The 120,943-nt window shown below is 36.7% G+C and overlaps 2 protein-coding genes and 1 long non-coding RNA gene across 4 annotated transcripts; 1 reads left to right on the top strand and 2 right to left on the bottom strand.

Moving 5' to 3' along the window:
* Positions 1-11,599: 11,599 nt before the first annotated feature.
* LOC129262481 (uncharacterized) lies at positions 11,600-18,910 on the bottom strand. 2 transcript variants are annotated; one of them, XR_010293061.1, is made up of 3 exons: positions 16,755-18,910; positions 15,263-15,317; positions 13,972-14,349 (listed from the first exon to the last, which is right to left on the bottom strand). It is a non-coding gene; the product is annotated as an uncharacterized LOC129262481 (long non-coding RNA). The 2 variants fall into 2 exon arrangements; XR_008584652.2 differs by lacking the exon at positions 15,263-15,317 and having other exon boundaries at positions 11,600-14,349; positions 16,755-16,804.
* A 28,841-nt stretch (positions 18,911-47,751) lies between these two features.
* LOC129258093 (E3 ubiquitin-protein ligase Midline-1-like) lies at positions 47,752-54,151 on the top strand. The gene is made up of 2 exons (XM_054896522.2): positions 47,752-48,164; positions 50,118-54,151. Exons 1-2 carry the CDS (start codon positions 47,864-47,866, stop codon positions 51,755-51,757), a joined length of 1,941 nt encoding a protein of 646 aa, XP_054752497.2. The 5' UTR covers positions 47,752-47,863; the 3' UTR covers positions 51,758-54,151.
* Positions 54,152-54,537: 386 nt separating this feature from the next.
* Positions 54,538-98,810, bottom strand: LOC129258077 (DNA topoisomerase 2-alpha-like). Its single transcript, XM_054896520.2, has 33 exons — positions 98,246-98,810; positions 91,215-91,430; positions 90,486-90,573; positions 90,009-90,072; positions 88,584-88,729; positions 88,153-88,250; positions 87,076-87,288; positions 86,293-86,466; positions 85,482-85,583; positions 80,581-80,718; positions 80,118-80,174; positions 79,371-79,610; positions 78,559-78,795; positions 77,766-77,874; positions 77,145-77,254; positions 76,743-76,835; positions 76,045-76,159; positions 75,371-75,492; positions 74,427-74,575; positions 73,717-73,948; positions 72,743-72,942; positions 71,938-72,073; positions 71,243-71,438; positions 68,719-68,960; positions 67,292-67,375; positions 66,455-66,667; positions 65,852-65,975; positions 62,667-62,903; positions 61,826-62,179; positions 61,123-61,221; positions 59,095-59,178; positions 58,044-58,138; positions 54,538-57,514 (listed from the first exon to the last, which is right to left on the bottom strand). The coding sequence occupies exons 1-33, from the start codon at positions 98,282-98,284 to the stop codon at positions 57,329-57,331; spliced, it is 4,992 nt and encodes a 1,663-aa protein (XP_054752495.2). The 5' UTR covers positions 98,285-98,810; the 3' UTR covers positions 54,538-57,328.
* Between the last annotated feature and the right edge of the window lie 22,133 nt (positions 98,811-120,943).

Raw genomic sequence — 120,943 nt, 5'->3', positions numbered from 1 at the left:
TATGACTTTTATAATACTTGTTGATTTTTTTTTATAAAGCGGGCCCCTGATACTGATAACCAATTACTTTATAATGATGCTGTATAATGGCACAAGTTTCACTGGCTGATTTGAAGGCTATATAAATGTATATTGATGAGAACTTTCACCTTGTAACCAGAAACTAATTTGTTCATTCTCACAATTTATTGAGTCTTCAGATGATTCAGAAGTCTTTACTTTCTACCACCTGGCTTTGACTTTTTACCTGTTGACCCCCAATCTAATGAAATCAACATTATTCTAATATATATATATATATATATATATATATATATATATATATATATATATGTATATATTTTTTTCAAACAAATCAGAGAAGTGTCAAGGTTGGTATCAAATAATCTGTAAGATCTATTGGTTTTCAAACACTCGTCCGAGTTTAATACACAAGTGATTGTTTCTTGATTACATCCTGTTCCAAGGTGATATGCAGGTGATGATAGGGTGGGGGAGGGGTGTGCCTTGCCCCCACCCCTCTTTTGAATCTTCCCCTGGTCATGTGTCAAAGAAATATGAGAGCTCTCAAGAAAGCAAATCAGGAGAAACTAAAATAATATAATTACTGATATCCACTGCTTTTCATACTTTGCTGCAGGAACACTAGAATCTCTTTTGGCATCATTTTTAGGTTATGTTAGCACAAAATACATGTAGCTTTGAAATTTCTTTGGTCAAATGGCTGAGGATATTGAAAATAGGTACATTCCTGGACCCTGTGTTACAGAACATGTCTAACTTTACAATGACAAGCTTGCTCCGAGTCAAAGAGCAAGATTTTCATTTTACAGCAGGTACCTTTCCTTTTGCACTTTGGCAAATTTGTGTAGCCATGCCTCTGTACAGTATATTCTGCATGAATTTTCTATTAACAAATCAAACACATTTGGATCTATGAGTCTATCTTGAGTTTCCATGGGGATAAGAAAGCATCACTGTATGTGAATCACTGAGAAATGCATATTCCCTGGCCCTTTTTTCACAAGAGGCTAACTATTTCGTCACAAATTATATCTATTTCTTAATTTCTTTTCTATTTTGAATCCAGATTTGGATATGTACAATGCAGTGCCCTACTGGGCATATAAAAACATTGTATGGCCACTTGGTCACTAGCCACCTGATCTAGTTTCCTGATCTTCATTAGATTAGAGCTAAACCCTTTTGTTTCATGTATTATTTTTTCTACCTACTTGCTACAAGTTCCCATGGCCACCAAGTAAATTATCAGCTGGTCTATCATTTGGTTTAATTACCATTTGATCTTAATATCATTTCATTTTAACCAAGGTGAAATATGTTTGAATTAATGGGGATGGAAATGGTTATCAGGTCGAGTGGAATTTACGCAAACTGGTGTGATATCCCTGACTAGAAAGTAATGAAAAGTCTGAATGCAAAGACTATCACAAAGAACTGCACACATGATAGCCACGATTGTGTAACAGTGACGTTGTAATTGCAAACACACAAGTAAAGTTATGAAACTTATATTTCAAGCCTAGAACTGAGTTATTCAGTCGCGTGAACTATGAAGTGGCATGTCCGAGGAATGACTGATTATGATTTGGACTGATTCGAAGCTTAGATGTTAAAAGTAGATAAAATGATTGTAGAAAAAAATAAATGAAGCTAGACCTTGTTGAGTACAACAAACTTTTAAAGGACAAGTTCACCCCAACAAAAAGTTGATTTGAATAAAAAGAGAAATATCCAACAAGCATAACACTGAAAATTTCACCAAAATTGGATGTAAAATATGAAAGTTACAACATTTTAAAGTTTTGCTTAATTTTCACAAAACAGTTACATGCACATCCTGGCTGGTAATACCACTTGGTATGCGAATGAGGAGACTATGACGTCATCCACTCACTATTTCTTTTGTATTTTATTATGTCAAATATAAAATATTCTAATTTTCTCCTCATTGGCAAGTGATACAACAATTAATTCCTCCCTGAACATGTGGCATTAGCATTGTTTAATACTATGTTTCAGTCAAGTTGCTCCTTATTGTCAAATCTATAAAAAAATGAAATATTGTATAATTCAAACAGTAAAAAACAAAAGAAAGAGTGAGTGATGGACATCATCGACTGACCCATCTAATTGTGCATATCACTGTTTTGTGAAAAATAAGCGAAATTTTAAAATGTCATAACTTTCTTATTTTACATCCGATTTTGATGAAATTTTCAGCACTATGCTAGTTTGATTTTTCTCTTTCTATTCAAGTCAGCATTTTCCTGGGGTGGACTTGACCTTTAATAAGTAAAATGGTTATATGCCAAAAGAGAGTACTAGCTATATTTTTACAATAAAAGCATAACACTCTTGGCACTGATAAAGTACCAATTTATGAGTTTCCATATACTAGAATGAAGAGTTTACTTGCAAAAGGGCCAAATCCATTTCTTTACAACTTCAAAGTTTTTCACTTTTTTAAATAGAATTTCACCATGGATATCAAACTAGCTACCAGTATATTTAAAAAGACAAAAGTCAGGTAGTTTATTATGGGAGATGAAATCTTATTCCCTTTAAAGATGAACCTTTATAAAAAAATGTTTCTTATTGAAGGCCCTTTAAGCACTGGTATCTACTCCCTGTCCTGTGTTAAGTCATTAATGACTTCATTAACCAATGAGAGTCCAGTTTACAGCCAACTGGCAGACCATATTGTATTCTATAGGCCTACAGTGCATTAAAAAAAAATTACTTTTGAAATGGCTGCCAAAAAAAATATATCACTTTGGGGAGAAAGACTTGTATAGATATGGAAAGCCAATAAACTCAACTTTCAAATGACACCAAAAAGTTGGAAAACTATTCATGCTTGAGCGAGCACATCCCACTGAAACAAAGGGTATGAAAATTATGCTGGGCCAGAATTAGCCTTCCAATTTCTTTCAGGATTTTTGTTTTTGTTTGGAACTTGCAAATTTGAGGGTTTTGTGATGAATTAATGATCAATTGTGACCAGTTTGTTGTTTGAGAAAATTTCAGGCGTTATTATATTGAAATTTAATGCATGAGTGATCATGAATTGCAGTTTTTAGTGCAGCATTTTTACTTTATCATTTAGATCTCAGCAATGTTTTCATGAGAGTCAGGAGAATAGGGGGTAAGATAGGACTTAAGTAGGTGAAGTACATTGATGGGATAAAGGTCAACAGAACATTTAGCAACCCCTCCATCCATCTCTACCCCCCCCCCCACCTCTCTCCTCCTAAGAGACTAAGCTCCGCTAGGCTGGACAGGAATTAGCCTTACAGTTTTTTTGAGTGGTTAGTCCTTTGGAACTTGCAAAGCTAAGGGTGTTATGCTAAATTAATGAGATAAGTTTTGGTTTCTGAAGCAAATTTCATGAGTTACTAAATTTAAATTTAATGCATGAGTGACAGGAATTGTAATTTTAGTGTAGCATATTCATCTTGTGGACCTCAGCAGTGTATTCGTGAGAGTTAGAGTAATGTGATGGTACCTGTTACAAGCAAGAGGGCGAGATATGGTAAGACTTGGTTACAAGAACATTCCTCTTCTTTTTGTCATTTTACAAATTAAAAGTCATGTACCTTCCCCACCTCCATTTCCCAGGCTCCCTCTCACTCTCTGTCTCACTTCCTGGATTGTAGCCTATTCAAACTTTACTCCCAAGTGACTGGTAGCTGATGGTCATTTTTTTAAGAATTGACTTATTATGATGATTTATGAAATAACTTTTGGAAAAAAAACTGAATGTTTGATTGATCACACTGCACATTGAATGAGTTGATTTATTGATAAAGTGATTAAACGATTGATAGGAAAAAGTTGATGTTCCAATGCAGAAGTTATCATTAAATCAACATTCTGCTCTGGACTTCACGCGTACATGACAACAGCAATCAGTCTCTCAACAGGAGGGGAGGGCAGGACTGGGCAGGAGAGAGGGAAGAGGAGCCTAAATGTTCTGTTGACCCTTATTCCATCAACCTACATCTCCCACTTAATGGTGTATACATGCATAAAGCCTTCTTTTAGTTTTACTTCCATTTTGTCTAAAAGTGTAGCATTGGTTTCACTGTTGGAAGAGATATAATATGCCTCTATTTTCTCAAGAAGCTAATTCCTATACTTTGAACAAAGTTAATTCATTCCCTGAGTTTTGGTGAATTCCCCTCAAAAAGTTAGTCAACATCTCAGTTCATTTCCAAGTGTATGTCCCAAAATATTGAGTGGGATGTACATGATATGAAATTAAAACAGGTTTCATTTTATCATTCATTTTGTTGCGACTTTGCATGATTTTTTTTTTGGTTAACCAATATCTTAATATTAAAAAGAACACTACTTTTTTTGTATAAAGCAATATGTCAAACATAAAATGGGTTGAAAAAAAAATCAGGATATAATCTCTGTATGTAGCAATATATGCAATCACAAAATATGGAATTGTATTTTGTTCAAATAGTCTCTCTTTTTTAGAGAAAAATAAAACCATTACTGAGACGGTGCTAAATGTAATAAAAATTCGAATTTTCACATATATTAATAAATGAAAAAAAGATAATCCGTTTTGTAAAATTGGAATGGTAAATAAAACACCAATGTAATTCACATTATTGAACCTCTACCAAAGTTTTCAGATTTTCAATTGTAAAGTGCGTGTAACTTTAATCTTGCCAATATCATGTTTTGTTACTGATCAAAAAATTAATATGGAGAGCCATATCTATTTATCTCTATATCTTAGCAAAATATTGTGTACCTGGTGGGTTTTTCATAAAGCTGCTCGTAAGTTAAGAGCGACTTTAAAAAATGACTGGAGATCCTTTCTTGTGGTAAATGGTATCTTCATTGGCGATGGTTTGGCACGTAAGAAAGGTTCACCAGTCGTTCTTAACTTTATACGAACAGCTTTATGAAACGCCCCCCTGGATCTAGTTTTAATTTGGGAATAATTCCATGCTGATGGAGTGAAAAAGAGTAATGTTCAGGAGAGTGAAAACTCATCATGGCTTCCATTATATCGTATCCATGGGATACTAAAGTCAGAATTCTCTTCCACATGATGTAAGGAATTTAACTGTATAAAAAGTTCAGGGGCCCATTTCATGAAAGCTTCCAAACTCCAGTTTGATCTCTATGGAAAGCCAAGCTGGACAAGAATCGTCAAAACAGTGTGCAGTATATGCTTTCCTTGTGTAAATTCCATGCCTATGGGCGATTCCACGGTCAGTCGCATTACACTTTTATGTGTCTTTTCTAATACTTACGGCTGAGTCCTTCTGTCAAGTTTACTGTCAGTTTATCTTGACAACTGAGGCTTTATTACAATATACAGAGAGGTTGTATGCTGTTTATTCTGGACACCATGACGCCCCAAAAATTGGTCAGTCGCATTACACAAAAAGGACATGGAAAAAAGTGACTGATTACTTTTACTTTACTTGTTAAGGGGTGCATTTTCAGAATATGGAAAATACATCGCTGTACTTGTTTAGGGGCTCAATTCTGGGAATACTTGCCAATAGTATTTGTTTACTTGTTAAGGGTAGGGTTTCACATGCCAATACTTGTTAAGGGGTGCATTTTTAGAATATGGAACATACGTATTTAGGGTGCTTTTCAAGACCCCGTGGTCGCGCATGGTATCCACTCTTCAATGGAAGTGGCCCCTCCGGGGTCACGCATGTAGGTTTGAATCCCGGCAGAGTCATACCAAAGAATAAGAGATCTTGAACTGTCTTCTAGCTAGGCCCTCGGCATTTAGATCGGAGAAGAGTAATAATATGAAGGGCCCTCTATCAGAGCAATAATTACCTAACTGAACTGGCTAACCCTGCATGAACTTAACACATAATTATCATTATTATTGATTCATCTATTTTCAGGTATATTGGCTATCTATGCATCAACGACTGACAACTGATACACAATGTAGGCCTACAGTATACTTTGTTCAAGATGCTCATTAACAGATTTCTAGAATGGATGGAAAGTACAATATTCTATTAAAAAAAAATATTTTTGCCCCTATTTCTTATGTGCAAGTCTTCTTGCTTTGCAATACTGTATTCATTCCCCACACATACCATTTTGAATACCCAAGAAAGCTAATGCACTGCAAGCAAGGGGATCATTTTTAAAAGGGAGGTTGATATCGTCAACCTAACAATTTTGATGAAGCTCACACTTATCTGACATAGAATTCATAAGTAAATGTATGAATTTATCATTCAACCAAATATATCCGTCACCGTAAATTTTGAAGTTAGATTGGAAAACCAAATCTCCATCCATGACTGTACTACAGTAATAGGAAATATATAATGGAGTAGTGTGTGCAGTGCATCGCAACAGAGAGGAAAAGGTTTGGATTGGATAATGGATATAAGCATGGAGCTATAGCTCCATGATATAAGTCAGGATTCTACATGTATCGAGTACCAATATCTAAAACGTTAATTGCCTAACCATAGTCGCGATGAGATTGCAAAAAAGGGAAAAAGGAACAAAAAGCAAAAATTATCTGTTCATAATTTTGACTGAGAAAGTTGATAATCATGACCACCATAGTTGTACACAATCTGAGAAAGATACTTGTGAAGGTAGATACATGTAGCTGTTCACAAGAACAGATGAATATCGAGCAAGATATGAATTGAAATATGGGAGGTAGAAAGGGAAGTCTGTAAACGAAAAAAAGGTAGTTTCCCTAATAAAAGTACACCCTCTAAGCCTCACAGCACAATCATGTGCATGATGACTATACACACAGTAGGCAGGGAGCAACAGAGAGCAAGCACAGCTATCTCAAGTCCCTAACCAGCTCAAGCTCAGCGACAAACATGGCTGCCAAACAAGAGACACACCTTCAAAACAGATTTTGGGTATGACCTTTGAATACAGCTCTCTGCACAACGAAGCAGCTTGCAGTCTGTATGTAGAGGCACAATGCATTTGAGCATGGAACACAACACAGTGTGTGAAATGTGTGTCCTTGTATTACCATACTTTTTATTACGAGGCATGTGTGCTGTAGCCTCACATAACTCTCTGTCCCCAAATCACTGCAATCTGCCAATGAATGAAGAACAATAGTTTACCCTGATACATCTGGTTTCCTCAGTCATAAACAAGGACAAAATTTACACAGCAATGAAACATATTGATCACTTGATCAGTATAATACTCTGAAAGTACTCTAAATGAAAATACTCTGAATGTAGGCCTACATGTATACAACCAAATTTTCTACAGAGTATTTTAGATTCATTTGATCAAGGAGCCTAGACATGTTCTACAAGTCAAAGGAACTCTAGTTATTGTTCTAGGTTTTCCAGACCTGCTAAATTTCAGACCCTCAATTTTAGGTACAGATCTCAGTACAAATATTTGCCACAAACATGGACAGGAAGCACAAAAACCGCCATAAGAAATGGAAAAAATACCCAAATCACTTCTCATCACAATGAAAAATATACATGGAACAGTATATGTAAAAGAATAATCCATATTAAACAAGATAAAGCCAAATAAGTGGCTGACTGATCGATTACGAAGCCAGTAATAGATCTATGTTTGCAGAATGTGAAGTACATGTATATGTTTCCAAACAATGTATTCATCAATCTAAACATTATCCCTGCTTGTCAAATATCGCATAAAAGTTGATGTCTTGGCTCTCTTAGGGCTATAAAAAAAGGTACTGTATCAATTATTCACAAACTGAGAAGTGGTAAAGCTGATCCTTTGAATTTCATTCTTTTTAAAGCTTACTGCACACTAGACAATCTGACTACAACACATTCTTTTAACAAATCACATGTGCATACATATATACGAAAGTTCCAAGAAGTAACATTTATTTCATTTGGAAGTTCAGCATAATGCTAGGGATACTAAAATTATAATTCTGCTTTGCTTTAAACCTTGTGGCAAGAGTTACCTCCAAATGAGCTTTAAGTTGAAGCCAAAGACTTTATCACGATTTGGAATCAAATTTGCTTTTATTTCTACAGAAGAACAGGGAATTTTCAAATCTTTATTTTTTAAAGTGCTAATTTTTTTAAAGCTGGGCAACAACAGATCATGTAGTGTGCGCCAGGCTTAATGGAAATCATTACGTGTCACTGACAAAAGTAAAGGAATAGTTTTGTGAAGATAAGTGAAACATCTTCCATAAATTTGTACCGTCTGTTTAGTGTAACCGTAATTTGAAGCAGTTTATACCTTTACGCTAATGTTGGACAGAAAAACGTTGATGTATGCTAATTGTACTTTTTTTAATCCAGAGAAACAGAGGCCGTTTGAATTTTTGTAAGTAATCAGATTGATGAACTATATTTCTATCTGTCTATGATGTCTACTATTAGCACTTTATATTAACATTCCAATATATGAATAGTAAAATAAAGATTTCAAAATTCCCTGTTCTTACAGAGGGTCGTGTGTTCGAATCCCACTGCGGTCTAGCGTCCTTAGGCAAGGCGTTAATCCACACTTTGCCACTCTCGACACAGGTGCTAAATGGGTACTCGTTAGCCTATGTAGTATGCCTAGCAATTGAGTCTTGGAACTCTTGTTGGAATCATTCCAACAAGAGTTCCAAGACTCAATATGCTCCTCAGGGAGTGGAGAAGGTGCATACATTGTATGCGGGCATGTAAGGATCCGATGACCGGGGTAATAATATGCTGTAAAGCGCTTTGGGCCATTATGGGAAAAGCACTATATAAAAAATAGCTATTATTATAATTATTACTATGAAAGCTGAAATCTCATGAGGGGATTCAAAAATATGAATACTGTATACATTAGGCTTGGGCATCAGAGCCGAGTAATCAAGTCTCCCCGATTCTTGTCACCAGAGTCGAGGAGTCGACCCCCATTCTTTCAAGGCCCATTACTCGAGCCTGAGGGATCCACTCTACAAGAGAACCGATTCTGTTTTATAACACATAAAAGTCCTGTTGAAGAGAATTCCAGAATTACTTTATAATTGCAGGCTTAAATCATTGTATGGAAATCTAATACACAAGTTAGTTCAATGTGTAGTTGTGCCAGACCATTGCTCTATAGACCTATTAGTGTCACGTAGGGCCTGTGCAAGCAGACTAATCTAAACAGAACATGTCTGGCTTCTCTTATACCCCTTTCATATTGCGCTTTTCCCCGGCGAACTTCGCCAGCGAAGGGGAAAGTGTCCAGTATGAAAGGTACACAGGAGAACTTCCCCGGCGAACTTCGCCGGTGAAACTGTTTCCCTGGCTGTACAGCCAGTATGAAAGCAAACCGGATAACTTCTCCTCTTTAATGACGTCAGATGTCATTTTTTCTCTCCCCGAAATCCCCTGAACTGAGATCTCGCGAGCTAGCTAGCTATTAATTCTGTGGCTAAATGTAGAAGGCCACGCTTTATGAGCGATTTAATCATTCCATAGAGTTAAATATTCTCGATGGAACATACAGTTTTTTTTCACTAACGATATTTATTATAAAACCGTTATTTTACATGCTGAAAATGCGCTTAAAATATCAAAATACTTTTATACTTTTTTTTATTTTGCTTCTAATATTTCTAGAATATGTTGTAATTTTTTTTTACACCTTTTTGTAATCGGTGAAGCAATGTTTACAATTTTCTTTTTGTTCGTTCTAATTCTGCATGGACATGCCGAGTGAGCTGATCAGCAGCAGCTGTCATCTCCAAAACTAATAAAATTAATTAGGTATCTGCAATAAATAAGGAAAGAGTACGATTAAAATTCAAATTGAAAAAAGCGTGCGCTTTCATTTGCACTTACTTACGCCCGAGCAAATCACCCGTCGACTTTCGCCGGGGAAGAGATGTCAGTGCGAAAGGGTAAATTTTTTTCTTCGCCGGGGAAGTGAGGAATGCGTGCCGGAGATGTTCGCCGGGGAAAAATGAAGAGGCCAGTTTGAAAGGGGTATTATCTACTGACCACATAATTGCCCCCTTTAAGATACACACTTTCAAGGTTTCAATAACAAACAAGAAACCCAAAAGGTTGGTTTGAAAAAGAGAAAGAGGGGGGGAGAGATGTATTAGAGAGAAAAAGAGGGGGATATCTTGCTAGTGTATACAGTACATGTAGCTTCATTCACTTTATGGACATGAAAAGAGCTCGGTGTGTATCTCGTAATTCACTAATGTGTTCAGTGATGGTGGAGTCGACTCCTCTCGGAACCGAAGCCTTAGGTCAGAGCCGGAGTCGGTTCTTGGAAAGGTGGGAATCGCCCAAACCTAGTATACATGTACATTGTTCCTTGGTGTAAGATATCATTCTCAAGATACTACTTGCAAATATATACCTCAATTCTAAATAATTGTGCTACAATCTATTCTGAGAGATTTAATAGATTAGATTAGATCAGGTGAGAATTGATTAGATCAAGATCAATAATAGCTCCAGGACAATTTTTTGAGCCATTTAAAATAACCCTATTAAGCCAATTATGTTGTTCAATATCTTAAATCCTGGTGTTGAAGTTTCCAGGGCAGACCATGACTCAAACATTTACCATGTGGTATTTCAAAGAATTATTTCATACAGCCGCTTAAATAACATTATTTGATAGAGTGACGTAGGGTTGAGGGATACCACTAAGAATTTTTTTACACTGAAAATAAAATGTAGAAAAGGGGTCCCCACATCAGACTGATTCGAGGTCTAACTGTATGCATGAGATTTTTCTCCCTCAGACACATGAGAGCACCATGTATAGGGGATAGAACTTATTGCTGAAATCTCTGAAAACTTGAGTTTATGTGACATAAGTTGTCTCTAATTTTTCAATCCAGTTAAAAAAATAAATAAAAATAACTGGGTATATCCATGTTAACTACGGTTTTACTCTTCTTCACTTTGCCTGTAAGGATCGAGAATGATCAGAAATCTTTGTTCATAATTTTATTTCATTTTTAAAAGCATTTTGGTAAACATTGAATTTTATTATACTGTACATGTAGATATAAAGCATAATGTGATCATGCTCCCACCCTGGATTTTCACATCTGGAAAAAAAAATTGTGCAAAAATGTTGATCTTGTGCAATGAAGCCAACTACTTTTAAAAAAAAAATCAAAAATGCATACCTTTTTAACTTCTTGACTCCTCTGCCATTGCTTAATCTAAAAATCACACAATTTTTAACTTCTAATAATTTGAAAGGAATACTTTAAAATTCAATCAGAATGAATAATGATTTGTATCGCAAGGTCACTTTGATTCTTTAATTGACCCATGATGCTACAACCCCAAAAATCCATGTCACCCTAATATTCTTAGAAAAATATGTAATTGCTCAGAATTGGCAAAAGAAAAAAAAAAAAAAAGCACTCCCGCTAGGTGACAGGCACATTCCAAGCAATAATGATAATACAGTGTTGGCTTCGGTCTGCTCATTTTTCAGATGAGATATCTTTGATTTCACAAAGTTATGTTATAAATGTTGCACATGTAGATCTAGATAAGGCCTATAACTGCTGAGACTACAAAGTTTAGCTTTAATGTGCCAGGTGCCTAAAACATTCTTTTTTCAATGATTTTCTTTTTTTTTCTTTTTGGTTAGTTTAATGTGTGTAGTACTTCATCATGCAACATATTTATTTCAATATTCCACCTCTTTTTTTTATAAGCAATCATTATTTGTGGAGCATTGTGGCCCAGTGGATTAGTCTCCGGACTTTGAAACAGAGGGTCGTGGGTTCAAATCCCAGCCATGGCGTAATTTCCTTCGGCAAGAAATTTATCCACATTGTGCCGCACTCAACCCAGGTGAGGTGAATGGGTACCCGGTAGGATTTATTCCTTGAACGCTTTAGCGCCTATTATTATGGCGGCTTAGCTACAGCCGGGGTAATAACATGATACCAAGTATCAAAGCACAGTTGAGTATATGCACATAGTAACTGCGCTATATAAATGGACATATTATTATTATAAGAGGGGGGTCAAAACGAAATTTTTGTAAAAACTAAAGGAGTTTTACAATGTAAAACATGTGTTATCATAAAATTGTACAAAATGAGGTTATTCCCATGACACATGTAATACATGTACATGTAGCTTCAGTTCTAATCATTGGATTCGCATGATATTTTGAGGAAATGTGTATCTTGAAGAGTACAATAAAATAAATAAATAAAGTTCATTTATTCAAAAATCATGATTTTCAAGGTCATGACTTTGAAAGACTTTTATTTTGCTTATGCAAAGCAAACCTGCTACAAAGAAAATATTTTTTGTAGATCAGCTCATAAGCTTTCCACAGTTGGAGTTTAAGGTGACCTTTCGAGCCATGTGACCCTCCCACCATAATTACATGTACATGTATTCAGATTTTGTTTTCTTAACATGAGCAACGTTTGTTAGTTACTGCAAGGGCGAGCCATTTAAATAACCTCTGTGACCTTTAACCTCCAATACTGCAGCATAAAAAATAACCATAATTGTCACCATCAGACAATATACATAACAACTTAAAGTTGATCTTCCAATGATCATGACAGAGTTTCATTTTCAAAATCATGATTATATTATGCATAACAATTCTTCCTGACATAGCAATTCAGGCCAAAAAAAAAAGCCTAGCTATGAAATCACACACAAAAAAATCTAGCCAAGAGCTGCAATTTCCATCCATTTGAACACTGAATGATTTTCAGTGCAATATTTCTCTCCAATTTGTGCGAGGACATTTTTTACAATATTATTTTTCTTGTCACTGAATACATCTAGAGATTTGGAATCTATAATACATACTGATTTTTCAAGGAACTGAGTGAAGCCAATTTATTCAACTTTTACGAACATAATTGGATGAAGCCCTCCAGTCTCCAGAAATAAGCCAACAACATGTATATCAAATGATATATTTTGTGGAAACAGGAGCCCTGGCGTGTGGCAAGTTTTAAAAGTAGATATATTTTAAAGATCTTTATGCATAACCTTTTTTGTGCCTACATGTATTAAAGAAAAATACAGTTTATATGTCTATAAACTGTATATGATATAATTTTTCCTTTAATACATGTAGACACAAAAAAGGTATTATATATCTTGGTATGAGTCAGGCAAAAAAATTCAAACTTCAGGGGTATGCTTTTAATACAACTTATGACCTCAATCTGCAACATTCAATAAGCTTTAACATTGCAAAAAAGGGGAATTTTCCAGGGCCCCTTTTTTAAAAGTTTCCTGGGCTCTTGTGAGCATTTTTTTTTTTGGGGGGGGGAATCCCTGAGCCCCCGTCTAATTTTTCCCCTGGATTGGGTACATTAAATCTTAAAACTAAAAAAGGGGCATTCAGCGTACCAATCAATAAAAAAGGTACATGTAACCCCCCCCCCATCAGATAAATTTGTGAAATATGTTAAGATGTCAAACCATTACAGAAATTTGATTGTAACCAGTACATGGACAAAATTCCTTTTTAAACCAAACATAGTGCACTTACTGCATGAGCAAGATGTTCTATAGCCGTATAAATACAGGAAAATTATAAAACTTTTAAAGGGACAAAACACAGCAAAAAATAGAAAAAATAAAAATTATGAACCAGGGAGACTTGTTCCAATGACTTGAAAACAAGACCAAATTTTGATAACGTGGCAAATCAGGCTGTAAGTAATTAGGGTACTATCAGAAAGTCTTTAGAATAGCTGGAGTTCTCAACTGTACAAGTCTGTCTATTGTTGTGCAAAAAAAATCAATATACTATAACAAAAAAATGTATATCAAGCGCAGAGTTGAAGGAGTGTAGTAGCATGAAGTTTTCTCTCCAGTCACAATGGTTCAGTCCTCATCCATCAGTTGCTTCATTTTTATTCTCTGTCTGCAGTCTGTACGACATCTCTAGAGCTCCCTCATGAGTTTCTAAGCCCCTAAACTAGTTAAAGACAGGAGATGCATTTACCTTAATATGTAGCAGGTGTCAGTCTTCAATAGTTAAAAAGACGTTGGTTGGGATGGATGGTGGTTTGTGGAGTTGAGAAAGATGTAAGCAGTGACGATGCCAGCAGGTGATGAAAGTTGGTGAGTGCACTTCGTCCTCAATCTTCCCCTGCCATGATGGCCCTGATGAAGCGCCCTCTGCTGATTGGTCAACCACCCCAGACGATATGAAAAGACCCCTCTCCTACTGCTACTGATTGGATACGGCAGATCTGTCCTGTCCAAGTACCCGAGATGATGAGTTTATTGGGAAGAGTCAAACGACGCAGTGAAGCCAAGCATCTACAGGTGTCCAGTCACAAACCTACCATGCAGTCCGTTTGGGTGATCCTCCAATAACCTTATGTAATGTAGCAAAAATAACACTTTAAAAAACTGTGCCTGTCACTCAGGATTGACAAATGTCTGTATACATGTAGCAACATGGTTAATCATTCATTAATCAGATACAACAGTCTGAATGAATCTATTATTAACTGTCTGTGATCAAAGCTTATATCAATCATCTAATAGCCATTCCTACAAAAATATTTAGCAAACAAAGCCTGGGGGCCACTTACATTGACGAGTGGATACCATGCGCGACCAAAAAAACACGTAAAAAGGATGTCTTTTTTAAGATAGGGCACGTTACGTACGTAATGTAATAAGGGTGACAAAAACACTAAAATAATGAAAAAAGGGTATCTATTTTCGCTAGGGAGCTACGTGTTGAGGGTCAAATTTGCAATGGTATAAAAAATTAAGACTAAATTGTATAAAGGAAGTACTTTCTGCTCCAAGAGTCAACACTACGTGTTTAGAGTACGAATTGCGCAAGGTGTGGGCAGTACTAAACCCAACAATGTAGTAGCCGACGATCAACGTCCATGACATAACAATGAAAATATTGCTGTACTTGTTTAGGGGTTCAATTCAGGGAATACTTGCCAAGAGGATCATTTTGTTTCCAATACTTGTTAAGGGTAGGGTTTCATCACATTCCAATACTTGTTAAGGGGTGCATTTTCAGAATATGGGAAATACGTGTTTAGGGTGCTTTTCGAGACCCCATGGTCGCGCTTGGTATACACTCGTCAATGGAAGTGGCCCCCCAGGAAACACAGTCACAAATCATGGGAAAATGGAATCATACTGAATTTGCAAAAGACTTTATTTGCACAGTATAATCTGTTCTTCATGTGAGCCTGTCTGATTAATGTGATAAATTTTTTGACAGTATGAATCTCATCAAACTCAGGATCATCACTTACATTGTACTCCTTCAATAAAGCTTGGAGTCCTAGACTGTTAACAAGTCCCATGGTTCTTAAATCAAAACAGACCACATTAAACAATATGTTTCAAAGTGAAACTACATGAATTTTATTACAACTGCATGCAGTAAAATTTATGCAAGATAAAAGCGTATCACCTGACCTCTAAAAGTGTATAATAAAGACCTCTGTGACCTATGACTTCACAAATCCAAAATCTCACAAGATCATTCAGAGTCACATACATTTATACATGGACTAAGTTTGAAGTTGGTTTTTCAGTTTTCATAATAATATATTTCAATTATGACCTTTGTGAATTTTTGACCTCATAGCCGAAAATCTATTAATCAGATCATCATCCCTTGTATTACATACGGTATTGGTATGAGCTAAGTTTGAAGTTAAAGGTAAAAGAAAGTAGTTGCAGCAAGAAATTATTTCATGCGAAAGTCTTTAAATCAAGGTAATTGTCACCATTATAATCATATATCTACATGTAGATCTGGTACATTAATGTGAACTTATATGTTTGTGAAATCATGAAATCTTAGCTCCAAAACCGATGATAACACAAAAAAGTATGTAGGACAGTGTACTAATATTGCTTGGAAAAGTACCCATTTGATGGGATTCCGTGCTTATTTTGGTAATTTCTCAGCACTTACAGTGTACACATTTTCTTCCAGAGCCATTTGGCACACATTTTTTTTAGTTTACAAACACTTGTGTGGTAATTTTATTGGATTCTGTTTGAACTTATTTTGAGATCATTACCACAGTTCTGGTACAAAAACAGGATGGACAAGTACGGAAGACCTGATAACTTAATGCGTACCGTATAAACCACCTGCAAATAATGAGCGGAGGCATAAAATCCAGTTTACATCTGGTTGGTCAGTCTATGCCCTCAATTTCATCCCCAAGACTAGTGCCAATTACATAACACACTACATGGTTGGTCAGGTGGCATTGTTTATTTTACTTTCCATATGATCAACTGTTTGATTTCTCATAACACAAACTTTGAGTTATTGGGCAATAAATCATGGCACTTACATGTAGCAAGATATCTTTGCATATAACCTACAATGTAAGCCTAGTAAATCCTATCTGTTCTGAAATATGCCTTCTATCCCACATCTCATCTTAATACATCTTTGAGGTGTCTTGGGGATGGGAACTATATGTACATACAAGCTGATGAACAACAAATTCGATGATTTTCAAGTATAAGTTAGACAATCCTCCATAACCAATGGCCCCTATTAAAATGGAAGTCATTAATTTCAACTTCATATAATAGGCATCAGTAATGATTTATAAACATAATCAAGCATGAAATGGCAAGGCATTGGTAAAATGCATTTTCCCCATTATTTTTCTTCTTCTTTTTACACAATATTCGTGTAAGATTTCAAGATCTTCTATAAATGTGGTTTTAATAATTCATTCCAATATTTACAGTGATATTTGCAGTGATACATACCTATTCTAGTCACGTGTGGAATCCTTCACCCAAAGAACCTAAATCTATTCATAAAGAAAAAAAGAAAATTGTGTTATGAGTTTACAAAGTTTGATCCCAGGTCTTTTGACAATACAATACATGCACATACATGTATGCTAATGTTATGCATGATAATGAAACAGTTTGAAATGATGTTCATCAAATATTGATTGGTATAAGTGATACTCTCTTTATTTCATAGTATATTTCTAAAACAATCGTAAAGTGATAAAAAGATTGTTCTAGGCCCATAGTCTGCAATTTGAATAGACGTGGAGGGTAGATAAAGATGAATGTTCAGTTCTAACCAATATTAACGAAGATGATTAATGACATAAAAACAATAGGACTGTAATGAATCCAAGGGCACGCAGCTTGGATTACAGGAGCACGCCTGAGGGCTGTTTCATAAAGTTGTAAGTTAGAAGGGACTTTAAGAACTGGGTCCCGTAACACAAAGGTTAGCGATTATTCGTACACTTGATTTTCACGTTTAATTGTACATTGTAGTCAATGCAAACAATCGTAGAAAAATTTTCTACGATTGATTGCTAAGCTTTGTGTTACGGGCCCCAGGTGATCCTTTCTTGTGGTAAATGATTTTAACCATTAAATGGTGATTATTCAGTAAGAAAGTTATTTAGTAGGAAAGGTTCACCAGTCGGTCTTAACTTTCCAACAGCTTTTATGAAAAACCCACCTGGATTACAGGTTAAATATTTAGTTGACATAGAGGGTGTTGTTTAATATTGATGAAACTTGAAAGAAACTTTTTCAGAAATCAGAGAGACAGCATCAATTTTGGTGTTTGAAGTGCAAAATCAAAATCACAGAACGGAAACAGTACTATAAATGAATTTGTTTGAGTTGTGTTTTCAAAAATGAAATGACACGGCCAAATTCCATTTTTTGTTCTTCATGCCAGATATCAAAAAACGACTTACAATGTGTACCTTGATTCTGTTTAACTTTAGCTTTTTAGTCATATTTTTACAATATCTTGGCCATTGACTTTATAGTCTAGGTGATTGGTGAAAAATATGTTCAGAAAATGGTACAAGTATGAAAATTTGCATAAAGGTAGAGTGAGATATTCTAAACATTTTTAGCAGGGAGTGCCAACGTGAGTTTCCCAAATCTTAGCAACGGTTGCTAGGTAATATTTTTACCTTAGTAACTGAGCTTTATTGGGCTTGAGTAACATTTTTACAGGTGATATGTCACATAAATTGTAATCTAAAGCATGTTCATCTGTATCACAATAGTTTTGATCCATTTATCCATAGCAACAAATTGTTTATCATTGTTCAGATCATTATAATTTTCTCAGAATAGCTCAGAAATTAAATCTGACCCATAGATTCCTCATGTGATGAATATTTCCACAGGTAGACCCAATGAGCACCATAGAAACGGTTGCTAGGTAACATTTTCCTCAGTATGTTTTTCATTAGATTATAATTTCTATGAACTACATCTTTTCTATTTTTAAGGCATTAATACGTTAATCACAACCCAGGAACAGTTATTCCATGTATACCCGACCATGCAAAGTACCAGTTGCTATTAAAGTAACATGTTTTCTGTAGCAACCAGTAGCAATGAAGATCATATTAGTTCTCCATGCCGTTCCCGGACCTAATGCCACGTGCAGGAGTTGATTTTGACTGGTCAGTTCCGTCTCCAGATGTTTTGACCTGGATCAATCCTATGCAGCGCCTGGATCTATCATGACGTGAAAGATCTTGCACAGGTTCATTTGGACCCATCATTTCCATTTCTAGGCATGTTGACCTGGATCCTGCAGCTATAATGCTTGATCTATCACGATTCGATCCTGCAGAAATTGATTTGGACCTGCCCGTTCTGTTTCCGGGTGTTTGACCACCCAATCCTGTAGCTCAAGCCTTTATTATCACATGAAAGATCTTGCAATTGGACTGGCCAGTTCTGTTTCTAAGCATGTTGGCCTGATCCTGCAGCTCAGTGATCTATCATGACTGGAAAGCTATTGCAGAAGTAGATCTTGACCCGTTTTGGCTGGGATCATGCACCTTCAAGATCTATCATGAAAGATCTTGCAGGACTATGAGCAGCTGACTTTGTAACCTACGTACATGTACGTGAAGCACTTGGTATGTGGCTACTCGGCCACAAAACAGTAGCATGAAGTTCTGATGTGTTTCTTCCTTCCATATGCCTCCAATACTTCTTGGCATGCCAACTAAGATGGAAATAATTATGCTGATGGCATTATCACCTTGTCTCGCAATATGTCCTTATGGGAAGAGATGTTTCTTACACTTTGATTGATGAACAATTCATTGTCCCACCAAAGAGGACGATGACTGAAACTTTCTTGATGCATTCCTCTGTTGCCTCTAATATTCTTTGACGAGTATAATGCATACTTACATTGGTTTGCTTTCCCCTACTTTTAATTAACACAAACAGTCTCAAACTTACATTTTGGAGTAAATATATGCCCAACTTTGAGAATGAATGTGCGACACCTTAAATGTAAGTTTGACTCATTCGCTAGAATTGTACCCAAAGTCCCAGGCTATTGGAAGCTGTACAGTTGTACATCATGTAAATACTTTATTTTCTTTATCATCTAGGAACTATTGCAAAATATCTGTAAATTATGTAAATGACTCAACTGCCCAGCATTATAAACAAATTTTTAAAACAGATACGCACAGTGCTTCTAAATCTATTAGAATCATGTTTTTGGAAAAGATCATGCTGAAATAGAATGGGAAAGAATTATGAAAATATTCATCTCAAGCAGGTTTGAAGCTATACCAACACCTTTACATTGCTTTATATTTTCCAACCGTACTTTTTGATGAGCTTGTACAACATACAATATCTTGTAGTCATCTTCATAATTTATAGGATGCGGCCTTAGTGATAAGTGTCAATTACAGAGATAGCCATTCTCTTGAAAGATTTTGTTGTATAATCACCAAATGTACTACTTCGTTATATATTCATAAGTAGAGCACGTAGCACGTACAGTCAACGATGCTGGAGGCTTTTTCAGTTCTACTGTGCTATACAGTGAACATACAGCCAATGATGCGTGAGGCTGTTTCAGATCTACTGTACTTTCTTTACAGTGTACATACAGTCAATGATTCTTTTTCAGGTCTACTGTACATGCTATGTATAATTCCTCCAAGGAGGATCACAAACTTGATGAGATCTTGGAGCTTGCATGTCTCAGTGACCCCCAAGAGCTATGCTGGCTGGAGCTCCGGCTCCTGTTAGGGTCACCTAAGCCAGACAGGTCAAAGGGAGAGTCGAGACTAAGAGTGATACCTGGCCCTCCATGTTGAGGGTTGGGCACAAGGCTAACAGATCTGTCCCATAAAATGATACGGAAACAGCAACGAATATAACCAGCACTTCATGGCATGATAGGCTTTCAAAGTCATCAACAGATGCATCTTTGATTGAAAAAACCTAAGGTACACATGGAGAACAATAAAGAATTTGGCACAGGACCGACAGAAGTGGAGGATATTCATTGCTGCCTTACATGCCAATGGAGTCATAACGGACAGTAACAATGATACATGCTATTCAAGTCAGTCAATAATATCAAAACTTCACTGACAAGTGTGTTGACATTACTCGCCATTACTTTCCATTGAAGCTCTGTCATTTAGGAGCGATTAGTTCATATAAATCCAATTTCAGCTTCCCTCAATGTTTAATGTCTTTCCCAGTGTCACATTTGACACAAATATAATACCCTGTCTCATTTTCATAACAGAAGAGACCCCATATAATTGTCAAATAGTAAGCACATTCGATGGCCCAGTGATTTTGTTTTTCTATGTGTTAGTTTTGTCATGTAGAGTAAAATGTACAAAGAAAAAGAATAAAATTATGTACATCGAAATCAGTTTTGTCACCTAGGTAACATTATAATTATTTGGACTGCCTCTGAACTTTTTAGGCATGTGAGATATTTATTAACTTCCAAGTTTTATACTTTGACTATTTTTCTAACCATTTTCATTCAAATATTTTGTCCAGATGTTATATTCACTATTCAGGATTATCCATAGTTGCTATGAAAAATGTGTTGCTTAGCAACCGTTTCTAAAAATGGTTGGAATGTTGCTTGATATTTGATTGTAAAATGGGCGCTTAGAAGTCAAAATACAGTTTTTAAACTGCAGATAACACCCCCAAAATGGTGGTTGCTAAGGTAAATGTTACCTAGCAACTGTTGCTATACGAGGAGAGGTTGGCACCCCCTGATAGCAAAATTTCATGCTTGCACCATAATCTGAACAATTCTTGCTATTTATTGCACTGATCATCTAGACTATTAGTCCCTTGGTCTTGAGCATGCCTTGAGATTTTGAAGCCTTGAAAACCATCTTGGGCAATTTCATGAAAGGCTTTTGCCTTCATATTAAAGAAATCAAATTCTTTCAGATACTTTGAGTGATAATGTTAAGCATCATCATCATCATCTGAATCATTACAAGATAACTAGTGTGTTACACAGAGAAGTGTGAGTATTTGTGACAAAAGTTGTTTGGTGCAAGTGAAGCAATTCCTGAATACACTAAATTTAGTGTATGGTGAAGCTAAATGAGGGAGATGGACTCTTTCATCTATAGAAGCACTTCTCGCTCAACTGATACCATAAGCTACTATGTAGACTCATGGAGTTAGTCAGTAAGAAAGGAGAGAAGCAACTATTAATTACAGTCTGACCTCTCTTATCCCGACATGTTGGGACCAGCACCAATCCGGACAAAGAATTATCCGGATCTGAGAGACCCGATATTAAATACACGCAGCTAGCCTCCCCAACGGTAGCTACACGTACAGTGTAATCTATTGAAGAGGGTGTACACAGTATTTCACTGCTGTCAGAGCAAATTATAGTCGTTTTTTACGGAAGTGAAATCGATTGGTTGCCATAAATCTCGGATAATTTTCCTTCATGAAATGATTCAGGAATACATCGAGCATACCTCGAAAGTAAGAGAATGACTCGATGAAACTAAGTTTGAAAATTGGATCATCGCAGCTTCGCTAAGTCAGCCATTGTTATACTGTAGGCTCTAACATGAGTGCTAGCGAGATATGTGTTGTAGTTTTTTTCCCAAAATAAAAAAAAATGTGCTGTGCCCTGATTTACTGGAAAAAAATTCTTCCATGATTGGGTAAGATATTTTCATTAAAAATAATGTGGTTGTACATGTAGGTAGACTATAGACTATTGGAAAATGAATGTAATCAAAGTGAGTTTGCATAACAATTTTGATTTTAGATTGGAATCTCACTTCCCCACAAACTAAATTGAAAAAAAAATCTCGGCAAGTGTGCCTCCAGATAAGAGAATTCGGACTGTATGGAGGATCAGGATTTCAACGTTCCTGACATCAACTGGAAGAAATCACATGTGAACATGTCTTTCAATAACTTGTAGTACATGTTTCTCACTGCCATCAACTCAAGGAAGCTTTCCTTCACCAGCATAATATGCATGTCAACCCACACAGTCCCACATGATATAGAAACTGACAAAACCCAAATGTCAGACTGGATCTTCACGAGCACTGATGCTTTGATCTCTTCAATCAAATACTAGTATTTGCCTCCACTTGGACTTAGCAATCATGCGTGTAACTAAACTTGACATACTACAGGAGAAGGGAGACCTTCAAAGGACCTTTGAAAGAACCAAAATTGGCAAGGTCTTACAGCAGTCTCCAACATCATTAAAATTTGTCATCTCTATGGAATGACTCTGAAAGACCCCTCAAATAAATAATAAAAAAACTGATTGATACTTATTGTCTAACTGGGTTTAGGCTAGTCCTATAGAAATCTTTCAATATGGTCTTTCAGAGATCTTTTATGCAACAAGGGATCTTTCAGAATTCTTTCCATGGATTTTTTTCAATGATCTTTTAATGATCTCTCACAAGTCATGAAAATACTTAGCTGATTTTCTTATTTACAAGATAATCGGATGTATCCATCTAATTTACTTAGCTAGTTCATGTTTCATGGACTGCCCTCAAATATTTTTGTGTGATATCACCATCTCCCAGCGAACCTATGTCACTTCTGCTCACACCTATATCATGCTTGCATGCATGCTCGCAAGCTCTCCTCAGCCGAGGAATTTTTCCTTTAAAAAAGATGTAAGGAAAAGGCAAAACGCCAGGAACGTCTTAAGTCATTGAGAACACCTTGAAGAACAGGGCTCAAGACGAGTGGATACTTATAGTATCGAGCGCCTCCGGCCTCGCATCAATAGCCACGCGCTTGCGCCCACCACTTGGATCGCTTGGATCCAAAATGAAGAAGCGAGCAAGGCAGTATTCATGCGAGAATACAAGAGTTGTTCCGATTTGCAAGCATATACGATGTCTTGTCAAAATAAGCATGTAACGCGATGCGATCAAGAAGGCCTAACCTAGGCTCAACAGAGAGAATGCTAAGGCGACAAGTTCCTTAGAGAGACTACAAAAATGCGCAAGTCTCCTCCTTTGAAGGCGCTTGGGACAAGTACTTCAACAATTTAGGATACATTCTAGATTGGAGTTTGAATAAAGGAGCCAAAGGAAAACAGCCGATGCGGCGAAAAAGCCAATAATGTAGAGTATATATATATATATATATATATATATACATATGCATATGTATAATGTCTCAGACTTTCACGGTGCAGTCGGGCACCATAGACCACCTGACCATGGCACCTCAGGTTGAGATTGGTTGTCATTGGTGTTGGCAGCCAAGTCTGAAATGAGCTTATACACACCCAACCTGAGGAGATGCAAGAAACCTCTCTGAAAAACCTCAAGTGTAGAACCTAGACTAATCTAAAGTTTATTTCCGCGACAGAATGAAAGGTATGCGGGAAGGCGTGCGCTGCGGCCCAGCAGACTCACCCTAAAAATAAGGGGGAAGCTAGGCTTCAGATAGGTAGTGCGCTATGGAGGGTACAAGGTATCCTAGTACTACCTCGCCGCACCAAACAACTTGAGGTTAAGTCGATCGTATCGTCCAACAATAAGCTATACATGTAGCAGGGGTGTGAGTGGTCACAAATAAAAAGATCTGAAAAAAGCTGAAGAGTGTTGAAAAAATCTGAAATAGAAAGAGCTCCCATACCTTTTGTACAGAGGAAAGCCAAAAATAAGCTGAAAATCAAAACCAAAAAAATCTGAAATCAGATAAAAATCTGATCTCTCACACCCCTGATGTAGGTATTGTTCCCCTGTAGAGCACTAAATGCCGAGAGGAAGGGTGTGATACTGGGGTGGTCACGGTGTGAAAACCCCCGACGTATAGCAAAGCCTCCCTGATAACACACCTGAGCAAGGCAACACTCGGGTGTGCTCCACCCCCATGGGTCTGTGGTAAAAGTGACCAACAAACTCCTTGCCAAATGAGGCAAAAACTACAATGAGTTAAGCCAATTGGACAGTGTGAAAGCCCCCACAGGGGCATAGTACACTAAGGGAAGTCAGGTGATTAGTCCCATATGATAAGCCCCAAAAACCTCCATAATGCTTTAGTTAGAAAAGACTAACTCAGAAGAGGTGGACTTTTCCCCAAAAGGGAAAGGTGTGAACGCTTCCTCAAGGAGTGCTAAACTAACCTCAGCCCAACCCCAATGACACAGGGACAGAGCAGTGGTCAAAAGCCAGTGTTCCAGTGCGGGAAAGGGACTCGCCGCCAGCTAGGTATGCCAGTGTGTGTTTTGTTATGACCAGATCAAAAATATGCCCAGTCAGCGGCATGATCTGAGGCGGTAAAAAGTGAACTGGAGCTAGGGCGGAATAAGCCTGGTGAGACCAGTAACAAAACATACTGCTCCGGGGAAGTCGTGGCGGACTGCCAACGATCATAAACCCCATGGTATCTCTTGGAAAATCGAGCAGGGCTACCCAATTGCATTGGGGAAATCCAGATTACTAACTAACAACATTAAAGAATTAGTACTGAAAGTAATTCCGTCTGGCCCAGTGTAAAGGTGCTACCCCTAAGATTAGAGAAGGAATACCTTGTTCTTCTCCTCCATCACACCCTGGAAGGTGTGGCGAAAAGGGGTAGGAGAGATTCCAGGCTCTTTGCCCCTAGAAGGGGATTTGATTAGGAGTCAAGCCATCCAACGGCCCATGCCGCGAAGAAAACAGGGGTAGAGTTGATGGGGATGAACCCTCATACCTCAACAACACCCAGAGGAGGTGGAATCGCCCAAAATTACAGGGAGCTTAACCTCGATATTCTCACACTTCGATGTACACCGTAAGGGTAGCGAAGTAGAGTAGTGACGCCTTGAAGTTCCAACCAACTGATTGTGGTTAGGGAGCTTAGTCCGCACCCCACAATTAGGGGTTGATGGCTCGGGCGGGCGCCCAAAAAACCTGCGACAGAAGGGGTATATGTCCCCAAGCAGGTAGCGGTGGTAGTAGAATTTTAATTCCATTCCAGCCGCGTATTGTAAGATGCCGAGAATTTGCCCTCTATCCATTGAGAATCAAGGGATAAAAAAGGCATGGAGCTGGTGGGTTAAACGCCACAGAGCTCAAGCATGCAGCAACTTAAATTAAAGTTGTGATATTGCTCCGGTAATAATGATAGCTTTTTTTAATTTTCATATAGCGATTTTCCCATAACAGCTCAAAGCGCTTTACAGCATATCGGTAAAACACCGGGTTCACGTCGTTACATTTTTCACTCCCTCTTCTGGGGTCACAAATGTTTGTAGTCTACTGTTGCAGTAGCGTAAGGCTGCCACAAAGCTGCTGGGCAGCATCTCAATGGAGACTCAGACGGTTTCCGAATGAAAAAACGCGGGTAGGAGACTTTGAAGATTGTTCATTATCTCATTTGCCCTGTTTTTTACCCTCAATCTCCTCTTGAGAAAGCTGATTGCTCCCCAAAACAAGTGCTTCTCATATACGTGTAGGTGGGGGAGTTGTGCCCATGAAGGAGTCATGGGAGGATTCGTCGACGGACGAGTAGTCTTCTTCATTAACCTGAATGGACGGTCAGCTAGCCAGGCACATGTCTCTCGTGCTGACTCATCACACTGCCAGCGGTCACGGCTAGTTGTACTAGACAGGACCTGATGCACTAGGGGAGTCACCCCCTGTGCTGTCCTGACTTCCAGTGAAACCTGATTATTACTGGTGGCTTCTCTCTGTGTGGAAAGGCTTTCTACGCCTGGCTAATAACTATGGTGTGCAGGGACACCAGGGATGCATCCTGTGAGGTGCTTGGTGAAACGAGTGCACACTGCTCTACCTTATGAATCAAATACATTAGCTTCTGAGTCTCCAAGAGGAGGTAGGATCGCCTAGTTGGCCGGGGCTTATATTTCTAGGACACCTCACTCTTCTTCCTCTTCTCTGTCAGGGGCTCTGCAGGAGCAGAAGAGGATAACTAGAGGCCTCGAATCTGGTCGAGGATCCTCAACAGGCGCCATCCCAATTCCGGCTGCAATCTGAAAAGAAAGCAGAGGAAGGAATTCACATTTCTAACCTAAGAGAAGGGGCGACCAACGAAACTCCGGCTGTAAAGGAGAACTATTCGTTCTTTGGCAAGGCGTTTATCTACATTTGCCACTCTCCACCCAGGTGTAGTAAATGGGTACCCAGTAGGAAGGAATTCCTGGAATGCTCGAGTGCCCAATCAGGGTAGCCATGCTAAAGCCGGGGTAATAGTATGCAGCGCTTAGAAACATTTGTATTAAGCGCTATATAAATGTTGCATGTTATTATTATAATCAACTATTCACGTAATAAAGGACATGAAAAATAAAGACTGGGCGTTGAACAAAGAGCTATCACGCAAGAGAGAGTGCGGGGAAGCTATGGAAGGAAATACACCTCACATAGGCACCGTGTACAAAAATAGTACACTGGGATAAATAGGAAGAAACAATTCACAAAATTGCTTAAAAGTCGCGCTCAGGATATTTAAAAGGAGCCAAACCATACAGTACTAAAATAAAAAGGGTTGGAAATAAATCTGGTTGCAAAGAAGCAACACAATACGGCTTAACGTATTTTGGACGTGTAGTTAGCTCTTTTGAGAAGAGACTTTCTTGTAGACGTCTTCACTCTGCGAGGGCGAAGAAAGAAAGAGAAGGTTTAACGTGCGTGCAAGCATGATATAGGTGTGAGCAGAAGTGACATGGGTTCGCAGGGAGAAGGCACTATTGCTTAAAAATCTGTGTACAAAATATTTGAGGGCAGTCCATAAACATGAACTAGCAAAGTTAAGTAGATGGATACATCACAATTATTGAAGAAAATCATTCAGTGATCTCCGCAAAAATCTTGAGAGACTGTCAAAAGATCATGGAAAGACTAATAAGAGACCGCTGAAAGATTGCTGAAAGCCCACTGCAAGACTGAACACTTTGAACTGTTTCAAAAAGTTTTTGAGATCAAGGAGATCATGAAGATCACTTAAAGATAAATCAGAAATTTTGAAAGACCTCAGAGATCTTTGAAAGTTCATTGAAAGACCTTTGATAGATCAAGCAAATTTCATGACCTTACAGCGGTCTTTGAGAATGGGGGTTTGACAAGGTGGTTCATAAACCACAAGGCTCGCCTAATTTCGCGATCAACAAAATAAGCAATATGATCTTTTTGACCCCTAGATGACCTTTGACCTTATCATCCTCAAGACACACATGTGGTAATACCCAATTATTTGTACCAATTGATACAGATATAAAGAAACGAGAGCAAGTTGAAAAAAAAATTGAAAAAGGATGGACATGACTTCATATCATTTGACCTTTTGACCCTTAGATGACCTTTGACCTAATCGTCCTCACGAACACACCTGGGGAGTGTTTCATCAACATTTTCATCCGACAAGTTGTCAGATCTGACATCTTTCTCTGATGTTGATTGGCTTAGAGGTACTATTACTATGGTAACTGTCGGATAAAATGGGACTTGTCGGATAAAACGTCCGACAAGTCCTTTCATGAAACGCCCCCCTGTAGTATTATTCAATTATCATTTGAACCAAGTTTTAACATCATAGATGCAAAAATAAAGAAATGAGAGCAGTTTGAACAAGAACTTGATATTTTGACCCCAGATGAACTTTGACCCTATCATTCTCATGAGCTTACATTGCCCATGAAATTCCCTTTCAAATGATATATAACTTAAGTGGATTCAGTAATTTCATCGAGGCAAATTAGATAAATATGTTAATTTCAAATATCCAAAACCGACATTTTAAACAGTTTTTACCTATTTTTTCTAATAAATCATGATTAATTAACAATTGTATGTGGTGTTTAAAGATGTATTGTTATACCTGTGATATTTAGCTGAAAAATGAGACCAAAATAAAAGGTCTAGCCTCTTAAAAACCAAAGTTATGTATGTTTAATAATATCATTAAAAAATCCCATAGAGCCACATGTAATGTGTACCGCTTCCACCACCACTCAACTACCCTTGTTTTATTCATGTTTTCTTTTAATTTATTACAAACTGATGCGCATATATTTCTAAGATTATACCCTCAACCCTAATAAAGCTTACACTCGGCTTTCAAATGACACAAATCTCATAATATGTCTCCATTTGACCAAAGAAATCATATTATAAACTGTTCCTATGCGAGAATTTTTGTGTATTTTATGTAAGGAATTTTCGGGTTTTCTCAATTAATTATTGTTAATTGCAGTTAATTCAAATCATTAAAAAAATTACCGGATTTTCTTATTTACGTGATAATCAGATTGGTAGTTCATGTTTTATGGACTGCCCTCGAATATATATATGTACACAGATTTTTGCACAATAGCACCATCTCCCGGCGAACCCATGACCACTTCTACTTCTGCTCACACCCATATCAAGGTAGCACGCACGTTAAACCTCCCCTTTGAGCACTCGCTAAAGTGACATGTTGCCACGCAAGGCGAGGGGATGTAGGGTGGGATAGTAGATGGATACATCCGATTATCTTGTAAATAAGAAAATAAGGCAAGTATTTTCATGATTTACTTCAATAATCGTGATGTATCCATCTACTTTTGCTAGACTGGCACGGAAAACCGTGGGAGGTATGTCACAAAAAGGAAGTAATCAAGTTCAAGGGAGATATAGATGCAGAGGCTGTTGCTTTAAAGCCTGAGGGCACAAACTCTCCTCAGCCAAGGAAGGCAAAATGCTAGGAGCGTCTTAAGTCATCAGGGAGAACACCTTGAAGAAGAGTGCTCAAGATGAGTGGATACTTCTATTATCGAGAGCCTCTGACCTCACATCAATAGCCCCGCTTGGAACTCCCAAACGATCCAAAGCAAAAAAGCGGGAGAATTTTATGTGAGAATACAAAGAGTTACGAACATACTATGTCTTGTCAAGATAGCACTCGAATGCCCGGATCAAGACAGAGCTAGAAGGAATCCTATGATTCTTGGCCAAGAAAGGAGGTGTTGGAATCGGTCGGATTCTACGCCTCTCCGGTCTAAAAAGCCTGGCCGTAAAACATAAGCACGTAATGTGATGCGATCAAGAAGGCCTAACCTAGGCTCAAACGGAGAATACGTTAAGGCGACAAGAGACTAAGAGAGACTCCAAAAATGCGCAAATTTCCTCCTTGGAGGGCACTTGGGACAAGTATTATATGCCAGATTTGAGTTTGAATAAACAAGCCAATAGGAAAACAGCCAATGAGGCAAAATTCGAATGGTAAAGCCCGGAATATGTGCTTGCCCCCGACCATAAAGCACTGTGACCCCAAGGGGTAATATGGTAAGCATAAGCCTCTTTATACCTAGATGCAAGATTAAAGGGCAAAATGTCTAGGAAAAGAGTCGTGCCGGGAATCGAACCTCTGACTTTCATGGTGCAGTCGGACGCAATAGACCATCTGGCCAGAGCACCTCAGGTTGAGACTGGTTGTCACTGAAGTGAGCTCATACAAGCCCAGCCTGAGGAGACACAACAAGCATATCTGAAAAGCTTGTGTAAAAACCTACATGTAGATTGACCTGAAGTCTATTTCCGTGACAGAAATGAAGGTACGCGGGAAGGCGTGAGCTCCAGCACAGCAGACTCCTCCTAAAATGAGGGGGAGGATAGGCTTCAGATAGGTAGTGTGCTATGGAGGATACAAGGTATCCTAGTACTACCCCACCAAACCAAAAACAGCTTGAGGTTAAGTCGATCGTGTCGTCTAACAACAAGCCATATATAGGTATCGTTCCCCTGTAGAGCACCAAAGTGCCAAGGGGAAGGGTATAATACTGGGGTGGTGTGAAAAATCCTGAATTGTAGCACAATGGAAGGCTCGCAGCCGAGGGAGGCTCAGGTCTGGCTGTGTTTGAAAGTCCAGAGACCTGTGCACAAATTCATACACCCTAGAGCACGCTGTGCAAAAGGTGAAGAATTTACACCAAAGGGAAGGTGTGAAAGCCTCCCTGATAACACATCTGAGTGAAGAAGGATTCGGCCCCTGGAGACTTGTTCACAAAATCCTACACCAAAAGAGCACACTCGTGCAAAATGGTGAGGAATTTACGACAACGGGAGGGTGTGAAAGCCTCCCTGATAACACAACTGAGCAAAGCAACACTAAGGTATTTTCCACACAGATGGGTCTGTGTAAAAAATAAAAAATAGAATAACCAACAGACTCCTCACCAAAAGAGGCAAAAACTACAATGAGTTAAGCCAACTGGGCAATGTGAAAGCACAGGGGCGTAGTACACTAAGGACCTTTTCACATGTGAATCTTGAAATATCTTTGTAATAATGATCGCAATTAGTCTTTAGAATCATCGGACCTTTCACACAGAAAATTTGTACCTAAGGAGTAGAATTTGTACGGTATTTGTGATTAGCGTTCGCGATTCTAGTTTGGTCTCATATATGCTAAAAATTTGTCATTAGCCTTAATTTTCACTGGAATCATGATTCAAATTATCATTTTTTTTACCGTATGAAAAGGCAGTAAGGGAAGTCGGGTGACTACTCCCATATAATAAGCACCAACCAGCCACTATACCGAGGTTAGAAATTACTAACTCAGAAAGAAGTGGACTATTTCCCAAAAGGGTGAGGTGTTAATGCTCCCTCAAGGAAAGGTAAAACAACCTCAGCCCATCCCTGATGACACGGGGGGGGAGGAGCAGAGCAGTGGTCTACCCTACCTCCAACCCCTACAAAGCGCCTTTTCTTCAATTGCCCCTTTCCTTTGGAGTAAGCCACCATCTTTCATTCATAATGCCAAGTCTGTGAATCAGTTCAAAGCCCTACTCAAAACCTACTTGTTAAATACATGATTCACAGTTTTGGGTCCTGGTCAATTGGAGGTGCACATCAGTTTTGATAATTAGTATTAGTTGCATTAGCTGTATCATTTTTACCTTCAACAATTCTTTTTTAAACTGAACACTGTGCTTAGAAACACCCGTAGTAAGCACCTTATAAATGTTGATGTATTATTATTATTATTATTAAGATTAGGGGAGGTATGCCTTGTTCTTCTCCTCCATCGCACCCTAGAAGGTGTGGCAAAAAAGGGTAGGAGAGATTCTCGGCTCTTTGCCTGATTGTTACACAACACGTAAATCTGTGTAGAGTCGATGAGGACGAACCTTCAGATCTCAAGAACACCCGGAGGAGGTGGAGTTGCCCGAAATTACGGGTAGCTTAACCTCAAATTTCTCAAACTTCGATGTACACTGTAAGGGTAGTAGTAGAGTAATGAAGCCCTGAAGCTCCTACCAGCTGATTGCGGTTAGGGAGTTAAGACAGCGCCCCGCAATTAGGGGGTGATTGCTCGAGCGGGCGCCCAGAAAAACCTGCGACAGAAGGGCTATATGTGCCCCAGCAGGTAGCGGTGGTAGTGGAATTTTAATTCCGTTCCAGCCACGTAAGATGCCGATGATTCGCCTTCTATCCACCGAGAATCAAGGGATAAAAAGGGCATGGAGTTGGTGGGTAAAACGCAACAGAGCTCGAGAGCATGCAGCAACTTAAATAAAAGTTGTGATATTACTTCGTTGATATAGAAAATATATGAGTGCCGGTAAACACCGGGTTAACATTGAAACATTTTTCGCTCGCTCTTCTTGGGCCACCGTGGCTAACTGTTGCATAAAGCTGCCGCGAAGCTGCTCCGCGGCTTGGGGGAGTCTTTGACGGTTTCCGAATGGAAGAACCACGAGTGGGAGGCATCAAGAATTGTTCATAATCTCATTTGCCCATTTTTTACCCTCAATCTCCTCAAGAAAGGCGATTGCTCCCCTGAACAAGTTCTTCTGGGATTGTATCCAGAGTGTGCCGACAATGGTCAGCATAGATTCATAAAGCAAACTATCCGAGACGGAAATGTTTAACTCTGAGGCTCTGGAACAGAGGGAGAGGAGAAATCAGAATATGCTGTTAGACGCAGGGTTATCTGCTCGTAACGAACATATGAGGGATGTTTCATGAAAGGAATGTCGGATACTTGACCAATCCGTTTATCCGACAGTTACACTGATTCTCAGCCAAACAGAATCAAGGCGAGAAGTCAATGATTATAAACTAATTTAATTAAATAATCCATCAAGCCAAAAGAGGCAGAATTAATAATAAGAATCTCTAAAAGGAGCAAAACCAAGTCTAAAAACCTATAAAAGGGAGACTGAATAAAAGAATTTAAGTGCAGCTGCAATCTGAAATGAAAGCAGAGGAAAGAATTCATGTTTCAAACCCAGGAGGACTGGCAATGCCAAAACTCCGGCTGTGTAGCAAAGGAGAAAATATTTGCGTGTCAAAAGACGAGAATAAAGTTAGACTGGACGTCAAACAGAGCAATCATGCAAGAAAAGCGCGGGGAGCTATGGGAGGAAGAAGATCCCACATAAACACTGTGTACAAAAATAGTACAATGGGATAAAAAAGAAGCAATTCAGAAAATTACTTAATAATAGTCGCACTCAGAGAAATTCAAATGAGCCAAACCATGAGTACCAAAGTAAAAATGGTTGGCAATGAAACTATTTGCAAAAAGCAACAAAATACTGCCTAAAAGCGTATTTTTGAAGTGTACTTAGCTGTTTCAAGAAGAGACTTTCTTGTAGACGTCTTCACTCAGTGAAGGTGAAGAAACAAAGAGGATGTTTAACGTGCGTGCTAGCATGATATGGGTGTGAGCGCAAGTAGAAGTGGTATGGATTCACTGGGAGATGTCGCTATTGCACAAAAATCTGTGTACATATATATATTCAAGGGCAGTCCATGAAACATGAACTGGCAAAAGTAGATGGATACATCACAATTATTGAAGTAAATAAATTAATTACATAAATAATAAATTATATAAATAAATAATTATACTTCTGACCTCAAGTTAAAATGAGACCAAAATCAAATCCCTAGCTCTTTGTTTACAAAAGTTACTTACCTTTAAAATATGAAACGTGACTCACCCGATAGACTTTGTGTGTACCGCCCCCCCCCCACACCACCCTCACCATTTTGCGTTCTATCGGTCTCTGTGTCGCGAATTCACATGCTACTGCGCTCATCTTTTCAGACATGATACCAATTTCATGACAATATCTCTCTGTTCAACTGAGCTATTGTATGTTCAACCAAATGAAAATTGAAAAAGCGTAACACCACTACCTTTTTGTGGGGCGAGTTAAAGACGCATGTCCAAATGTAACTGATGCAGAAATAAAGAAACAAGAGGAATTAGAACAAAAATCGAACTTTTGACCCTTACATGACCTTTGATCCCATCATCCTCAACAAAACACATGTGGTATTACCCTATGATTATTTTAACCAAAATTGATGCAGGAATGAAGAAATGAGAACAAGTTGCACATAAATTTCAAAAATGGATGGACATGACCTCATATCATTTGTACTTTTGACCCCTAGATGACCTTCGTCTCCATCATCCTCATGAACACACATGTGGTTATTACCCAAGGATCATATGTACCAAGTGTGAACATAATTGATTCAGAAATAAAGAAATGAGAGCAAGTTGAACAAAAACTTCAAAGGATGAACCTTAAACGCATATCATTTGACCTTTTGACCCCTCAATGACAATTTACCCTATCATTCTCATGAGCTTACATTTGGTATTACCCAAGGGTCATATACAATGTATGTACCAACTTGTATGAACATAATTGATGCAGAAATAAAGGAAAAAGAGCAAGTTGAACAAAAAACATTTCTGTAACAGACCGACAGACTTACAGACCAGCAGTGATCACTACTAGTGTTTTATTTATCCCAGAAGGTATCGAATTACCATTGTTTTTATGGTTCAGTCAAGTTGGTCCTTATTGTCAAATCTGTAGAATATGAAATAACACACTAAAAAAAGCAACTGCGTAGCCAGGATTTAATTTTAAAGGAGGCGGTCAGTGCACGCAAAGCAAAGTTTATGATGTCTCATCAAATTCAAATCAAAAGATATCTCTAGTAACCATTTAATTTCAACTTGAATTTAATTGAAATGCTGAGATTAAAAAACTTGTTTTTGAAAAAAATTAGGAGCACCCAAAATATGGGAAAAGATTGAGGAATTTGAAATGAAGCGTGGATGCTAAAATGTTTTATAAAAATTGAGAACAAAAGTATTATAAAATGCCTACCTTGGTCAGTTCAGATTTGATAGCAAAATATTTAGCCACATTACACTCGCCCGATGTTTACGCCGCCATCTTTTTCAGCATTTCAACATTACTGACATTACTACTAATGGCGGCGTAAACATCAGGCGAGTCTCCCCCAACTTTTCATAATATTTTTTCTCATTTTTTTGATGAATTATAGCACAGAAATGTTGGAAATGAAGTTATATCCCATTTACATGATTCTGGGATAGATCTTTTAGTTTTAGAAGGAAAGTAGCAATCTCGTTTCTTATTGTACTTCCCCAACATTACGCGACGCACGCGTCCGTAACGTTGGGGAAGTAAATAGGAAACAAGATGGCGGCGTAAACATCGGGCAAGTCTCTTCCGTCTTTTCACAATATTTTTCTCATTTTTTTAATGAATTCTTGTTTAAAAATAAAACCGAGAGCATAGAAATGTCGGAAATGAAGTTTTATCCCATGTACATGATTTATGGGTAGATGTTTTAGAAGGAAAGTAGAAATCTCGGGGGCAAAAGACAGTTACATTACAGGTTTTTTTGCGGTACACGCAGATGAATAGGAAGGAATCCCTGGCTGCATTGAGAGTAAGCATACGTTAGTAAATAATTTTTACTCTCAAGAAGCCGCCTGGCTACTTATGAGCTGAAGATTCCTATCCTGTTTATCCTGTTCTAGTACATAGCCTAGGATCCATGCCATGGTAAAACTAAACTAGTCTAGACTCGAGTCTAGATCAACTACACTACAGTACAGACAGACAGTACAAATTCACTACGTTTTCTATGGACTATGACTATGAGTATGAGGAATTCATTTATGACACTAAATTTCCCTTTTTGTTTTGCTTTATTTTTAACCCCAACTAAGGATCATGGTGAACTTCCCTTTAAATTAAAGTTTAATTAAATTAAAGTTCAATTGGCGCTCATGCAGCTTCGCAAGGGCCGGTCCGTAACTGCCTGAGGCAGCGCCGTTTGTTTGCAGCACCCACTCAACAAGGCAGTGCAGTTTATCTCCCGCCACGCAGTTTACGGTCGTCGCGGATGCCAAGGTGGCCGTACTAGTCTGGTCTGTTAGCGGAATTATGTGGACACGGTGGACAAAAGCATGATTTTTTCTCCAGACCTTTGTTTATGTATGAGAATTAAAAATGGGGTATGCTCCAAAAAATCTGGCTGCAGGAACAGTGAAAAAATGGGTGAAAATGTCAAAATTTATGAGTTTAGATTGGTCTGATATATAGACTAGCGCTAGTGCAAAACTCAATAGCAGTGCATTATTTTGCATTGGTTTAGTTCTTGAATTCAGACCCTTTTTGAACAAATATTCTGTTTGTCCTCACATCTCGATGCACTAAATATCTGAATGCAGATGCTAAACAAGCCGAAGGGTGGTGATGGAGGGGGTTGAATGTTGGTGTGTATGTACATATTTTGGTCTTGGGGTAAAGATGTGCAAGACACATTTTTTGCATGTGTTGGAAATTGTGTTGCCATGGTAACAGTGTATTATGGCAAAAATAAGGTACAAATCTTGCAGTTAGAACAACTTCCTCTGTTGTCATCCGATTCTCATGATATTTGGCACACACATTGGTCTTGAGGTGAAGATGTCTAAGACACATTTTGTGTGTCTTTAAAAAATCTTGTTGCCATGGTAACAACATATTATTTGGTGAAAATTGGGGAAAAAATTACAATTCAAACTGCTTCATCAGTTTTAAATCAATTCTCATGAAATTTGACACACACATTGGTATTAGAGTAAAGATGTACAAGGCACTTTTTGTATGTGTTTCAGAAATTGTGTTGCCATGGTAACAACATATTATATGGCAAAATTTAGGTAAAAACCTTGCAATTTGAACAACTTCATCAGTTTTGAACCATTTCTCATGAAATCATTTTTGGCTCATACATTTGCCTTGAGGTAAAGATGTGCAGGAACCATTTTTTGTGTGCATTTGTCAGAGAGTATATTGCCATGGTAACCACATATGATAGCCAGAAATGCAGGAAAACTCATTGTGGATCAAATGACTTCCCCTTTTTTTAGTCAGTGCTCATAAAAGTTTGAAGAAATATTCATCTTTGGGTAAAGATTCATATTAAATTCTAAACTGCATTAAAATATATGAGTCACCTTCAGTAATATTTCTAGGTTTTGGGGGAGGAGCGGGATTGGTCCTTAAAATCTGACATCAAAATAAAGGTTAAAGGCGGTGTCCATTAACACTCTTGAAATAAGCATCCTCTCAAGGGCATAGGCTGGGGGTACACTGGGTGAATGTGAAACCTTCCGCTGTGGCAAAGGAGTTCCAACACTGGCAAGCAAAACAAAATGTGTACCCCTTCTACTTTCAACGGCTAATTTTCCAAACCTTAGTTCCACCTCCCCAAGATGTGCACCCCTCCCCATACCACTTCTATCTCCCCATGCTCAACCAGTCTACGCCTTTGCCCCTCAGGGGTCTTTGTATTTTAAAGCGAGACATTACTCCCTTTTTTTTGGGGGGGGGGAGGGGGGGGGGGTCTTTAGAAAATGACCTCATAAAAGTTAAAGTTAAAGGATTATGACTAGGAACTTAACCCCCCCCCCCCTGAAAAAATAGGGGGTTGAAAAATGCCCCCCCCCCCCCCCATTAAAAGGTAAGAAGAGTCATTTGCACTTCAGAGTTCAGACCATTCATTTGATGTTTAATGCATTCTGCTTTGGTAAAAAATTGTTTACAGTAGCCAATTAATCATTGTTTATTCATATTCTCCTACTCAGTCTTTTATTCATATTCCATTCCTACTCTTTTTAACTATATCACATCACTCTTGATTTTGAGCTTCACCATACCATCTAATGTTTCCTCTCTCCTTTTTTTACCCTCTATCTCTCCAAGTATATTTTCTCTTACATTTTATAAAGTGTACCTTTAATCATGCAACTAATTATAGAAATATATATATACAAAAATCTCTGCACTTGTTTTAGAAATTCACTTGCAAATCCATGACTCAATAACATACCATATCAAAAATATGCATAGGTGCACAATAAATTTTTGCCTTCTATTTTCTTTCATTTAATTTTTCAGTATATTTCTGTGACAGCCCCTGCTTTATACATCCTACATCTCCAATTGTCAAAAAATTAATATTATGTTTCAGTAGCAAAATTGTTGGATGCAAGATCTGACTGTCACAAAAAATGCAAATAATTTTCCATTGGAGTAAGGACGAACGTATTCACTGTTCATTGAGCAAATGATTACTTTTATTTCTCTACATATATTCTAGTCATATCCCTTTCAGATGGTGGTAACTGCAGGAATGGGAAAACTCAGTGATATAACTAAAATTTTCACAGAGGATTTTCGGAAAACAACTAAATCCATTTTTTTTTAAGCAACAGTTATTCCATTCTGAATGCTGCAACTATGAATTTGATGCACCTTTACCAAAATATAATATCATGACAGCCATTTCTTCAATTCTTTAAACTAGACATTAAATATAGCTAATAGTATTATTTAGGACAGAGTGTAGCCAAAATAGAGTTTAAAAGATTATGAAGAAAAGAATAAATGTCATGGTATTATATTTCAGTGTAGGTGTAAGCATTCAAAATGGAATAATTGTTGCTAGATAATAATGAATTAAAATAGCAAAGAAAAATGTACTTAGAGAGGGAGAAAAGAGGGGGGGGGAGAGGAAACAAAACAAGAAGGTATGGTAAAGCTCTAAAGTGCAAGAAGTGCAAAAAGTGATGTAAGAAAGTCAGAGTAAGAACTGAAATGAACAAATACTGAGTAGGAGATAAATAAAACGTTGATTAATTGGGCACCGGAAATGATCTTTTATCAAAACCAGAATGTTTTAGGCTTTAAATTAATACGCTGAAGTGTAAAGGAGTTTTCTCCCCCCCCCCTTTTTTTTATGGGGGGGGGGTCAGTTCCTAGTTGTAATTATTTCCTTTTACTCTTTATGTGGCAATTTTCTAAAGCCCCCCCCCCCCCAAAAAAAAAAAAAAAATGGAAGGGGTGCTTTCTTTAAGAGTGTTTAAGTTCCTAATGGCCATGGCCTAATTTAACCTTCTATATTTTTATGTTGTCAGTTTTTAAGGACCTCCTCCGCCCCCCCCCCAAAAAAAAACCTATAAATATTATTGAAGGTGATTAATACCATGAATACCCTGCGCTATTTTATGATGTTAAAGGGGAATCCAACCCAAATAAACATTTGTTTTTAGAGGAAAAGGAAAAATCAGACAATATGTCAAAGTTTGAACAATATCGGACAAACCATAAGAAAGTTGTGAATATATAAAAGTTGTAAACATTGGTAATCACTATATACCCATGAAGACTTCAAATTGGCCGCATATGTGATGTCATAATGATGTAAAGGGAAGGACCACTCTTCAATGTACAGGAATAATTAATGGACTAAAATGTCTTTTTCAAAAGTTTTACTTCAAATTGTATCTTTCTTTCATGAGGACGTAAAACATTATACTAACAGGTTTATATTACGGCCCCAATGGAATTAAGGAGAAAACCAAAAATCAAAGTACAAGGCCAATGGGAAAGTTGTCCTTGCAGCCTCGCCCCTTGTCATAATTTACTTACTCATTGTCAATTTGAAATCTACATACTAGTAGCCTTAGGGATCTTAATTTTAAAGCAGCCATAACTTTATTTTGCTTATCCGATTGCTTTCAAACTTTCAACATTCTTATTTTTCTCCTTTTCCACACAACATTTTATGACCAAGGCTGGATTCCCCTTTAACACTGAATATGAATCTTTACCCAAAATTAATATTTGTGTAAACTTTTCTGAGCACAGGCTGAAAACAGAGAAGTAGATTGATCCACAATTGGTGAGTTTTCCCTGCATTTCTGGCTATATGTGGTTATGAAGGCAATGCACTCTCTGACAAATGCAAAAAAAAAAAAGGTTCTTGCACATCTTTATCTCAAGGCCAATGTGTGAGCCATATTTCATGCATGAGAATTGGTTTGAAACTGATGAAGTAGTTCAAATTGCAAGGTTTTTACCAAAATTTTGTCATATAATATGTTGTTACCATGGCAACACAATTTCTGAAACACACACAAAAAATGCCTTGTACATCTTTACTTTAATACCAATGTGTGTGCCAAATTTCATGTGAATTGATTGAAAACTGATGAAGCAGTTTGAAATGTAAGGTTTTTTCCCAATTTTCACCAAATGTTTTGTTGTTACCATGGCAACAAAATTTCCGAAAGACACACAAAAATGTGTCTTAGACATCTTCACCTCAAGACCAATGTGTGTGCCAAATTTCATGAGAATCTGATGAAAACAGAGGAAGTAGTTCTAACTGCAAGATTTGTACCTTATTTTTGCCATAATACACTGTTACCATGGCAACACAATTTCCAACACATGCAAAAAATGTGTATTGCACATCTTTACCCCAAGACCAAAATATGTACATACACACCAACATTCAACCCCCTCCATCACCACCCTTCGGCTTGTTTAGCATCTGCATTCAGATATTTAGTGCATTGAGATGCGAGGACAAACAGAATATTTGTTCAAAAAGGGTCTGAATTCAAGAACTAAACCAATGCAAAATAATGCATAGACCAAAAGCTTCAGTCTCTGTATTTTGGTTGTTCCGCTGAACTACGTTGGCTCCACTCACCATACATAGACTGAAGGGGATGGGGCCCCGTACCTACAGCCAACGTATAGTGAACTAGCGTTTTATAGATCGCGATTTAAAACTGTTTTTTAAGCAAAATTGAAAGTTTCATGGTTTCCATTATCAGGGAAATATAAATAACTTATTAATTGCATACCTTGGGCCGGAGTTATTGAAAAAAATCCTCTGGATGATTGAGAAATCTGTCATCTAAGACATTTTCACCTGACTTGACGGTTTTTCTTGCAAGTTGCCATCTTGAATGACGTCATTATCGTTATTAACTTAATGTCTCGAATCGATATATCGCGATTATAACTAGTACTAGTACTAGTATAACTAGTATCGTTTATCTTCGGTTTCGTTCGCATATGGAGCAGATCGTATAATATCGAAAGCAATATCGATATCACATTCGTGATTGTTGACGTTCGTTTGTAAATATTTTATAGTTTGGCTGCCATTTTGACCATTTTTATCGTGTTCAACCCAATTAAACATCGGTAAAGTATATTTTTCATGCCTTTTTCATCTATATCGTTTAAAGTATTTAATATTTAAATATCAAGTTTTAAAAGTTTGTTGTTTATACATCCTTAGATTGTAAATTCGATGTGTAAAATTACATCAAACTTTGGACTGTGAATTGACAAAAGGGAGGGAATGAGAACACATGCGAGCCCACACGTACACCCTACCGTCGGTAAATGGGGATTACAGTAAAATGTCAGAAATTGTTGAATAAATCCCCAGAAACGACGGTTATTCCTGTCTAAATAATGCACTGCTATTGAGTTTTGCACTAGCGCTAGTCTATATATCAGACCAATCTAAACTCATAAATTCTGACATTTTCACCCATTTTTTTCACTGTTCCTGCAGCCAGATTTTTTGGAGCATACCCCATTTTTAATTCTCATACATAAACAAAGGTCTGGAGAAAAAATCATGCTTTTGTCCACCGTGTCCACAAGTAGGGTGTTTTTGACGCTAGTATTGGACCGGACTATACCCTGTATAGTAGTAGTACCGGCATGTACCGTAGCGTACGTGATGTACCGTATATCAGCGTCGGCGTCGCGATGCGTTCAATCACCAAGAAATAACAAAATAAATCGTCAAAGTAAGTCGTCTAACAGTGAGTTATTTTCTACAAAAAGTCTGGCTTACTACTTACATAGGTACTTTTGCAGAAAAAATAATTACCAAATGCCAAAATGGTCTTAGATCCAATTAATTCACCAGCCAGCAGCTCATCCAACCTTTCCTCACCGCCGGTTTACGATATTATGCAAATTTACTGAAAAAAGTACGCGCACGCGCGCTAAGTATAGTTTGGTTCAAGACTTTTGGAATTTGTACTTTTCGGCAATTTAATCAATAACTATATAGCAACATATCAGACAGCGTGAAAATCAACAAGAAATTAATGACAACATGTACATTTAAGCAGGCCCGTCGGAGCAGTTACGGGTGTTATGGTTCATACCATTTTTTTCTGAATAAACAAAACAAAAGCGCGCTTCGCGCTCGCACGGTTGATTAAGTCCTAAGTTATACGAAGTAGGTGGATAAATTAAAGCTCGTATCAAACTCTATACGAAGTATATAGTCTTGTTGTAGAAGTAAAGCTGACATATACCTTAAACTATACGTTCACCCCCCCCCCCCCCTGGGCCCCACATGCGTACAGATATGTGGGGGCTTGTGCTTTATGTTTCACGGCCAAGAAGGAATTGAGAAGAGGAAAAAAACGGGGGGGGGTGAAATACGATGATTATGTATTTTAAAATACCATGCCAAAAATCTATCACAATATTAGATTTTGTATTCAACGGTCAAAATGTTTGCTCGCTTGCTGCAGCTTTTGAAAATCTTAATTGCCCTCAGGTACGCCATGTCTGCCCCTATAAATGTTTTAGGTCTCTATTTTACATGAGCGGAATTTTCTAGAAAAAAAAAATTCATTTTTTTACAACTATGAAACAACCTCCCTCTCAATTAGTTTTATTCAAAATTCAAAATTTTTCTACCAAGATATAAACAACATTAGATATTTCTTGCTGCAACTTATTTCATCATAATGGAGACACATCATTTCCACATAGTACGAAAAAATCGAAACAATTATGATATCATGTAATAACACAACAAAAGGGAAAGTGGGGATGTGACGTCGTCAACCCACCTGAATTTTCATGAAGACGTGCCTGGAACTGTTTCACCGGAATAATGCAAATCTTTGAAATTCAATAACTTCATTATTTCTTATTTAGATATGAATTAATATATTCAGCCCGGAGCATTCCTTTAAGACGTAACCCCCAACAATTGAATCAGGCATAAGGCCCTAATTTTTTTGGAACGGTTTTGAAAGTGGGGGGGGGGGCTGAGCCTAAAGTGGAGGCCCCGGGGGCTGACCATGCAAACAAATCAGTTAATCAGATGGTAATTTTTACGTTTTTGTACACAAGTTTGAAAAAAAAAGAGGGGAGGCTGAAGCCAGGGCCGTAGCCAGAAGCATTTTGTTGGGGGGGGGGGGGTGTACCAGCTAAATTTGCCAACTAAATTTGGCGTGACAGCGCCAAAGTGAGCACAGGGGGAGTCTGATGGGGGATGTGCCCCCCCCCCCTACAATAATCACATGCTAAAAGATGTTGAATTTTTAGAATTGAATTAGTGGCATTTCGGAATACTTTAATACTTTAAGGTAAATTATAAAAAGATATAAAGTTACAAAGATATTTGCACTTTAAAAATAAACATTTTGGATCAAAATAGAAAGGCTAGTGTGCCGTAGTTGCTAACTTGCAGTATAATGATATACCCTATGCATTAATAATATCAAAATCAAAGATTTGTTCATTTTTAATTGACATTCTGTGCAAGATATGTCTCAACTAAAATTTCAAGAGTGCTACTGCTAACAGTGGCGTATCATGTGTCACGGCATGGGGGGGGGGGGCACCAGCAAAAATTTTGAGTCATTTAGTGGGCGCGCGAAGCGCGCTCAATTGCCAGGTATGCTGACCTGATAGAGACATTTTAAGGACTGTGCCATTAAACGGATATGTATCTTAGTGATCAAATAATGCGAGCGCGAAGCGCGAGCTGAAAATGTTTGATATTCAGTCCTAAAAAGGGACATTATAAGCAAAGTTTTGCAATCATGAAGTGCGTACGTATCTCTTCATAGTCATCTAATGCGAGCGCCAAGCGCTTGCTGATTTTGTTAGAATTACACTGGCACATGAAGCACTTTTTGTGGTCATTGTAATCATGAACATGATACGTATTTCACTAATGAAATATTGCGGGCGAGAAGCGCGAGCTAACAATTTTTGAAATTCAGACCTGAAGAGGGGCATTCTATGGCTTGTTTGCAGGAATTTACTATTTCACTAATTAAGTGATGCGAACGCGAAGCGCGAGCTGAAAATTTGTTATAATTAGATCAGAAAAAGGGACATTTTAAGGACTGTCTTTAGGAATTCGTGCACTGCAAAAACGCCGGTGTTGATTTAACACCAGCCCGGTATCTATATCGGTCCACACAAATGCGAACGTAAGCACAGACTGGCAATGTTTTATTAAGGCCTTAAAAGGGGGCAATCACTTTAAGTATATAGTCATGAAAAAAGCATATGTCACTACATAAAACAATGATAATAAGTGCGAGGAGATAATTTGGTGCATAATCTTTATGGACTTAAAATACAACAGGACTATATATCTCATTAGTCAGACAATGCGAGCACCAGGAATGATGCAACCCCTACCTGCCCCCATCCCCCCCCGGGGGGGGGGGGCACTTACATTGACGAGTGGATACCATGCGCGACCAAAAAAACACGTAAAAAGGATGTCTTTTTCAAGATAGGGCACGTTACGTACGTAACGTGATAAGGGTGTCAAAAACACAAAAATAATGGAAAAAGGGTATCTATTTCGCTAGGAAAATTACGTGTTTAGGGTCAAATTTGCGGGGATGATAAAACAAAATTGAAATGTTATAATGGATGTCCTTTTTGCCCCAACACTATACGTGTTTAGAGTCCGATTTGCGCGAGGTGTGGAAGGTGCATGGGGTCGTACTAAACCAAATGATGTGTATAAACCAACGACCGAAGGACCCGTGCATAACAATAAAATATTCCTGTACTTGTTTAGGGGTTCATTTCAGGGAATATTCGCCAAGAGTATCGTTTTGTTTCCGATACTTGTTAAGGGTAGGGTTTCACACGCCAATACTTGTTAAGGGTTGCATTTTCAAAATATGGAAATTACGTGTTTAGGGTGCTTTTCGAGACCCCATGGTCGCGCATGGTATCCATTCGTCAATGGAAGTGGCCCCCCCCCCCCGGGCCCCATCCCCACCCTAAGCACATTCTGACACCATAAATTAAAAAAAAGTTTAGTAAAAATAACTCAGAACATTTTTGTGTTTTTTTGTCAACTGCAAACTTGTAGACAAGTTTACAAGTTGTAGACTTGTCTTCATGAATTTGCCAACTGCAGAGTTACCATTTTTTTAAAGTCTTGTGTTCTGTTCTTTTCAGATCTGAAACGGGGCAGTACTTGTACATCACTTTGCTGACTGGTTGAGCGTATAGTGTTCTGCCACTTTAATAGGCCCACTTTATAATTTGCCAACTATACTTTGGCTTTGATTATTCAACTTAAACCTTGGAAATTCATCCCATCCAATATTTATGTACCTATTCTTGCCTCTAATTTTACAAAACTAATGTTTGTTAAATCGTCAATAATTGTGGTATAATTTGCAAACTAACAAGCTTGTTCATATTGGGGGAGGACCGGGGGCTTACTTTGTGTGTTATTATAGCTCCATCTGTTTTGTCCTTTGTATTTTGCTGACTAGTAGGGCTCTAAGCCTGGCTACATGGACTTGGATTTGCCAATTGGTTGTCTTTACTCTAAAAGTCGTAAACTTCTTCGAAGTTAGTACCCCTATTTTTCTTTTCTTTCCTTTTCTTTCTTTCTTTCTTTCTTTCTTTCTTTCTTTCTTTCTTTCTTTCTTTCTTTCTTTCTTTCTTTCTTTCTTTCTTTCTTTCTTTCTTTCTTTCTTTCTTTCTTTCTTTCTTTCTTTCTTTCTTTCTTTCTTTCTTTCTTTCTTTCTTTCTTTCTTTCTTTCTTTCTTTCTTTCTTTCTTTCTTTCTTTCTTTCTTTCTTTCTTTCTTTCTTTCCTTTCTTTCTTTCTCTCTTTCCCCCCTCTCTCTCTCTTTCTTTCTTTTTCTCCCCTATCCTCCATTTTGCCAACTGGTACATGATTTTGCCGACTGCCACGAATGTTGGGGGGGGGGGTGTCACACCCCCCCCCCCATACCCCCCCCCCACCCTCTAGCTACGGCCCTGGCTGAAGCCCCCCCCCCCTCAGGTTCCGCTGGGCCTGCTTATATGTTTTACATTGTGCATGCATGTTTGTAAGTGAATTTAAATTTTGAGCGCTTTGGGATATTTGTGATAAGCGTAATATAAATCACACTGCAAGGCCTGAATTATGCGATTGAAAAACAAACGGCTGTCATGATTTTCAAAAATGAATTTCATGGCTAATTTGAAAACGGAAGTCTATAACTTTAAGAATCATAAACAGGATATGTGTATTGATACAGTACGAGCTGCGCCACTTTTTTGTTTTATCAATTTACATGTAAAGACCGTTTTGAAGCACTCATCATTAACAGCTAATTAGTGCGAACAGTGGTTTTATTGTGCATTGATTTGAAAACATGCGGGATAAAGCAGTGCAATGTAATCCTCATGAATGCAGGTTATTTATTAATTTTTTTTATTTATTGATATATTCATATTCCACAATCATCAAAGTACATTTATAATAAATCATTTTAACACTGAAAAAAAAATGCATAACACACAGGATTGAAACGTAGCAATGAAATGAAAAAAGTGGAGGGGTCTACTAAAAAGCAAAGCTTGTAAAATGTAGACCCCCTATCAAAATTTTATACAAGGGTAATATGATATAAGTAGAGTAAAATAATCAGCAAAATTCTATTAAATTATATATAAACACTGTAACACAAATGGATTTACACTATATACAAAATTAAATATTGACTTTAAAATAATCAATACTACCGTGGGTAAGTATGAGGTTCACAAAATATTTGATTGAATCAATAAGAATTCAGAATAAATTTTTTGATGAGTAATTTAAATCGGTTTAGATTAGCTGCCTCTTTTATTACTCTGTCCAGAGAATTCCAGAGTTTTGGTCCTGTGAAAAATACAGTTTTGCTAGAAAATACTAGTTAGTATTAAACAGATTATTCTCCAGCGTGCATGAAAGCAGAATTTTTATTTGTCTCTTTTTGTTTCCATTTATTATTTTCCGGGCTCCATTTGTTTGTCCTTACATCCTACTCCTAGCTTTGTTGTTAATCTCAACTCGACCCCTCTTGTTTTTCTTTCCACTTTCCTACAGGCTTACATACGCCTGAATAGGGTGAGCTTCGCACTGGCATTGTTTTTCCCAAGTGATAGAATGTAGGCATATTCCTTTTCAATTTTCTTATATGTTAAAGGTCAAGTCCACCCCTGAAAAATGTTGATTTGAATATGAGAGAAAAATCAAACAAGAGTAGCGCTGAAAATTTCATCAAAATATCGGATGTAAAATAAGAAAGATATGAAATTTTAAAGTTTTGCTTATTTTTCACACTGTGATATGCGCAATATTCAATGACATGCAAATGAGACAGCTGCACGTCCTTCACTCACCGTTTCTTTTGTTTTTTAGTGTTTGAATTATACTTTATATTTTACAGATCTGACAATAATAAGGACCAACTTGACTGAAACATATACTAATTCCACATATTCAGGGAGGAATTAATTGTTGTTTCACTTGACAATGAGGAGAAAATTAGAATATTTTATATAATAAACTACAAAAGAAATAGTGAATGGAGTGGCATCATTAATCTCCTCATTTGCGTACTGATCGACCAGCTAGGATATGTGAATATAACTGTTTCATTAATGTCATAACATTCTTATTTTACATCCAATTTGATGAAATTTTCAGTGTTATGCTTGATGGATTTTTCTCTTTTTATTCAAATCAACTTTTTGTTGGGGTGGACTTGTCCTTTAATATCAGGCGCGCTTCACGCTCTCATTATATGCATCCTAGCTTTTCAATTTTCAGGCCTGAATATAACGTATAATTTAATTTCAGCTTCGTCCTTGCGTTATGGGAACATATGGGCGGTGGACACCCCCCCCCCCCCCCCCATCTCCCCTTATTGGAGAATGCGCCACGTCCGAGTCTGTCTGGTAACGCCAAATAGCCTATTTAACGGTATGATATGCATAGACTACGCCTCTACCAATGACACCGAAGGCTTGTCTGTTGACAGATTTGTTTATGAATATTTTGTCCATTTAAAGAATAGGGATTTTCAAGTCGTTAAAAAAAACAATTTGAAGTTCTAAAGCAAAATACTTAAATGACATACTCCTGTCGACTCTAAGTAAAATATTTTTTGAAAGATTAGTCTTTTTTATCATTATCAGATAAATTTCCGAATAAATATCAAACTTTTGAGAGACGATATAAAATAAAAATAATGAATATGACTGTAAAGAGTCTGTGAAAACCGGAAACAACATACGAACACATGCTTGTAATGGTAAAATTCGGCGTCCGAATAATCTTTGGACGGAAGATAAAGAAGCTGGAAATTCACCATCATGGCAATGGCAGCTCCTTTAGATGTGATTGGCTCACTGAGAAAAGAGTTCGAATGTTCTGTGTGCATGGACACGCTTCGCAATGCAAGATGTCTCTTTTGCCAGCACACATTTTGCTTCGACTGTCTTGAAAGTTGCGTGATGTCAGGCCGTGAAGCAGCCAATGTGATTTCGTGCCCAGTTTGCCGAGACGTGACCCGTCTACCGCGGGAAGGAGTGGCCGGTTTGAAGGGCAATGCGCTCATCAACAGCTTGCTGGAAAAACTGGACGTGTGGGACAAAACCAAAAATCATGGTCCAGGTATATAAAAACAAAGTTGAAGGTGGTCTTTTTGTGAAATGTGTTACCTCTAATAATCGTGAAATGAAAAAAGAAAAAAGAAAGGGAGGGAAAGGGGGGAAAGAGAAAAGAAAGAAAAGCGAGGAAAAGGGAAAAGAAAAAAAGAATGAGGGGTAGACTAAAGGAAAAGATGAACACGAGTCATGATTTTGTTATACCGAGGTTGTTTTACCTGACTGCTAAGAAAGCACGAATGCCTGTGAGCAAGCAACCAGGGGACCAACGGCTTAAGGTCCTCTCCGAGGGACCTGGTAATGAGGATAAATGCCTTACCAAAGGGCACTAGCGCACCTCTTGGGAATCGAACCCGGGTCACCGGAATCCGAAACCCCCGCTCTACCGACTGAGCTATCGCGCCTCCACATATGGGTTTTGTTTGGGAAAATATGCAAATATATGTGTGGCCGAATTTCAATATTAACTAGTTATATCATAAGACTATTAGAAGAAGGTAAAAAGCTTGGTTTTGATGATTTTGAAGGATTAAATTTCAAAGTATCGCGACTCCATGCTGGATTTTGTGAATATATATACAAAACCAACAGACCTAAAATACATTAATGACTAAAAGACATTCATAAACTTATCATACATCATGAAAAAAACAGAGATGCTGCATGATGATAGGATTTTATTAGAAAACATGGATATCTACAATTAATAAACCAAGACTTCAGAATCATATCCTGGTAAACCAGAATTGTCATCGTTTATGAGAACAAATTGCTTTCACTTCACCCTTCCAGGCTTGGATGGCAATTACAGAATTGAGAATGCTAAGAATATATTCTGTCATTTCTTTGGACCAATTAAGCACCAGCTCAACTTATCTTTTTGAAATTGACTTGACATCCTCCCAAGGTTGTTATGAAACCTGAAACGTTTACATTGAATGTTTTAGTGTCTGCAGTTGATTGATGAATGAACTATCCTAGATTCTTTCTGTGGAGATATTCTAAATAGGGAAGATCCTAGTACAAGGATGATTCTCATTTTCAGACTGACACCTATAGTATCTATACTTAAAAAAAGGGAAATACATGTAGATTAGGACAATGGATCAGCTCTTGACTGTACACAATTAAAAACGTATGCCTCTGCCATTGCCAGATCAGAAATATACACACTTAGCTGCTGAGTTTTCTTATTATCAAAGTGGCAAAAATTAAAATATAGTATAAATACTGTATAATATAGTGTGTGACATCATCAACTTTCAGCATGTATTGTGCATAAGGTTGTTTTGTGAAAAATAATTTAGAAATGTCCTAAAATTGACATCCAATTTTGATTAAGTTTTCAGCATTATGCTTGTATGATTTTTCTCTCTCTATTCCAATCATTTTTTTTGTTTGTATGGACTTGTACTTTGATACCCTTGTCTTGATGACAGTCTCAGAGACAAAATCATAATATTATATCTATTGCCTGCTGTATTATTTGTAAATTCATTCATATTTACTGTTCTACTCAATCAAATATTGAAAATATTAACCTTCATCATGGTGAAGGATTGAGTAGAAGAAATAACCAGTTGTCTCACGATGTATCAAATGTAGTAGGAAAACAACGTTTCGTCTGCAAGCTGCTAGACTTCGTCAGGCAATGAGCAAACGTCGCTTTCCTGCTACGTTTGATACATCGTGAGACAACTTGTTATTTCTTCTACTCAATCCTTCACCATGATGAACCTCTTCCACATCATCATTGAAAATATTGCTGAATATCTACAGTATGTTGACTAAATGTTTCCTAATTTAAATTGTTATATAACATTCTTAAGAGTCTCCTTATTAATGCTTCCATCGAAAATAACAAAACCGTACATAACATAATTCCTGCAAATTGACACACAGAGAAGGGACATAAATTGTATCCTTAATGAACAGATTTTATTGAAATTATTTTTTTCAGATGCCAGTGGAGATTCTAAGGGACAAGAAGCCAACCGATGCCAAAATTGTAAGAAGCTCAAGCTGGATGCCACATATTTTTGCCACCACTGCAAGGAGCATCTATGCCTGGAGTGTGTTCAGAGTCCTAAGCACCATTCTCATCACAGAACTGTGTCTGGACCTGATGCCGATCAAAATTGTGAAGTACATTGTTGGGTCCCAGCAAAATTCTATTGTATTCAGTGTGATAAGCTCTGCTGCCGTCTGTGCAGCCATGACAGAAAGACCACCATCCCCCTGCACAGGAAGGCATCCAGTGTCCAGGTTCTGATGCAGGAACTGATCGACCAATGCAGCAATGAGAGCATTGCCATTCAAACAACTCACCATGAGGTCAACATGATCCGAGAGAATGCTACCGAAGCCCTCCAGAAACTTATGGCAGAGGTTCGTCAGAAAGCTGAGACGGTAATCTCCAAGGTTGAGGACAAGAAAGAGGAGCTACTGGCTTACCTTGGTGCAGTAATGGGGAGGATGGAGGAAGAGATGGAAGAAAAGCAGAACAAGTGTTCAAATCTTGAGGAAAGTCTGCAAGCTGTCGTGACAGAATGGCAAACTCTGCAGGAATCATTGAGTGATGCACTGGTGGTAAAGAAACAAGGTAGCATAGCAAACAAGATGAAGGATCTACTAAAAGCCATTGACTCCCAGCCATTGACTCCCAGTTCGGCTCTCAGTGATGCCTTGAATGATTATGGCTTACAATTCATCCCAAGTAAGCTATACCTTGATGCATTGTGCAATAGCAGTACCCTGGGACGATTTGAAGTCGTACCACACTGGGTTTCACATCGCTATGATGAAACATATGAATCCATTTCACAGCTGATGTTCCTAGATGATGGCAAAATGTTGATTGCTGATACTTGGAATGGGATTAAAGATATACCTCCTCTTGAAGATGAACTCCTTCAAGATGGTCCCAACCTTGTTCATGGTGATGTGGTTCGGGACTTGACTGTGGTTGCTGGCAGCACCATAGTGTACCAAAATAATAAGAAGGAAATCTTCAAAATTGTAGGTGAATCTAGTGTCCTGTTGCATGGATTTAATGGTAAGTGGGTCTCTGTAACTTCTTGCCCAAGTGATGGGCAAGACCTAATCGTAGTAGCAGATCAGAATTTCCATGATCAATGTATCATGTTCATGGACATTGAAGGAAATCTGGTTAGTTCGCTGACCGCATCCTATGTCGGTGGTGTTCGCTTCCTGCGATTCGATAAGTTCCAGAATGCCATCTTCATAGACCATGATCGACAGGGAGTTCACTCTCAGAGGCTACGCGATGATGGTATGCAGAACTTTGTCATCGCTGAAGAGAACACCCTGTATCTGGCTTTGGCATGTCACAAGAGTGATTTTCTGTATGTCGCTTCCCAAAAGGCTTCTCGTCCAAATGTAGTCACCGTCAACAAGCATTCCCTTGAGGACGGAAGTCTTCTTGAAACTCTGGTGACCGAGTTCGTAGTCCATAACTCATTCCGTATGGTCATGGCTAATTTGAAAGACAAAGCTGTTGCTGTTGTGGTCGGGAGTTCTGTTGCTCTACTATTAGCAGGATCAGGTGAAAATACACGTGCAGTTCTACAGCTTGAGTAAGAGGACCATATATTTCATATAGGTCTCATCTTACAAGAAGTTGCAATAGATTCAAATCAAACAGGCTGACCTCAAATAGAAGAAAAGAATAGTATTGAGTTTAATTTTGAATCACAACTGTTTATAAGACATTGCTCAGATCATGTTGGAATGTGTCACAGTGAATTGAACCAGAATTGTGTTAACAATATCAATGAGACTTTAAAAAAAATCAGCAATTAAAAATGGGATTTGTTTTACTTGGGCCGGTCATATTTTTTAAAAACATTCCATGTAGGTTTTGCACACAGCCTGTTGAATATTCACATTTTCATCTTTACATCCATAGAATTGTCCTCTACTGTAAATATTTTTTATCAAAATTATTTTCATTTGGTTGTAAACTACCAGTAAAATGAAATAAAAAAACCTTTCTTTATTGGCTCTTTAATATCAATGATTCTAGATAGTTTTCTTATATTCTGATTATTTAAAATCAGTTTTCAGAGTCAACAAAGAAGCTACTACAGTCTTATAATACACTGGTAGTGTTACTAGTGTAACAGCAAAATTAAAATAATTTCAAACACAATGTGGGCATAACAGGGGTGTTCCTTGGACATAAAGATGGGAATTTACAGTAAAATATGAGTAAGCCTTTCCCCCTTCATTTTTTCCTTGCTTTACAGTCTAATAATTTCCAAAATTGCAAAACAGTTGTAGTATAAACGGTTAAGTTATTGGTCGTGAAACATTTTGACTCGGGCCAGTCGATTCTCGTCATCAAGACGTCTTCTTCAGTTATTTCATTTTTCGATGCATTCTATAAAGTATTATTTCTTTCATGTGGAATTTTATCTAGGTAGCATCTGAAGTAAAGATGAAATGAAATCAAGATACATGTAAGTGATATTAATAGCCTTTATAGCATTTTTATATTTTCAGATAAAAATGCTATCAATGTGTGTTTTCTCCAAATATAGTGAATTTTCATCACATTTCAATGGATAGTCAGTAAAAGTTTGAGTGATATTCACATTTCAAAATAGTTTCTCTTTTCCTCCTTATTGTGATGGTAATTCTATAAAATGCTGTATTCAATTCAAGTTCACAAGTTTTCAGACCAGAAAAAAATCTTGGCAATGTGGCTTATTTAAGAACGTGAATGACTTAATGGTGCTTTGCCTCTTACTTTGATATTGACAGAAAATAATTTATTTTCCCTTTATATGGGTTAAAGAAACATATTATTTAGCATGAAATGTAAGAGTACCATGATGTATGACACAATGATATCCGTCATATCGTGCAGATGAATATTGTTGGACATAAGTATTTATTTATTGTAACGTCAGTTCAGTTGTACTTTATATGAAAGTGCCTTATTATTGTTATGTATGTTTTTCTGTGAATCCAGGTCTGTGTTACTTTGTCGATTTATTGAGTGAATTCTAGCTACCTTGTGAAGTAAATAGGTTGTGCTAAAATTGTCATGTTCAATTTGTTCTTGATTTTCTTAAACCTTTGTTTGTATTGTAGTTTCAAAATGTCATTTCATACTTTGAGTTATTGTTACATTCCTCTTCAAATCATAGTGCTGTATTCAAATATTATTATATTGAGTTATTGTTTGTAGTCTTTATACTAATAATCCTGTGTTGGTTAGTTGATGTACTGATAAGAACAGTGAAGAAAGCTCAGTTTGCTTATTAATGGAAACCTGTTTTAGACTCCTTGATTAATGAACTTTTATTTCTGCAAACATCTCGTGTTTTTCTGCATTGATTAGAATACCTTTTAAAGTTATCTAACATAACATGTGTCCTATGAATAAGTTTAGGTGCTTTTACGTCAAACTTAATTTGTATTTTTATTTATTTGATAGGGGGATTGTTGAAATTTGAAACATCTTTCATTCGTGAGATAAGTGAAGCTACATTCTTTCTCATTTTCAGATGGGTGCCAATCTTAAACTCTCAAAAAATGAAACATTTTGAAATAATTTTTTCTCTGAAACGTGAAATATGAGGAACCACAACATAAATTAAACCAGTAAATGTTGTACCAATAGTAACTGGAGTTCACAATGAACGTGTATGTATTTCTCATTTGGGCTGATGTCTTTTATATGCATTACATATATATTGTAAACTACTCACTTCAAAAGTTATGCATTATGGATGAAATGCAGTATGGGTATATTATACTGTAGAACTGTGCAAGTTGTTTCACTTATCCCTCTTTAACTTTTATTCGACTTAAGGCTGATCAATAGATATTTATGAACTGTTTTCTTTGTAGTCTTGTCCTTTATATTTAGAAGAATTATGTAGTGTAGGTTTCACCATTTGTGTTTGATTTGTAATTTTTGTATTCGTGTTGAAAGTCTTGATAATAAAACCATATACAGTATTTAGTTGGTAGTTGTAGTACAGTCAATATCAAACTTCATTCACCTCTTTGCCTTTTCTCGCGGACTTCCTACATCCTCCCTCCCTGTTGAAGTGTCCCCTCCCCTCACCCGTTTTGTTAAGTCCCCACTCTCTCTCTCTCTGTGGCTTCCCTCCCTCAATTCCTCCTCTCCTTCCTGCTTCTCTCCCCTTCTCTTCCTCCTCCTCCCAACTCCCTTTCTCCTCTACTCTCTACCCTTCCTCTTCCTCTATTGATATACGAGTAGTTCTTTTCATGTTTCACTTGTTGATATGCTTATCTTACGAATGCATCTTTTCAGTTTCAAGGATTCTGACTCCCGCTTCATATCTTGACATTCATATAAACAAGCCATGATCACACAGTGGGCATTACAAATGCAAAATCTTTGTTTTGAGATGTGTATAAATACAAGAATGGGGCACAGATTTCTTCCAAAGTATGAACAACATACAGAGTTTTTAACATTCAGACGTGTTAAAGTTTGCATGCAACACAAAAGGTCTCTGTTCTGACCACCGGTAATAAATAAATGTTGGCCCTTGCAACCCACATATTTAATTTAATATTTAGTCGGTATTTAGGCAGACTGGTCCACAAACAGCAGCCTCATGTATCAAATATTACATTCACAAAATTCCTGCCTCTATCAAACACTTTAACCTGTGCATGAATTCACAGGCCAATCTAAATATGTTATGAAATAATCAAATGTTGATTTCAGAATCAATCTGCAACTGAATACATGAGAAATTTTAAAATTTATACTTTAAGAAGACATTGATATAAACTGCAAATACAAAAATATTCCTTGCCATATTTTCTTCTCATTTACAATCCTAAATTCAAAGGTACAGATAATACCACATTTGTTAAACAATTCAAGAAAATGAGCTATCACTATTAATGAGCATTGCAAATCACATCTTGATTTTATCTACTGAAATTCAAGATGTCAGTTTGCTGATGTAGGATGTGAAATAAATCTGTTAAGAGCATAAATAGCTCAATGGAAAACACTGCTATACATCCCCCCTTCATTTATCATGCATGAATTAGCAGGGAATCATTTTTTGTGTGCATCACATCTTTGCTCTCTATGTTTTTTATATGACTGCTACTCTAAATGTATTGCATAGCAGGTTTTTACAGAGGACCTAACAGAATTGGTTACAATCACTTCTCGAACAACCCAAACTGCTAATAACAATTTTTGAAATTAAAATAATTTCCTGCAATAGAATTTCCATTATCAGCTACTAACCAGTAGTAGTGCTCATAGGAAGCAATTCAAAATGAAATAATAAAAAAAATAAAACTGGCAGAGTTCTATACACAAAGGTTGAGTAAAGCTCACTAATTTGGTTATATAAAAAGACTACATATCTATAGGGATGTGCATAAAAACTGATTAAAATGATTGTTACTGAAATTGAAAGTGAGATCAGCAATATATACCGGTAATATGAAATACTACAAAGGAATGCAATTGCACTATCCTGTCATATCTTAAATAACAATGCGCAAATAATTTAGAGCAGTACATAAATATTGTAAGACAATTACACAGTAAAACAAGTTGATATTGTTTATGCAATAGGTGATTCTCAAAATTGAAAGAACATCTAATGATATCCTTTTAAAAATGTTTAAAATCTTAATATTTCAATAAAATGCATTTTTAATGATTATCAAAATGTGGTTAAAAAGGAAATTCCATCAAAATACTATTATGAACAGCGAAACGGGCAAGAAATAGTGGAATGCACACAAAAGCCCCACTTTGCTTTGTAAAAAAAAAAATGCATATATACAGCTCATTGTCACAACCAAATACCTTTTTACCTACAACATTCATATTTACACATTTTTATAATATTTACAGTGGTAAAATGGTAACAGTGGTTAGAGAAATAAAACAGTAAAAATTTGACTTGGGATAGGAATATAAAAGAGACAAGACACATTTAAGAGACAAATAAAGATGGGGAGAGACAGGGACATAGATTAAAATGGACTTGACGGAGAAAGATATGAATTCTTTCTTAATTTTCCATAATCAATCAATCATTTTGGCAATGTCCTGCACTACTGTTGCAAATTTCATAACCTTAAAGATATATCATCACAAAGGATTGTATCATTTGGATAAATGAACAAAGGGAATTTTTAAATTAAATTCTAAATTTTTCTGTCCAATGATCACTACAAATTTCACTGGAGGTGACTTGGAATCTCGTCAATCCATTGAGGAATATAATTTCACATCATGGCTGATCAAACCTTATTGAAGATACTTCCATATGAAGTAAGAATAAAAGTTTCATATTAAAATCTAGTTTATCAAACAATCTGATAAAAAAGCAAATAAAAATTGTCTATCACTAAAATTGATTGACAAACTGGTTCAAAGGTAGGTTTAATCACCCACACACAACAATTAAAGGAAAGTTTTCAGCATATTAATGAGCGTAAATAAATAATGATGAATGGATGTTATAAAAAAGTACCTATTATTAGGTATGCATTATTTTTCTCCATATAAAAATAGAACAGACACATATATAGGCTAAGTCATTAGCCCTGGATGTGACTAATTATCAGACTTTCTGTTTAAATGAGCATTGCACTGAGCTGAGCATTTCAGTATACCGAGTATGGACAATACTTGGGACATAGAAACTTGAAGGTAGTGCATTCTCGCAAAAGCTACAGACAAGGCCATATAGAGTGTGAGCTGCCCACAGTTCTGAACACAGGAATCAGTTGGATGAGCAGTATGAATGCCTCAGGAACAGCTAGTGCTAGTGTGTTTGAATCAAGCAAGTGAAGACAAAATCTCATCCACAGATTTCATGAGGCACTACCTTCACAACAGATGAGGCAGCCTCGGGGGATCTGAAATATCTCATAACTCAAAATGTACTTTCAGCAGGGAGATACTGTAGACCCTTGTAACTTTAACACAAAGCTTTGCAATTGATCATACAGTTTATTTACGACTGATTACACATAGTAATCAAACTTATTCATTGTTAAAATAAGCACTGCGATCAATCACTGAGGTTTGTATTACGACACCCTGATCACAGGATGACAAGACTATTTTTTGAACTAGCTATCACAAAACTAAGGATTATGAAAGTCAAGGTGATTGGGCAACTAATCATCTTCTGAATCTGAGTAGGTATACTTCACTGACGTCTTGGATCCTCCTATACTACCTCTGGCAGAAGACATGGTGCCGTTTCCTGTCTTCTTCGTCTCGACTCTGATGTCATCGTCCTTGTCATCATCATCAGAGCCATACAGCCACGAATGAGTCTTCTTCAATGCTTGATTTTTAGGCTGCAATTGAAAAAAAAATGAGAGAAAAAAAAAGGTTCAATGATTTGGTTGACATAAGCTGGTATTTAATTTGATATTTTAAGTATTTTACTCAGTATTTTGCTTAAATAAAATACTTAACCCTCTTTGGTATTCAATTGCATTTTTTGGCTAAGCAGTTTGCTTAAATCTATTAAAGTCAGCCGCCTACCAGACTTAAGCCTGGCTTGTGTGCAGTGTAAAAATGTAGTATGCGCAGTCATGCATTCTGTGCACAGTATCTAACCCCTGCCCCCCCCCCCCGAAAAAAATTAGTAATTTCATTGCTCTACAAATTTTGACATAAATCACAACATACTGACTTTTCACATTAATTTTTTTACATCCAGCTAAAGTAAACTTTAACACATATTTAGATTAGACAAAACAAAAATTTTCATTAAGTGTTACGCAGTGCTAAATGTTCCCCTGTTCTGCATGTACAGGAAACAGACCATTACTTTGAAATGACTGAGTTTACTGGCTTGTTAATAAGAGAGAGATAGCTAACCTCTGCTTTGGGAAGTTTCTTTGGAGGAGCTTTAGAAATTCCAAAATCATCATCGGAATCTGAGTCCACGTACTTGCTCTTTGGTTTGGGAGGAGCTGAAAGAAAAACAAAGAGAATCATTTTCAATATTTCGTATTCAAGGCTATTTCATGAGGTGGCAGCCCTATCCTTGAATATTATTGTATAAACTATATTTGATATAGTAAAGTTGTTGTAAAGACAGAAACATGTTATTCATTTGTCTTTAATGATTATCATGATAATAATAATAACAATATAGGGTAGTTGTATAGCACACATATCCACCTTGTTAGGTGCTCAAGGAGCTCCTATATTACCCCTGCTAAGCTGGTCTACCTGATCTACAGATCAAAACATTGCCCCTGATACAGTTTTTGTGATGAAATATTGAATTAACACCCTTGCAATAAGAATCTGGATCTCTGATTGGATACAGGTACAGTCCTGAAAATCATTACTGATTCCTTAGGAGTATTTCATCAAGATTTGTTGTCTTACAAGTTGTCAGATCTGACAATTCCCTTGATTTTGACTGTCGCTTAAAACAGGACTCGTCGGATAAAATGTCAGATAAGTCCATTTCATAAAATGCTTCCCAAGCCAGTATAAAGAGTGAACTTTCGATTATGTATTGATGGTACCTGTGCCAACAACATGTACTGAGAAAATGGCTGTAAGAAGCAACAAGCCAGGCAAGTTGGTTACATGCCTGGGGGTGTTTCACAAAGATTGAAAAGGTTTGACTTAGAGTCATGCTATAAAACCAACACACACATGATATCTAACACATAGTCTGATTGCTGGATACGCGGTAGTGTGCGCATGATCTGACCAATGCGGTGATGCGTTATACCACATGCTAAGGAAATTTAAGCGCAACTCTAAGTCACACTTAAATCTTAGTGAAATACCCTCCAGATTACATAGTTTGAAAATCATACATACATCTCGAGGAAATGGAATACGTATTAGCAATAGTGTTATGCCCTTCATAAGCAAGCATAATCGGTTAGAGAATAATGTTTCCTACCTGAATCCGAGTCTGAATCTGATGCCTTTTTCCTCTTCGGTGCGTTCATTCTCTTCAGGGCGTTGCTCATTGTTGTCTTTGTTTCTGTGGTGTAAGAAGATGGGCGATTATGAACATGTCATTCCAAGGCAAATAAGAGCGTAGGTGAGCAAATGACCAAAATTGCTTACTAATGTCTCATAAAAAAAACAAGTGGAACGCCTCTGGCAGTCTCACCTACATTACGCGATTTGATATACCAGCAGTGCTGACTTTGAAAACAGCTATTAAATAATTACTCATAAAAGAAAACTCATATGATAATAAAATACTATGTCCATTTACCCAACATGACCTTTGAACATGATCATGTGACCTCAGACATGTGCAAAACAACTCGATTACCCTTATGTCTATGTTTCATGAACTACATGTGTAGATCCATAAACTTTCTAAGTTATGATGCCAGTTCAACAAATACCGGGCCCCCAACACGGTCATTGACCCTAAATGACCTTTGATTTTGGTCATGTGACCTGAAAAAAGCACAAGATATTCAGGGATACATGGTTACTCTTATGTCCCAAGTTTCCATAAACTAGATTTATAAACTTTTAAAGTTATGATGACAATTCCACAAATACCCCCAACATTATCAAAGTTCGTTGACCATAAATGACATTTGATTTTGGTCATGTGACCTGAAACACACACAAAATATTCAGGGATACATGGTTACTCTTATGTCCCAAGTTTCTATGAACTAGATCTATAAATTTTTAAAGTTATGATGACAATTCCACAAATACCCCCAACATTACCAAAGTTTGTTGACCCTAAATGACCTTTGACCTTGGTCATGTGACCTGAAAATCGCACAGGATGTTCAGGGATACATAATTGCTCTTATGTCTAAGTTTTATCAACTAGATCCATAAAATTTTAAAGTTATGATGACGATTCCACAAATACCCCCAACATGGTCAAAGTTCATTGACCCTAAGTGACCTTTGACCTTGGTCATGTGACCTGAAACTTAGGTAACTTAGGTTCAATGATACACTATCACCCTTATGTCCAAGTTTCATGAACTAGGGCCAAATACTTTCGAAGTTATGATGACATTTCAAAAACTTAACCTTGGTTAAGATTTCAATGTTGACGACGCCGCCACCGCCGTCGGAAAAGCGGCGCCTATAGTCTTGCTCTGCTATGCAGGCGAGACAAAAATGGACAATTGATACAAAATATTGATGATTGATCAGTATCGATCAAAACTATCAATACTGTTGCCAAATTTTATATGGCAAATGTCAAAACATGGGTGGTATGCTCATAGCCCATAGTACATGCAATGTAACTGCATTGATACAATGATACAGGGGGTTCATCTAGCAGGAGCTACATGTAGTTGTCTTTTCAGCATCATAATTTCTTTACAGATGAAACGTCACTTTGCTTTTCTTGAGACCGTAAGACAGTGTGTGATATTTGCACAAATGCCCATTCTGAAGTATTCATGTAGGTTAACAACTAACAAGGAACTCTAGTGCTCGCAGTTTACTGTGAAAGGGTTATTGCAGAAAAGGGGGTGGCCAGAACATGACGAATGCTGGTTTATCTGGCCTGATGGCTGTATTACATGAATTAAGCTTTCACTAAAAAGGATGACTTTGTGCATGCTTGAATTAATTATTTTTTAGATCAATGTTTCTAGCATATAATAAAGATATAAAGATGAATTGATATAAAACCAAAAACATGAGGGTTTTGAAAGAAAAGATTGATATCCAGATATGATCTACCACTGAAGAGTGAAATTCATAGTTTATGAGTTTTATAAATATACTTCTGATACTGTCATCATTATTCATGCAAGGAGGATGTGTTAGTGTTTGAATGAGTTATGGGTCATATGAAACAAACCCTATGAGGTCTTGTCTTTACACAATAAAGCATTCATTGGTAGCCCTGCAGGGTTATGGACCCAATATCTAATAACATTACCACACCACTGAAAGAAAATTGTCAAAAATATGTGGGCAATACCTTTTTTGGGCTTGGCTGCAGGCTTTGCCTTTGCCTTGGGCTTTGGTACAGGTGATGCATCTGAATCACTGTTAATAGATAGCCGGTCACTTGATTCATCTGATAAAAGAAAACACAGAAACCCCAGATTATGATAAGGAAATTTGAATAATGACCAACTGATATATCACAATAGGGCAATATAACCTCTCCCGTGAATACCTCTTAAGCAATGTTCACATGCGATTATCTTCTTCGGTATAAGGCTTTCATGTGAAATAAACAGATAGTTGATTTCGAACCGAGGGTTGACACCTATGTGGCTCATTACCTTCATCTTGGAGAGGTGGATCAGCAAAATCTGTTTTGTCACTGGCTAGAGCAGTTTCGGGGAGATATTGTTTTCTAAAACATAAAATCTCCTGTTTCATAACATCATGAGAGGTTGCATATTGAGGGCCCATCATGTTTTACTCATTGAACTTTTACAGTTAAAGTCATAATACAATACAAGTATGCATAAGTCAACCTACCAAAATACAAAAGTTGACCAAGTTTTACCTATTTATCAGGCCAAATTAAATGCTAAATATGTTATTTGTCCCTTCTAAGTCAAATTTCAGTTCAGTCAAACATTATTCTGTGGTCTTAAGAGATTTGGCTTAGGCAAATATATCTGTTTTAATATTATTGTCACATTATCCAGCCTTATTATTCAACATACCTTTCAACATGCCATCGCTATCATCACTATCGACTTCTATATATTTTGACGACTTCACAGGTTTGGAGGTTTTCTTGGCATTGGCAGGTTTCTTAGTTGCAGGTTTCTTTGGAGCGGGTTTCTTCTTGGGTTTCTTTGGGGCCACATCAAAGGATGCATCGCTGTTGTTCTCCATGTCATTATCAGAGAAGTCATTAGACATCTCCGGGGGTTGGGACATGGTGACGTCATCAACCAGATCATTCTCATCATGGTAAGTGACTTCCTCTCGCCGTGCAGCAGCGGTGATGTAGGAGTCCCCGCTCTGGTCGCTCTCTTCTTCGTCACTGTAAGTGTATTTCTTCTTGGCCGATGCTAGGATGAAGTAAGGACAAGGAGTCATGTTAGTACCAGATCATCAAACATAAAGTGGCACAATTCTTGGCTAAAACGGAACTGGTACAGTACATTGTATATATCAAGGAGTTTAAATGAAATATATGCATGCCTGGGTAGTGGATTCCATTAAATTCTACCATACAAACAGTTGTCTATGTCAAACAGAGCATCTTAATCACAAACCTAGCTCGAAGCTCATCATTGCATGTTGGACAAAACCCCATTCAAAATATTATTTCATGTGAAATTACACTGCCGATTGTGTTTGAGCCGAGATTCATGAATGTATGCGTACTTTAGCATTAACTAATTGATATATCAATTTTATAGTTTATCATACAGGGGAGGGGGGGGGGTGCAATCTGCGCCCCTTTCTTGTTCGGAGCCATCGCCACGCTGTAACCCATGATCATACCATATGTTCAGTACACTGTAAATCTGTAATAATCAACAAGATACCTACCAGCAGCCCTTCTAGGTCCCCTGTCCCCCTGTGCCGCCAGTTTAGCAGCGAGGGCGGCATCACCGCTGGTGATATCATCCATCGCCTCTTCTTCCGATTCATCTGACCAAGGGTTACACTTGGATTTCTTGGCCCCCTTCTTACCCTTTACGCTCCCAGGGGCCTTTGGCTGTCTGGGTTTTCGGGGTACTTTAGGTGCTTTTGGTTCTTTGGGTTCCTTGGGCACTCTGGGTTTGGCTGTTGTTGTGGGGGGGGGGGGTAGAAAAGGTAACAGGCTGTAATTAAAATGTTATCGCACCTTAAGTGATCCTATGCATAATGATTTTTGGTTCATGTCCATGATGGGACTTTAACAGTTACAACAGAAGATGCAAATTCAAATACACATTGTGTAATTTGAAGTTTGGGGAGTGGAAATCGGTGTTAAGAGCGTGATTCATACTGCGAAGCATAGCACTAACACTGTTTATGGCATGACACAAGTCAAACAACTCACACCATCAGAAGTTAAGTCCTAGCACCAGCTTCATTATAAATTTCAGTGCTATCGCGGGTGTAAAACTGAATCAACACCCACTGTCAACACCAAACTTGATATCACCCAGTGTATAGCATATCTGACTGGACCTATATTTGCAAAACCCCAAGTCTAAAAAAAGAATGGGATGGTGTCAAAAACAGTAATGTAGTTATTGGAATTTATTCAAAGGAAAATGATATGTTCTTCACTAAAAGGAAGATGAGAATCTCAAGCCCTCTATGATATTGTGAATATTTGGAGTAATATATGGTTGGTGATGGGAAATTGTGATTCATCAGTGACCCCATTTCAAAAAGCACAAAAGGTCACGGCTCACTATCTCGTATTATCATCACAACATTATCACATATTTTTACATAACTAGTCTTTGACAATTGATAGTCTTGTGTCATGTGAACCGGCCCCTAAAACCTCGATTGCCTTGTTATAAATAAACCTTGCCCAAATGGTGACAACTTTGGAAAACTACCTTGTCATTTATCTGACAAGGGATTCTTTTCTTATTCCCAACAACAATATCCTTGAATGATACTACCAGTACCCCTTGAAATAAAACAAATCTAGTTGTCTTCCTTTACCATAAAGTGTGCCAAAATGAAAATATTTCCGGAATTTGATTGCATGAAATCTGTGTGAACTTGCTTTTAAAGACAGGAATGTCACAGCTCTATGTATCTTTGATACATCCTAAATATCAAATAAACAAACAGACACTAATAGAAAACACTGAACTACAAATTTGGCTTTAATAATTTCAGAGGTAGTTTAATCTAATTTAATCTATTAATTCAACAAGGCAAATCCTCTCTGAAATATAGTTTCATTTATCAGCTGCATAATGGCCTACAAGTCATATCAAACAAATCTATGATATAAATGAAGATTTGTTTTCAAAAGTGGTAATTTGGGCAACATAATCGGAAGACAGAGTACTGAACATTGTATTACATATTTGGTCTTGAATACAGTAAAGGCTCCAACATGGGAGTGATCCTATACAAAGATATGTCATGCTAAAACCCTGAAATGCAGTTTATGTTGTTGTTTTTAAGTGTTAATTTGCTACCAATACTGATAACTAACAAGAGAAATTCATATAGGCCCTTCATATTAATCTATTGAAGATGTTACAAAAACGTGAATCAGTTTTATGCAATAGCACAATGAATATATCCCTAAAATCACATAAACGTCAAATATGGTGTCTAAACTGAAATACTTGATTCTTACTTCTTCAGATTCTATGAAATGCTGATTTGTGATTTTGACAAATGAAACAAAAGATCAGCTAACATACTCCACACCTTTCAATTCATGATAACCTAATTATTTTGCCTAGGAGTAATATCAAATTTCTACCAATAAAATATATTAATAAAGAATACCAGATGGGGATCCAAAATATATCTAGTGCTGCAACCTCTATCAAAGATCTTTTAACTAACCATTATTATTTACCCACAGTAACCATTTTACAAGTAGGGCCCAGCATAACATGAGATTATTTACCTTGTTCATTCTAATATACCATGTGCTTGGCAAGTAGGCAGAAGGTCCCACTTAGAAAAAACAAATGGTATGGACCTCCTATGTGGTGGGTGCATAAAAATTACCATTATGCTAACTTTGCCATCCAATGGTAACTTGTCTGGAATCCTTGATTTTGATTGGTTGTTGCTCAGCGTTACTATGGTAGTTACCATTGGATGGCAAAGTTACCATAATAGTAACTTTTATGTAATGGGCCCTGGACAAGATTCATGTGCACCTGTCACAAATATTTATACTACTATACCATGAAACTGACTATCACATTACCGGTAATAATCTTTGTTATATCTAGAATATGACTGTGGGTTAAAGGTTTAGGGTCTTGGGTCACATTGGGGGTGGGTACCATTGCACTGTTCTGTTTGGAAGCAAAACAAAAATCACTTTCTAAAACTCAACATGTATTGCACAAATGGTTTTTTGAAATTGAATAAATAACACCAACAAATTTTTGCATAAACAAACTCAAAATGATGAACGACCTTAAAATGCATTACAAAACAGCTATTATGCTTGCAGCTATTGCTGTATCAATTCTTTGGAGGAAAATGAGGTCACTTTGGCAAAGAACTAATCAAATGTTGAAATCTTCTTATCAATTTGCATTGTTTCCAGAGGCTAACATCATTGTAGGAGATAGGTTTAAGGGAATGTGCTGGAAACAAATGTCTAGATGAAGGCAAAGACATATTCCATATTAACTGGCAATTTCTGAGTAACCTACTACTACTCAGAGCTCCAACATTTGAGTTAAAGTGATGAATGGGGGTGGAAGATTTGAATGAAAGTCCATTATTGTGGTAACCACACAAGTGTTTTTTCTCAATGAGAGTAGAATAATCAAACATTGTCTGAAATTCCATGTTTTCTTGGTTATGGAAAGGATACAACCATTTTGCGGTGTGGTGTATCTGAAATCTGCATATGAAAAGGTCTGATCTGGCTCCATGAAACCTGAAATTTGAGATTATATCGAGTTGGCTGGGGACATAGTCTAAACAATTAGGGCTAGATGAAAGTGACAATGTTTCTCTACTACAAAGGTGCATGGCTCTATGTGGCACAAAGCCAGCCAGGCTGTGAGAAAGCATACCCGTCTTTGCTTTAGGCTTGGCTCCAGCCGGTTTGTCCGATAGTGCAACTGAATCCTTGTCATCATCCAGGAGTCCAGAAAGTTCAGAACCTTCCTCCATCTTTATGTCCACTTCTTTGGGTTTCTAGAATCAAAGATAGAGAAAAAATAATACAGATTGAATCATAAATAGACATGAATTCCACAAGATGATACTAGCTATGACAAAATAAAAATTTAAACAAAGTATAACGAGTCATAGACAGAAAAGGTAATCAGTGAAAGTGCCATTCTGCCAGTCATTAAAACAAAAGTATGCAACTGTTACATAAAATTATGAATAGAGAGATTGCATTATAGAACAATACACGAACACTTCACTGTTCTATACGAGCGGAACATGATAATATGCAATTGAAAATATCAATCACTTATCATGGATTCTAAAATGCAGTTTAATATACTTTGCAAAATTCCTGAGACTCGATGGAAACAAGAAAATGTGACCACCTTAGCAAAAATATTTCTGAGGAGCAAAGAGGATTCAAATACACAAAAGAGAAGCTTGAACTACAAAGAATAAACTGTTGCACTTGGGAAGAGGCAATGTACTCAAAGACCTACCCTGCCTCTCCTTCCATCACCAGCTGGCTTCTTGATGAGATTATCTGTACGTGGGACTACACGTCGTCCGTACGGTGAGGGCTTGGTTTCTTCTCTTGTGAGCAGCTTTTGTTTGCGTGGTTTGTTGATCTTGCTACCTTTACCCTTCGCCATCTTGGATGATAACGCTGCCACGCCTGAGGATGCATCTTCCCTCTCTTGGGCTTCTACCCTCTGGAAATGTTCAAGTAAAATAATTCCTTGATTACAGTTTGTGGGCAAATAAAGTATTCAAATATGACCCCATATATTCAGGACTTTCCTGAAATTTATTATTTGTTTCTGCTTTGTGCTTCATATGAAAAGTGTAATGCACTTGTATTATAATGGCTTGAGTAGTTCATGAAGTTAAGAAAACATGGAGGAAAATAGGAATTGGATGCACAGAAAGGATTATCATTTTATGGAAGATTTATCCTTGTGTAATTCCCCATTTCAGATAAAGCGGATAGCTGACCTGTGATTTTCATGTAAAAGGGATCTGGGTTTCAGAAAATCGGTAAGTAACATTAGTTGAATGTAACCATCTTGTGTACTCTCCTTAAAGACAAGAATATGGGACTAAACAAAAAGTGTAAAAAATAAATGTCCGGCAGCAATTTTTTTTATGTCGGAAGAGGGGTTATATTTTTACTTCATATCTGAATTCATCAATTTGATTACAATCAACATCCTCACACATGTGCATGGGATCAACAAATACCATTAGAGACCAAAGGAGTATGTACAAGAAAGTTTTGTTATGATATAATGGGGTACAGTTAACTCTTTCATACTATGGCTTCATTTGTAACTTACATCAAGCTCTGCTGCGAAAGCATTTAGATCATCGGTCCATAACATACTGGCAGTCTTTCTCCTCAAAGCACTCAGCTCGGCAGCCTAGAAATAAGGAAGATACAATCAATGAATAATACTGCTAAGCCACATCCTTGTCATCTTGGGAGAACCTGTCACTGAGAACACTGATATATAAAGGTCACTATTTTTGAATTCTTTTCAGCTGGTCTTTATAGCCAGGTTTTATGTGTATAAGTGAAATATATATATCACATAACCCTATTCAATGTCGTAATTCATTATGGAAAAGGGAAAAAGCAGAACCTGTATCAAGCTGGTCAAAGTAAAAGCAAACTAGATGGATTCCCGACTGCACACAGTAAAAGTTGTCAGATCTAAATTGAATAGCACACTCTAACTTCTACAATTTAATAAAAACTTTAATAACCTGATTCCTCCTGCAACAATTTACAGAGGGCAGTGTTATAGAATCCTCCACAAATCATACTTGATATTTCATTCATTATTTCCTATTGGTGGCTGGGAAGTGAGAAATTACAACTAGTCGGACCTCAAAAACCATGCATTCATCAAAAGAATGCAAAGGTTTGCACAAATTTAGCATATACAATGAACCAGTCTTAGTGGCCACCTGTCTATAGCGGCCACCTGCTTTATACATTAGTGGCTACTTGAAATTTCCCCACAGGAAATTCATGTATTGCAGACCCTGTCTATAGCAGCCACCTGTTTAATGTGGCCAGTAGCAGCTCATTTTACGTTCCTCGGTCAATAACCCACCCTCTACAGTGGCCACTATAAATCAGCTTCACCAAAACTTTTGACTCTGACAGTATAGCTTGTCTTTGCACATGAAGCTGCATCTAAACACAAATCTTACTATTAAGATAATGATTCTTACTATTAAAATAATGATTACATATGTAAAATCAATATGTTGGATTGAGATAGATATATGTACGGTATGCAATATTACATATAAAATTTAACTCATTGAATTTAAAAACACATATCGAAACTGTAGGTCCAGTACATTGCAATATCTACAGTACATGGCATGATGGCTGCTATCCTGTCTATAGTACTTAGCAACTTTTGCTGTTTTCCTTTGGTGACCACTATACACAGGTTTGACTGTATTTATTGAGATATATTCAGTATTTAAGGACAAATTTTTCGAAACCCTAATAATACTTGCACTTATCAGAGTAGACTAACATCATCTATACGCTACCTGAAATAGAAATATGAAGCAATATCAATATGCAGTAATGCAAGACTAAGACACAAAATATATTTGGGGGGCCATTGCATTAATAAAAAAATTATCACAGATATCTCATCAATCAGGATCTCTAAACTCAGAATCGGATGTATAAAAGAAAAATCCAACAAAAACTTGTAAATCTTCTCAGAATACATACCTTATCATCTCTCTGCTTCAGCAGTTCATTCTTCTTCTCTTTTGTCAGACTCCACAAGGACATTCCAAGAAGGTAGTTGTAATCGGGTCCAGAGCCAGCCTCTGACGAATCACTTGCGGCATCGTCAAAGCTATCCTCATCCTCCACAGTCTTCTGCTGGGCTTCCTTCCAGGCCTTGACAGGGTCCGAGTCATACCCCCTAGAGGCCAGCTGACTGATCATGGATGTCTTGGACTTGTTCTCTGTAAAGATAGCGGAGAAAGAAGAACACTAAGGATGTCAGGATCTGGGGCCCGTTTCTCAACACCGTCATAAGTCTAACTTCTTGACTAAATCGGAGATAGTGAGCTACCTAACCGCTAACCGTTTCACGAAGCCCTCTTTACCAAGATCGGGTACAACAACCTCACTAAATATTTATGACACCTCCGAACCTGTCTTAACTTCTTTCTTAATGACGTAGTGGCATTACTTGGGTAGACTATGACATGCGAAAGTGCCTAGAAATTTTAAAATTATAATCTTACGTAATCAATCATAGTGGTTGAAATTACATCACAAAACAAGTGGGTTAATGCATTCAATGATAATTGTAATACAAAGAAACTATAAAAAGTGTTGGTAAACGCCACAAAACCATTCATTTTGAAATAGTAAAATGATTTAATCGATAAAGATTCTACCACGTCAGACCATCCATAACTGAACTCGCATTTGTTGTTTTCAGACCCCTATTAACAGTTGGATGAATTCTATCTCTAATTTATGCATATAATTTGTCCAATATCGTATCTTTCGGTATCAATGATTAAAAATGTTTCGTTAACCTATATTTTGATGACGTTTGGAATCGTAAAAGTCCGTATAATTATCATCATTTTACAAAGAAAACCGTTATGGTTTACTTTCGTAAACTATTAAAATTGGGTCTCCCGGGGGTACCCATCTCAACGTCCACAAGTGATTTTTTAGTCATGAAATGAATTATTCATAATTTAATTTTCTCTCCAATTGAATGCTCCAGTCTTCATGGTCTAAGTATGTATGATGCATAATTCACCTGTGCTATTATTTTGAAAAGATTTATTTCCCAATTCATCATAATATTTGCAATTTTGTCATAATTTTTCTTTTTGAAAATTATGCTATTTTGTGACTAAGGCTACTTCTCGTCTGCTCTTTTTACCGATAGTATCGATATCAAGGTACATGTATTCTATAGTTAGGAAGCCTTTCGAGAAACAGGTTTAGCAAGATTGGAACTAACTCCTTGGTTGGTGGATAAAAATATGACCAACTTGTCCATGTGTTGAGAAACGGGCCCCTGGTGGATAAGATGGCTAATGGATTTGTCTCCTGTCATCAATCACATATTTTTATCAAACTTTGGCCTCACCTTTGTATTGCTATTTCTCTGTTTTTATTTTTTCCCTTCTTTATACTCCTGTTATACTACTTGTAAGTGTATTGGCGTTTTTAGAGATATGCATCAATGAGATATGCTTGTTTAAGCCTGGGGCTGACCATTAATATTGATATCAACAATATTGAACTCATGATTTGATCACAATACTTGAATCACTTTGTAGCTTTAAGATGGAGCTCAATAGACCAGTTCATAGTTACTTCTGGACAATTATGGTCAAATGACCTTTCATTTCTTTCATTATGATAGGCAGATTTCAAAGCAAAATATTACGTAAGCTTGCCTTACATAGCAGGATGAAGAAATTGAATATATATAGACCAGGTGGCTAGAATAGCACACAAATGAACACTTTATGAAGGTATTTGTTGCATTCCTACTTTGAATGCATATCATAGCATGTTGCACAATGTACTTGGCAAACTGTGAAATACCAGTCGTTCGTGGACGAATTGTTGTTTTTTGTGGATGTAAATGAAAAGCACAATTCAAAAGAATATATGAATAATCAAGACATCAAAGTTGGTGCTTATCTCATTAGATTTTAAACCACCATGTCACTTCAGTACAAATGACCTTCCTCTGATCATGCGTAGAATCTTTTGATCATGCGCAGAAAGGAACTACGAATTGGCTTATTACAGGCACACAAGACATTATATTGAGACAAATGACATTTTGCAGAGTTGCAACTGATTCAAAGTATACCCAAATCGAGAATTGATCTTCCTTTTGTATTTAAGAGATCAAAAATCAATTTCAAGTTGATTTGAATAAATATCAAGTTTTTATCAAACAAGCCCAAGGCCACATCTTACAAAAAGAGTGTTGTTGACCAAATCAACGGAAGGTCAATGACACCATCATCTTGACTTAAAATGCCCTTTTATATCATGTCTCGCAAACAAGAAACAATACTCATGCATTGTTATTATTATTATTGTTTTGGTCAATCAGTTACATCCTTGTTGTTTACAAATGGATAAGTGCATGTGCTTTTCTATGAAGAATTATGGTTTTATTGACTTTCCATCGTTGAGATTGATTTGAATCAAACACAAAATTTCATAAAACCAGCCTTGTCAGTCATTGCCTCACCTATCACCACCTTGCCGTCTATCTTCTCCATGATAAATCGAGCCTGATTGTTGAGCTTGCTTGATTCAGCCTCCAAGATGCCTTCAAGGTAGGCCTTTCGCTTGTGATACAGCTCCATTCGCAAGGTAAAGAATTCTCTCAGGATCTCCTCAACATTCTCATACCTTCTAATACAACCATGGCTGTCGTACAACACCTGAAAAAAAATGAAATGGGACCAAGAATAACCAAAAAATATAAAAATATAAAATTTGTGTACATATTTCATTTTCAGGAATTTATAAAAATTGTGAATTTGCCATTAAAGGGGAAATTCACCTACAAGAAAAAAATATAAAAAATAATGGTGAAAGTTTCATGAAATCCAATAAGGAATAAGTGATTTGAATTTTTAAGCTTTTAATTAATGTAATATAGATACTAATTTTTTTATGGAATATGATTAATACAAATAACTCTCCTATAGAAGGGGTATGAGATTATGTGACTAATGATATATTCACTGCAGAAATAAAAGCACATTCAAAATTATGAAAAAATTGCATTTTTGGGAATTTATATTTCTCAAATATATAATGTCATTACCACGAAAACAATTTTTCTCTTTTTATCTCCATTTTGTATCCAGAAGAACAACAAATTTACTCTTTTTCTACCTCCTTTGACACAACATGAGTTACCCTTTACTGACTTACCATGTTAGCATGTGAGAATGTCGTCTGTAGTTTGAACATCTTATGAAGGCCTTCGTCTTCTGCTCGCATCAACCTTTCCTCATTCATCTTCACTACAAACTTGACCGTGGTGTCTGTATGGTACTCCTTGTAGTCCCTGAAGAATGTGGTAATGAAACAAACATTGATTGACTGAAGAAAATAGGGAGACAGGCAATGACAGCATGGAAATTAAGGTGTCGTGGACAGGATTCCAAGTAAATGGGCAATGTCTCACTTGCACTAACCCCTATTGGTTTAAACGGGCAGCAGGGCAGTTAAGGTGGGCACACTAGGCAATTGCCTGCATTAGGGGGGTGTTTCACAAAGAGTGAATGCATACATGTTACTTAGTGCAAAATCTGATTGATAGACGGTAGTGCACATCCCATGATTATAATCTGACCAATAAGGTGATGCATTATATACCGTACCCAACTGAAATTTAAGTGCAACTCCTAAGTCACACTTAAATCTTTGCAAAACACCCCCTGGTTAATTTTAAGCGCAACTCTTATTTAAAACTTAAATCTTTGCAAAACACCCCTGCTTGATTTAAGTGCAACTCTTAAGTCACACTTATATCTTTGGAAAACACCCCCTGGTTAAATAAAAAGTGCAGTATAAATAATTCTTATGAAGTGTGTACTCATACCTCAGTAGAAGCACCAAAATGTACCGGTATGATTTTGTGAGCAAGATTTATTTGTTTTTTCCCCATGAACCGAGAACCGTACATTTCTTTCCATTCCTAGAATTGATCGGTACCAGTTTTAGGACAACCTACGTGATAGATGGCTTGACCTTCTCTGTCCCATAGACCATGGTCTCCAGGACGGATTCCTTGTAGTTCTGGGTCCAGACCCTGACAGGCAGCTCTGTGATCTCTACCGAGTTGTTGTCTGTCACTGCGATCTCTCCGTTAACAGCGAAACGATTGGGCTCAAACTCCTCGATGGTTCCACGGAAGTTCTTGTAGGATGGAAGCTGAGAAGGATGGTGGATGATTAAATGATTGTTTTAAAGATATTGAAGAGATATATCACAAATAACAGATGAATTAGTAAGGATTATTATCTTGCTCATACCATTTCATCTTATTTTAAATTATTCAATACATTTTTATTAGGGTTACTTGTGCAATAGGTTAATGAACCACAGGAGCTCTAGGTAATCATCCTCAAATGTAAAACTGACTCCAGGTTTGCAGGACCACTCTCTGTTTCTCAATGCTCTTACACAAAAGTGATAAAGGTTATTCAGTGAAAAGAGACGGGACATGGTAGTAGTTCATTGAGATTACATCTTAAAATGGGAAGTGTCCTTCCGAGAGGTCAACCACACTCCCATACAGGCCCATGTACCAACTTCTAGCCTTCATCCATGTCTTCTCATAAAACAACTGCTAAAATATTTTGTGAATTTCATTACAAATTGAGATGGCCATCTAATCTTCAATGGAAAACAAAAATGTTTGGAATTGTGCTCTCTTCAGTTTTCTTCTTGGCAACGTAATGTGGTATTAAGATTTTTAAAAATTGGCGTATATTTCAAGACTTCATGATCAGAATGTTGCATTCTGGGTACAGAAACAGTGACTATTTATTTAGTTTAGGTCCTGAGCTGATGCTATTCAAGATGGCTGTGACATAGTTTGCCTTTAACACCATACTAATTGCCTCTTACAAACAAATAAAGGTTCAAACTCAACCCTTTGTCAAGCCAACCCTTATCTCACCCTTACCCTATGGGTTAACCTACCATTGGAATAGGATCCTCTCCTGCAAGGAGTCTTTTGACGTTGGCCATGACCTCTCTGATATCATAGTTGCTTATCCTGGTGCTCCATCCCGTACCGATACCCTCACTGCCATTGATAAGAACCATTGGGATGATGGGAACATAGAACTCTGGTTCGATACGCTGGTTGTCATCAAACATGTAGGTGAGGAGGGAGTCGTCGTGAGCAGGGAAGACAAGCCTTGCTAAGGGACTGAACAAGAAGAGAGGCATAGCAAAGGGAAAGTCAATGCAGTTGTAGTGGCAAAGCAGTGTTCAAGCTTCAATTTCCTAATTGTATGCGATACTTCATGATACAATACCACTTATAAAGGAATTGCTTTCTTTTTTTCTCAAAGAAAGGACAGACAAACAAGTAGTGATATCATATACTAAACAGATCAAAAACAAGTAAGACTTCAAAACATAAGTCCAACCAAACCTTTCCTTTCTTTGCTACAGAAAATATGCCCAAAGGAAATGAAGATGTCTATTCTTTATATCTTACTTGAATTCTTTTTAATTTGTGATCAAGTAAACATAAATTGACAACCATACGAAGTAACCTCTGATTCGTCAAAAACAACCTATCGAAGATGATTTCACTCTCCCCTTAAAAATAATTGTTTATGCATGCCATTCATTTTCAGGATGAACTTTACCTTCAATCTTTATTCACTCATTGTACATACCTGAGTTGAGTAAATATATAACGAGGGCTAGCAGCGTCCTTTCCTCCATGAAGGCGGGTACCAAACTGACCAATGGGCTGCAGGAGATTCAGGTTGTTGCTACCAACAAAGTTCTGGGCCAGGTTGATAATTGTACTCATCAGAGATGTCTAGAGCAAAAGTTATCAAGGAAATAATTGTTATAATCCTTTCCCTGAAATAATGCAATTTTCTATTTCATTGTTCATTGATCTATTGGCTAAAAGAACATGAGGCTGTCAAACAAAGCTCATCATTTGTTCTGAACAACTTAGACAATGACTGGTATACAGAATGCCAAGTGTGAAGCCAAAGTATGTGTTAACAAAGTTTTACTATATTGGCAATGACTTCATTCAAACTGTGGGAAATCCACAAATAACAACTTGAACTAAAATGTATGTTCACGGTAAGAATGTTTATCAACTTCTGTATATTAAGGTTACACAAATAAAATGATTAGGAAATCCACTTTAGCTTCCCATAGCCCAGCCATTATTCAGGTAATTTTCAACTAATGTAACACTCCCAAACTTGTGCCTGTTTCAAGTTTGAGTATCACAAAGTCTAGCTACCAACTATTTAATTCATTGATGTCCTCAAAGGACAGAAAAAGACCTATGATAAATGTTACAGGAGTCAGGAGTGTCAACTTTGAGACACTGTCAGGTTTGTGTGATATCTTGCTGCTCATAGGAAGGCTACTGATCAGAGAACTCACCACGTACCTATTAATTCTCCCAACCCGAGACCAGCTGAAGCAGTAAAGTTGGACATATCAGATCCAAACAAGGACAGTTTGCCAGATCCAACATATCATGAAGACAGATTAGTAGCAGATGACACAAAAAAGTAAATCACCGTTTCAAGCAACAATTTAAATCAGAACATATATGTGAATATGGGCTAAGAATGTGCTATCTTACCTCACCATGATGATAAGCTGAAAGCTCAGCCACAGCACCAGCCATCTGGGCCACCTTGATCTCTTTCTTCTCATACTTCTTGAAGCATGTATACAGTACCTTACGCTGCCCCGGCTTCAAACCTGAAAATCACATGGAAGCACATGGGAAGAATTAAAACCTTTTATTGTGAAAAATAAAGTTAAATAGATGTTGAATAGCACCAGTGCATCAGATAGATTTTTTTTTATGATGGGAGCAACTTCATAAAGATGTTCATATTGTCATGCATAATTCTATAAACAACATTTCTTGTGCTAAATGATTTTCCCAAAAAAATTTCCTGGTGTGTTTTAATAAATTGGTACTGAATTCCTAAATCCTAATCAAATATTTACAGACGTTTCACTTTGCATTTAAACGTTTGTTAAAATCTACAATCTACAATTGTCATATATTCAGTAGTGGGAAAAATGATTTAGAATTTAATTTGATTTAAATACCATGAAACCAATTCATTTATAATAATTTCATAATAACATTAATAATTAATTACATGTTTAATGAAATACTCATAACATAACTTACAATAATTTACAATAATTGTTCAAGGTTTTGCATAGACAAATGATTGATTTTGAGACCTAAAATTGACTTCCAATCTATTACAAGTTTTGTGTGATAACTTGACTTACCATCGATCATGGATGGGATTGATCTCTCATTGTCAGCATTAGAGAAAAGAACCAGCTCCTTATTGATGAATTCATTGTAACTGACTTTCTTAGTATCTGTCTGGTAAAGGTAGCGCTTTAGCAAGATGAAAAAAATAATTTTGTTTATCAATATAGTCTTCTATATTCCAGCATATTTATCATGCTTGTTGGCATTATTTTCATCATTATCATATTAATTTGATAATCATCATCATCAAGTCATTGTCCATCACCATTATCATCTTAACAATCGTACGCCTGATCATTCCGATTGTCAGTCTTTGATTGTTCTACTACAAACCATAATGATAATCATTATCATCATCATTATCACCATCATCATAATCACCATTATCATCAACATTTTCACAATCACCATTATCATCACCATCATCATCATCACCACCATCATCAAAATCACAATTATCATCATCATTACAACTACTACCATCAGCACCACCACCATCATTACCACCATCATAATTATCACCATCATAATAATCACCATCATCATCATCATCATCACCATCATCATCATCACCATCCTACAGCTACTAGTAACTTCATTTCACTGTGAAATCCTGTACATTTTATCATTCTTTACAGAAATTCTATCAAATTATATTGAAAACACTTGCAAAAAATCTTTATTTGCAATTCAATAAAGGTTATCCTACCTCTCCAAGTCCTGTTTCTTTCCTGCTTCTCCTTTCCTCTAGCCATTCACTCAGCCATACCTTCCGATCCTCCACTTTCTTCTTACTGAATGCCTACAAAACATAATGATGAAACATACAATAAATTTGAAACAAATTTAATTCAATTTACACACACCTTGCATTAGCATACAAAATCAAATCTGGTAGTTAGATCAAATTGAAAAAGAAACCATTTGAATTAATATTGAATAGAATGTATTGAAGTGTTAGTGAATGCTATCAGAATTTTGAATTGTAAGAATAATCAGCAATAAGCATTTTACTAATGAAAGTCACATGTCATGCACATAGAAATGCATGTAAAGGACTACTCATAAATGATAAGCTGCAACCATAAATTATCAATGAGAGAAGACTTACAAGAACAATAGCAGCATCATCATCCGGTCCAGTGTATTCAAACGGGATCCGATGACGATCCATGTCACAGAAGTATTCCTTTGCTTCCTTCATGGTACTCGTACCCAAACCTAGAAACAATATTGAGATGCAAATTATCTTAATATCATCTAACAGTCTGCAGGAATCATCCAATCTAATGAAGTCTACAGTGGCCAGTTAATAGCACAGAAGTAAATTCCAAGTAAACTACATGAATTATAATAAATCATTAAAGCATGTTCTAAAGCATTGGTAAATGTTCAATAATATGAATTCTAACACTTGAATCTTTAAAAATTGTAGTACAAATTTCAGATTTTTCCCATTGATGATCCTCTATGAAATTCTGATATAACTTATCAATATATTATAATGTCATTTATTTTTCTAGACAGAAGCTTTTCAAACATTTATCTCTTAAATAAAATTATTGTATATCAGAAAGACTGTATCCTGAAGTCTTCATCTCATTTCATGCTTGGGATTTGTTTCATATAGCAAATAAACTTCAAATTCTAGATGAGTCGGGGACTAGACCATATGAAAATTCATCCCATATCAATACCCAACATAAGACCATGTGAAAATATTCAAACCAACCTTTGTAGTATTTGATCTTCCATGTTTTCCAGTTGTCTTTTTCATTCTTCCATCTCTCAAATTCAGGGAGGGAATAGAAGGATAGCGTCGTCTCATTGGCCTTGCTCACCTAAACATGATAAAAAGACAGATGGAAAATAGTTGGGCATAATCCCTATTGCCTCCATCCACTAACCCATTAACTATCATAAATTGCTTAAAGAATTATTTGAACGGTTTCTGTTTTTTAAGTTGGCAAAGCAGTATTTTTCTTTTATTGATGCATTTTTTTTCTAAACTCATTTACCTGACCTGAAATGGATCAACATTGATAACTGACGTTTCAAAATCACAAAGTTGCCGATTTCCTTGGAAAGGCATCGATCTGAGAGTTCTAATCATGATGCACATCTGAAAACTCTTTTCAATAATTTTTTTTTTCTAAATAAGACAAAAGCTACCCAGGCAATAACAAGAGCATGGTGTGTGTTAGTTCTTTTACTGTTTGTTTTTTCTAATCAAGTGGCGTGATTTGGTAGACTTTGCATCAAAAGTTCATTGATCGAACCATAAAATGTTGTCAGACTGAATCAAATTGTCTTGATCAGTTATCTTTAACCCTATCCCTCCAGGCTACCAAAATACCTTGACAATGGGTGTGATGAATTCCTCTAGGAAGTCTCCATGTAAGAGATGAGGCCAGTTGTTGTGGATGAAGTTGATTAGGAGACCCTTGATATGAGAACCACCAAAATCCTGATCAGTCGTCACAACACCCCCCAGCCCAACCCCCCTTCCCTTACTACCAACAAACCTTGACGATGGGTGTGATGAATTCTTCTAAGAAGTCCCTCTGTAGAAGTTGAGGCCAGTTGCTGTGGATGAAGTTGATTAGGAGACCCTTGATATGAGAACCATCCTGATCCTGATCAGTCATGATCATCAATTTCCCGTAGCGGAGAGTCTTGAGGGACTCTTCAGAATCATATTTGTTCTTGTATTGAAGACCCAGGATCTTGATGATATTGTTGATTTCAGCATTCTCCATGATCTAGCAAAGAGACAGATAACCAGCTTGTGAAATACCGATTATAAAGTTTTGCATGACTAGTGCTAAAATACTAATATAAGAAAGAGGCAAAACTTCCAGGTGATGTCACTCCTGTGACAATTGTCTAATTTCTAAGAACCTCTGTACCTCACAACTTTTGGTCTTGAATTATGAGGGGATAATGACCAGGGTTGGCATTAGGTTTAAGATAAGTTTTCATCTGTGGCGTAATGTCAAGAAAATCCATGGGACCAACTGTTCCAAGAAAAATAGTTACAGGGGTCTGTCTTTTATTCCAATAATGAGGCTCAAACATACAAAAAAATATTTAAAAAGGCTGGCTGTACAGGATTCAATCGAGGGCAAAAGTCACACCTTAATATCTATCTGTAGGGCTAGTGGGTAGATAGAGATTGGGTGAATATTCCGTGTGCCACATTTTACCAACACTGCAGACCATGACTTCTTAATCATACTCAAACACTTTCAACATTACCCATATATATATATATATATATATATATGACAGAAAAAAAAATAACTGAAACATCAATATTCCAGCTTGTATTGCTTACCTGCTTGTGAGAGGCTTCCCTGACATTCAACAGCTTTCCCCTGAGGGGGAATACCCCAAAGTGGTCCCTACCGACCACGCCCAACCCGCTGACAGCCAGTGACTTGGCAGAGTCTCCCTCAGTCAGGATGAGTGTACAGAGAGATGAGTTCCTGCCCCCTGCACTGTTGGCATCATCAAGCTTAGGGACACCCTTGATCTTGGAATGCTTGGAGGTGTGGCATTTCTTGTCCAGCTGACTCTGTGGGCAGTACAAAGAAATTACATATCATAATTTCCATTTCAAAAATAAGTTTGGGATGAATTCATAAACATGGATTCTGGGCATTTTCACCTCATCTTTGGAAAATATCTCCAAGAGGACCCTTTTACATCGGTTATTGATTGAAAAATTTTAAGCATGTATACATCGAAACAAAATTCTCATGAAAAAAACTCATGAGTGGTGTTTTGGACACCTATCTTTTCACAGGATTAAAATAATAACAAAAAACTTACTTCCTTTTCATAAGACACTAGTAAAATGTCAAAAATACATAATACATGTAGTTACCTAGATTCTCCATCCCATATTATATTTCCCATTTCAATGAAACTTTATAATCTAATAATTCCCAGGTATATTGTTACTCTTAGAACCATGATAAAAAACACATTTTAATATCACACCCACAACTTAGAACAAAATTACACCCATTCATATTTAAACTGATTACAAGCAACTTAAAAGCAAAAGACATTTTCCTACCTGAGCCTTGAATTTCATCCAGGATAGAATATTCTCTACTATCCCGCAGTTGGAAGCCTGGAATTAGGAACAGACAGATCTTTATAATAATGAAATATGTGAGATTGCAATGTCAATATATTCATTATGTCAAGAGTATATTTCACAACGGTCATGAAAGATACAATGCTTCAAGATTATAACTTTGTACAGGGGCCTGTTTCATAAAGAGTTACAACTGTTGTAACTTAACCATTATGGCAACTACCATGGCAACAAGGCTCAGCAGCCAATCACAATCAAGTTAAAACAATTGCAACTCTTTATGAAACAGGCCAGAAGTGAGTTTATCAGAAAATCAAATATTCCCAAACATATTTAATAAGGGGAAACAGATATTTCCTTACTGGTTCCCCCCATAAAAAAAACCACACAAAATAAACAAGAAAAGAGTGAACAGAGAAGTGACGATTTATAATCTTACCGCTTTGATAAACTTCTCGCTGAGTTTACAGTGGGAGCCAAACTTCTTGACCTGAAGTGTCATGGTCTCCTTGGTCTGTGAGTCAAAGGTGGGGTTCTCTATTAGGCAGTTCACAAACACCCAAATATGGCTACGGACCTAAAGAAAGAGAAATGTGCATAAGAAGATGGATATCTTCCCCATTCATTTTTTTTTTTTTATTTAGATGGCCAAAGACATGGAAAAAGCAAGAATGGGGGGGGGGGGAAGGTAGGTTAGATTCAAGATGGAGGACAAAACCAGATTTAAAAAGTTGGACTAGCAACTGCCTAACACTGTCCTTGATAAAATGATAAATTCAGGCGATGATGTTTTCCTGAAATGCTGAAGAGATGCATTGGCAACATCAAGTATCCAAAATGGAGCTGGCAACATACTTGCATACTCCGCTTGAGGAGCATTCCTGAAGGTCTACAATGTCTTCTCTTGGGACCAAATTAAAGACGTCCACTCAACCAGCCAAACACCACCAAACTTAGAATAAGATCACAACTCAACTCTAATATTTTCAATATTTTTCTATACTTAAACCATAAGTACATATATTTAATTTATCTTTATGTTCTGGCAAAGTACCTAATAGCTTAAAAATCTGAAAAATCATCCCAGTTTTCAAAAAAGGCGATAAACATTCATTTTCTAATTACCGAACTATTACATTATTATCATGCTTTTCTAAGATCCTGGAAAAAATTGTTTACAAAATATTAATTTCCCACTTAGATAATAACAGAATATTAAACAACTGTCAATACAGATTTAGGGTAGGACATTCATGTGAGCATGCATTAATTGACTTAAATAATACCCTCTTAACTAATATGAATAATAATTACCACTCATTTGGAATATTCCTAGACCTATCAAAAGCCTTCGACCTCATAGACCATAACATTCTCTTATATAAATTATCTCATTACGGTATTAGGGGAGCAGTGTGGGAATGGTTCCAGAGCTACTTAATTGATCGACAAAACTACACTTCATTTAACAATTATGATTCTCAATATTCTATCGCCCAGTATGGAGTCCCCCAAGGCTCCATACTGGGCCCGCTTCTCTTCCTTATTTATATAAATGACTTATGTTCAGCATCTTCATTCTTTAATTATGTTTTATTTGCTGATGACACTACTATTATTTCTACCCATAGCAATTTTATATATTTACTGGAAAAAACAAATGATGAATTATGTAAGATTTGTGATTGGTTCGATGCAAACAAACTCGTTGTCAATTATGACAAAACAAGTGTTATGTATTTTCGAAAACCTCAATTATCCCACAATGTATCTTTCGACTTCAATGTTAAAATTAGAAATGTAACTTTAAAATTAGTAAATTCCGTAAAATTCTTAGGATTTGTACTTGATGACAAATTGTCTTACAATGAACACCGCTTTTTTGTTAGTAATAGGATGTCAAAAAATATAGGTATATTAGCTAAATTACGTAATAATCTTACAGAAAAACATTTGTTTATGCTCTACAATTCTTTATTGCTTCCTTATATCTATTATGGTAATATCACTTGGGCAAGTTGTGGCACTACAAAACTAAACCCCATACACATACTCCAAAAAAAGGCTTTACGTATTTGTTCTAACTCCCACTACCTAGCTCCGTCACGCCCTTTATTTTTTAGATTAAACACCTTGACAGTTTTTGATATTCATAAAATTCAAATTGCAATTCTAATGTACTACGTAAATCACAACTTAGCACCCCTTAATATGATCAATCTATTTAAATATAATAAAGACTACCATCAATACAATACCCGTTCCCACTCTAAATTCCATTATCCTGTAGCATTCAATCAATCAACCCTTTATTCATTTAAATCCACTGGTCCTCGAATATGGAATTCCCTCCCTTTCAATGTAATTTTTAGCACAAATGTTACTGCATTTAAAACAAAACTCAAAAGTTCACTTGTAATTATGTATGCCAATTAATCACATAATTCATTTGCACACCCTTTTCCTGACCCCCCCCCTTCCTCTCCCCTGTAGGTTTACCGTTTTATTTTCTTATGTATTGTTTGTGTTTATTATTGTTACCTTTTCACTTTTATGTACACCAACCAAAAAATTACTTTTTTTCTTTCCAGGGCTCTTTTTGGAGAAACTTAAAAATTTTCCAGGGCTACTTTTTCATTTTCCAGGGCTCTTTTTCCACTTTCCAGGGCTACAATTTCTACTTTCCAGGGCTACAATTTCTGGAGCTATTTCGCGGCTTTTTTGCGTTTGTGTGTGTGTGTGTGTGTATATATATACACGGTAGCTAGCATATACCAGGGAAGTATAACACTTCCCTGGTTTGACCTTCGCATATAGCATTGTTTCTTCGAAGTGATTGTTTATGATTTTAGTGTTGTGATGATAGATGGATTTTGATGCTTGAACGATATCTGAGTTGATTCATGGACCTAATACAGACCTATTCAGATTAAATCATGGAGGTAGAACCTCCATGAATTAATCCAAGTTTGAATGTTTGATACTTGGTTGACGTGAGCTTTGCGTGTTTACTATTGAGTGTTATAGCGCATTTGTCAAATTAATCTAGAAAGATCTGTATTCGTGTCTAAAGACAATGTAAAAGAAAAAGAAAGTTCTGAATTTGTACAATTCTGAGGTAATTTATTTTATCATACAATATAGGTACCTGCAAATGTTATGAAGTTGAACAAATATCCTTCGTACATATTTGACTGAAAGTTATTTAAATGACACTTTTTAAAAAAGACTTAAAATTATTCATACAAAATAATGATATAAGTCATAAAGGTCATTGAATTGTTAAGCGTTCGTAACAGTTACACAGATTCATGACAAAAAGGCCTACCAGAACCAAAACTGGCAATTTCCATCATCCATCATGATAGCCTTGCACAGCCTCTAATTGAAATGAACTTATCCACGTCTTTGCAAATTTTACCTGACCTAATTTCTCCACACAGTGAGAGAGGCCATGTGGCAGCCAAACCAAAACAGAATGAAAAGGGCGGCAATCTCGTACCCCCCCCCCCCACCACCACCACAAGAATATCAGATTTCCAAACATGTGCTTCTCAAGATTGTGCAATACATGACGGAGACAAAGAAAGTTATGTAAACAAATTGCCGAGGGTTGATGTCCCTGAATTAAGGGGCTAGTCTACGTTTTCAGTCACTTAAGAAAATGGCGAACTGGCCAAAGGTGAAATACATCATTGAAAAAAAAATGAATGTTTGGATTGAAATAACGAAGATTAAATGAAATATGACTGAAAAATATCCAGTTGAATCTCTACTTTTATTACTGACAGAACAATAACATCATTTTTTTTATTAACTTCTTGCCAATATTCCAATAAGGCAAGACTCCCATTTAAGACTAGAATGAAAGAAAAAAAATCAAAGCGTGATTTTTTTTAAAGGGATAGACTAACTCTTGTTTTGAACAGAGATATAAAAATATTTAAAAACAAACAAGAGGTGATAAACACTTCATTAAAATTATAATGAAGTTCGTAGTGAATTACAACTTGTAAAAGGAGAAATTAACAAGAATAATAGGGAAATAAAGTTTGGAAGAAAAGAAGGAATGAGGAGAGACAAGCTTTGGGGGGAAGGATCAAGATGGGTGGCTGCAGCTCGATAAATGGGAGGGGGGGAGCAATCATCTATCAAGTCGCCCAAAATCTTACACCTTCACCAAACTTCTCACACAATCCACACACAAATCCCAGTTCATGATACAATCACAAGTGTCGCTCAACACATGCGCACGTGGTCTCTACTGGCATTTTACAGTCACACACACAGAAATACACACTACACACAATGCACACGATGCATCCCCATACCACATGCAGTCACACTGAGCCTAAAGCACACAAGCAGAGAAACGTTCTGCTCAAAGTATATGACTCCTCGGCTCCAAATTCTACATTTATTTTATCTCAGTGCTTGGAGTCGGCGCTGGGGCCGATTTTCGTCCATGAATGAGAGAGCATGGCAAAGACTCGAGTCCCTTTATCTCAGAACCGCCGCCGCTTGGTACTCGAGTCTCCAGAGATCAGGGTCGACTCCCCGACTCTGGCATTGAGAATCGGGTAGACTCGATTACCCGGCGCTGGCTCCCAAGCCTAGTTGACGGGGGCGATTATGAGTTTTGCAGTCGCCCTCGTGTGAATGTTTTTAGCCCTTTTCCGGGGCTCTTTTTGGACTTTCCGGGGCGAATTCGCCCGCCGCCCCCGTGTAATTTTTTGGTTGATGTACACTTATATATATACATAAGTAATTGGGTGTCCCACTCATCAAGCTTTTGCTTTTAGGGGCACCCTAATCATTTAAACTATACTGTTACATTCATGTATGATTTTGTATATATTTTGGTTTGTATATTAATGTTTTTAATGATTGAATAAAATGAATTGAATTGAATTGAAAATAGGATACAGCTCTCAGCTGACAGTGGAGTTGAGACACACATTTTTAATTCATAAGAAAAAATAATGGAAGGCATTACTAATTTATTGATATTCATAAATGTAAAAGTAGTGGGTAAATCATTTAACGGCTGTTAATGAATGAACTAGAGTAATACTTGGTATCCAGTCTGCATGAATTACTGGTAGTTGTTGCTCTATCTGGCAAGGCTTTCATATCTTTTGTTTAAAGATCCATGCATACAAATTTGAATATACTAATAAACAAACAGAAGGATATGTTTAGGAAAGATAACTGAAAAATTTGCAGGGAAAGTTTTTTTTATTGAGGAAAGGTTAAAATGGTAAAAATACTAGTGAGTGGAACAATAAGAAATGAAATAAAGAGGATGGGGAAGTGTGAGAGGGATGGAAATGAATATACCTGGAAAGGTTTGATGTTGATTCCTGCTTTGTTCTTCTTCTTCACTGTCTGTATAATCTGGGTTACTATTTGATCTGCAACGTAGTCTACATGACGACCACCCTACATCATAAAAGAAAATCACCAAAATTCATATATTTTTACACACTGGGTGGCACTATTTCTTTTGGGTTCTAATACATACAAAAAGTACAACTTATTTCATATATTGGCAATACGAGCAGATTGATGCTTATTAAAGAAATATTTACATACATAGTTACTTTTGACCAACTTGGCTACAAGATTGTTCTCTCAATTTGCATCTTACATGATTCATGAAAACACTTTACATTTACTCCAGCAATTTTATCAGTAGTCACTTGTCATTAATGGAATGAATCACTTTTGGAGCAAGTTGACAAAAAATGATCTCTTTCAATTGAATAATCAACAATGCCTGAACTTTCTAGATGAAACGACAGTCATTAAAATCAGCCATTAAAAATGCAAAAAATAATACATGTTAGTAATATCCTGTGCCTGAGAGTACCCACCGGGTGGACCAGGTGGGTTGCCCAGTATAGCAGCATGCAACAAACAGCAATGACAATACCTGTTGGAAGAATTCTTAAGGTAGGGTGGTACCTTTAAATCGTAATATCATAGATATCTTGATGAAAAAATTGACCACTTGGGTTCTAAAGCTCAGACTGTTCCTGCCTGACCTAAAGTATTACACTTATGATAGAAATCGCACCTGAATCAGGGATTTTATTTTGAATCCTAGACAAAATTACTAACTGCCTTTAAAAGCTGATACTTGACATACCTTGGTTGTTGCAATACTGTTGACAAAGCTGACCTGTTGAAAGCCTTTCTCACTCAGACAAACACACACCTCCCAGCGTGGGTTCACCTGCTCGTGAATGACCTTGAGACGATTTCCAGTCTCGTCTTCCTTATCCTTGACGTAGAGATCCACGTAGGATTTGAAGCCATTTACCTACAAGATATCAATCAAGACATTGCTAAATTACTCTGTCATTGCTGTCTCCTTCTGTAAAATCAACCATCTCCTCATGATTGGTGCGTTGCCAAATTTTCATTATCAAGATAAACAAGCAACTACCGAATCATTTTCATTTCACATTCCAGCAGTTAAGGGGTCACTATCACTGGCAGAGGTCAAAAGTGGAGGTTAGAAAAAAATTGCATCTCAGAAAAACACTGAAATTTATTGTAAATCATGAGCAAAATTTTATATGATCTCAAACACATATTTCTATCTTCTCGGCAGATAATTTGATGCTACTTTAATTTTGAAACAACAATTTGTCTACTGTCATCACTTGACACTGGCTTTAACCCTACTGTGAAAAAGGTCAAAATAATTACCTTTGCTGCTTTTGGAATGAAAATGAGAAGTGATAGCATGCACAAATGAGGAAAGTGAAACCTAGCTTTGCAAAAGAAGTTTCAACTAATTTTTTTTTTTACTCTAGACTTAAACTAAGGTCAGCCACAAGAATGCTATCCATTATGATGTCTTGGGTACTTTACTGCCAAAACCCCAGATATTCATCACTATTGTAAGAAGAAATGATCTACTCACTAGAAGACGCTTTTCATTCAAGAAGACCTTGAGGCCTTTGTTGGCTCCTGCAATATCATACGCTCTCCGGGTCAGAAGAGCCATGGTATCATCATCAAGCTCTGTCATCTTAAACTTCGACAAGTCAGGATTAAAGGTCACCTCAGTAAAATCACTCCCATCAAATGGAGAGATCTTTGGTGGGGTTGTCTTGGACATGTTGCTATGCCACGACTGAAGATTTGAAAAATTAAAGCATATCGTCAACAAAATTGAAGACAAAAAAAATAGAATAAAGCATTTATCTTGCTTTATTTGAGAATAATGAAATTTATTCTTTGAGATCTTTCTCAACTGTTTATCCCTTAGTTCTAAATTCATATTGATTCTAATATCACAAATGCACAGTATTTTCTTCATTTTTACAAGAAAAAAAAATTCTATAAAAAGTTGGATGTAATTGACAATTACATCCATATAGAGCTGCAAAATATTGCAATAAAATGAACAATATTTTGACTGTGTTCAATTTCAATAAACAAATGGTTGGGTAATGGTATATGTATTTTGGAAAACTATTTGTGTTTCAGACAAGAATCCTGCATCGAAATTTTATACAACACGGAGGTAAAGTTATTAAACCGATAGATTATCCCTTCAATCCCCAACTCAATTTTTTTTCTTAAGACAGTCTTGGCTAAGAAATGTTGTTTAGTTAACAATGTTTGAAATCATGTGAAATTTCAAGTAGGACAAAATATGACTTATTGTAAATTCTATGGCTGTTGATAAGCACATACACAAATATGCAAAATTCTGCAGTGATTGCTCATTTTTGCACTAAATTATAATGAAAGCATGAGACCTAAAAAGAGCAGATATTAAATAACAAAATGGTATACAGAGACAAGACATGACACAAAATTAATATTTACTAAACTAGTCTGTACAGACAGGGACACAATTGATTTTAAAAAAAAATACTACTAAAAGTTTTGACACATATCTGCATTTTGCAATCCTGAGACAGCTACAAAATAAAATTAATTGATTTTCAGTCTCCTTAAAACAAAAAACAATTCAATTGTCTAAATTTACCTGCTTGAACTTCTTCTTGTATTCTTTACAAGCTGTGATCACTGTGAACTTTGTGCTGAAGATATTGCACAGTTTAGCTCCATACCCATTTCGACCACCTATTGAAGAGAGAAAAAACAACAGCTCATGAGTAAGTCAACATAAAACAAACAAAATTTACATTACACATATTTCATATTCCATCTCAAATTCGTCATTTTTTGTTATCTTCTTCTATTTCAAAAACCTATAATATGGTTTTAAGCTTTAAAAAATGTGCATCCCATTAACGATAGCTTAATTGAGAGCTGATGCATTTATGACACCTTGGGGAGCTAGGATTACAACTAAATATCATGAATTAACCAATTAAAAAAAAAGAATGTTGCCCCCCCCCCCTCGTGCTAGATGTACATTGGGTTAAGAAATGGGACTCAACCATAGAAATTTACCTGTAACTTTTTTCTCTTCGTCGTCATAGTTACTTGAGGTTAGGAGATGCCCAAAGATCATTTCTGGTACAAACATCTTCTCTCCTTTGTGTTCTACCACAGGAATACCTTTCCCATTGTTCCAAATTCTAATGAGATTCTGCTCCCTATAGAGGGTTAAAGAACAACACAGGATTTTAGGAAAGAATAGGGGCACCACAATATCATTTCATTGTTTTGGGGGATATTGTTTCATTAAAATTGTCAGAACTAACTACATTGTTAGCTATGGCAGTTACCACATTCAAAGTCAGTGATCAGTGTTTTTCAAGAAATCAACACAAAGATTCAATGAAATTGTTGGAGCTGACAATCAGCCAGTGCAGACATTTTGTTACGAGGTGTCTAAATCCTGGTCTACAAGTTAAATCATTAATAGCATATGAGAAACTCCCCACATAAGTTCCATGTCTCTATGCAAAGTATAATCAATTAAAAGTGACAAGCATATTATTCATTTTAACATCTTAGTAAGTGAAGGTTGTCTTCAGTTTCATGATGATCCAAGAAACCACAAACTAGAGACAATGCCTTACTAATATTCAGAATTCTACATTTATCTTCTGCATTAACGAATCAAGGGAAACAAAACATTTCATTTGAAGAACTTTAAGCTAGATACATGTAAACAAAAGTTTAACTGAATTTTTGATGATAGCGGACTTAAAAAATAACTGTAATTCACAGTGGAAATGGTCTTGTGATTCATGAACTAATGTCATATAATATACTATTCTAGGAAATTCCTAAAGTTAAAAAGACATTATCTCACTCTAACTCTAAAAGACTCTCCATGGCCCAAAGTGCCTAAAAAAAAAATTTCACATGGTCTGGCAGCAAGTGGCTGGCTCCAATGATGTAAATGTACCTTTCTAAAACCCCTTTCATAAACCCAATAAAACATATCCTCCAATTAGCCCCCTAAGAGTAATGCGGATAATTCAATAAAAATTGCGTTCACAAACTCCATAAATTATTTTTACGAGCGCCCGTCCTGAAAAAGGCGGATAATCGTCATGACAACTGGACACGCCCCCTCCAATGCGGTTGTGTTGGAAAAGGGTGACCTTGTGACCGCACCATGGCAATTATCCGCATTATTTGGAAATACGTTCATAAACTCAAAATCTTGTCCCGATGCCGCTATTATGCGGATAATAGCAGCATCAGAATAATGCGGATAACTCTTGTCCTCCTCTGATTTTACGACCAAATTATGCTGCTATTAGCCGCATAATTGTGTTTTATTGGGTTTATGAAAGGGGTATAATATTACCCTCCATTCTTTTCAAATTTTGGGGTTAGGAAATTATGATTCTCTCCATAGGAAAACGGAATAAAATTCATCTCTAAATCTCTAAGAACTAAAGGAATCATTTCACTTACTTATCCAAAGTGATCTTGATGCAGTCCATTTTTGGATCCCTTTGCTTATTGTCAGCAGCATTTACTGTCAAGATGAAGAATGTTTAGTATTAATTCACTAATGGGAAAATTAAAAAGAAACTAAACAGACAATTTTGATAATAAGAAATGTGCCATCGAGATTGGATTTTTACAGGTTGTAATATCTATCTGGGTCTGTTGTCTTAATATTAATAAAACTTACATTAAAATTTCAATGATGAAACATCATCATATTATTATAAGTGTTGTATTATTGCACTGATGAAATCATTTATTGTAACTTTTATATTTCATGCCCAGGTTGGATCTAGTGAGAACAACCCATTGACATTGGTCATTTGGCTTTCATTTTCCATGTCACAGCTCATTTAACTAGCATTACCTTATGAATCTGATTCTTATGTCATGTTTGTTTATCATTGTACAAAGAGCATAATAATATTATTAGCAACATACCAAGGATTTCATCAAAGATCTTGTAGAGGCCTGGTACATAGGTCACATCTCTGTTCACCATAACACCATTGTCAATTACCCACATCGTCTATATTGGTCAAAGATAAAATACAAATTATAATTAGCAGCGTATCTTAGGCAAGAATCAATCATACAAACAATGTAATGATTTATCACTATCTGTTTGGTAAAATATGTAAGACTAACTATCCAAATGTCTTTGAACATACTGTCACTAGATCAATATATGACAAATTTCCAATATGAAACATGAAATATGAGCAAAATTTTGCTGCAGAAAAGTGAATATTTTTGTAATTGTTATACCATAGAATTACAGGATATTGGAGGAACATGATAAAAACCAGTAGAATATGTCACAACAAGCAAAAAGAAGTGGTTGAAAGACTTTCTATATCTGAAAAATACATTACTGTCTTTTGTAACTGTAAAATATTATACTTAAAAGTTTCTGTAACTGAAAAGGGCATTGCTTTATTTGCTTACCCAAGGCTCCACACTAACTTTTTTTTCTTGGTGGCCCGATTGGTCCACTAAAATCATCAATTTCATATTCTTGGTGGCCCTAAAACAATAGAAAACATTACAATTTATCAAAAATTTGGTAGCCCAACCAGACCACCAAGTGTGGGCTTTTGCAGAATTTTGGTGGCCCTACTCTCATTTTTGGTGGCCCTGGGCCACTGCTAATGTTGAGCACTGGCATACCTCTGTAACTGGCTCTGTAGACCCAATATATGTGTCTGGACGGATCAGGATATGCTCTAACTGAGTCTTCTTCTGGTAGATGCGTTCCACCGACAGTTTCTTCTTCCCAGCTGGTTTCCCGTCTCCACCGCCCATCTCTGGAAGATTAGGGATGTCATCCTTCATCTGCTCTTTCTTAGCAGTCTTGGCCTTCTCCTTCTCCTTATCAAATAATGTCTAGAATTAGAAACATGAAAGAAAAACATGAAAGTCTAACACATCGGGATCTATCAAGAATAGGATCTACAGTATGTAATCTACCAAGTACCATGATGAGAATTAAAGGAAACCAAAACCCAAGAACAGAAGCAATCTTATTGGAAAGAGTAAAATGAGAGGAACAATTTAAAACAAGTTTATCAAAATCGGTTTTGAAACAAGCACGTTATGGCCATTTAAGAAGTCTTGTATTTTTTATGGGATCCTTAAATTGGCCACCATGCTTCAGAATCACAGATTTTGTGGATAATTCTCCCATTTGTTTTGTAGACAATTTTTCAGATTTTCCCCATTAGCTTTCAAATTGCATCTTACCTCCTTCTGAGCATAACATATGTCATGGTAAAATATCATTCACACCACATATATCAAGGTCAGGAGGAGATAATGTGATATATATATATATGTAAAATACCCAGGGGAAAACCTGAAAATGTGTGTACAAAACAAAAGGAGAGTTGGACATCCACAAAATCAGCCATTTTGAATCATGTTTGCCAATTTGAGGATCCCCATAGAAAGTACAATACATGTACCGGTAAGTCTTTCCAAACTTCTACGACTCGCTTATTGTATAACAGATTTGATTAAACAAGTTTTAGATTGCTCCTTTTGTTTTATTCTTTATGATAAGATGGATTCACTCCTTGTATTTTGGTTTCCTTTCACTGTAAAATTCATAAATTATTATGTTGTTGTAAAATATGGATTTCTGAGGTGTCTGTGCACTTTGGTCTGTGTTGTACCTGTGATGGAAACTCCTCAAGAACATTTCCAAAAATGTCGTCACTAGGGCATCATTTTTAATGTATTGATAAGACCATACAGTGTACACGAACAGTACTCTGTTTAACGACTACACCCTCTAAATTTGCAATTTATTGCCTTGAATCTGCAGGGTTTTTTTAATCAGAGGTAACACAGCAGACCTGCCAACCTTCTACAACAAAAACAAGTATTCTTAGAAGGAAAAAAGGTATTTTTTGACAAAAAAAGAGAGTATTTTTTAAAAGATTTGTCTCAACGGAACAATTGCCAGCCTGTTGTAGTGAGATCGGTGAAAAAACATGTGAAATGACTCTACTTGAAAACTTGCTAGTTCACCATTTTAAGCATGTGCTCGTAGGCAAGAATTTACTTGTTCTTTTCATGCAACAAGTTACTGGCCTGACAGTGATTTTTACCGGTCTGGGACCGTCGGACCAGAGCTAGTGTCGCGCACTGTGTATAATACATACTCCATGATCGGAAATTTTAAAAAAGTAACAAATCATACCAAAAAAAAGTATTGGCGTATTCATAAAAAATAAGAGGAACAAATACTCTAAGAAGGGAATGGTTGGTAATTTATGTCTGACACAGCAAGGGAAACAGCAACAATTAGACATCTTGGAAATTCAATGTAAAGTCTAGATCTAGACTAGATCTACTAGAAAAAAAATGATTTCCAGTAATGAATCTTCAGTACAGCTTTCTTTAACTCACTACATGTTATTATACGATACATGTAAGCAAAGAACAATAGATTTAGTGGACCAAATCTATTGCTCTCTGCTTTTATAGTGTAATAGTTGACTGGAAGTTGTCAAAGAATGAAGAGTTTCATTTCAACAAGAAGTAACACAGCAAGGGAAAGAGCAACTATCCTACAGCAACTTGACAAATACACTTCTTGGTCCACACTCCAAGTAAGAATGCTTTCGAGACATTGGCCTTTATCATGGGGACGCCAGCGCTTGATATTTCTCTCTTGGCTTTGTGATGCTACTGGCATACACTAACAGCCCATTGAAATCATACGCCATTGCCAAGAAAAGAGGAGAATTTTGATGGGCAACATCAGATTCTGACATGCCACTTTAATGGATGGAGTTGACTGGTAGTGTAGCTTACATGTAGTTAAGCCCTATCCATCTCCACTCACACCAATGTGAGGTAATAGGCCTATAGAACATACGAACCTCACATGTATACTCAACGTCATGCAGCATGGAATTTTCAAATAGTTGAAAAACATCACTTATGGGGTGTTGCAAGAAACTTGCGATCAATTGCAAGTCAATTTTTGGTCCCTAAATCAATCATATGTCTTGCAGTTAATTGCAAATTAGTGATTGATTGCTAATTTGCTCCTTGAAACAAGAAGTTTAATCTGATTTGCTACAGCTAACTTTGATCTATCAGTTGTAATTTTGCAAAGAATATTTGCAATTGATCGCAAATATTTTCTTGCAACACCCCCTAAGGGGGTGTTGCAAGAAAATATTTGCGAAGTAATGTCTGCCAACTTCCAGGCTAAATTCATCTATGCAGTATTAATTATTCTATAACTTATAGTATGGTAGTGAATCGTATTACCAAACACTTTTCATGAATTCAATCATATCAAACACATTATTCTCATAAAATTCACCAATCTTTCACCTTAACTACACAAACACCTTTTGAATATAAATATGTAAAAGTTCTTTTTTACGACATCAGCTTCCAATCGGACCCCTATTCGCATGTGAAATATTTTGGTCACTTGAAAAGTATTGTATAAGCGAACATGCATTTTCTATGGAAAAAGTTGAGAAAACAACAAAATCACTGATGAGCTATTTAATTTTGACCACATTTTATTATTTTGAGAATATAAAGTGGTTTTGACAATTCTTCATCACCTTTCTTTTCAAGTTCCCTTTAGAAGGATGTTACAAAGTTTTGAGCATATGAAATTATTTTGTGATGAGTATGATGCGCGTGTTCGGTAATAAAAGGCCGGTCGGTAACAATCACTCACTATTTAAGTGATTTATCTTTATTAATTTCAATCATAAAACAAAAACAAAAAAATACCTCACCATAATCGGTCAACTCTGATTTCCAGGGTTTCCTGTGTTGTGCTAATTAAATTCACAAGTGATTTTAACAGCCTGTTTACATTGTTCAAATTCATCATATAGATTCTCTATATCTACATGTATGTAGATCTATACAAAGTGCTTCATGCTGTAAGACAACTCACTCTACAAGGAATATGTTGTAAATCTTCACTCAGGCTCTGGATAGACAAGGTCCCACCTTCTGCTAACCTCCTATATCCTAAGTACTCTATATCACCTACAATTCGTCACGAAATTATAGTTAGAGCCCAACTACTGTCCTGTACGTACCTAACTCAAAGTCGTCTATACACTTTGAAGAAATCCTCTACTCGTATCTGCCCCTTATACAACTCTGCGGATGAAACAGTGGAGCATTTTGTTGCAGCCTGTCCAAATCTCAACCATCTACGTGTGGATTTTGTCAATAAAGCTAAGGAGTGCCTAGTAGACCACACATATTGTCACAACCTTTATGACAGTGATGACCCCCACCAATTTACTTGTGCCACCTTATTATCTTACCATCCTTGCTTGTCATCTGAAGTTCACAATAGCTTACTCCTACTATCCCTCTTTTTTCTTCACAAAATCCATACCTCCCGTTCTACGTCTCTTGAAATAACCTAAAACGGATCTGTGATTACATACATTTACATTCTATCTGGACTCCAGGAATCTCCAAAGAAGTGGAGGGATCAGTTAAGAGAGAGAGTATTTGGTAAATAGGAATTTTAATTTACTTTTCAGTGACAAATATGTAAATACATGAAAGACCAACTTATTAAAGTTTCATAGAAACATGCTACACTTTGACTGTACCTGTCCGGACACATGACGAGTCTAGCCTAGCCAGGAGGCTCCTAGAGAGCAAATATCATTTATTAATGTATGCTTACTCTCCACGGAGCCAGGGATTCCATCCCATTCATCTGCTATACCGCCAAAAAATCTGAAACTTTCGCCCCTGAGATTTCTACTTTCCTTCTAAAAGATCTAGCCCTAAATCATGTAAATGGGATACAACTTCATTTCTGACATTTCTACGCAATCGATTTCATTTTTAAACAAGAATTCATTAAAAAAAAACGAGAAAAATATTATGAAAAGATGGGGGAGACTTGCTCGATGTTTACGCTGCCATCTTGTTTCTCATTGTTCTTCGCCAACCAACGTTGCATCTGAATTCTAGTTTGAAAATTAAATCGATAGCGTAGAAATGTGGTAAATGAAGTTGTATCCCATTTACGTGATTTAGGGCTAGATCTTTTAGAAGTAGAAATCTCGGAGGCGAAAGTTTCAGGTTTTTTGGCGGTATACACAGATGAATGGGATGGAGATCCCTGGCTCCATGGAGAGTAAGCATATGTTCGTTAGTATGATTTTTACTCTCTAGGAGCCTCCTCAGTCCGAGTCCTGGCTAGTCTAGCCTAGGCCCACCCACGGCTACATCTCAGCCGCCGACTACAAAATAATTGAAGGCACGCCGCATTCAACAAATAACGTTAATTTACGAAAAATTCATACGAGGACTTACAGAATGAAGTCCTCCTACGAAACTTACGAAACGATGTGAAGTCAATTCCTCATAATTTGATGAATATCCCTCAAAATGCGTCATTTAAGCGTTGATTTTTCTTCTCGTTGACAAAATACGAGAGCTACCTTTCTAGCTCTCAAATTTTTCGTCTAATGAGCGAAAGAGGGCGCGCGATTTATCTTCATATCAAAGACACTACAATTGAAAGACTAGACACAGAAATTATCTTACACGTGAATCGATGCAAAGCGTTACGAGAAGTCGGCAAAGTGTTCAATCTTTTTACTGTAAAGACTTTGGTGGAACGTTAATTGACAAACGAACGGTAGCACTTGCGGGGCTTTGTTCAAGGTACATAGAATTTTCCATTTTCTTTGTTTAATTTGTCATCGTTTTGAATATTTTCCAAAAAGTATTATCGTCAGCAAAAATAATAAAAAAGTATGTGTTTTAAGTTATTGCATTTATTGGGGTCTCTATTTTATCAAACAATTATTGGAATTGCGCATACAATGAATCATGAATCTAGTTTTGAAAATACCACCAAGCTGAATTAAGGTTGCGAACCGTATTACTAATTAGCGCCACCAACGACCTTCTTTTTATTTCCGTGGAAGAGACGTGCGAAGCCACTTTCCAGGCGGAGGTAAGCGATTTTGCTCTTTTTTGTGTCCTTTTAAATTAAAAAATATACATTAAAAATTGAAAATGGAACGCTTTATACCATAAAAAGCCCTGGTGAGTAGCGGAATGGGTTTCGGCTAACAACATCATTAACGTCACTGGTTCACCCCGACCATTCGCCATACAGAAAAATGTACGGGGTGGGACTGATCTGAGACCAGTGCCGCTAACACTGTCATTTCTATGTAGGAACGCGCGAAGTAAAAGAGTCTGACTTACCAATTCTTGTGTTGACCCAAATGCAGATTTTGGTTCTACTTAAACAGGATTCCAATGCCCAATGTGTCAAATATCGTTCTTCAATTGAAGATTTCTTTCTAAATCGGGTAAAATCATAAGGAAATTTTTCCTTATTCTCGTCTGGTCCATAGTCTCCTACGTAAGTATTTCAGCACGCCCTCTTGTGCTGAATAAAAGAAAGCTAGCCACTGAACAGTGGCAACCACAGAGCTGGTTACAATAAGCTCCTACCTGTTTCCGGTGAAGCATAATAATAGGGAGCTCCGCGATCCGGGGACTGTAGTCTTTTTCTCACCTGACACCACTAACGTACCTAAGGGGCAGGGAGGGCACACTGCACCCCCTGACGAGTCACAACTCATGCAAGGGACGTACCCCTGCCCTCCTGACAAGTCACAACTGATCCCTGTGACGAGCCACAAGTGGCCCCCTCTTTTGAACTTGAAGACCTTTTTTTTTTTTTTTTTTTCTTCAAATTTTTTGGCGGACGAATTTGCCCCCCCCCCCTTAAAAAATCCTGGGTACGCCACTGCCTGACACTCAATATTTTGTTCACTATTTTTTTTTTACACAAGAATTATTGTTGTCACAGGCGGCGGTGTATCGAATACACATTCAATACCCCTTAAATTTCAGGAGGAGGGGAGAGTTCCCCTTAAGAAATAAAGAAAAAAAAAACAAAGAACAAAGACTGAGAAAAAAGTAAGAAATAAAAAATCAAAAGAATTAATTTACGCTCAAAAGAAAAAAGAAAGAAAGGGTAAGGGAAGAGGAAAACAGACAAATGATGCTCTGGATACAGTACTAGAAATATTATAGATAAGCCCCCCAAAATAGCCATTTGGAGTTTTTGGACTTTTTTATTCTTTAAACATGTTTATCTAGACGAAACAAAATTGCCAATCTGTCGAGGCTATCGAGACATGTTTACCAAAATGCATCACGAGTAGTGTTTCATCCATCCGGGTGGATGAACCTCTATGGCTTCGTGATATTTTTTTTCTTTTTCAATTTGTCACGATCAAACACCATTGAACGAACCAAGAGTAGTGACGGTCACCGGAGGTGGAAAAATCTGTGAGTTTTTAGTCATTTTTCATATTATTTTCAGCAATTAGATCATATTTGTTATATAAATTTATGTCAAGTATCACACTTGATCAAGTTCGATAAGGTCATGATGTTTGGGTGAGGGAAGAGGAGGAAAATAGTCGATGCTTTTTTTGGCCATGCTAGTGTATACACACGAGAACGAGGTTATATTATAACCTCGTTCGTAGGATGAGTGCATTAACGTTATGAAGCGATGTTAACGACAACTCTAAAATCCACTACAAAAACACGATGGTTGTGCGAGGTTCGTATAGAATATACTAACCTCGCAATAGTGTGAATGGCCTAGGCCTTGATAGATTATATCTCCGTAAACATGGTAAACTTACCACCCATTTCAGGTCAATTGATCCACCTTTATCTGCCATTCTCTTCCCCGGCTGACTTGCCTTTCCTTGACTGGAGACTAGTGGAGTTGAGAAAAATTTGTGTGGTGTGGACGTCGACCAAGATCAAGACTATCTCCTAGTGCAGGCGAAACGCTATAATTTGTCGGCTTAATACCCCGACGAAGGTAAGGCCGAAGCTACGGAAGTTACGGTATCGACTATCGTACTCAGAAAAATCAGAGTTGCACTTGCAGCTGGACTAAATGAATGAACGATCTCTGCACCGTGGGCCCTGCACGGGCTTTGTTACCGGTCACAGTCGGAGAATGTCGGCGACAAAAGAAAAAGCCGGAACGGGAGGAATTATCCTCCTAAAATACAACAGAGTTGTCCATTTAAGAGCTACAAAACCACCTTCTCGATCCGATAATGTCACCTCCACCTGTAATAACCTTTAAATCCACCACTTGAGTTTGAAATACGCCAAGATTGAAGGCTTAAAAACGACAAAATTTTGAGCTGAACGCCATTAATCCCTGTGTGTCAAGACCAGCTGAAATTATCAGACAAATTCTGCGCTCAAAGCATGCATATAGCGCGCGTGCGAAAATAGTCTACCACAAGCAAAATAAAATAAATATAAAAAATAATAATAATCTCCACTAAAATGACTGATAAAAATCAGGTCATATATACATGAATATCTTCATATATATTTTTTTATCTTACTTTTTACTAAAATCAGAAATTTAAAAAATCATCATTGCTACTTAGATATGTTTTTTTCAAATACTTGGAGAAAGAAAAATCTACCAATAATTGAAATTAGCAGATGATAAAGATACAACGTAAGGGTGTTACCTTATGGTATAGTAAATAATTCATATAGATATATTATATGAGTAAATTGAATCATATGGTGCTATACTTGTTGTTTTACCTCGACCCTCGTGTGCTTTCAAATCGACCTTGGAAATTCATAGCCCATATCTTTCAGAATAAAATTTTCAGCTCATTATTATGGAAAAAAATGCGTTGAAACTATCCATGCAGGGACAATTTAAACTTGAAAGTTTAAGTCTATGCACCCCAACAAAAAGTTGATGGATAACACTAAAAAATATAATTGGATGTAGACACTACTAAGAAATTTACGACGTCAGATTTCGCCTCCCAAAGCAGTTGATGCATACATGACCGTACGCAGTGGGGGTGGCAGAGGCCCGGGCAGTTGCCCCCAGAAATGAAAAATTACTTTTTTTTTTTACTGAAAATGTTCACAAAATTCACCACACACGAAATCCTTCAATTTCACTTTATAGTGTAAAGGTGTCCCAATGACAAGCTCGGTTGCTTCGCTCCCTCGCTTTCGAATTTCTTTTAAAACTTTAGTTTAAGCCATGCTGCCCCTCCCCCCCCCCCCCCCCCCCCCCCAGCCTGGCGAAAAAATTTTGCGTATGGGCATGGGTGCATATTTTGGCACAAAGTAAATGAAGGACTCGCTATTTTTTTTTATTTGTCTGGCCTATATATATTTGAAAAGAAATGTATTTTTCCACCCTGAATACAAGCGCCGCACTGGTTTTGAAAGTGGGGGAGGGGCCGGGAGGCTGATCATGCAAAAAAATTCAAAATCAGAAGTTCATTTTTACGGTTTTGTACACAATCTGAGGGAAAAGTTCCACAGCCCCTCAGAATAATGTGAAACTTTGTTTATCATTGTTCAGTTTATTGTGAATCACTGAATCATTGGGGCACGAAGAGCGGATTGGGCCTACACTGTTTCTACTACAAATTAGTACATTAAATATCTTTACTGACTAGAATGATTAATTAAAAGTGAAAAGTAAATGAAAACATTGTTTTCCTGATGAATTGATTATTAGGATAAATAGTTGAATAAGGAAAAGCAGTGAAAAACACAACCCGCCCTCCAACGTCTGCACGCACTCTAAAAAAGTAGTTTCAAGTCACATTTTCCCCATTTTCTGTTTTTCCTTATTTTAAAATACTTAACAAGGTATTAATAAGTAAGAAGAAATTTATGTAAATGGAAACAGGTGACTTTGGTCAATGAAAAAGTTTTTTTGTTTCAAAAGTATATCTTAATGATGATCTTTTGAAGAAAAAAATTATATTGGTCGAATAAATAGCAATAATAATAAACGTTTATAAAAATAAAAACGCAGACGCGACGATTCATTGAGGTTGCTTGTCACTTTTTAAGAGAAATAGGAATTCGAGATTTGAGAGGTGGGGGGACAACCGGCCATTTGAAAGTGTGCTTCCAGAGCTCAAGAACTCTCTGGACTTTGAAAGTCCAGCGCCGTCTACGACATTATCACGATTACCCTCTGTACAACTTCCATCTCCTATCACTCTCTCCCTCTCTCTCCATCTCTTCCCTCTCTCTATTCTCCTTCCGGGCCACCCTCTCTCTACCCCTCCATCCACATGTCTCTTATTATCATCATCATCACCAACCCACACCTTGGTTGAAGATTCTTTAATATTTATTATAGAAAATACAATTACACAGCAAATTAGATATTGAAATATTAAACTTTGTTATTTAAGAATTTAAACACTTGTACCGTTTAAACATGGACCTTATAGGTCCATGGTTTAAACAACTACTTATGTCCTATAGTAAACAACGATGTATAATCTTTTAAACAGCGGGTTTTTTTTTTTACTGTGACTGTGTTGGCTGAAAGAAAATTGCATGTAAACGAAGCAACAGTCGGTAAGTTCATAATCATGTTTAACCATGGACCTACTAGATCCATGGTTAAACAAACCTATTTCTTAGAGTGCATGGTTCCAAACAACATCTCAACCAGCTTATGTTTCGAAAATTGGTGATTATTAAGGGCCTATATGTGTGCTTACATGTAAATACATGTGAATAATTTGAATTTATGTCCTTTATATTAATTTCCGTTATTTAAAACTCTGACATGGTAGGATTTGGGGGATTTTTATGGTTTGATAATATCATAGGGCATGCTACACTTGGTTTAGTTGGTTTATGTGTATATGATACGAGCACGTTATAGGGGATGCTTATAATTTGCTTCGCGATTGATTATGATTTGTTGTTGCTTTGCATTTATTTAGTGTGATTTGCATTGCTTCGCTCTTATTCGTTTTTATTTCATTTGTTTTGCATTTACCGGCAAGGGAGCATTTTTATCAAAAGATTTTGTCTGCGGTTTTATCCGTCAAGTCATGTTTTATCTGACAGTTACCATAGTAACAGTGCTTCAGTCTCATATAATCAAAACAAAGGAAAGTTGTCAGAGATGACAATTTGTCGGACGAATAATGTTGATTAAACGCTGCAGGCCTCTCTTTCCTTTAATTTTTTTTTCTTTCTTTCTTAGCTTTTCTTTGCTTTGTTTTGATTGTTTCTTTTCTTGTCTTTGCTCTGCTTGCTCTGTTCTCTTATTATGATCTGTTTTGCCTTGCTTCGCTGGCTGACCGTCACAGACTGTGTTTCTAATTTCATGTTATTATATTTCTTTTCAGGGTAAGTAGGCATTATTAAATTAATTTCTTTTCTTTTCTTTGCTCTGTTCTCTAATTATGATCTGTTTTGCCTTGCTTCGCTGCCGGTGACCGTGACAGACTGTGTTTCTAATTTTATGTTATTATATATCTTTTCAGGGTAAGTAGGCATTATTAAATTCGTTAACTTCATGTGACGTCCGTTGGTGGATTATGTTTTATGTGGACATGCTGTCTCTTCATGGTTCTAGTCATCAATTAACTAAATTAACAGAATTTCTAGACAACATACACCTCTCTGTATATAAAGCTCGAATGAAATTGAACTTTGTTCTCAGATTGATTGGTGAATAAATGACAAGAGAAAATAATGCACTCGGACAAACTCAGAGACTATAGAATAGAATGGCTCACTTGAGCTGCACACTTGTATTCTTTCTATAGTAAAAGACCTGCAATCGCAGAAGACACCACCCCATTACATGTGTTGGCTCAGTTGGTAGAGCGTCCGTCTCACAACCGGGAGGTCAGGAGTTCAAACCCCGGCCGACCGCGTCATGCTGACCAAAGATGGGAGTTTCTGCTACCCTGTAAGCTAGGCATTTAACGAATACAGGGATAGAGCCTCGTCGATTTTGTAACCATTATAGAATAAAAACGTAACTCTGTGTTGAGTTTTTCCTATATTTTCAAGTATGCGTCTTAAACGCAGTAGTATTATTTTCACCGATTTGAGTCATTCATAATTATCATCTTATTTAGGAAAATACAGCCTTGTTATATTTTTAGTGACTATAAATTATTTCAAAAAGAGGAAGTAAAAACAAAACATATAGGCCTAATTGAAACATGAATGAAATGAAAATACCAATTGCTTATGACAATGAGTCTCATCGCTGATAAACATACCGATGATTGTAGGTGGAAAGAAATTAATTTTAAAGAAATAAACATCATGCTTGAATAAAGCAACATAACAGCGTTTCCTTCCCTTTTCCCTCATAATATGGTATTCCAGAAGTACTTGAGGTTTTTTGAAATCCCAAACGGTTTTGATTTTGTCGATTACAAATCTGAATGAAGGGTATGATGGGAATATGTGTCATCAGAGGATGGCATCAATGCCGCATACATCGATATAATTGCACGGGAGTCCGTGCCTAAATAAACATGCATGGGGGCCAATGTTACTCGGAGGAAAGGAGCTAGGAAAAGAGGGGCTAAAATAAATGGTTTTAGAGCGTTCGAACTTGAGAAACCTTACCTTTGATCGATTTTGCATTTCCTTCTACTAGGATACTTATGAAATATACAAAATATCGCAGTGATATAAAAATGAATCACTCGGCAGCTTAGATCCGACTTTATATAAAAATCTGTTTCTTCAGTATTTGAAAACAGCGCCTTGGAATAAGAGACAAGGGATTCTGAAATAGGCCCATTTTTTCAAATATGACTATTTTCTTGGAGTGATGAAGGTTGCAAGTCTGGTAAAATGATATTTTTTCAATCAAGCTCGTACAATGACAATTCTTTTGAAAGGTTGAATGCCGGTATATATATTTTTCTTTCATTTATCTTTTCTTCATAAAATGTTCGTAAAATTGCACCCATGGACCAGCATGCATGTCAAAATTGAGATATGAAATTGAGCCAATGGTATACATGGTATATACCTAACTTCTGATCACCATGTCAAATGAAATAAGATACAATATAACATATTTTTCATTTTTATATAGTTCATTTTTAAAACTGGAAATGTTGTACTGACGGGATAACTTCTGGAGCTATTACTTAATCCGAAGTTTTGACTAGGCTGCTATTACGGTGCATTTATATGCAAATGAAATCATGGATAATCCCGAGGCGTAGCTATAAAGACTATTTTAGAAAAGTAAGTAGTAAAAACATTCGTTCTGAATTTATGCAATGCTAAGTGCACTAGGCCTAAACGAATGGATAAAAGACACTGCCAAGGGAGAAATATCGAAACACAGAAATGCCAATAGGGAACTTAAACTGAGTTCAATTTATACATCGACAAAAAATGAAGGTTGTAAAGTGCCTTACTTATAAATCTTATGCAAATTATTTTCATTACAAATTATCCCAACATTAAGCAGAAAAAAATATTTTTAAATTGGAGCGACAACGTAATAATCTGACTTTATAAGCGACATAAATTGACAAGAGTGAGAAGCATCCATCCACTCAATATTTAGGTTAGTAATAAGTCCTTTCCTCTTACTGATTGTCAGATTTTAGTCTCAAGATGAAACGGTTGCCAGGTAACGAAATGAATATGGAATTCAGTTACCGGATCCATGGTGTCTCAGGATGTCGTTTTTAATAAGTTTGCATGAAGCTTAGACCAGATGAGTTTTCAAAACAAGATAACACATTCGCCGGTCCTGTATTACAATTTTGATCACAATTGATAAACAAAGTATTTTAGCTGTTTTATAACGTTGGAGAGGTGGGGATGATGAGGTAAATCCCGTAAATGGCATAGGAAATGCCTCTCCTTCATAGATTAAGTAAGATGGATTATAAAACGTTATTCCAGCTGTCAAAACTGACCTAAAAATTATTCACATCGATGGAACCTAATCCATATAAGACTCCTTTACCATCTACGGTAGATTAACGGCCTCTCTCAAAGAATCAATATTTGAGATGGAATAAGAAGGCTTTATGAAATCCATAAAGTTGAGGATATAGAATCGGTACCACGACTCCAAACCGACATAGAAGCGTATCGAGGGGGGGACGGGTGGGGGTGGGGCACGTGACCAGTGCGCCACTTACGGGAGCAAAAGTTTGCAAAGAGCTATACGCGGCCGATATGCGAATCAGATGAAATTACATATGAAGGGTAATTGAATAGTCGTATAAAAATAGAACAATCATTCCGTTGATAAAGATTTCTTCATAAAAAAACAGCTTTAAAATCAAACTTAAATTCGTTACGATATCAAGGTAGAAGTAATTCAAATAGGACTTCAGAGCTAGAAAGCATGAGGGTACATTCCCCAATATGTGATGCCCGAAAGATAGTTACTCTCACAAAGTGGTTCAAATTCGATTAGCATTCACATGATTCATGCATGATCTTGTTTCGGGCTAAATAGGCTCTTAGAGGACCAAAGATGATAAGGGGTGATATATCAAGGTAGACAATTATCTTACGCTTATACACTCATGTGAATCTATTATTCATACACCCTCTAACTATAATTCCACAGTAATAAAAATAAAAATAAAATATACATAAGTTCAGATAAAACAAGATACAAATTATATAATTGACTTTCAAGACTGAGATGTATACAGAAGAATCTACTTATTCGGGATAATAGGATAAGAGGCGGAGAGCTAAATGGCCGAAGGAAGCCAGCGGTAATACCAATCTCATGCAGATATTGGAACGTGAATTCGCAAGTCTTGTAGGGTAGCAGAACTTGTTCTGATAATCATATAGTGGATAGAGGCTACATAATCAAGAAATAACTTGAATGTTTTAAAAAAAGGCCACTAAAAACAGGTGGGGCCCAACAGACAAAGGTAAAATAAGAAAACAAAAATCCCCGCTAAAATACTCATAGAATTTCGAAACAAAATGATGTTGCTAAATGATGGTTGGTACAATACGCAATCGTAGTCAAGCGAATACGATATTTTTTATCTTTTCTTTGTTTTTCCATCTTTTCTTCCCTGTCCCTCCATTCCCTATTATCTTTTCACTACTCGCTTATAGAGACATATACTAGTATATGCGTCAAGTTTCCCGAAGCCAAACGGCTGAATGGTTTAATTCACAAAATCCAGCGTGCAAATCTCTCGAAAATCCGAAGAAATTGATTTATGACAACATTCAACATAATTTTATCCCCAAATGAATGTAAACAAAGTCATATTAATGCTGGTATATCACATAAAAAAATTATGTCACTTGACCTGACACAATTTCATGACAGTCGTAACAGAGACATTAATGCATTGACTGTTCAAATTTATACGTATTTTGTCCTCTCTCTTTACTTTTTCTTATTCTTGTCACATGAAAATATCAGCCAGAAAGAGAATATTCCCAGAGAAAGTTAGTAATGTTACCTTGGATATCTAATTGTAGCTCGAGATCGCGATTCCGCCGTTCATTCACTTAAAGAGTTATGTGGTATTGATTGATTCACCGAAAGGTAATGCGACTTAAAGGTGGATGTATTTCAAAAGTAACTCCGCTTGGTTCTGCAGGCTTGTCTCCAAGCTTAAGAATCCAAACAATCCAAACGCGACGTCTTGTCTATAAAATTCGAATGTAAAGTTTGATTCCGTGTTTCGTGCTGGAAAAGACAACACAAACATCCCCTTTCTCAATTATTTTCCGCACATACACCGGAAATGTTTCTTGCCGGCAAGTATATAGGTTAGGGCACGAAAATTATTTTTGGTAGGTAAAGTTTTTTTTTTAAATACGAAAGGGGATAAATACTGAAAACCTTTCATCATGGATTTACGTTTCTTAAATTTGATAAAGTAGGGCATCATCCGGAAGCACGTAAAACATTTAACATTTTGATCCATTTTTCGTGGTTTTAATGTAATTGACTTTCGTTTATTACTTGGAGTTAAAGCAGATGAGCCCTAGATGACCGATAGGGTCCTATATGAAACCGATGCCGAAATGAAATCATGACGGGCGGACAAATTGTGAATCTATCTTACTTGTTCAACCTTAGACTGAATAAATAATTACACCTCGTCAACGGATACGAAAGTGAAATGCGGACACTTGATCATTCCGAGTAGTCGCTTTCCATCATCTGTGTTAACCTTCAAGAATTTTTCATTTTACTCTTTGCCTTAATCAAGGGCAGCTCCTGGGTATTTTGATTAGGGGAAGCGGCGCCCATCCTAAACCCATGACTTCATGGATACACATTGACCAGTGAAATTGCCCCTTATCTTGCAGTTTACAGCAATATCGGTCTTCATATGCTGTTAAGTGGCCCCACGGGTTTTCAAAGATTTTACAACCTCACCGTGCAAGATACGTATCGCGATCACACGAGCGCGTCGTCTGCAAACTCAACGACCTTCCTGCAAACACACTTAAATAGAGTGTTTAGGTTTGCTTGCCGCCACAACTGAAGAGATATCGATACTGGAGGTGAGTGGCGACGTTCATGACGATGTGAAGTGCTTATGATGATGTAGCTCTTGGATGGACTATGATGTTCATTTGAGGATTATTATTGCGGATCTGGCTTATACCTCGAGGTATGTATAAAAAGCCATTTTATCTTATGAATTATAATTGTCATAGGCCTATATATTAAATCTAAGTTCTCTAGAAACTTCTTCATAAAGTTTTGGTTAATCATTGTTGATCAACTAAAAATTCGCACGAAGTTAAAAGTCCCTGTCTACCTCATTTAGAGCATGCTATTACTACATACACAGCCACAATGGCAATTTTTCATTTTCGAACAATGTATGGTTTCGGTTGATTGTCAAAAAGATAATGTATATATAAAAGAGAATAATGAACACCAAATTATAACATTGGGGGCAACTTATGTATACATCCGACCCCATGTCCTTCATGAAATTTTCTGTCTCTGACTTCTGCTTCTTTTGATAGTCTGTAATATTCTCAAATGATCATGACTTGGTCAGTTTATGAAGTGAAGTAAGAACTGAGAAAAATGGGGGTCGGATGTACAAAAAGGTTGATTATTTTACGGAATTGCCCATAATTGGCAATCAATGGAGTGACTATCATATTTAATTCTTGTTCTATCGGTAATATTGCAACTGATATGCCAATTGGCTTTGCTATAATTATGACGAGGCCTAATTTGCAAAATTCCTTGCATATAGGCCTACATAACAGGAGATAGTCATATAACCAGAATAGTTTTTGCATGTCTGTCAACCAGGACGGTTCTTTCAAGGAAGTCGACCCTGATGTAAAGATGGTTTCAATAAAAAGAGAAAAATGGATTGTCAAAAATCAATTAAAATGATAAGACAGTCATTACCATTTGCTTAAAGAATTAAAGATAATAATAATAATAATAATCCGGTTTTTTATATAGCGCTTTATACATCGGAACGACGTGTCTAAGTGCTTTACAGATATATTATTACCCCGGTCATCGGATTCAATCAGTCATTCCCGCACACAATGTGTGCACATCCTCCACTCCCTGGGGAGTATTCCAGTCAGTCGCCGGTGAGGCGCACACAGTACTGGACAAGCTACAATGACTTTCACATCCTACCGGGTACCCATTTAGTACCTGGGTCGAGAGTGGCAAAGTGTGGATTAACGCCTTGCCAAAGGACGCCAGACCGCGGTGGGATTCGAACACACGACCCTCTGTTTACAAGGCGAGAGTCAGAACCACTACACCACGGCTCCTCCACACAAAGATCATTTGTCGGTGCATAATTATGATGTAATATTTAAATCAGACCAATTATTTCATACATGCATGTTTGTATATAAAGGAAAAACTAAAATTATCATGACCTGTATATAAAAAAAAAATGTGAACTTGTCGAATGTGATGCCACAAAATCATAAGTCAAAATTTTTATTACTTTTCAATGGATTTCCGCCATATTTTATTAGCATGTTTCGTTTACCTTCTGCTTTTATCAAAAATAACTTGATGTCGAAGCAAATTTGCCTTTAACGCGTTAATTAATTAGGAGTTATTTAATTAGGATATTCGGCATTGTCGATCAGTGAAATAATGAGATTTTCTTGACGTTTCGTCTGAAGTGAGTTTCTAATTATCTGTATATCAGCACCTTCCCTGGCTATGTAGTCACTAATAAGGTGCATGACTCAACACAAGGTATTCGGGGTATAAATCTCCATCCATCGGTACATCCTTGCACAAGGACTAAAAATGGAAACGATGTAGGCCTTGTTGATATCAATGTGTGCATATTATGTATGTTATGTAAAAAAAAAAAAAAAATCTATTCTCTTTGGGCGGGAAAAAGAACCTCACCAAAAATTATGTTTGACATTATACCTCAGAGAAATGAGAACTGGAGAGGGATCCTTGAAAGAGCACACACTCTTACTGAATTCAAAGTAGAATTGCCTAACTTACATAAAGCGTTTCATGAATAGTAGAAACAAAATAATTAATTGATTAATTAATTGGGAGGTTATCATACCGAAAAGCCTATAGAACTGCTCCTAACGTGTAACGCTAGGTTGTAATTTGAAATGAGGAAGTCGTAAACTGAAAATTCATTTCGCTTTATGCCCGAACCAGTCTTTATTTCCAAGGTATATCGTATCGAATTTTTATGGATATTAAATTACATGTATATATTATACAGCAGCGTCTCATGTGCATATCTCATCTAAAATAGAAAGTGCCTGTCTATAATTCCATGATCGAATTATACACATACATGGTATAGCAATTTTGTTGATATTTTCACTATCAATCCACTACATGTTTTGTTTCGAATGGTGATATGAGAGACCTGGGAATTTTTTTGAGGCTCAAATCATGTTGTATAATACAGTGCGTATCAAAAAAAAGTTGACACTTAGAAAAAGTCCTGTAAAATTATACATTTGTAATATCCTGAAGATTTTTCCAAATTTTAACATTGGTATACAGATCCATTTAAGCAAATGACGAGATAACTGTCAAAAAATATTTCCGCTTGAGTGAGCACCACTTACTTTTGAAAAGTTAGTGAAAAATTATTAGTGCAGAAATAATTATGCGAATAAAAGTAGACCTTACTCATGAAGAACACATGGAATTTAGCTAGTAAAATTGATTTGAAGATATCTTTTACATTTTTTAACTTGTTTCCTTGCCCAAAACACTTCGAAGAGTGCCATTGCGCCCCACCCCACTCCCCCACACACCGAAGCCATCGTGACGATATTTACTTTACACTGAGCTGTGATTTTCATGAAATGGCTTAGGCTTGATTTTCATTTTGTTAATCATTGTCAAGCTTGGGAAAAGTGTGGAGAAACAAGTACTTATTAAACAAAAATGAAATGTAAACCCATTTAAAGTGATAAACACTTAGTGAAAAATGTTGGAGATGTCTGATATAAGCTTTTGTTTTATATTTAGTTATGTCCTCAGATCCAGCTGGCACAAAAAGGATAAAGGTTGTGCTTACTAAGTGTTAACATTTTGATTTTTGGTGGCAAATTGTTACAAAATGCTTGCATGTATCCGTTTTATTTCAATTGACTAAAAGTGCAAGGGAAATGTATGAGAAATGTATCGCAGGATAAGTTTGATTTCGCCTTTTCCCCTTGACACATCGTGAAAACGAGCATTTCTGCGCAAACAGATTTCTGCGAGCTTTACAAAAATGGACAGTGCTCACTCAAGTGTAACATTCTGTCAAAATTTTTACTTTCATTGGATAGATGAGACCCAAACCCAAGAATATATGTGGAAAAATTACCCACATGTTGTATAATTTCTAATTCCCAGGGCTTTTTCAAAGTATAAACTTTTTTTGATACGCACTGTATAACGCTATATACGATTGCTGTAGTAAACATAGCAATTATGTTTTGCATTATGGTTTCAGTATTTCAACAATTAATAACGCATTAAAAACGTTGCCAGTGATGATTCTTAATGATTACCAAGTCCAAGTTTGATTAAAAGTGTCCGTATTTAGTAAGAAAGTAATGAATATGCAGATTTTATTGAATGATTTTAAATACATTTTCTTGTTGCTTATCGACACATTGAATAATAATAAAAACACATTCAAATGACTTGATTTTCGTTTTACAATTGATGAGATGAAGTTTGACTTTGTGCTCTTATTATAATCTTGGTATGATTATCACAAAAAATCGACCATCTTGACGATTCATATAGGCCTAATATAAATTAGGCTAGAATGGACAAGACTAAAATATGTAGAGATACCTTTCCCTCCTAGTATATCAGTTCATAAATGTCCAAATCAATTGAATTACAGCCTTCGGTGAATTCTGCCATGAATTTTTCCTGTTGCTCGAGTCTATCTACTTCCTTTCCCTTTAGCTTGTGGCATGCGGATGCAAGGCGACGCAAAATTAATTTTCTGATTTCTGGAGGTATTATCAAATTTATGTATTTACATTGGGGTATTCTTGGACGACTTATTTTTTCGCCTTTCGCCCTACAATCGGACAATCTAATAAAATATGACTATATAATTTATTAAGAGACTAATTTTGTACGCCTATCATCACTCAGCCACGAGTTCTTTTATTATTCACAATTTGATAGCTCTATGAAACCAAATGACGTCTTTAACAAGAAATAATCATTCTCGTGTTTCGAAGGTACTTTTATGTGGTAAAAAGAACAATTGTAAAAAATATATACTTCTATCTTTTGTAGGTTTTTTCTCATAATCATCCCGATTTCTTTCAAACTTCTGTTGAGCTGGCTTCATTACTTCCACGAGTCACAGCCAACCTGAAGCAGTATTACTTAGCTACCTTTAAGGTTGTTTAAGAAAGCCATTAATTCCTAAACCGCCTGCACAGTCAGAAACGAAACCCAAGACAATTTGTGGAAAACCATGAAGGATCTGCAAACAGTGTTCTATTCCCGGTCAGAGTGATCGTTTTTCACGGTAGGGGTGGATTCATGAGATTTCATAGCAGAGGGGTACGATACTTTTGTATCAACATGATCAAGAGAAAAGGGGGTATAATGACGGAATGACGGATGACGAAATCTGACAGGTAAAATGATTAAAAAAATTTACTTTATAAATAGAGAGTTCTTCTCATATTAGGAAGTAAATTTGCAAAGGTGTGTATGGTCTGTGCTAAGGGAGGCGTAGGAGGAGGCGGGGCGGGGGCACTTGCCCCATGTTTTCCCATCACCTGGATCTGCGCCTGGTGATTGACGACACGCGTCATAACCTAATCCCACAAATGTATCTCGCAGTAATGGGTTACTCAACTCAAAATACATTTGTATAAGTTAAGATGAAGATATATATATTGCATCCCTCAAATTCTGTCGTGTGATGAGCCAAAACCCTGTGCATTATTCATGTGTCTGTTTTCTCCTATTAGGTAATGCGTCACGTTTTCCTAGGAATAGACAATGGTGAATTTTGAGGGTTATAGTCCTTACCTGGGAAACGATTTCTTCTATATAATTATACCAAGAAAGGCAATTACATCAAGTCACGGAGCGACCAATATTATTGGAACGTGTTTTGTATGCAGGCGCCACTGCCATTAGATAGTCACCCTCCAGGTTTGCTGTTGCGAAGGGCTTCTTAACTCAAGCAGTTTGTCAGTTGGTGAACTGAACCAACAAGGCGCCATTCGGTGGTGTGCACGTAATAAGGTTGCTTGATGGGGAAGGGGGGAGGGAGCTACAGGTGGTAGGTTCATAAATATATAGCAAGGTAACGAACCTTAAATAATTTCTGAGAATGTAGAAATGATTCTCTGGGCGGTTTCAGACATGGTCACCACTCGCGATGGGTAGCGCTAACAATAGAAAATGGTGATCACTGACATGTCATTCATAATTTATGATGGCCCTGCAGGGACATCGCAAATAGACCAAATCGCGAGAATTGACGGCGAAATTCACGACATCGTCAATTTTGACGCCATTTTCGTCACGAATTATTCACTACGAAATTCACGACATCGTCAATTTTGTCGCCAATTTCGTCACGAATAATTCACTACGAAATTCACGACGGCGCGAATTTCGTCGTGAATTTGTTTTGCTTGCTTGGGCGGTCCTCGAACAAGCGCCAGAAGACGACTATGATTTCTAGTTGGACACGTGCATGTTGGCATGGGATTGGCACTGAATTAAGAAACGAGAAATATCGATCTAGCCTACCGGTAGTCTTCAACAACTTTAATACTTAGAATTATAGGCGGTGGAAGCCTTAGATCAAACAAATCTACATACTTATTCCACTTTGTACAAATTACAAAGGATCATAATTTGAAGATAAAACCTACCATTTTCACAGAAAGCATGGTTAAAAGTACAAGCAAGCAAAACGAATTCATGACGAAATTCGCGGCGTCGTGAATAATTTGCGACGAAATTGGTGACGAAATTCACGATGTCGTGAATTTCGTTGTGAAATTGGAAACGAAATCACGACGATATTGGCGGCATCGTGAATATCGTCGCGAATTTCACGACGGGATCGGCGACGTCGTGAATTTCGTTGTCAATATTCGCGATTTGGTCTATTTGCGATGTCCCTTCATGGGCACCATACATTTACACGTTATCATCGCTTGTGACAGTTTTCGACAGGCGATCAGTAACTAGTGATTTAATCATTATCACCACTTGCTATAGATTGCAACAGGCGATCATTAACATGTCATTCACACATTTTGTATAAAATATGAGATGGATATTTAGCTACTTCATGTGGTAGCTTCATCATACCTCCCCCCCCCCCCCCCGATGCACCAGCATTAATATCCTACTTTTGTTTATATAGGTCACTGCATAGGGTAAAAAAAAGAGAAGAAACCCGAGGACGGTGCTTGACTTGTGATGAGTCTTCCGATGGGTCTTTCCTTTATTGAGTTTAGGTGTTATTTTCCCTGCAAGACTAACAGAAACAACAACGAGGGGGGCAGGTGTGCTTCAGATATCACTTAAAAACTCAATAACGCCAGTCAAACCAGGGGGTTCCCGGGTTCCCTGGTCAAACCTTGATCAAATTCAAGAGCATGTCCCATCATTTACATGCTTTCAATGGCTGAAGACTTGTTGAAATTGGGACAAAAGAAAGGAAAATCAATCACATAGAATGTAAATGGTCGAGGGGCGAGTTTTCTCTTGAACATCTCTCGCATAAGCAGGGACCTCTGAGAGAAGAAAGAGGAATAAGAAGGTGGAGGACGAGGAGCAGGGGAAGAAGGTCGAAGAAGAGAGAGAGAAGAAGAGGAGTAGGAGGGGAGGAGGAGGAGAAGAAGGAGGAGTGAAAGACGAAGAATGTGAGAACGAAGAGAATGAGGAGAAGAAAAATAAGAAGTATGAGAAACTGGAGAAGACATTAAGTAGACAAGAGACAAATAAGAAGAAAGAACTAACAAAAAGATTATTAAAAAAACTAAAGAAATATAATGAGTACAGAGGGAAGGAGGAGATGAGTTGCGTAAAAGGTATAATCAAGGTATCTTTCGATTGTTGTTTTCCTCATCAATGCTTTCCATTATTTATTCAAATGATGAAAAGATCAAAGCTTACTAAATGAAAAAATTACATTGGATATCACTTCAAATCATTAAGGGAGTGCTATAATCTTTACGGCGGTGGACCGGTTGTATATTTTTTCACACACACTACTAATTAATAATAAAAAAATACATGGAATACGGATTTGTTTTTGATTTAATTGTTCAGTATGTTGGAGCGCATTGAGCACCATCCTGTGATGAATACAATAAAAAGCCATTAATGTGAAATTTACCACTTTAAGGTTTCTCAAACGTAATGAAAAAGAAAGGGCATTCTCTCCGGCAAAACAACCCGTACTGCGCAGGCTTTAGAAGCTTCAGCCTTCACCAACGTTCTTCACCAACGTTCTTCACCAACGTTCTTCGGGGAATAAGTGATGCTTTTGTATTTTTTTTTTACCGAACTCTAGGTAAATTTTATATATAAATAATGCTTTTGACATGAAAATCATATATCAGTATCCCGGCGTAGGGGATCTCCCTTGGTATACCATATATAAGAGCGTTCTAGGAAATGTAAATGCTACATGGGACATGGATGAAATTGAATCTCGGGAACTAGAGTATTAAGTGTAAAACACGAAGAAGTTCATATTTCCCCATGAGGATACACGTGACTTCGTTCAGCATAAAACGATTTTAATCTTCTGCGCCACATCTTAATTCATTGGATTGTTTACACGAAGTATGATTGCGTTTAAATGCCTGCGAAGACAAGTCAATTCCTATAACTTTAGTTTATTTATATTATTTTTTCTCGACATAATTGATATATAATACATAATCTAATATCATAAAATGTAAACGGTGTCAAATGTTAAACAAAAATCGTAAACAATGTAAAGAAAGTATATGAATGTTTATAAAATACACAAATAAAAATCAAATATTGAAAGTGTACGAGTATAGGGGAATGCAAGAGACTGTCGTATATTTTGCTGAATACAAAGCAGTGGCGATATTAAGAAAGGCAATCATTCTGGTTCATAAATAATAGTTTTATGTAAATACATAACATTCACTCCAATAATTCGAGCTATATGATTATAATACGATATCACTGCATTAAAAAGAGTGACCGTATCATACATAACAAACAGTCTTCGGGTCATTTAACACAGGTGAATTATTTTCACCCAAAACACTTTCTTTTAAAAAGTATTAAAAACACTGTACAATTCGACGGACATTGCACTTATTCTCCGCATTTCAATTTAATGAGATAACTGACGAATGAAGTTATTACATATATAATGACATATATATTTTAGATTTTATCTGCCGTATTTAAGAGACAAATCAAGCACTTCAGATATTATTTTTGTGTGGTGATCGAAAGTATATTATGGTAGATGCGAGATCATTTCTGATAGCAAGAAAATTTGGCAATAATAACATTTTTATAATAAAATCGAACACTCCTAAAACGAGAAGGGGTGCTTATTCTTCTTTACGCGCTCCATTTCCTTGTAATGTATACATCGTATAATCTTGCATATAGCAATATAAAATATTATGTATGAAACTTCGGAAAACATACATATCTGGCAATCTAAGGAGTCGTACACAAGTCATGTATAGAGATTTACATAGCCCTTTGATCGTCTCTATTTCAGGTTATGATATGACCCATCGTAGTCCATGATAAATTTACAATTATTAATGTGAATGTATGTTAAAAAAAAATGAGCAGGCAGTCAATCATAGTTTTAAATAGCATCATTGCTTATGCCAGTACGCAGTCATGGTATAGAGTCATATATTTGATGCTTATTGTTTGACACCATGAATGATATATAGCAGGTTAAGCGGTCATTCGTCTTCAAGACTATACTACGACCACATCATTCTTTCTCCTTCTCCCCCCCCCCCCCCCACTGTCTCTCCCTGTCCCTCTATCTTTCATCCTTTTCTATAAATATCTCCTACCCCCGCTTCCCTCTCTTCTCTCTCTATATAATAACTGCCTCATACTCTCACTACACTTTTTTCATCCCCATTCCACTATCTTTGCGTTTTTCTTATTTCGGCATCGCGTTTATGTGTCACACTCGGTGATATTTTCTGACATTTTACAGGAACTCTGACATTTAGAGAAAACATTTAAACATTACCTAGTCTGAATGGAGCAAACTTGGAGCGGTATGAGATGAATGTTGACATTGCTACAGGCAAAATTTTTAGGCTTCGATGGATGTTTGATATAAGAATCAATCCTCATTAAGGAACATGGCCATATACTGTTACAGTCCGTGTTACCGGCAAACTTCAATCTGTTTTTTCTCTTTCTTCAAATATTTAGTCATTCAGCCCTTGTGTACGGTAAGGGGAAATAACAGTACTCGGGAAGTTGATATACATCATTACGGGATGGGCATGAATAAACAATTTCGCCTTTGGGAGTGAGACCGAAAAGAGAAGGATTAAAAATGCAAAGAGAGAGAGAGATGGGATATTCATTTACATTATTCTATGATTTTCACCCGTGTGTTAAAACCGACTTGAGAAGGACAGCGGGACCAGCAAAAAAATTATAAATTTCAAAATCATTCCTTGCAGCCTTTGAAGCAAATTATTTATTTAATGCTCAGCTACATATTGGTGTAAAATACAAGAATTTATCAAAACATCATGACAGTCGTAAAAGAAAAGTCGTTATAAAGTCGTACTGCATTCGTAAAAAGATCACTAGTGCTTTATAACAAACAAGTTTACTTTTTAAGACAAAGTCATGTGAACTGACAAAAGTACATCTATGAAAAAAAAAAACAGGCAGGAAAATGCTGCTTTTTTACTTTTTTTTTCTTGGATCATCAAATAGATCGATGATAGAAAAGGATTTCTCCGATGTTCCTGCATTGCTCTAAATGTCACAGTAAAGAAATGATAAAGAGGATGGAGAACGGCCCTCGGAAGGATAAATTCCTTGGGGGTTTCAAAATGTCGTTTATGTATGAAAAGGTGTCAACTCTGACACTGGGATGAAATAACATTCTCCAAGGGGAGGGATCTTTCTATCAAATGGAAGACACTTTAAGGAAGTAGGTGTGAACACTCGCTTTGAATATTCGGTCAGTATTTGAAATAAGCTAAAGGCACACCTTACGATTGGTCTGCGACCCGGTTTATTAATAAAACGTCGTAGAATTTGATGTAATCATTAAGACATGGAATATCTTACTGTGTAATGTTCAAAATCATTGTCAGAATACATGTATTCAAAATAATATTTGACTACGCTATCGTCCTTATTATATAATAAAAGCGAATTTGATATCTCGTCGTAATGACGTCATTACCAATCGTAAGGCTGGCTATCATTTGGCACTAATTTGGCCTTTACTTCAAAATATAGTCTTGCAGTCATCCAAAATGTTGTACATGTTTTAGTATTCTTACATTAAATTTAAACCTCAAGTAAAAACATACTTTTCATTCGCATTTTCAGAAAATTAGCTAAATGCGATTTGTTCCAAAATCAGATCGTGGTCTAGTCTAAGGTGTGCGGTGACCTTAACACTGGCAAGAATTGTGTTCTCTATACCGATCAATCTTTCTTCATTTCCCATCGACAGATAACGCCCCAACCATTTTCGGAGCATAAATCATCTTACCTCCACTCACGGCGTCAATTAACAGTGTTTATATTACTTTTATGCAGCTTACTATACGTGGAAGGAAGCATGGGTATGCTTCAAGCATTACTTACGTTTGAATTATGACTGATGGACCATTGGTATCGTACGATGTAAATGAACTAACGAGAATCACAGTGAAGTCAAATACATTCACTGATTTTGAATTATGAATGATTATAGACGAAAGCAAAATTTTCGGGTTGTCATAACTCATAATTGTAGGTCATGATACAGGGGTGGTCGCTCCTATCATTTTCCAAGTGACGAAAAAATAACGGTAGAAAATATGATACAAAAAAAGATATACAATTTTTTGATGTTTTATATACAGTATATACACAACAAAAAAAGTAAGTCCCCCCCTTGATCAAACATCAATAATTTCCCAAACAATGCAAGTTTTTGATATATTTTTACATGAGCGTGTAGGTAATTTTATAAGCTACCCTCTGAGTGAATGTTATGGACATATTTTACGTCATGCTTCAGTGAGCACCGTCAGAAGGCAAAAATGTCACTTTTCAAAAGTCACAAGCCAAAAATCATGACTTTGATTCCATTTTATTGGAACTGATTCCACATTCTCATCATGAAAAATAGTCAGAAGGCTTGTAAAAGGTACTTTCTAAAAGACGATACAATTTTTTGGGCTAAATTTCACGGTTGAATAAACACATGTCCAAATTTGCTTTCATTGGATTTTTTTACACATTTTCATCAATAAAAATGATAGAATATGATGACATTTATTTTTGGGAAGAGTATCTTCAACAATATTCATCGTTTCACGGTTCAATGAACATTTATTGAAAACAAAAAATACGATTTTCAAATATCATAGGCAAGTATTGTTTCATTTTGGTAACTGAAACTGATCTTTTATCAACTTTTTCGTTATGTTCATGACCAATTAACATGCTTCAATGATTCAAAGGCGTTTAATTAAACATTCACACTTGAATGAACATGTGGAATGTGATTAGCTCTTTTTTACGTTATTGGAAAAAATGCAACTTGTAACTATGGATATCTGTCACAAACCTCCTTGCATGGTTCATTTGATTTGATTTTTATGAAAATCCCGATGTTTAATGCATCAGTGAGCACACAATATTGAAATTATGCAAATGAGAAGAAAGTTCAAGGCCTTGGCCCCACTCTGTGCCGTATCGAATTGTTATTTTGGTGTGCGCGCATTTTGGATAGTGTTACTCTGAAGCCATGTGCGAAGTTTCATGAAATAACTGTTGGCAGAAGTAACAGAAACCGTCCATGAAACAAACCCCTTATTTCATATTTGTTAAAATTTTGACTTCCTCTCTCATAGACTTGTGTACATTATGGGTGCGTATGTTTAAGAATAAGTAACCCCTTATTCAATATGGTGGAACTTTTTATCAAGGCTGTCTTTAGCAATGTCATTTGGCAGTAATGTTTATCAACCTATGGGCAGAATTATGTGCAAAAATGAAATCGATTTGTTTATTTACGGATGAGTGAGCACGCATCAAAGTGAGAAAATGGGTATTTTCAATGTCACAGACTCATTTTAAAGGGTAATAAGGTGAATACTGGGGGCAAATTCGGTTTCAAATGTGACTTTAATTCCTGTTGTTTTTATCATCCATCATTTCTATCACCACACACTTACCGAACTTTACATTTTCATGGTTGAGCGAGCACATTCGAAAACTTAGGAATGAATACTCTTTATACTGCATAAATGTATTCTTTTCCTAACAATTTCTCATGATCAGTTTAATTTATGGACAAATCAGTGGTGGATCCAAAATTTAAAAATGGGGGAGGGGCCTATAATCGGGGGAGCCACCAACATTTTCAAATTTTAATATGACCTAACAAGTTGTGGAGGATACTACCAAAAACCCCTATGATGATACGTCACAATACAGGGGCCGCGGAACGGTTTTCAAATTCTGGGGGAGGGGCTGAGCCAAAAGTGGGGGGGGGGGGGGGCTGACCATGCAGAAAATCACAATCGTATGGTCATTTTAACATTTTTGTACATGATTTTGGAAAAAAGTGGCCCCCCCCCATCCCCGCTTCCGCGGCCCCTGCGATATTGTGCTCACTCAACCATGAACATACGATATCAAAATTGTGTGTAGAGTGGCTAAATGATGGATAGCAAAACAGCATAACACCACAAAATTCACCTAAAAACAACTTTTGCCCAACTTTGTATTTGCACAATCTGAAAAACGACTCTTGTGACTTTCAAAAATGGTCATTTTTAATTAAATCTTTAATTACTCATGCATGACTCAACCGATCAATCTCATTTTCCCCCAGGAGTTGCTTAATGAGTGTAGAAAACCACCTACGAAATATCATATCTCAAAATAACTCCGTTCAAAAGTTACAGTAATTTGATTTAGGGGGGACTTACTTTTTTTGTTGTGTATATATAAAAAATGGAATTCAACTTTCAATCATTTTTCTTATCTTTCAAATAATTGGCCTCACCCAGGTTGAGAGACAAAACAAAATAAGCTAAATCCTCTCAGCAGTGGTGTGGTGACAAATGTAGATTAATAGGGCATTTTAGCAAAAAGTCTTTCATAATAAAGCAGCCTTTATCGAAAATCGGTGAATCAAAACAGCAGTGTCGTCCTGGACTCTCGACTTATACATAATTTTTTGTCCAATCCAAATCGTAAAACGATGTGCTGTTCCTTCCCGCCAAATTTCGACAATGACCTCTAATTTGTGAATTACGATATGACGGGCATTTTCAATAGATTCTGAACGTTGCAGAAGCGTCTGCGAAGTGGATGCTAAAATACGATATTGCCTATAAAAAACAAAATGCGAAGAGATAATTGCTGCTGTGGATTCGAATCCCGTATCTTATGATTCACACTATCATACCTACCCACTGGACTCTACGATCGCTTTACATAAACAGGTAGCAATAAAACGAAAAAAGAAAAAAAAGAATCAGACACGGACGTTCGCAGATTGTATGTCCTTAAAAAACACGCGTAAAAAAGCGTGAAATCTATTCAGTAATCGTCGTCCCTTGATTTTTATTTAAGGTTCAATCCATCCAAGAACACATTTTAAAGCACCATTATACACTTTCTCAATAATCCCTTCAGGCAAAGTGGCTATTTGAACTCCTAAAGGAGATATAAACTTGTCATTGAAACCGAGATATCGAGCTCAGATTCGTGGTTCTTATGTTGACAATGACACCTACGATAATTGGTTGGATGAATCTCTTTTTGAAAAAACAAACATTATAATGTGCGCTGAAGT

This window comes from Lytechinus pictus, chromosome 1 (assembly GCF_037042905.1).
Source record: "Lytechinus pictus isolate F3 Inbred chromosome 1, Lp3.0, whole genome shotgun sequence".
Taxonomy (NCBI): Eukaryota; Metazoa; Echinodermata; class Echinoidea; order Temnopleuroida; family Toxopneustidae; genus Lytechinus; species Lytechinus pictus.
Note: the sequence above shows the minus strand (reverse complement) of the source record. Positions and strands in the feature narration are given on the sequence as shown.

Bases quoted from the DNA above. Each gene is read 5' to 3' on its own strand.
- LOC129258093 (XM_054896522.2), top strand. From the start codon at position 47,864: ATGGCAATGGCAGCTCCTTTAGATGTGATTGGCTCACTGAGAAAAGAG. The intron at 48,165-50,117 runs GTATATAAAAAC...TATTTTTTTCAG, and splicing joins AACCAAAAATCATGGTCCAG to ATGCCAGTGGAGATTCTAAG.
- LOC129258077 (XM_054896520.2), bottom strand. From the start codon at position 98,284: ATGGCAGATAAAGGTGGATCAATTGACCTGAAATGGGTG. The intron at 79,611-80,117 runs GTAGGAAAATGT...TACTGCCCACAG, and splicing joins GGATGAAATTCAAGGCTCAG to AGTCAGCTGGACAAGAAATG. The intron at 76,836-77,144 runs GTAAGTCTTCTC...TATGTTTTGTAG, and splicing joins ATGATGCTGCTATTGTTCTT to GCATTCAGTAAGAAGAAAGT.